We start from the raw sequence: 136003 nt of genomic DNA on the forward strand, positions 1-136003 counted from the left end.
ATGCCAAAGGATTTTTTTGGTAACATTTTCTAACATAGGAAACATTCAAGAACACCTAACATTTTCTCTTGTAATGTTCAATTGTAATGAATGACACAAAATGCTGAGTAAGATGACTTGGCAGGGAAGTTGTGTGCTTCAGGTTGTAAGCTCCCAACAGGTAGAGATGGTCTACTATTGCCAGCTAAGGATGCCCTTAAACATGGTTGAGAATCTGAAGCTGGTCCAGAACAGGACTACAAGATTGTTAACTGCACCTTGGCTATTCAATGATATTACGTTTGTGCTTTGTTAGTTGCACTGACTCCCAGGCAATTTCTGGGCAGTTAAAAGTGCTGGCTTTAATCTTTGATGCCCTAAACAGACTGGGGCCAGGTTAACAGATCACTTATTTTCTCTCACACATGCCTACTTGTACCTTAAGATCTCTTTCACATGCCCTGCTTGTTCCCATCTTAAATGGAGTAACAAATAGGGAGACGGTCTTTTCAGTGGTGGTACCCACCTGTCTAATATCCTTGATGGAGTTTCCATCTTAGAGCTATCTTCACAATACCAGATGAAGAACCCCCCCAAGCTTTTTAAATAACTCACGAGCCCCTGAGTTTTAATATACAGTTGTCCCTCCTAATTCGCAGACAGCAAGTGGGGACGGACAAAATGGTATGTGTGCCCGAGGTGTGTGCGGGAATGCACTGCCATTGAAACCAATGGAGACTCCAATATTGGTATTTTTTTTGATTCATGGGGTGGGGTGGGGTCCGGCATGGAACTCCTGTGAATCGGGAGGGATGACTGTAGTCTAACATTGTCACATCTAGCATTGCTGTGGGTCTTATTTTTTAGTGTTATATACTTATTCTGTTTGTTATGCCTTTTTATTTTATTTTGTATTTGTTTTTATACTCTATTTTAAACTACTCACAGAACTTTTTGTGTCATCAGAAGCAGACAAACATTATAAATAAAATAAACTTGGTCTGCTGTGGATTTCCTCTTCAAGGCCTCCCTTTTGCTCCACTGAAGGGCACTGAGTGGGATGAATTTGGTAACACATATGCACATAATCTAAACACAATTATTTTCCCCCTTTAAACATAATTAAGGCTCTCTGCTCTTGCTTAATGTGGTAAAATAAATTAGCTAAATCGTGAGAACACCAAAGTAACAAAGCTAGTAAAAAATACTGGCAACACTAAGTCGGTACCAATCACCAAATCATCACTTGGCAACTGTTCAGGATACTGGCATGAAATGTACGGTATACTAACCAGCTTGGTCATTTTTAAAGTAGGTCTGGGTTTGTTTGTTTTATTGGCTTATAGAGAGGAGATGTAATTTACTTAGTTACTTTATTTGTGATTGCTTTAGACAGGCTAGATATAAAATCAGGAGGATAATGTAATCCTTGAACAGCATAGGGGGAGTACTCTCATCTATCAGGGATTAAAGCATCAAACTGAGCCTGCCCCCCCCCCCCAAGATGGAGAGCACAGTGCAGCTTTGTTGTTGTTGTGTGCCTTCAAGTCATTTCCAATTTATGGTAACCTGAAGGCAAACCTATCACAGGGATTTCTTGGCAGGATTTGTTCAGCGGGGGCTTCCTTTTCCTTCCTCAGAGGCTAAGGGTGTGTGACTTGCCCAAGAGGTCATCCAGAGGATTTCCATGGTCAAACAAAGATTTGAACCTTGGTCTCTAGAATCATAATCAAACCATTACATCATGTTGCTACCATTCAGCAAAAAGAGAGAGATATTTTCCCTTTTCAATTAGGAGAAAAAGACTTGAAGGAACAAATGTATGTTAGGATGAAGGCATTCATCAGAAAAGCAAAGTCCATTTTTAGAAAAGGGAAGACATTTAACGACAGATTAAGGCTATCTACAAAAAATGTACTAACATTTACCTTTTCTTATCAAACTGAAGATCACTCATTAGTTTTGGTGGAACATTCAACATCAGTAAATAACTAGGTTGACTCAAAACATGGGAAACAGATTTTAAACAACTGTTAAAACTGTGGTTAACAAAAGAAACCACATCTTCAAGCAGTCTCACAATGTACAGGTAACCAACGTCAGTAGAGAAGATTATGACTAAAGCACAACAGTGTCATTACATTATGTTCCAGCTTGATTTTCAAGAGCCATTTTAGATTTTAGACAAATATTTGTGTATTTTCTAACCACTAGAAAATTAGGGATGCAATAAATTCTCATCCAATAAAGAAATGGGAGGAAGATATTTTTTTAAAAAGGGACCCAGTCTTAGACTTCTTTAGAGAAGCAAAAGTGCCTTCAGTTAGGGATGGAGGACTTGGTGGAGTTGAGAACATTACAGCAATGTTTCATGATTCCTATCATTTCCCACTTTGTTGCCCTGTTTCTGTATTTGAATAGCTGAATTACATCCCAGTATTCTGCAGTATTTCCAGGTTTTGTGACAGCACCTTTATGAACTTTTGACTGGTACAAAGCCTTAATAAGTCTAAAACATCGATATGTCCATTGTGTGTTAAACAGTGTTTTACACAGTCACTTTGAACATGACACTACAGAGCCAAAATGAAATGGGCCTGGAGGATTTCTCTTATTTTTGACCACATTTCCTCTTTTTAGATAAAGTGAATATCGTAAACCAGCACAGCCATTATAACCACACACCTGCAGTAAAACATTAATGCTTAGCTGTAGTTAAGGTTAGCTACCAGAAACCCAGCTGCATAACTGTGACTAAGCCTACTATTCAGTGGTTTCTGCTTCAAAGTAGCAAGAAAAGGGGCAGGAATACACTTTTAACTTCTAAAAGTGAGCACAAAGGACTAAAGCAGGTTTAGAAGTTTTTATGGTCTGTACATGCACCGAGAATCAAGTTCCACTTAAAACTGATTAAAAATGCTTAGAAATATTCAGTCCATACCGAAGATCTCATGACACCTGAGAAGAACCAAAGATGACCATACAGTACATGTTTTACTGGAAGAAAACAAAACCTACTAAAATGCAGCCTTCTATTACAGGTGAAGTCTCCCTTACCTGGAATTCCAAAATGTGAAATATTTCTAAATTCAAAATTTCCACATCAGTGGCTGAGATAGTGGCACCTTTACTTTCTGAAGGTTCATTGTATACAAAATTTGTTTCTTCAAAAATTTATTTAAAATATTGTGTATAAAATTACCCTCAAGGTAAGTGGATAAGGTATAGAAAAACATAAATGAATTTCATGTTTAGACTTGGGTCCCATCTCCAAGATTATGTATATGCAAACATTCCAAAATCTGAAAAAATCCAAAATCCAACACACTTCTAGTCCCAAGTATTTTGAGTAACCTATAATACTGAACAGATACACCAAAACTGTAGCTTAAACAGACACATAATAAACGCTACTTTTCCAGAAAGACCTAACCAGAAATCATAATTCATTATGTATTTTTCAAGAATAATAACAGAGATCAGATTTCTAATGAAGAAACATGTATGCCCAATTCCCATCCAAGCCTTTCATGTTAGCACCAAAACCTTTACTACTTGCACAGAGAATTTGTCAGGTTAACAGCTTTAAGTTAACAGATAGCAATAACGTCAGCATGACATGGGAAAGATCATCACAAAGAAGAAAAAAGGCTGCACTATTAATATGTCACAAGTCTCATCCCTTTTGATTTTCACTTCAAGCAAATCTAGAATGGATTCAGTAAGAAGATGCTTGGGGCCTCAGCTCATATTATACAATGGTAAGCTATTTAGACATAAAACCAATAATTTGGTACATTGCTACAAAGGAACTCAGGACTAGCACATGTAGGAACCACATATTCTTAAAATCTCACATTTACAAAGGATGAAACGAATCCCTTACTTAAGAGTATTTTAAAAGTTAGATAACCTTGTTTTATAAAAGCACAGTTATGTTGTTTTATGTACCTTACAACAAGTAGCTCAGCATCAAAAATCAGCCTTCAGTTTATCAGTTTAGCATTTGACTCTTTTGTAGGAATGGTTTATCTGACAATAATAATGATATAAGTGACAAAATAAAGTCCATCCCAGATATCCAGCTATGGCACACCCATGCTGGCAGTTTATTAGGAAGAAAGCCCAGGAAGGGGACCTGTATTCAACATACACTTAAAAAGCAACAGAAACAGTTTAAATGTTCTAGATCTGAAAGGATATAAAGGGGCTGTCCCATCATCAACCGAATCAAACATACAGGTTGAGTCTCTTTTATCCAGAATTCTGAAATACTCCAAAATTGTCCACATTGGTTGCTGAGATAGTGACACCTTTGACTTCTGATGGTTCAGTGTACGCAAATTTTGTTTTATGCACAACTGCTAAACTATATTATGCATAAGATTACCTTCAAACTATATTTTTAAGGTGCATGCAAAATATAATGAATTTCATGTTTAGACTTTAGTCCTATTCCCATAATATCTCATTATGTACATAGAAATATTCTAAAATCCAGAAAAAAAACCCCCAAAATCCAAAACACTTCTCACATTTCTGAGAAGGGAGACTCAACCAGCATTGGCTATTTAACATAATCCTGCCTCCTGTAGCTCTCCTTGGTCTCAGTTAAGTTTTTAAGGCATGTGACTGAGTGCTTTTTAACTTGAAGGGAAAGTAATGGTTTTAACATAGTAACTTGGACTTTATCACTGAGCTATATCTGTTCACATGCACCAAAAATGAAGCAGTTTATCCTATCAGGTGAATCTCCCTTATCCAAAATGCTTTGGACCAGCAGTCTTTTGGATTATGTACATAATATCTTGGAGATTTTGTGCATAAAACAAAATTTGTGTATACCGAACCATCAGAAAGCAAAGGTGTCACTACCTCCCCCGTCCATTTCAAATTTTCGAGCACTTCTAGTTTCAGATAAGGGATATTCATCCTATACCAAAGTTAATACAGGAACAGGCCCAATAATATAAGAGGAATATATGCAATTACATTTATACAGCAGGTCATTTGAATGTTGGTAACTCTCTGTTTACTTCTAAAGTCCAATCATAAATTGTCAAAATCCCACCGGTTTGGTTTTGTAAACTGAAAATTTCTAATTTGCATAAAATGAGCTTTTCCTTTAATCACATGTGCTTTTCATTATTTTACAGAAGCATAAACCATTTTATTCCATGTATTTCCATATAAAAATACACCCAACACAGTGACAAGAATGAAACTTTAATCAGATTTAAGTGGAGTTTTAACACTAAGATAAAGGGCTGTTAAACACAATAACAAACGGACATTTGATTTGTATGAGACATTATCCTGTACATGTCATTTTCTTGTTTTGTGTATCCTCAGTGCATAGCATTACACACAGAGCCACTGTTGCACAGCACAATAGTATCTGAAGAGGCTGAATCAGAATAAGGCTGCTTAACAGACAGATTTTTTTTAGTATATATATATATTCTATATGAAAACAGACTGAGAATTTTGAACTGGCGAAGTAAAGAGGCAGCTCTACCAAACACTGCAGTTAAAGCCTCCTTTTAGTGCACAGTTCCACCCCCTTCCATCTGCATGCATGACACATTTTTAACAGTATTTTAAAAAGGTAAACGAGGCACTTTGTGGCAACCACAGGCATCGTTAACATATTGCACGTTTGCTAGAATTTAAACATGGAACTGCACACTAGCACCCTACACTTTTCCCCCCTTAAAGCTGAAAACAATCGATGCTGCATGTAAACCTCCCTTCAGTTTACAACTTGTGCCACAGCAAAGAACCTTGGTGCTATTTTATACAACTGCCCTTCAGCTATTGTGACAAGCTATTTTAAATGGGACTACAGATGACTAGGGATGGCACAGGGCCTAAGAGTAAGCTCCTGTCAAAGTGATGCCTTCAAGTAATTTCAGACATGTAAGCTGCTGCACATCCAAGAATTTAGCACACAGTCCAGAAACTCAAGAAATTACCTAAGAAGAATGCATTTTCAAGCTAATGATGAATACTGTCATAAATAAAGTTTTAATTAGGACTCAGACCTTTCAGTCATAGCAATTCTTGCCATGTTCTATGGGGATGGTAGCTGAAATAAAGTATAGGAGAGTATGCATAATATATATTATATAATGTATATATATATATAATGCCATTTTCCTTTTCCAATGACTATACCATAAAAATGTAAGCAAGGCTTCTTGGAACCACTGACACATTCAAAATCCAAACCCTCATTCAAACCTTCACATTCCAAAGGAAGAACAACAGTGCAAAAGGCCACTCAACTATATCCAATCTGGCCCTTCCATGATAAGCAGTAGAATAGTACAAGACACCGAACACTGTCAACATCCAAAAGTTTTAAAGCACAAGATTTTTAGTTGGCTAATGAGGCTTTCAAATTGTTCAAGAGAAACCAGGTACAATGTGAGTCACTGAAGAAAAGTCAAAGGTGATTCGGTAGTTACCTCTTGCGAATCGGTTACTTCTATGGAATTGTAGAACTGGGTCAAACCTAGGAAGCCTTATCATTAGCTTTGAGAAAGTTTACATAATGGATGAAAGCTATGATCCTGTGCAGCTACATGCAAGTCTCACTAAAATCAATATGAAGTCATAGGCACGCAACTACACACAGGATTAGAAAGGGAGCAAAATTCACCAATGAATGTTAAAGGAGCATGACGCCCCTTTGTTCAGTATTCAGCCTGTGTTCTGCCTCAACTATTTACCATTTATACCCTTGTTATTAACGCTAATAGAGACTGGGCACAATGGATTCCAAATCCTTTTACTCAAGTGGAATAACCAATAAAGAACAAGTCAACGCCAATAAACCAATGGGATTTTACACAGTGAAAATTCAAAATAGCAATTCCAAATGTTTGAAAGACAAGATTTTTTTGATTTTCTTTTTTTCTTTTTCTTTTCTTAGAAAAAAATATTACTCTTACATTTATCATCCACAGCTCAGGGAATGGCAATTTTAACACACGAATACCTGTGTATGCCCATTTCTGACAGATAGCCTCCACATTTGTATGGTTAAGTCATTGTTACTGTTTCAAATGTAACCACTTTTTCATATCCCTTCATTTGTAGATCTTTTATGATGGTGTGGAAGGTTCATTCCTGTACCCCTAATACAGAACCACTCCCTCTAGCTGCCTTTTCTAGCACCATTATGCTTAAAAATAAAATAAAATGCACAAACAAGCAGTGACAGCGGCGATTCCTCAAATGTCCAGGATTTATTACTGTTGCATGCTAAAGAGGTGCATGTAAGTAAGCTGGAAATGGTACACAGTCCAGGGTCCAGCAAAAACATTCCTTTCTGAGCTTCTCTTTCCACTCTCCTACCCATATTACATACATTTGAATGCAGTAAAACCCGTTACTTCTCTGAGCCAACTTCAGACTTATCTGTTGCCACAAAAGTGCAAAGAAAGGGGCAGGATGTGAACCTGTGTATTAGAAAGAGATTTACAGGAACCTCAATTGGTGACAGAACACAAAAGGAAGATTCCTACGTATACACATCAGATCTGTCTCCACTTTTATAAAACTGGAATCAAATGGGAAAGTGCCATCTTTGTGTTTTCCTAATTGAAATTTAAATGTCCTCTTGACACAAAAAGGTATATACATAACATAGCTACGTAACCTTTTTTCAACGGGACAACAAGTGTCAAGCCCAATGGCTTCAGAGGGCAAATGAGATTGGTCAGGTAAAGAACTGTTCCTACAACTGATAATTGTGACACAATGTCCTATTGCCATTTCAAAAGGTCCATAATTCAGTTTATTCAAGTTTTCCTTTTTGTGGTATTTTTTCCCAAATAAAAAAAATATTTAGACTTTTGTAATCTGTGTATGCTGATCTTCATCAAAAGGTTCATTCTCTGGATCAGAGTCAGTGGTGTCAGAATATCTATAATGATCAGGTTCATTATCACTAACATCCGGTGTTACTGAAGTTGAGCTGCTAGCCTCTGGGTTTGATGGCTCTTCTACTGTTTTTGTGAAAAATAGCTTCACCTGGAGGAGGAATAAAAACAGAAATTAGTACGTATCTGCTCCAAGGAGAAAAGCTTAGCTTTCACATTGCTGGTATGAACTACTTCTATTCTTATGTTGGGAAAATTGAAGGTTTATTTATCTAAAATACTTATGAACCACTCTTTAACTTAAGGCAGCACGATGCATTGCAAAATGAAATAAATAATTTAAATTATCACACCAATTAAGAATAAAAAAGACAAGAGATAAAATAAATAGCTATACCTTCAGTATCATAAAGCAATTTAAAATGTCTGGGCAAGCAAATAGGTGTCGACCTAGTGATGAAAAGAATACATCAGCACCAATGTATCTACATGGAAAGGACGTTTTAGACCTAGGATGACCCAAAATGAAGGTGCTTTTCCTTTCTGTCATACACCATACTTAAAAACCCGCCTTCACCTGGTGATCTGACAGGCGATAAAGGTAAAGTACTGACAGGCTGATAAAGGTAAAGGTGTTCTTCAGTTATTTAGACAGTGCCAACTGCAAAACTGTAACAACATAATACAGAAACCCACACAGGGAACATATACCTTATGAAATGAAAGAAAGACTTGCCGGCAAAAAGAAAATTCTAGCCAGCAAAAAGAAAGGCTTGTTATTGCTTTTAAGCTTCCCATTTCAGTATACTGGGGGGGCGGGGAGGACTAGCAGGTTCCCCCCCCCCCCCCCCCCAGTATACTGGGAGTGCTACGCTCAAAGGCTGCAAAGTGTTGCTTTCTCTCTGGAAAACACTCTGTGGAAAGGCAACCAATGTGTCAAAGACTTGCACTGGTCCACAGACCACCACTTTGAGTAGCACTATTCTAAAAGGGACTGATCAAATATTTCACATTTGTACCGTAAGGATCTACCTACATAGCTTCTCCACATATTTACTTAAAGTGGTTTTTGCACCTCCTAAGTGATCTTCCATCAGTTACTCTCCCCTTCTCAATAGATTTAGCAGCCTCTTCAAGATTTCTTCTCCAAAATTGTTAGGGAAAAAATATATTTCTTTGGTATTCCAAAATTTAACATGTAATTATGAAATGGTAAATACTGAGGCGGTTAAAATTATATATCTTTCCCATAATATTTCAAACTTCACTTAACAGAATTCAGCATATCAAAATCAGCTGGATACATCTTCCAACTGACACTTCTGTTTTATTTATATGCAAGTACTGATAAAAAAATGGGGGAACACAAACAGTAGATTTCAGTAGAGTCAATGTACAATAATAGCTCTATACTAGCAAAAAAAATTTGCAGAAATAATCGTGTTGACCATTAAATATAACCCCAAATATCAAATACATATTGGTGATAATTAGGCCAATACAAAAGTACCAAAAAAATGTCATGCTAGCTTCTGAAGCTTACTAGCATTTAATCAGGCAAAGAATATACGTGATGGGGTTGTGCTCCTGGAGTCATAGGTTGCAGGTTTGCATTCTGTTTGTTTGCAATGTAACAGAAAGACTGTTCAAGCAGACAAAATGTTCATTCTCTGCCGCCCACTATCCACCCCAAAAGAGAGGAAGAGACATGGCAGGGCTAAGATAGGCCTGTTACAGACCGCCCAAAAGGGGCGGTCTTGGGCCGCTGCCAGTTGCAGTGGGGAGGAGCCGCAGCAGCCAAACCGCGCAACTCCTCCGCGCTGCAAAAAAGGAACGTGGAAATCGCGCTCCTTCCGGCAACCCAGAAGAGACGTCACAAGTGCCAAAGTGCGCACTCGCGACGTCTCTTCCGGGTTTGGACGTGCAGACGCAGAGTGTCCGCTACGTCAAGATGGCGGCGCCCGTCTATATAGGGCGCCGCCATTTTGATGTATCGATTACGCACGAGGGGCAAGGCACGTCCGGAAGCGCCGCCCCTCGCGCGTAATCGCGGTGCTATGATGGCGCCTCATGGGCCCATCTATAACGTGCCATAGTAAAGAAAGATCATTAAATTAAATACAGGATGCAGAATTTTCTTAAATCTGGCTATCTTATCATTATTTAAAGTTACAGACATTCTCGATTGGTTTGTAAAGCATTTACCCATGAGATGTAAAATAAAAAATGTATAACTTCCATGTACAGTACACCATTCAAATTCTATTATTTAATGCTTCAGATTTATACTCACCTTAAAGTTTGGAGAAAAGTAACGATTTGCCTTGTCTTTATTTGCCTTGTCCAAATCATTTTTTGTTAGAGTAAGTATTAGATATTCCTTGTCATTATCTGAACGCTCTGTACTGAAAATCCCATCAAGTTCCTGATCCCCAAGAAGACTTCCATTTTCTACTTTGTCTGAATTTTCCTCCAGTTCTGGTATGAAGAATGTGTTTACCCAGAAATGAAACATTTTTTCCTAAAGACAAAAGAGAATTTGCTTTAACATACAAGGGACAATTCATATACACTGTTAGGTAGTTACTGAAAGTTTGAAACCACAAACATGTTTATAAAACAATGGCAGAAGTGAGAAGTATTATAGTGGGGAGACTTCTGTTATTTCTTATGTTCATTTCTCTATCGACACAGAAAACGGAATTTCACTGTTATCCTTCTTCATGTTTCTTGTGGAGCTATCCACTTCAGTTTTGTTCCCCTAATGATTAACACAATTACCAAATTAAATATTTCCTCAATATTTAATATTTATAACAGAGTAAGATGTAGCCCTTGAGGGTGTTGAACTATAATTCCCATAAGCCCTAGATAGGATAGCCTGCCTGCCTGCCTTTAATTAATTAATTAATATGCCACCCTTTTCCCAAAATGTCTTTCATAGCAAAAATAAGATCAGCTTAAAAATTGCCAAAAAATAAAACAAAACTTATTATTAATCATCATCACCACTTTAAAACCATATTTTAAAATTTATAATTTCAAATTCTTCTTCTAGTCATACTAAACTCTGCACTACAAAATAAACCAGAAGTTGTACAGATTGCTCACTTGAACAAGGGCAGCATTATGAGCCAGAGTTCATCCCTCAGGCCTGGGCATTCAAAGTTAGCAGCATCTTTAGAGTCAATTTCAATAATTAAGATAAATTAAGTCAGGATAGCCACACAAATTTTATTTCTATTTGTCTAACATTGCATGTCTAACGTTTGTCAATTTCCTTGACCGTTATTCAAATTTAACTACATTTGTTGTTTTTTTAAATCATACATTAAATAAGGGTTTTATTAAATGGTTTAAGCTACACAAGTACTAAAATCCCCCCCCCCTTTTTTTTCCTGGGCAAGATATAAGTTTTAATATGACCTGTTTTCAGTATAGACTGTTAACCAAAGAAACACACCTGTTTTCAAACTGCATTAAAATTACAAAAAGATGGAAATGTCATTACAAATAATGTCCAGCACAGAAGTGGATAACGTATGGTTATTTCTGCTGTCCCTGGCTTACTTGACTCTCTCATGCTGCCCTTTTCTGATCAAGGAAATAAAATAAAACAGCTGAATTCTAGACATTTCGGTTTTGCCTCTTAACATTTTTGGAAGTCTTTAAGCAGAAAAGTGGCCTCTGTATTTGTTGAAGTTGTCCAAACCCATGCTCTAAAAAAATGACAAAAACATTTTTTTCTCGTTTTAAAAACAGACTAACAATTATATGAAAATTTGGATTTCTCTGAACATTCATTGTCAAAGATGGTTTAACTGAGGCCACATTAAGAAACTTAGTTTTAAAAATGCAATAAAATCAAGTTAGAAACTAGAATGTAAATATTTTAACAATGATTCTAGAAAGATTAAAAGATATCATTTTCTGCAGTTCTCCCTCCCCCCCCTTTTTTTTTTTTTTTTGCATCTCTCTTAATTTCTAATGAATTGTTTCTTCTTCCCTGTGGCCTTCATTCCTCATTCTGCCTCCACCCTGCAACATATACAAAGTGTTATGCTACCTGCCGTATATACTCGGCTATAAGTCAACCTCATGTATAAGTCGAGGGCAAGTTTTGGGGCAAAAATTATGGATTTTGATATGACCCGGGGATAACTTAGGAGCATGTAGCAAAGGATATAAATGATAAAGCTAAGAATAAAAATGACAAAGAACTTTTAAAAATTCCAGCTGATACAGCTGTTTGCACTCTTACTAAAAGCTGGATGGATGAGAAAATAGAGAGGGGTAAGTGTTTCCAGATGGATATGCTCTTCAGGGGATGGTTCTTTTTTTTTTTTGACTAAAATTCCTAGACTTATACATGAGTATATACAGTACTTCAATTCAGCCCTAGTGTTAACAGGAGACAAAATCACAAATTTCTGTCCATTACTCTCTTCAAAAGCATGCCTCAAATATATGGAAGTGTCTATTCCCAGGTTTAGGAGGAGGGGTAGTTGAAAATTTTCAGTTACTTTACCTAGTTTCTAAACAACATTAGTGGAAATTCAATATAGCACTAACAGAAATGTTCTGTTCTGTTCCAGTGGAAAATTTACAGTTTACATTTAACTGAGTAAAATTCTGCTGCTGCAATGAGTGAAATGTTCTTAATTGCAGAATGAAGCCAAGTTGACTTTGAGTGTCACCCTGAACCCATTTCTTTAATAAATTTACAGCGCTTTATAAATAAAGGTTAATAATAAATAATAATAATAATAATAATAATAATAATAATAATAATAATAGTTCTGTTTTTGCCTTTTCCTTTCATCCAGTGCCGCTGTAAAAATATGTATTTTATTACTGACTAGCCAGTTTTCAAGCTAGAAACTACTAAGGCTTCCATCAGATTCAAGTTAAGAGCCTTGCGTGGCCTACAAGAAACAAACTTAGATATAATATAGAATTAATTAAAAATTGGTGCTTTCTCTAACATCTTGGAAAACTGGTTTGAGCATTCTTTCTTCTGTTGCTTAATTTGTTCTCTCTCTTTTTAATGTAAAGCATTCAAGTACAGAAATGCTGTGATTTGTTTTTGAAAAACTAGCGACATTTTTGTGCTCAACTACATATAATAATGTCTGAACTCCTGTTTTAAGAGAAAGAACAAACCCAAAATCAACATTTTAAAATGGTTTACTGCCTGAATTAAAGAAATTGGTGATGATATAGTGTGGTACCTGTTCTTGAAAAACATGCACTTGAAAACTGGTGCTGATACAGACCACTTTGGCTCCAAGCTAAAAAGTAGTGACAAGAGAGGAAATTCAAGACCTCACTGACAAATTACAAACAAAACTAATTTCCAGGTCCAGGTGGTTCTTAAAGAACTCAAAAATGAAACTGCTGAACTTCTTTACTAAAATATGTAATATGTCTCAAAGATGAGCCTCGCAGTACAGGACTGGAGAGTGGCAGTTTTCAAAGGGCGATATTGGAAAGATCCAAGAATCTACAAACCAATAAGCTTAATTTCCATTTCAAGTAAATTCATGGAAAGTGTTATTAAAGATTCTCAAGCATATAGATGAGTCCCAAAAAACCCCCACATGGCTTCAGTAAATCTATGTATAGTCTTACAAACCTTGTCGAGTTCTTTGAAAATGTCATAAAAATGTCAACAAGAGTGATCTGGCTGATATTATATACTTGGGCTTTGAAAAGTGTTTTGTTTCACACCAAAGACAACTCACAAAATGTACCAGTTGTGGGATAAGAAGACGAGTGATCTTATCCCATGTTTCAAATTATGTTTTACCATTTTATAAATAGCTTTCGGTCTAAATAGGAGTCTTAGTGGACCACAGGCTGAACATAGGTCAGCAATGTGATGCATCAGCTAAGAAAGCCAATGCAATTCTAGGCTGCATCAATATGAGTATAGTATCTAGGTCAAGGAAAGTAACAGTACCATGCTATTCTGCTTTGGTCAATTCTCACTTGGAATATGGCATCCAGTTCTGAGCACCACAATTCAAAAAGGATGACAAGCTAGAAAGTGTCCAGAGGAGGGCAACCAAGATAGTGAAAGGTCTAGAAACGTGGACAAGCTGGAACATGTCCAGAGGAAGGTGACCAAAGAAAGGTCTGGAAACCATGCCCTATGAAGAGCAGTTTAGAGAGCTGGGTGGTTAGCCTGGAGAAAAGAATGTTAAGGGGTGACATGATAGCCGTGATTAGATATTTGAAGGGATGTCATATTGAGGATGGCACAAGCTTATTTTCCGCTGCTCCAAAGACCAGGATCTGGAGCAACAGATTCAAGGTACAGGAAAAGAGATTCCATTTGAACATTAGGAAGAACTTCCTGGCAGCTAGAGCTGTTTGATAGTGGAACATGTTGCCCCAGAGACTAGTGTAGTCTCCTACTTTGCAAGTTTTTAAACAAGGCTGAATGTCCACCTGTCTGGAGGGCTTTAATTGTAGATTCCTGCATGTCACAGGGGTTGGACTGGATGGCCCTTGTTATCTCTTCTGACTCTATGATTCTATGATTTAAATCAGTGGACCCCAAACTTTTTAGGACTGCCACCCTCTTTCCTCTTTGGTGACAATCCTAGCATCCCCTAACACCTATTTCTTGATATTAAGTCTACTGTTCCACTGCAAATTTAAAATAACCAATCTTGGTCACTACTCCCTTTGCATTGAGTCACCCTGGGAGCAGCAAATGACTGAGCAGCAACCAAGAAGCACAAAGAATGAGCTAGGGTGTTGCATTGTTTTAAAGTGTTTTAAACATTTTTACCTTTTTAATTGTATTTTATTATTTTAACATGTACTGTAATTTGTTTTAATATTGTAACAATTTAATTCTATTTTAATGTACCATTGCTTTTAATTGTACTGGTTTTTTTTTAATACAGTACTGTAAACTATCCTGAGTCGCAGTTTTGGGGAAAGGGCAGGATATAAATAAATATAATCATAATCATAATTACCACCACCACCACCACCACCACCATCATCTTGCCTGTGCTGGCTTTGGGGTAAAGGCCAGTGCAGGCAAGAGGCCTCTCAGTCGCTGCTCGACTGGCTGCTGGTCACTATTCCCTTTGCACCAGATCACCGTCAGAGTAGTTCTGTCCATATGGTTTGAAGTCTAACCAAGCAGCTGGCTGAGCATTGTCTAAGAAGGCTCTCACTCATTCTGGCTTTGTGGCAAAGGCCACTGCGGGCAAGAAGCTTGTTGGTCACTGCTCAGTCAAGTTCCTCTTCTCTCTGCCTGTCTGATGAAATAAAGCAAAAGCAGGCTAGAGCACATAAAGCTTAAGCAGGGTCTCAAACATGAAATATCTTTTTTGGCACTGCTTCTTCTCCAATGCTACGGAATCTAACTCCTTGCTACAGTCAGTCAGTCTGTCCCCAAACGGTACTGCTCCAAACAACAGAAATGATGCCTTGAGCCCAAGCCATGCAAGAGTTTCCCACCACTAGTGAAAACATGCATTGAAGAGGATGAGTTCATGCAGGCAGGTGAAGAGCGGGAGATACAACCACATGAAGTGAGGCTTTGTGATGGTTTTAAGGGAACTTGAAAAGAGGTTTCATGCAACCCTCATCCCCAACATAGTCCTAAAGGTCTGTTGTCTTTCTTGTGCATCAATACTTTAACTGAAGGCCCTCTGCCATCCCCTTTTCCCCTCACCACCACCCCTGCTGCCCCTTTTCCCTCTCATCGCCCCCCTGGACCTTTCAACTGTGTGTGTGTGTGTGTGTGTGTGTGTGTGTGTGTGAACTGACAGTAGCACTGAAGCAAGTCTGGATTTCACAGCTGGACAGAGTATTGTCTGGCTCCTAAGAGTCCAGCCAACCACAAACTGACCAGTCCTATCAAAATGTTCACATGTTGAAATCAATTTAAACAGATACAGTTTGTTTGAAACTGTAAGCCAATCTACAAGATAAATTATTAACCCTCAGCTAATAAACATGTTCAAAATAATATAATGATATTATAGAGCATGTGTGCATCATTATATTACATGGCTATTCTGGTGTGTCTATACGCCAACTGCCACAAGTACTGATTCTTCTTTTGCAGCAATAATTTTTAAAAAAAACATGGCCAAGTAAATATTAATCATATCCACACTACTTTCCCTGACCTTTCACTGACTTTCCCAAAAATGGTCCCCCTGCAAGTACAGTGGGCTCTGGGTCCACAGATTCAACCAACTACACATAAAAAATAATGAAATATGACCAGAATTTTTGGGGGAGGAGGAATAATGAAAATATTTGAAAACACTGAAATACAGTACATGCAATACTTTTTCCCCCAGATCAAATTTAGACTTATTTTACAACTTTAGTAACATAAAATGTAACTAAATGTCTCATACAACCATAATGTTAGGGACTACGCTAGCAGCATATTTGGATATCAAGTTTAATCCAACACTGAAAACACTGAACTCTCCAACAGTGTAATATCATACACATGCATTTGTGAACTAATCTGTCATATAACCCACATACAAATCTCTGAAAATATTGGCATCAAAAATCTCTAATCAAAATCAGTTTATGTAAGACTGACTTTTGAATGAGTCTTCATATTTGTCTTTATTAATATAGACTATTCACAGATTATCCCAAGATGCCCATTGTCCTGTCTCTCATTGTTTTAATGATTTAAAATTGTATTTTTTTACTGTTATGTAAGATTTATTGTGATGTTGTTGGGGAGGAGGAGATAGTGGTATTTTTATACTGTATATATTTTATCATTGTTGTGAGCCGCCTCGATCCTATGGGAGAGGCAGGATAGAAATAAATTATTATTGATGTTGTTGTTGTTGTTAATGAAGTTCAAAAACTTAAGCTTTTTGACCACTCCTGCCTTTTCAGTTGGCATGAAATAATCCATATGATGTGGATTGCTCTTCTGCACCATCCAGAGAATGACAGCATCTATTAGGAGCAGAAATGCATCTTGGATTTGAGTGTTGTATATGTCTACAGTATGCACAGGAATTACTGTTCTCCATTCCTTTAGTATGCCTTACTTATAAAGTTCTTGCAACTTCAAATGACTATACCTTTCAATTGAGTTTTTTTGTACAATCTCCAAAGTTTTTTTCCTTTGAAGGACATGTCCTTAGGGGGGGAAACCCCCAGCAAAAATGTTCTCTTGGTAATTTTTCTAGTTTTCTCCCAGACTTTCATATCTCTGATCTAGAGCACTGACACTTTATTTGGCCAGAGTAAGTATCTGGCCATTTGTTATTATTTTACTGATAATTCTACTGATAACATCAAATGGTAAGGGGAAAAAGTTTTCACTAGTTTAGCTGAATATTAGTATTACATGTTTATGATGAAGACATCCAAATTCTCCAATGTAACAAGGCAGGTAACACTGGGAAATGTTTTCAATATTAGATCACCTGGTTTGACAACAGTACATGTGAAAGGGGTCTAGGTGTCATAGGCTGCTGCCACACTGGAATGCAGTTTGACACAGCTTTAACTGCCATGGCTCCATTCTATGATTTGTAGTTTGTTGTAGCATCAGAGCTCTGACAGAGAAGGCTAAGTATCTCACAAAACTACAAATCACAGAGGTCAATAGCGTTGAGCTATAGCAGTTAAAGTGGTGTCAAACTACATTAATTCTACAATGCAGTTTGTAGAATTATAGCAGCCTCAGTAGACCACAAGCTAAACATGGGTCAACAGTGTGATTCAGCAGCTAAAAAAGCCAATGTGATTCTAGTCTGCATCAACAGGAGTATAATGTCTACACTGAGCGAAGTAGCAGTACCACTCTATTCTGCTCTGGTCACAGCTCACTCGGAATATTGTGTGCAGTTCTGGACACCACAATTTAAGAATGCTATTGATAAACTGAAACATGTCTAGGGAGGGTGACCAAAGAAAGTCTGGGGAACAAGCCCTATGAGGAGTGGTTTAGAATATGTTTAATCTGGAAAAGAGAAGGTTAAGAGGTGACATGATAGCTATGTTTAAATACGTGAAAGATATCATACTGAAGAAGGAAGGCACAGCAATGGATTGAAAGAGTCCACCTTAGCATTAGGAAGAACTTACTGATGGTAAGAACTGTTCAACAGTGAAATACGTTGAGTGTAGTAGAGTCATGTTCTTTGGAGGTTTTTAAACAGAGGCTAAGTGGCCACCTTTGATTATGTATTCCTGCATGGCAGAGGGTTGGACTGGATAGCTATTGTGGTCTCATCTAACTCTATGATTTACTGTTTTTTTTGTGAAATGTTATGACCTAGCAAGGGCAATAAACTCATTTTCATCCATTTTCAATAAGTATTAAAGACACACCGATGAAGGGAGTTTAAAATCACTCTCAACTGATGTTACAATAATTATGGAGATAAAGAACGTGAGGGATGCAAAGGATTTCAGATGAAGCCTGGATAACTATCTCATTCGTGACAGAGGAAGCTTATTTATTTCCTTTTTAAAAGGATAATAAGCTCAGGTACTTCTCAGTCCTATTCTGAAGCGATCATAGAAAAAAATTCACAGCATCAGTAATTGTAACTTTACTTGTGTGGGTATATTATGCCCCCCCCAAAAAAAACACCTAGAAACTAATACAGGACCCCCTGTGGATAACAAAATCAGTGGATGCTCAAGTCCCATTAAATAAAATGGTATAATAAAATGATGTCCCTTATATAAAATGGATAAATCGAGGTTTGCTTTTTGGAATATGTATTTTTAAACTGTAGATGCTTGAGTCTGTGGATATGGAAAGCCGGCTGTACTGTTGCATCTCTGTTTACAAGATTTTAAAACAGTCTTGTAAATGCTGTTATCTATTCTATTTAGGAAACACAAAATCACTATGGTAATGTTTTTGAAACTATCAAATACCACCAAATCAAAAGTTCGGGTTGTTGTTGTTTTTTGCTGATCAACAAACTAGTGTGCTTGAAAGAAAGGTAATTCTGTTGATTGCAAGAATGAGGTATCCAGTAGGGGTCTACTTGTACTACAGTACTACTTGGTGTACTGAAGTGGATTACAACAGCGAAGAATAATCGATGAAATCAGAACCTAAAAATGTTTCTAAAGCTCATCTATTAATTTAAGACTTGGCAAGGCAGATTCACTATTTATGGCTCAACATGCTGTTCTTTCAGTGAATTTTTTAAAATGCTTTTACAGGATGTATAGTTTACTGAAGCTGACTTAGCTACTCTGTGGGATGGCCTTTATATAGCCAATAACTTATTCCTTCAATATCAATATTCATTGGTAGGTTTTCTGTGAGAAATTTGTAACACAAAATCAGGCATACTTTTCTGTAAGTTATTCTCTTCCAGCGGGGGCCTACCCATCTAACCTTCTATAAAGAACTATAAAAAAACCCACTTCCGGTTAAAATTGCATAACCTGACCGCTGCCCTGTGATTGCTGTAATGGGATTTTATACTGTTTGATGTTTTTATGATGGGTATTTTAGATATGATTGCCATTGTATAGAGATTTCTGGTTGTAATCCCACTTCGATCCGTTGGGAGAAGCGGGAAAATACAAATAAACTTATTATCATTATCATTCTCCTTGTTGTTCCAAATTCACATGTTGTCATACGCACAAGAGCAAAGATAGGGCCAGGGCCATCTAAACATTATTTTCAGGAAAATCAACAGTATTTTCCTCATTTATGACTGTACAGCAATTAGCCATGCCTCAAATTAACCATAATTTTGTATTTTAACTTGATTTGTACTGGCAGTTATTAAGATGCAAAACACAGAAATGGCAGGAACCATGTTTCTGGAATAGTTCATCATAATTAATAACTCAATGAGGATCACACAATCTGGCTTAGAAAAATTAATTCTCATTATGACTCCTGCAAAATCTCTGTAAGGAAAGCATTTTTGTTCCTATCAGCATCAATCTGAGAAAATTCCAGATACAATTGTCTTTTTCCTGAAAACATTACAAGTGTCACATGTAAGTACAGCTTGCTTTTTTAACCATTCGCAAATTAAATCCCTGGTTTGGTAATAAAGCAGGTTTTCTTGTAGGAAGACGTGGCAGCAATAAGATGAAAATGTCTTCAGTACTTTTTCTGGGCTTGAACTAAACATAGTTTAACTGACCAGGAACCAACATTATATTTGTGCCCAGTGGCTACAAATTTCTCTTTCTTTCCTGGAAACATGTCAGGGACTAGCAGCCAACCGCTCAGGACTGGTACCATGGATGAACACTTTGAGTAGCACCAATCTAGGGAAAACTGGTAGGCATTGGGAGGGAGGGATACTTTCACACAGACTGAGTCAGAGAATTAAAATATATGGCAAGAAAGGCAAACCAAATATTAAGTAAGGCTATTCAACAAAAAAAAGAGAAAGACTCTCAGACTAAATCCGATGACAAACCACCATCCATCCCTCACCACAGCTCTTTCATGATCTGCTACTTGTACAGCCAAAAAAACAAAGAGATGCTATGGCAGCCAGGGTGGTCACTGGAAGATCTAGAGATGACCACATTACACCTATATTAAAGTTTCTTCACTAGCTGCATATTAATTTCCGGGCACAATACAAGGTGTTGGTTATAACCTTTAAAGCCCTTTATGGCTTAGGTCCAGCCTACCTATGGGATCACCTTCTCCCATATAATCCACCCTGCACATGGAGGTCCTCAAATAAAAACTTATTGCAGCCAGCTAAAACTAGGCTGGCTGCAGTTACCCAGAGGACCTTCTCTTTAGCCGTTCCCAAATTATAGAATAGCCTGTCAGAAGAGATTCGAAGTATTACTAGTCTTCATTGCTTCAAAAAGGCTGTCAAGACATATCTCTTCTGGCATGCCTTTCCAGGTTAAGATGAACTCCCAGTAACTTTGCATTTATTCATTTGACAATTGTCCTAACTGCTTCTCTCCTGTTTTTAATAATTGTTTTAATAACTGTCCAATAATCTAATTGTATTTTATTGTGGATGGGAGGTTAGGGAGGGTTTGGGATATAATGAAACATGCTATTATTGAATTTTATGGATCTTTAGTGTAAGTCACTTTGATCGTTTGGAGAAGCGAGATATAAATAAATATGATGATGATGATGATGATGAGAGAAGATCATTGGCTATATAACTTCAACAATTTCACATAATTCCTTTCCATACGCACTGTGACTGAACAATGCTGATGAGACTTGTACTTTCGATTACATGGTTATCTCTGGTATGAAAAAGCTAAAGCTGGCTCAAGTTTTAATCACCATTATGTGAGATTATCATTACTGTGTATTTGGAACTGATAAAAAGCCAAATTTCATTCAAAGTGTTTGATGTTCACCTATGGAAGCATTTTTAAGAGAAAAATATACCAAAGTTAATTGGGTGACACACAAAGACTTGTTGATAACAGAAAATAGTCAATATATATTGAAATCAAGAAAAAAATTTGTCTGAAAGATTTGCTTTTTAAACTTTTTTTAAGAGAAAATTGATTGAAAGATTCAAAATGGATTAAAAAATGCAAGACCTTGAAACAACTAAAGCTGAGTTTGAAATCCAACAATGTACTGATGATGAACATTTGATGTCTAAATTGCTGCTGAGATTCGAAACGGAAGGGCAACAGGAAAAAGATTCAATTCAAATTCAATTCAAGTGAAACAATGGGAAAAGATGTGGTCAAAGAGCTTGACATTTACTTTGAGTTATGATTTGAGGGAGAACTTTTACAAGACTATGTATAGATGGTATTTAATACTGGACAGGCTATCAAAAATGTTTTAAAATAGTTCAAATATATGTTGAAAGTGTAAACATAAGACAGAGAGACCTTTCACCAAATGTGGTAGACTTGTAATAAAGGACAGAAATATTGGACTCAGATACATTTAATATTGAAGGACATTTTAAAAGTTAAAATACAGCTAAACCAAACACTGTCGGGAATGCCTGTTGCAGTGACAGACTCGATTAAGGCTAACAATCAGAAGTCCAATCCAGTCATAACAACACTATTAGTCAATGAGTCCACTGTCCAGATGCGCCAAGTTTGTAGTCTGAGGGGATTCACTGATACATCTGTCACCAAAGGGACAAGTAACCACTTTGGTACTGAGTGCTTCTAAGTAGCTTAGGCTGGCATCCAATCTATAACTCTAGTTGGATATATGGATAAACTGGTGAAGAATATAATAATGAGAGCTTTAAAGTAGAACTAATGCTGCTGCAGAAATAATCTAGTCTGACATCACTTTAACTGCCATGGCTCAATGCTATGGAATTCTGGGATTGGTAGTTTTGTGAGATACATAGAGGCAGTACAGATTGGCAGGAAGGGACAGTGAGATGTCGCCCCTTTCTGCCCCGGATTGGTGCCATGGCAACCAAATGGCGCGGCACCAATCCGGCCTCTGTAGAGCGCAAAAAGGAGCTAGAAAAACCGGCTCCTTTTTGTGCCCTCAAAGTGGTGCCATAGCCACTGCCACGCAGCATGATGCCGCTGCAACTTCCTTTGGTGCTGTGACATTTGGACGCAGTGCCAGAGGTACATCATCATGGCATGCCCCATGTAAACGGGTGCGTGCCAAGATGGCGACCTGCCAGCGGCAGGAGCATGGGGATGCTCATCCCTCACCCCGCCCACAGGCTGGTGCTTTTTGCCCGTCTGTACTGGGTCTTAGTCTTCTCTATTAGACAGCTCTGGTGCCACAACAAATTGCAACTCCCAGAATTCCACAGGAGGGAACCATGACAGTTAAAGCAGTGTCAAATTGGATTATTTCTGCAGTGCACATGCAACCAAAGATACTAGCGCTCTTCCACATACACTTAAGTTAAAAACCAGTTTGGGAAAATTTACAATGCTGGCTTTGTTCTATAAAGCCCTAAAAGGGTTATAGTAATATGCAGAACTGTTGGCCCTTCAGGTGGTTGGAGCCTCAGCCAGCATGGCCAATGGTCAGCAAGTAAATTATTGTCCAACATTTGGAGGGCCAGGAATTCATCACTCCAAAGACTGGAAATATTATCACTTGTAACACTACCGAAGGACTGCCTCTTCCTCAGAATACTTCAGTCATCTATATGCACACCTGTGAGTACTCCCTCTAACTGATGTTGGAGGGAGGCAACAAAAAAAGAAGACTTTGCAGTGAGACCCAAATACCTGATACTTTTGTCATCACATTACTATTTTCAACTTTAATATATATATTAAAAATGCAGGTATTATTTTAACTTTCACTTTATGGGCAAAGCTGATGTTTGTCCTTTTAAATTATTTTAGTCCTCTGAGATTTGATACTGTGTGTGTATACGGTTTTGAGTCTAGTTTATATAATGCTAAATTTTTATTGTGTATTTTTATTGTAATTTATTGATTATGTTCCAGCCTTTATGAATTCTTCTCAATTGTGCCCAGTTTAGAGAACAACTGAGTGATATGCCATTGGGGAAAAAAATCATTACCAATCTCCCACTTGTTTCTACAATCCCTGCCACTCATGCACAAAATTCTACTTTCATACTTGTTTAAATCTGAGATTATGTTTCTCTAATTTCAATTTTGCCTTTTTTGATTAATGGAAGTATTTTAAATCACAGGAAGAACATAGTTGAAAAAACACATTACTAAACTGTAGAAATATGTAACCATCATTGGAAATCTTTGCTTTAGCTCTGAGAATTTCTCAGAATTTAGTCTGAGACTTTCTCTGAAGATCCTATAAAGAGCATACATTTAACACACACAAACGCAGCAATTGATTATATAAAACTAAGCTTTTAATATATTAATTCTTTCTCATAAAACCCAAAATCTACCGTTTCTATACCAGCCTCCCATGAAATGAAGGTTGAACTTATATTTCCTGATGTTTATCTACATACAAACATCTTGCATTTAATAAATTCTCCAAACCTTGAACAGTTTTACAACATGCTGTGACCAAAAAAAATAGTTGAAATAGTACATTTGAAAGCATCTTGAAGTCCATTTTCAGAAGGTATTCCAGTCTACTGTCTACATTATAAAGATACCTTGTAGCTTGAACATGATCTTGAAGATAACACACCTTATTAAGTTCAACACGTACACTAAAGCAACGTCACAGCCTCCATGACAAACATGAGGACTCTAAGACCAGGACATCTAATTTATACCCCCAACCTGCACAAAATGGCCAAAGAACTGGAAGTCACAAATATAAGTTACTTCTGATCACAAGCGGCATGGTATGGCCTGGTAGTGGGGAGAAAACTGACCATCACATTTGCTGGGCTGACCATATTCTAAAAACTCAAGCCCCTACTCTTCCATGCTTTCAAGGCAGAGAGACAATTTTACATCTATCTAGTGGTAGTCTGACTTGTGTGGACCTGAAAGTTCTCTGGGAGCTAACGAGTTAAAATACTGATGATGGCCTCAAAAAAGGATGGCACTAACCACATCTACTACCTTACCCTTACAGTGCCACATATTGCTCTTGTATGCAGGACTACTAAAACTTGGAATTCAGCATACTAGAATGCATATATCAACCCAGCATCAGTTGGCTGAATACATCTCCACCATTAAAAAAAAAAGTCTGTCAGGTAGGTGGCAGCAAATTCTACTTTTCACTTAAGTAGGCATCAGAAAAGAGTCGTACATAAATACTCCAGATGACCTAGTAAATCTGTTCTGCTTCCATCCAGTGTGACAGATTACATTGTTGACTGAAATGCACCTACAGTCTGTGTTTAAAGAAACTCAGTAACCATAGGCTAGAAATCTGGGCATACTTGAGACAAAACCTTGTCCCATGAGAACATTTTAAGTGATTTTCTTCATAGCTTGCAAAAAAAAAAAGGAAAAAAAGGTCCCAAACAGTGATAAGCAACTGTACATAACCTCAATGCAATAAGCCCAGTTCTAGTTTACATCACTCTCTTGAGTCTAAAACAGTTGGGGAGGTGGTGATAGCAAAATTGCTCCATGTCTCTACCACAATCCTTTTCTTTTAAAAGGGGGTATGAAAGTCCTCAAAAATGGCCTTGGCAGGCTGCACTCTATCCATCCCTATCTTACGTTCATCTCTTTACGCAAATAAAGGACAAGCTAATGAGCGAAACACAAGGCTACTGTCATATCTAATTTGGTCCTCAGCCCCAAAAGCCTTGGAAAAACAGTAGATCAAGTGCAGCATCTAGAAAACTGGAAAACAGGAAGGTGCTCAGGCCATTGGACCATCGATCCCAGGACTGCCAGGACTATAGTCACATTTCCTTCCTGGCCCTATCAAAAGATACCTAGTACTGCCAATGGTCCCCTATCAAATTACTAACTATGCTTGATCTTGCTTAGTTTCCAAAATCAAGGGGCCTTCAAACAGGATCACCACCACCACTACCACTAGAGGCAGCAAGAAATACTTTTTATCACCTTTATCAAATCAAAAAATTATAGTTCATTCTGATTTGGGCTTAACAACCACCATTTTACAACTATAAGCTAAAAAGATTTCCTGCAAATAACTGTTTGTCATTAAAGATAGTTTGAAAAATTCAGATAATACAATTTTTTTATTGTACTATTTGCCAACCTATTTCTGATACTGGAACACAAGAGAGCAAACAACACAAAACTCAGTGGTGTTCCTCTCTGAAAGCAAAATACTATGGGAACAAAGCAGACCTGACATATCTGTAATGATTTTCTAAAGTCTTTCAGACACGATAAAACTAAGTAGGTGGTGCATACACATTTCACTGTGCTACACAAAACCCACAAGTGGTTAACCATGGAAGCATAAGTTACTCATATTTAAGTTTACTTCAACACAATGAAGCCACCTGTAGCAGGAAGACTGAAGGCAAATTTATTTATAACTAGAAAAGGATAGAAAATTGAACACTTCTCAAATTAAAAAAGCAAACAAACCTTTTTCAACATCTTGTTTTGCTTATGGAAGAATTCCACTTTGATGTCACCACACACTGGCAATGGCTGAGGGAATTCAAAGTACATATATTTGTCTTCACGTCTTGTGGGTCCTGAATTGGAGGTGAATATCTTTACCTTGAGCTGGTAGACCACAAACTGAGGATCTGCATGATAAAAAGAGGCATTACACAACAATCACTATAGAAGAACTAATTTTTAAAAGAACATAAACTTTAAAAAACCTGAATGATTAATGTTCAAAAGGAATTAAGTTATGCTATGTAATTTAGGTATACTAACAAACCTAACAGTTCTTAAGAAAAATGTTTGTTTAAAACTGAGTTTAGGTGTATGTTAATGGATATTATATGTATTATACGTATTTGTTTATAAAATAAAATTAAAAAAAATAAAACTGAGTTTACGTACCTAAAACATTTGAATTACTGGTGCTGGCTAGAACATTTCCAAACTAACCATGATATAGAAATGTAATGCAAACCTGATATACTGTATATACTCGACTATAAGTCGACTTCATATATAAGTCGAGGGCAGGTTTTGGGGGCAAAATTATGGATTTTGTTATGACCCTTGGATAAGTCAGAGTAAAACTTGCAACAAGGGATCTAAATGATGAAGCAAAGGGAAACAATGCCAAACAATCTACAAAATAATGGCAGGCATAACTGTTTTGGTTCACACAAAAGGATGGATGTAAGAGAGAGTAGAGGAAGTGCTTCCAGGACAGATTGCACTCATGCCTTTCACCAGAGGATGGTTCCCTTTTTAATAAAAGTTAAAGTATAGTATTTACATTGACCCATGGATAATCTGGCCTACATTTTTGGGGTTAATTTTTTGACTAAAATTTCTAGACTTACACACAATTATATATAGAAATGCAAATTATTGAAAGTAAAATGCAGGCTTTATGGATGCCCCTGTGTACAGCTTATTTGTGTATCATCTTCTTTACACCTATTCACAAGTAAACTATCATGTCAAAGAGAAGAGTAACAAGAAAGGAGATGGAAGTCAGTCCTCTATAAATGTAAAGTTTGTAGACACTACTGACTTGCCATATTAAGCAGCCATGAAACAAAGCAATTTAAAATGCCTTCCAACATCACACATAAAAAACAAAGCATCCTATTTTCCCCAGTGTGCACATACATCAAAAATTCTAACAGTTTCATCAATCAATAACTGTGGGTAGGATATGACACACACCTTGTTACATAAAGTCTGGAAGATAGGCCACATGTGTGGCAGTAAACTGCTCTAATAACTATTATTTCTCCCCATGGAACCTGATCAGACCTTAACTTGTTTCAATCATGATCATATCAATAATTTCCATTAACTGAAACCTATAGGTGAAAAAATATAGCTAATCCCTATCAATATCTATAGTGTTGTGCATAATTAACGTCAATCAGCAATGTCTCCAATTAGCCCTGTATTCAGAAATGAAAGCAAACTGTTATAGTGTGGGCACCATATCCATGCAACATACAGGACTGTACCATGTTCTGAAGGGACAATGGAAAACTCCTACAGCAAATGCTAAGAATCAACCTCAGTAATGATGATATACCAGCTGACAAAAGAAACTCTAAAAGGACCTGAAACATTACTATAACTACTGTTCTTACATTACATAACATGTATTTATTACATTTCCAGTTCAAGCTTCTAATCATGGCAGATTCATTATTTTTCTCAGCCTCTCAATTTTTGTTGTTTAATTATCCCAAAGAGAGAATTATGTAGAATAGTTAAGCATGTGATAAAGATTCCCTAATGGTTACAAAGTAACCACTAACTGAGTCAGGATTTGAAACCAGATCTCCCTGTCCTCAATTTTGATATTATACCACATTGGTTTGTGGGGAAACTAATGTATAACTGTTCACACAATCCAGTATGATCTACTGTGACATTGCTTTCTAAAGTCTGGCAGATATTTTTTTCCATCATGTATTATCTGAGATACTTTTCACTGAAGGGAGTAAGTAATCTGGGACCCACTGTAGGCAAACAGACACTCTGTCCATTTACATACTATATTCCTGTCCAGCTCCTCAGATATCAGTGGTAAATAGTATCATTTTGATAGTCAAATATTAATTTGTGTGGAAGGATATGGGGATAAGTTGTTAAAATTAATAAATGTACTAATGATAAATGGTAAAGTAACTGTATTAAGTACAACATTCTGCTTGTCATGGTAGTATAGTTTTATCATAGCTGCCAGCCGCTTGCGTTCACCCTCAAGATAGTGGCTGCAGCACTCCTGCTCATTCATCTCTCAGATCCTCAGTTTCTCTCCAGCCTCACATCTCATACGTAACACAAGTAATGAACAAATGAGACACAAGGCTAGTGAGAGACAAATGAGTAGGAGTGTTGCAGCTGCTGTTTCAAAGGTAGAAGTGGGTGGCTGGTGGCAAAAAGACGAGAGGCTGGAGAGACAATGAGAATTTGTGAAATTATACCACACTGGCTTTTGGTGAAGCTATTGTATTATAGTTCACCCAGTCCAGCACAATCTACTGTGAAATGGCAGGAATCCAACTGTAGTGCTCGGGGTGAATCCATGCTTCCCGCCATTTCACTGACCCTTGCATCTCTCTCCAGCCTCCGAAATATAGTACAGGGACGTGCTATGCTAGTTGTGTATTCCAAAAACCAAAGACCGCCCCCCCCAAAGTACCAACTCCAAAATACTTCTCACCATAAGCATTTTGAATAAGGATACTTAACTTGTACAATGATATGAAAATCAAAATCAAAATTCTATCTCATATAGCAGAAATGATTAAAAAGGAACTCACTGCAAGTGCCACCACTGAACATTGGAATTGTTTCAAACATCATTTTGTGAAAGAGCAGTGCCACTGGTCTGTAATCCAGATGATTCTTTAAAAGGTAGCTATAGTAATATACATAGCGCCTCTGACTGGGAATAGTTACTCCCTAAATTGAAAAAGGAAAGAAAAGCAAAAAATATTTAATCATATGTAACATTTTCAAAGCTTGCTACTGAATTGACTTTCATGAATTACATTCTAAAAATGAATCATGCCAGCTGCACATAGGCAAATCAGTCTATATCTACAGACTCTTCACAGAGTGAGAAATTTAGCATAACTCTGATGAATTCAAATAAGCAACCCAGAGAGGTCTACAACCCTTCTCCACTCTGTATCTGCTGCTAGGGAAGAGAATCCCAGAAGGGAAAACAGATCATTCAAATACAATTTTGGCTTCTGCCCATGTCTGGGTGACATAGAAGCTTAGAAGATGGAGTCTCATTTTCCCCAATATGAAACTGATCTGAAATGGTTCTCATAAATTGGTCTACCCACAACATATTACTATTCTTCTTAATGTGGATAGTTCAGTTGTAATCAGTGAACTCTATGAATGTTAGAAGACAGTAAACAGTAAAGCAAATATAACATTAAGTCACAAAATTGTCCATGCAAGACTTTCTGTTATTTTTGTGTGATTTTTCCGTGTACATTCAGTATTTATTGTACTTCCTCTTTACAATTAACCTCTCTACTCTTTCCCATACACCCTATAACATACAATGTTGCATTCCAGATGAGCTGCATGTAATGGATGGCTGAGGGTTATTCAGGTCCTGTCTTCCATTAAAGCAAACACAGATGTAATTAATACATAAAGAGACCATTTAAAGAAAATATGTGGAGAAAAGGAATAGAGACTAAGAAATGAAAAAGAAAGGAACGCTACTAAAACTGACTTTTACAATGTACAAAAGTACTAATATAGAATAACATTTAAGATAACACTTGCATGTTCAAAACAGACTCTATACAAAGTATCCCACTACCAATCTAATTACACTGAACTTTACAAACCCTTAAACAGATAAAGGAGCAATAATTTGTGCAGTCAGCTACTGGTTTTTGTTTGTGTGTCTAATGTATGTGGCAACAGAAAATTTAAGAAGCTGCACATAATGTATGATCCATAAAGAATTTGGAGGCCAGTTTGGATCTTTTCCATATCAAAGATGATCACATCAACTAGGCAGTCATAAAGTATGTTCTTCCTTTAGCTAAGGGAATTGTTGCAATAAAAGTTGAGAGGAATGTTAGGAAAAAACTGTTCAAAGACAATGCCTTGCAGGTACATGCTACAATATTCTCAATTATACTGTTGGTAACACTCATCAAGTTGACTTCAACTTATGGCAACCCTATAAATGATAGATATCCAAGTCACCCTACCTTCAACAGCCCTGCTCAGGTCTTCCAGATTCAAGGACATGGCTTCCCTGATTGAACCTATCCATCTAGAATGCAGTCTTAGTCTTTTCCTAGTGCCTTTTACCTTAAGAAGCATTATTGCCTTTTCTAAAGAGTCATGTCTTCTCATGATATGGCCAAAGTATGGCAGTCTCTGTTTAGTCATCTTGGCTTCTAGGGAGAGTTCTGACTTGATCTGATCTAGGATCCATTCATTTATCTTTTTAGCAGTCTACACAGTATCCACAGAACTCTTCTCCAGCACCACATTTCAAATGAGTTGATTTTCTCCCTATCAGCTTTCTTAATTATCCAGCTTTCAGAACCATACACATACATAAATAGGAAATATAATGGCATGGACAATCTTAACTTTACTATTCAATTATATATCTTTATAGTTCAGGAGTTTGACCTAGTCTTCTTCTGATTTCTTATCTGCAGTCTCTACTCCACAGATTAACGGCTGAGCCAAGGTATGGAAAATCTTGAGCTATTTTCAATATTTTCATCATCTTCTTTAAAGTTATGTGCATCATCTGTGGTCATTATTATTTTTTTAATGTACAACTATAAACCTACCTTTGCACATTCATCCTTTACTTTCTTCAGTAAATGTTCCAAGTCTTTGCTAGTTTCTGCTCATAGTATGGTACACTTGCATCTTACATTGCTGATGTTCCTTCCCATTTTCATGACTCCTTCCCTCCAAGTCTAATCTTTGCTTTTGTTGTTGTTGCTGTGTGCATTCAAGTAATTTCCAACTTATGGCGACCCTATCATGGGGTTTTCATGGCAAGTTTCTTCAGATGGGAGCTGCCATTGTCATCCTCTGAGGATACGTGTCTGTGCCTTGCCTAAGGTCACCCAGTGGGTTTACACAGCTGAGACAGGATTCAAACCCTGATCTCCAGAGTCATAGTCCAATGCTTAAACCATTACACTATGCTGGCTCTCAATCCTGCTTTAGGTATGATATATTCAGTTCAGTTAAACAGAGAGCCATTAGGGCTGAAGGGCGGGGTATAAATACCTAAATAAATAAATAAAATAAATTAGGGTAATATAATTGGCCCTTGGTATCCGTGGGGGTTCCACTCCGGATCCTCCTGTAAATGGAAAATTCTGCTGGGCTTCATGCGCAATGTGCATGCGACTGTGTTGGCAAACCTGTGCACACGCCTTCATTGAGAATAAAGTGGAGCCATCAACAAATGCTCCAGTCCATGGATGGCAAACCCATGGAAAGGAAAAACCAATTCTAAAATGCAGCTTTGCCTGACTCCCCTTGCTAATTGGAAACCATTCTGTTTCTCTGTATTCTGTCCTATCAGTAGCCTCTTGCTTACATACCAAGACAATCAAATATTGTGCTACGCTCATTTCTTTAAGAGTGATCCATAGTTTTTCATATCTATACAATCAAATGCTTTGCTATAATCTATAAAGCACAGGCGAATTTTCTTTTAATAATAATAATAATAATTCTTTGGTGTGGTCTATTATCCAACAAACGTTTGTAGTATGATCCCTTGTGCTGCCTTCTTTCCAGGACAGCTGACATTTCTCGCTCCATCAATGGTAAAAGTCTTTGTTGTAGAATTTTGAGCATCAGTTAATGCAACGGTTCTGTGGTCATGTCAATCCTTGATGTCTCCTTTCGTACACTGTTTCCAGTCTCTGGACCATTACTTTGTTTTCCATATTTGTTGACAGATTTTAGTTACAACTAGAGTAGATTCTGTCTCTGTAGCTTGAAGCAGCTCTATTGGGATGCCATCTGTTTCCAGTAATTTATTTCTCTCAAGCGTTCTTAGTGCAGCTTCCACTTCAGCTTCTAAAACTGTAGGTTCATCTTCAAATGGTTCTTCCTTAAATAAATCTGTAGTCCTTTCATCTCTTTTATGTTGTTCTTCTGTGTATTGACTCCATCATCTTTTTATTTCTACTTGGTCATGTACCGTGTTCCCCTGGTGGTCATAGAGCATCGCCACTCTCAGTTTAAATTTCCTTTTGATTTCTCAGATCTTGTCTAAGAGGTCTCTTGTTCTTTTTTGTTGTCATCTCCTATTTCTGTGCACTGATTATTATAGTAGTTCTATTTCTCCCTGTGCACAAATCATTGAACAGTTGGATTCAGGGTTCTGACTCTATTTGTGTCACCTTTTATATTTGCTTCTTGACTATCCTTAATTGCTTGAAGTTTCATCTGTCATCCACTGAGGCTTCTCTTTCTTTTTGGCTTCAGATAGTGTCTTTCTGAATTCCTCCCTGACAATATCACTGGATTTATTCCAGAGTTCTTTTAGCTTGCAGTCTTAATAGTGCAAATGTTTTTTACATTATCTTTAAATTCTACAGGGAGCTCTTTAGGTTGCATTTTGGTGCGATGGCTGGCTTAGTGTTCTTCTTTAGCTTTACTCTAATTCTTTATATTAGCCGTTCATGATCTTTCGGACTGATGAGACAACCGAAAAATCTAAACTCTATACAGTACATATAAGAAAATCCACTTCTGTGGCCACAAAGGCTTTTCACTAGTACAGCTGCTATTTCTCTGCTGTTGGACATGTTCTTTCCTAATTCTGAAATATATCAACTGTTTTTAAAAAGTTTGGAACTTAATCTGTATTAATGACTAAACTTTGCAGCTTGGCATAACAATTTTTATTCTCATATTCTGAAAGCAAGGCCAGTGTAGTCTAGAGGTTTGAGCACTGGACTACGATTCTGGAGATCAGAGTACAATTCCATGCTCACCCATGAAACCCACTGGGTTACCTTGAGTAGATCATGTTCTCTCACCTCTGAACAAATTTTGCCAAGAAAACCCTGTAATGAGTTCACCTTAGGGTCACTGCACTTTGGAGATGACTTGAAGGCATTCAACAATTATGAAAATAAGTTATTTTTTTAAAATGGGAGGTGTTTTCTGGATTTCCAGATCACACAATATATATATCCATGTCCTTTCCAGGCAAGCATTCTCTGAAGATGCCAGCCACAGATGCTGGCAAAACGTCAGGAAGAAACTCTTCTACAATATGGCCACATAGCCTAAAAAACGCACAAAAAACCATGGATGGCAGCCATGAAAGCCTTCGACTTCACATTTTCTGGATTTATTTAATCCATATTCTACTTTTATCCCAATAAAGAGAATGCCATCCTTATCCAATATAGTAAGGCATTTACAACATGCAGCTTCAAAACAAAGCTAGTGCTATGAGATCCAAGAGACAAACAAGATATTTCTTGAAATTTGCATGAAATAACTTAAAAAAATAATTTTGATTTTAATCAGTACAGAGCAACATTTGTACTGTTTAGAACCATTTCTGCAAAAAAGCAGCAAAATAGAAAGGATTCGTGCCAATTTCATTCTATAGTTAAGGAGTGCATGAATGCCTGTGATCTATTTCGGATTACCATTTTGTGAAAGGAAAAAAAAAAATTGTTCTAGAGATTGTCACCTTCCAGTTGCTCCTTCAGATTTCCCTATTTATATACAGTAGACCCTTTCCCACCTGTGGAGGTTCAGTTTCAGACACCACTGCAGATAGTGATGGGCGGGGTGATCCTGAGGAGCTCCAATCCACAGATGGCTGCCCACTGTATTTCCAAGATACACTTAGTTTGAACACATACAGTATGTAACACAGAAATTCCAAATAACAAATAGGCAGAATCTTGACAATCACTACAGAGTGGCACACTAACTGTGAGCCAACGCCTGGAGGCTAATGACACAATCCTGAGAAGCAGCCCCATCCGAGAATGCACACACTTTCCCAGTTCAGCACAGTCCATCAAACTTTGTATCTCAAATGAAGAAAGAAAAAGAGATATATTGTATATATCCAACTATAAGAAGACCTCGCATATAAATTGAGGGCAGGTTTTGGGGCCAATTTATGTTTTTGCTATGACCTGCAGATAAGTCGAGGGTAAAACTTAGGGGCATGCCACAAAGGATCTAAAGGATGAACAAAAGGAAAAAGATCTTACAAAATCCCAGGAAGCATAACTGTGCTCACACTAAAGCCTGGAAGGATGAGAGAGTAAAAGGCACCAGTGCCTTCAGAATAGATTATACTGTTGCCTTTCGCCAGGGGATGGTTCCTTTTTAAATAAGTGTTCAAGTAGAGTACTTACATTGACCCATCAATAAGTTGACTCAGGTTTTTGGGGTCACTTTTTAAAAATAAAATTTCTAGACTTATACATGAGTATATTCAGTATTTCTTTTTATGTAATATTTATTGTATCCACATATTGAGGCCCAGCTAATTACAACTATTTTTGAATCCCTATAGTTTTTATAAAACTAGTTCAGTCAATTCTTCTGAAAAGACTTCAGAGCTATAAATGTATCAGAGAAACACTCCTATTTATTACTAGGGTCCAAAACAAAAATAATTCAGTTTGAGACTGCTTTAAGTGCTCTGGCTCAATGTTAGGGAATTCTGGGAAATGTATTTTTGTGAGACATTTAGCTTTCTCTGCCAAGAGCTCTGGTACCACAATAAACTACAATTCACAGGATTCCCTAGCACTGAGACAGGGCAGTCAAAGCAATAATAAATAAAATAAAATAAAAGCAGTCTCCAACTGGATTATTTCTGCACTGTTTTGGACCTAAGTTTCCTTTGTCATACATAGAATGACAACACTTTTAAAGAATTTTTTAATGAGCAAGTTTAAGAAAAAAATGCACTGAAATGATGCTACAGAGAGCAATATGCAAGTAAAAGACTCAAAGATGAATACAGTGAGCCAGTGTAATGGTTTGAGCATTGGATACAACCCTGGAGATCAGGGTTCAACTCTCCAATTGGCCCTGAAAACCCACTGAGTGATCACACTCTCTCAGACTCAGAGGGAGGTAAAGGCAAACTCCTTTCAAACACATCTTGCCATGAAAATCCTGTGAAAAGTTTACCCTTACAGTCGCTGTAAGTCAGAAACAAACTGAAGGCACACAACAATAACAACTTCCGTGAACAATCCATGTATTTGCCAGCCTACATCTGACTACTCTGTTACAGAAATTAACCTCATCATTAAGCTGTCTCACTCACTAGAGATCCAAACATTCTGAAACTCAAGGGAAGGAGTTCCACTTCTGTAAGAACTAAATCAAAGGACTATAATATCCAGCTTGCTAGAATTCTTGCTGTTATCTATACTGATCAGATGCAGGAAGATCTATCCAGACACAGGGATGCTGTCCAGCTCCAGATAAGGCTGTTAACTAGTTTGGGACAACAAGTTTGAAGACAAGAAGCACAGTACTTGAGGTGGTCAGAAAAGTGGTAAGAGGTAGAAACACATTGAGTTCACATGTGAGAACTGACAGAACAGATGTCGTTTCTCAATTCTCTATAGCCAATGAAAAAAACAGGCAGACATAAGAAAAACGTTTTGTGAAAATGCAATAAGAAATGAGTACAAAGGTAAAATTTACAACAGAATCTATGGCGAAGAACAAGAAAGGCTAAAGTTTTCTGAAAGCCCAGGGACTACAACATCTTCCTTCCTAGTTATGCTAGATGGGAAGAAATACTGGGAAGTACCATTTGCTAAGGAACATGAAAACAAACAAATGTGGATTGAAGACAGAATGTGAAAACACAAAATTTATCTTTAGAAAGCTCCAGGTAAGGAGAAGTGAATTGCAGTGCTGGCAGTTCACTGATATGTGTGGCTGAATTAAGGGCTGTCGAGACAATAATCTCACAGAATATCAGTTTGCAACTTGTACTGATTATCAGCTCCAAAGTTTTGCCCACAACTGAGGTAGAGACAAGCTCCTGCTGCAGTGCTTCCATCTGTTTTATTATAATCAAGTCATCAAGAATACTTTCACTACAGTGTGTGGGCAACAGCATGATTTCCAGAAGTACAAGGAAAACCCAATATGCTACTGCATACACTTTTACTGAAGATGATTCTTCTTCAAGGAGTGGAGTTTGTGTACCAAACTATTTATTTTATCTGCCGTTGATCTTCATTTTAGTGCTTTCATTATATTTATATACTGCACTGATAACAATAACCATGATGGGTTAAATGTATTAACTAAATAAAGGAAAAATAAAATACTACAAGGTGCCTACTATAGAAAGTCACATGAAGAAATCCAAGCCAACTGTTTTCACTTAAGATACAAAGAACTATAAAGATTTTAAAGAGTGTTTCTCTACTGTAGTAACAACCCAGCAAGTTTTTTTTAAGAGTCCAGTGACAGAAACTATATTCCTGTATCCAAAAAGGTAAAGATAACAGCACATGAAACTTCTGGACTGTAATCTAGTGATTTGGATAACTAAACACAGAAGACAGCGTCTTCAAGATGTAAATACAGAGTGTGTGTGAGGGACAGAACTTTATAACGCCAACTGGAGCAGTAAACATTTCTTGTTTGTTTGCTGTCTTTGTTCCCACTCAGATTATGTCCATGTTGGTCCACTAACAGTATCACCAAAGAATGGATTTGTGTTTGTTTTATGGCAAACATAGCTATCCCTGAAAAGCATCTCCCCTTGACACTGTAAAACACTGGTTGTAGAATCTCTGAACTGATGTTAGAATAGGCTGTACCCATCTTCCAAACTCAATGTCTTATGAAGTCAAAAACTGTAACTGAGGCTGAAAAGTTGTACCCAAAGCAAAGGATGAATGAAATATTATTTTACAGCAAGTGTCCACTGAACCAGAACTGGTGTCTGCTGTGTGTAATGGATATCATCTGCATCCAAACATTTGCTTCTGGTTGAAGAACTGTTGGAAACATGGGATGAAGGTGACAGATTTTGTATGGAGTCAGAAACTCAATTTGGAGAACTGCTAATCCACATGAAAGGCTTGTTTTATGTTGGCCATGGATTCAGGAAAGCATTTGGATAGGACTTGAACTGCTATGATGGCCTGTAAGATGCTGAGTTTGAAAAGAATAATCACAGTGCCTATGGAGCAGTGACTAACTCAGTCTATATTTAAAAGAACATGCAGGAGTTCCAAGCGTGAACTGTTTTATCTTCACAATTTGAACATTAACTAAATTAAGTCCTGACCCACAAGATGGGACAGCTTCAGTATCCTGGTGGCTTTTGGGTTCCAGGACTTTGGAATACAGAAAAACATGGAAATTTAAGGGCAACAGTATGCAAATACTTCAATCCTATTCTTAGTCCAATTAAAAGTGTAGGTTAACAATGATTCAATGAATCAACTACCTGCTGGCTAGGGATGCTGAGAGTTGGGCTACACAATACCCACACCAATTTAAAACAAACAACTAGTGCAATCATTCCCACAGACAGCTGAATTAGCTTGAAGCCTCCATCTGTTAAAGTCAGTTACATCCAACCAACTCTCCATTCTCTCTATGCATCATAGGAATCATAGGAATCACCCAGCTTGCAGGCCATATCCAAAACCCCAGCCCCCTTTTGCATACTCCACCCTGTATCTCCCAGTGTCCTCAAAAACAAACTAAAAACAACAACAAAAGAACCATAATCTGTGGTGTTTCTGGCCATGGTGATTGAGGCAAATATACACTGCATCCACAATAAAAATAATCAAAAGGTGAATAAATAAATTGTAGACATTGATAGGCGTCTCTGTGGAGATTCTTTAACTTTCTAGATGCAGGCAGCAATGAAGATAACTTGAGCTGTTCAGACATCCAGGAGAGGCTTGGCCACTACCTGGGAAATGTTAAAGTTTATGATACCAAGATCAAATTTATTAGGATCGAGCAAAGTTCTGTAATATGTAATGCAAAGCACTTAGCCATCCTTACTAGCTGTCCTGTATACATAAAAAAAATTCTCCAGAGAACACAGGGAATATTGCCCTAAGATAGAACAGCCTACTACGCCTTGATTATGACTGTTTTCATTGATAATAAACATCAGAAAGATAATTAGAAAAATACTGGCGATTAGATTTAAAAAAAAAAACACCTTAGAAACACCTATCACAGGTGCTACCACTGTGGTGGACCAAGTTGAATTGAGGAGATGGTGCTTCACACGTGTCAAAATTTCAGTTTTCTAGAAGGTTCCAAATGGCTACTCTGCACAGGTGTAGACCAATATGTGTGAAGTAAAGGGATTCAATGATACACTTGAAATAACCAAGGGTAAGAGACCTCACTGACAAACATTTGGACCTGAACATATTATAGTGGAACACTTTGAAAAAGTTCATGGCATTGGTGAGCAAACTGAATTAGTGAGTGAATCCCAGAAGAGAGGACCAGAGGAAGCATCCAAGGTGGAGGCTTATTAAAGTATAAGCCACATGATGGCTGTAGGGTACTGGACCCATAAAATTCCTCCTTGTTCTCACAATATACTCTCTCCATAAACCAAACATAATGCTTCTGGGAACATGCATGATTTGCAGCATTTCTTAGGTCTAAAACACACTGCAGAAATAATCTAGTTAGAGACTGTCTAGGCTCACTGTTAGGAAATTCTGGGAACTGTAGTTTTGTGAGACATTTACTGTCCTTTGTTAGAGAACTCTGGTGCCACAATAAGATTCAGTTCCCAGGATTCCCTAACACTGAGCCAGGTCAGTTAAAGCAGTCTCAAACTGGGTTATTTTTGCAGTGTGTTTTGGACCTTAGTTCAGAGGCTTGATCACTCTAAATGCAAGGTGAAAACAAGAAAATATTAAAATAAATAAATATTAATTCAATAGCAGTGACATGTTTCTCTCTGTAACTACTGTATTATGTGTGTGAGGGGGAGACCACTGGCTCACCTCTGGAAACTTACTGTACATGGCTGTAAGTAGGAGGGGACAGCAACTCTCCTAGCCTTCCAGACCTCTACAACTCCTTCAGTCAATCTATACAGGTGAATTCCAACATGTAGTCTACACAAAACTAAGCAAGTATATGGAACAGAATTTTATAAAGACAGACTGATGGGTAACAATTTCGAGAAGAAAAAGGGTTTTACAACCCCCTTTTTTAAAAATAATAATAATTTAAACTATAGTTTTTGAACCACAGTGTTTTTATTTAAGTATTTTTATTTATGTAATTAATGGCCTGAAACACATGGGCAAAATGGAGCAGCTTCAGGCCACGTTGGGGGCATGGCATTTAGATGACGCTCGCACCAAACATGGCCTGAAGCTGTGCTGAGGCTGTGCCAACGAAAAAGAACTGGGACAAGGAGTGGATAGAATCCACTCCTTCTGGTGGCCCAGTTCAAGATCGTGGCAGCAGCCCAGATTTGGCTTGGGCACATGCGGTTGCCACGGTCCTGGTGGCCTCACTGCACTCCTTTGGGCTCGTATGTTTCAGACCTAATGCCACATTTTCTATTAAGTACAGCCATAGGAAGCTGATAAGAATTAAAATCTATTGTACTGTAATAATCTCAAATTAAGGTCTTGAATCAATGAGTATACTTTAGAGTTTCTGACTCCATACAAAATCTGTCACCTTCATCCCATGTTTCCAATGGTATAATTTAGAGGCCAATTACTATTTTACATTATATATGTACAGAGAGATATGGAACTCTTCTCTGGTCCAAATAACACGGCAGAAATAATAGTTTGAGTGCTTTAACTGCCCTGGCTGTGCTAGGGAATCATGGGAACTGTAGTTTATTGTGGCACTAGAGCTCTTGGACAAAGAAGGGTAAATGTTTTACAAATCTTCAGTTCCCATAATTCCCTAGCACTGAGCCCAGGCAATTAAAGCGGTCTCAAACTGGATTAATTCTCCAATGGGTTTTAGACTTTTGCCAGGAGAACTACATTTCCCCCTGCAATTCAATACTGTTCTGCTACATGAATACTAGAATATAGGTTTGAAGTCAGGAAAAATATGACTATTTGAATATTGCCTGCCACCTTACAAAAACACAAACACTTTAAACATCAAACATGAAAAATGGTTGTCATGAAGGTGTCAGGATTCATTTTGCTTGTGCAGCAAACAAAAATGTATTCAGAAAACATACTATTTATCTTCATCATAGTATGTAAGTGTCTGGTGGAACTAAGTATTGTAAAATAAAAACAGAGATAAATAATCATGCATGTAACCATGAAGTCATCATATCCCTGTTTATATACATGAGATCAATGCCATTTACCAAATGGCTCAATAGCCAAATTGATACATTGCTCATTCCTGCTCCAAATTTCATTAAAGATAGTCCTCAATAGTTCAAAGCAACTAGAAATGTTACACAGAGAAATCTTAATACAAAATTCAAAACGAACACATAAAGCATTTTAATCCTCCTACATCATGATTTTTTTAAAAAAGAAGAAGAGTATTTTCTGAGCAGTAAGTGGTAGGGTCAGGATCATAATTAATGTAAGGATTAGGATTTAACATATATTTATTGCATTTCCTTACTTAAATGAGTATTCCAATGTCCTCCTGAATGGAACTAACCTACTGACAACTGGAACATGTCATCATGGTTCATAGAATCATAGAATTGGAAGAGACCACAAGGGCCATCCAATCCAACCCTGTGCCATGCAGGAACTCTCAATCAAAGCATCCCCGACAGATGGTCATCAAGCCTCTGTTTAAAGACCGCCAGGAAAGGAGATTCCACTACACTCCAAGGGAGCGTGTTCCACTGTCGAACAGCCCTTACTGTCAGGAAGTTCCTCCTAATGTTGAGGTGGAATCTCTTTTCCTGAAGCTTGCATCAATTGTTCCGGGTCCTGTTCTCTGGAGCAGCAGAAAACAAGCTTGCTCCCTCCTCAATATGACATCCCTTCAAATATTTAAACAGGGCTATCGTATCACCTCTTAACCTCTTAATAATAAAACACATCATATACATTTCATCCAGCTGGATAGGAGGAAAAAATACCCTAATGGCAAAAGGCAACAATTTATTGAGATATATTTCTGTCATTATTATTATTATTAAAAAACTGTGTATGATTTAAGTTGTCAGTACCACAGAATGCATACATATTTCACCTTCTGTAACATAGGTGGGATACTTCTTTAGAAAGGGCTAGAAAGTTAATTTGTCATGTTTTAAATCATCCGCACTGTGGGGCAGTTTGTACATTAAATACATTGTACACCTGTGGGGAAGGGAGAAACTAAGAAATGACAGCTGTTTGTGACCTTATATACAAAACAGAATAATAACCATACCACAACATTTAAGGGATACAGTATGTTTATGATCCAAATCTAATTCAAAAATGCCAAAAAAATTCTTTGTGTTTCATGACATTCTACACAACTTACAAACGAAATGACACAGTATGTGCGGACAAGGCAAGTTCTTACCTTTTTATCTCTGGTCCTTACTTCGCCATAGAAATCTAGGGCTTCTTGTGCCTTTTGAAATCTTCCTCGATGTAACAAATATGCACAAATCATTACACCAGTTCGTCCCTTTCCAGCTTTACAGTGGATTGCTGCAACATGATTGCCATCTTCACTAAGCCATCGGTCAAGATCTTCACAAAAAGGTTTGATAAGCTCCAGCTGTGGGGGGTTATGGTCTTCAAAAGGATACTGTGCAACTGTAGAACAAAAGATTGCATTGATTAACCAAGAGTCAGATCACTATTATGTTTAACATGCTATTATTAGATCTTAAAAGTGATTACAGGTTTTATACAAGTTATAAAAGTCTGGAACAGGCTTGTACAATTTGTAAACCACAATGCAAAATGCAGCCAGTCAGGAATTGGAGTTTTCCTATTCCTCACTTTCTACAGGTAGTCCATACATGATGTGAATTCAGCCTGGTGTTTCGCAAGATGTGCAGATCTAGTCTAGGAATATTTTGAAGCAATTTACAATTCAGAATTTTACAATATCATTGACAATTCAGAACTAGGTAACTCTGTGTTGAATGCAATGGATATATTTTTGAAATCCAAAAAGCTATCACTACATTTTAATAAATTTTAAGAGTAATGGAAGAAAAGACAAAATGGAGCTGGCCTACTAAAGGGACAGGAGAAGAGTGGAAGCTGCAGCATACAGCCAAAAAGGAAAAACCCAAAAGTTCTACTATGTTTTCCAATATCCACACATATAAGGAGTGGCATCTTTTCTATCTTCATTTCACATTTCATACAAATTTCTACACTGAGCTTATCACTCAGAGCTGTTTACAAAAATAACATCCAAAGAAAACAATACCAAGTAAAAACCACAATCCAGTATAGGAAGGCATCATAGATAAAAATCTGATGCTCAGTACGGCAAAAGCCTGGTAAAGTAAACAAAGAAATAAAAACCAACCTTGTAGAAGGATGCAAGAAAATGAATCAGCTGGTCCTCATGGGACAAGCTGTTCCAGAACTGGGCCACAGGAAAAGGCCCTTGTTAGAGCAAATCTTGCTTCCACACAATCGGAGCAGGTAAGATGGTACAGGAGAAGCCTGTATATTAAGTAACCAGAACCCAAATTATTCTGATTTTCAAGATAACTCCCAATACACATCCAGTTACCACAGGAAAGGTATAACATGATCCCAAAGGCAAGCATCCCTTAGCATCCCTGCTGTTGCATTTTGGATGGATTAAAATGTTAAAAACTCTTTGAAAGTAATTATACACACAACATATTACACTTGAACTATCTAGGTATAAGTATGACGTGGAGCAGATGGCCGGGAAGGAGAGGACTCTGGCCTCTCCTGCCACGATTGGCCTGGGACTGCAGCTACCACATAGGCCAAAAAGGGGGTCGTCACCTGCAGTCCCAAGCCAGCACTGCCAGGAGTCTGTTTAAACCGACTCCTTTTTGATCTGGTCCTTTGAACCCGGAGAGTGGTGTCGGAGCGGCTCCTGGCCACTTTGGGGGCGTGCGTCATCTAATGCCATGGCCCCAAAACAGCCGGAAGCTGCTTCTTTTGGCCTGTGTGTTCCAGGCCTAAAACATATATTACCATAGCATATCATACGATCTAACCTCAGGAAAAAGAATACTTGGTACATCAAAGAATGCTGAACCAAGGCACCTCTGCCACTTATCTAGACTTATCTGAGTTCCCTCCTCCATCTTGCAAGAAGCCAAAAAAACAGACAAAGGAGAGAAGTCAGGTAAGTCCATTATCAAGTCCATTAATCTGAAGTACATTAAGAGAAAAAACAAACAGAAGAGCTAGTTCCAATTGATTCTGTTGTGGTGGCAAATGAAAAGCTCTACATGAGGCTACCCTTGTGCCTAGTCCGGAAACTTCAACTAGTGCAAAACATGGCAGCCAGGATAGTCACCGGAAAAGCAAGGAATGACCAGATAACACCTGTTTTGAAATCATTTCACTGGCTGCTTATTAGTTTCCGGGTGCAGTACAAGGTGTTGGTAATTACCTTTAAAGCCCTACATGGTTTGGGTCCAACCTATTTGAGGGATCGCCTACTTCCATATAATCCGCCCCACACACTCAGGTTCTCTGGGAGGAATCTACTGCAGCCCTTAAAGACCAGATTAACTACAGCCTCCCAGAGGGCCTTCTATGCAATTGCTCCCAAATTATGGAACGACCTGCCAGACAAGATCCGTCTAATGACCAGCTTAGACAGCTTTAAAAAAGCTGTCAAGACTGATCTCTTCCAGCAGGCCTTTCCCAAATACAACTGCCTTGCTATAGTTTGATTGCCCCCTCACACCATGTACTATGCTCCCACATTACCCATGTTATGTTCATTATTAATAGATATTTTAATAATCTATTATAAATGTATTATGTTTAATTCTTTTTAAGGGAGGATGTTGTGATGTAATATTGTATGTGGATGTTTTAACTTGTTTGTTAGCCACTTTGATTTTTTTATTACAGAAAATCAGGATAAAAATAAAAGTTTTATTTATTTATTTATTTATTTATTTATAAGAACTGAGGGGCTGAGCAGGAACTGCAATGGTCACAAACACCAAGGGGGCAGGGAGGGCTAATGTCAAAATGCTTATTTCCTAGCTCTAGAAGATTCTTAAATGATGCAGTGGACAGGCACAAATAACCCATTTGTGTGAGTCACAACAAAACAGAACCAAAGAACAGATGCTACGGATGGAAAAGTAAGCTGCAATAATTGAAATCTGTTTACAAATGTATCTAATTCATAATCTTGGCAATAGGACCCAAGCCTAAAGACAAAATTCATTTATGTTTCATATATGCCTTATAAGCATAGCTTGAAGGTAATTTCATAAAATATATTTAATAATTTGCGCATAAAACAAAATGTGTATACATTGAACTATTTAACTTGTGGCGTTATGTCAGTGTTCAAAAGTTTTGAATTTTGGAGCATTTCAGAAGAGATATTCAACCTGTACATATTTATACAATATATATTTATATACATACATACATATACACATAAAAATGGTCACAAACATTTAGTCAATGGGAAAGATGCAGGAAGTGCATACTAGGAAAAGGGCCAACCATAAATGTGAAGATGTCCATGTAGGAACCAAAAGACTTTCACAGCTCTAAGAGATACACACACATGTACACACAAAATCACAGGCAAAAGATACAATACAACACCTTCCCCCTAAAAAATCCAAAATAAAACAACTTTAAGCATGAAATTGGAACTAGAAGCTGACCAACTCACTTTGCAGCATACCCTCTTCCCAGTACTAAATAATAACCACCAGCAAAAAGAACCTGAGGGGAGGTAAATTTGGCAGGCAATAGGGGAGATGTCCAAGGCACCATGCAAAGAAACAGGAGCAAAAAATACCATGCAAAGAAACAGCAGCAACATACCACATGGTTTAGTGCCATGTGAGGAAGCTTCAGGATCATCTGCTCCCCAACCCTGCTCCTCATACACTGCAACACCGACACTGGAACCGTGCGTGTCTCTTTTTAATTAATTATTTTTTTTAAATCTTGAGTTTGGCTTATTTTAAAAAGAAATTTATAAATTGCAGTTTGTAACGTTGGTTTATCTCTGTATCTCTGATTAGCCACACTATGTTCATATCTTATTTATTTATTCAATTTATGTTATTTCCTTTTTCCCAAGAACGGACTCAAGCTGACTTAAAATAAAATTAAATACAACAAATACAGTGAAAACTTAAAATAAATATAAGAACAGAAGACTTTTAAAGCTCCAAAAAAAGGGATACCCGGTATTCTCCCAACTAAAGCTGCTTTTGCAGCAAGTTAGGACAGCTACCACAAGTCTATCTGAATAATCAAGTGTTTTCCTGCTAGAAAAATCACAACCAAGTCTCCATTGGTAGTGATGTCAGACATGTGGAAATCCTTCCTCCCAAGGCAAACCTCAGATATTGATGAGACTCAGAGAGTGGCTTTCCTCATTATCTCAAAAGGCCAGACAGACTCATATGGAAGACAACATCCACCGAGCGGTGTGAACCAAAGTCCTGTAGGATTTTATAGGTCATACCCAACACTTGGAATTGTGCCTAGAAACAGTCTAGGAACAGTTCAAAGTCAGACAGAACACAAAACTAAGATTAACTGAAAATTGAATAAAAAATTCCCAAGTTCCTACTGACAGCCATGTTGAAAGGAGGTTGGACAGAGGGAGGAACAGGCATCTTATGCACATAAAAGTAAATCAAAATTTAGGTTTAAGTCCAAACTATACTGATATGTTTTAGCAAAAAAAATTCTATGCCTCTCAAAAGACTCTTCCCATTCAAGTATATTCTGGAAACTGTCAATTGGACTTATCGTTGTACATATCTTCTACAAAGCCGCAGTTTTACTGTTTTGCTAGAGATGTACCTACTCCCTTCACCTACCACAAATACTTTTCAGTTTTCATACTTTAAGTATGAAAATTTAATACTATATTTTAAGACTGCTCATCCAAACCTATTTGATGGTAACAAATTAAGAAAGCTTTGAAATAACAGCACTGTATTATGCAAAAACCATGGCTATGTCATGGCGGGGAAGAGCTGGGGGTTATTAACAAACCAAAAAAAACTTTTTCTGCATTTGATCTTACTTTCAAATATAGGCATTTGCAGACACAGAACTCTTAGCCAGCACAGGAAATATCTGCTATATCAAACAGGGAAAGCACATGGAATATTGATACACAGCTAGAGCCATTAAAAAGTTAAAATGCATTACCTATTCAATATTTACTATCTAGAACCCACAAAGAAAGATATTAAACTAATAGGGAACTTGTAGCTTATTAAAACACTAATCTTCCTCTGTAAGCATTTTCAATAAAGTATTTGATTGATTTCTTTAGGAGGAATACAATACAAGTAACATACCTCTGCAGTTAAATTTGGCGGTATCATAATGTCTTTCAGCACATCTGAAAGAAAATTAAAATATGTTAAGTACAAATTTAACATCTACCAAGAAGACACATTTACCATATTCAAAGACTTTCTAAAATTTAACACTTCAACCATAACAATGGCATATAGAAAAAAAGTGTATGTTAATCTTAATATCTGACTAAGTAGAAGTTGTAGATATTCTCCAAGAAACACACACACATACACACATATCTGAAAATCGAATCTAAAATATTAACTGGAGCTTTTCTTAAGGAAGGCTTAACACACAACTGCTTCTCTCTCATTTGTGATAGTACAAATTCTAATACATATTCATAGACATTTTTAGCATAGTGTAAATAGCAATAGCAGCTTCATCACAGGAAAGTATATTTATAGCAGATGCCACATTGGTGTAAGTGACGGTGTGACAGGCACCACAAGCTGAGAGGTACCCCACTGTGCAATTGTTGATTAGCTCATCAACCACTGAGGCTAATGCAGGGGGTTGCGTGTATGTTTGCAGAATGATTGGCTGCACTAAGGACTGCACTTATGCAACCTCTAACAAAGTTTGCACAGTTCTTACACTGGGATAGTGCTCAATAGGATTCTGGCCTAAAGCTTAAATCAGGGGTGGGAATCATGTAGTTCTCTTGATGCTGTAGAGTTGCAACACCCAGAATTACTCATCACAGCTTATGCTGGCTAGGACTTCTGGGAGTTCCAGTCCCACAAAAGCTAAAAGCAATTCTCAATGGTTATTGACAATGGCTCTAAGACTGCTTCTGCCAATTCTTTTAACACCATTGGATGTACACTTGGCCCTCCACATTTGTGGCTTTGACTTCTGCAGATTTGATTATTTGTGGATTTGATTAATATGCTGTCTCTAGGAATACCACTAGGTCCTCCAGAGAGATTTTGCTAGATGTTGACCATAGAGTTGCACTAGAGGACTAAAAGATTCTCTGGGCATTTGTAGGTCCTGCAACATGATTCTATGGTCAAATTCTGGCAGATGTTTACCACAGAGCTCTGCTGGAGGACCTAGAACTTCCTAGAAAGGTGTTTTCTCAGGTTAAAAAAGTACTGTTTATTTATTTGCATTTTTCTCCACTTTCACAGGGATCCTGTGTCCCTAACCCCAACGAATGTGGAGGGACGAGTGTAGTTCATTTGGCTCTGGAGACATAAATTCATTTAGATTAACAAGATATTCCTGTACTACCTTTTACTTATTCTGTGCTCTGATGCTTCTTTGAGCATTCATTACCAAATTCTTTTTGGTGTAAGTTAGCAAGACCCTTTTCATGCATAATTATTCCTGAATATTTATAGGATGGAATCTGTTCGATGTAAATAGTTCTTCTTAAATAGTATCATAAAAACTTATTTTGTATTTTAATTTAAAATACAGTTAGGCACTGTTAATTCTACATAATGGAGGATTTCACATTTCTCCCAATATGATTCATTAGTTTGCAAATCCAGAGAGATAACTTTGGAAATACATTGCACATCTACCTTTGGAGGAATTTAATATTCTGATTTTCTTATTTTGTACTTAATAGGGATACCTAAATCACAGGAAACATCTTTTAAACTATGTATGTTGGCAACCAGTTTACTTACATAAAATCAAGCAGACAATACAATAGATACACTAAATACAGTAGCTGTCAGGAACCATATTACTACAGAGCACACATTTCTTCTAAAAATAATATCTTGTTTGAAATGAAATATTTTTATTCAATTAAAGTCATTCATTTTCATGTACTGTTTGTTCTCTGTCTAAGAATTTATCACATACAGCATGAAAAGCAGAATCCTAAAAGACAAGAAGTTGGAAACCAGTAGGATAGTATGGCCGTGAAGAGGTGTGTATTGGAAGTTCAACTGGGATTACTACTATTGATTAACATTCTGGACTGGTAACTGATGTTACTCTGATCTTATACTCCCTAGAAGACAGATAACATTGCCACTGCTAGTTTAGTGAAAGCTCAACTTTTTCAAATCAGAACCTCTGAATCATGAAAAATGCATCATTTCTTCAACATAGTGATAAATTAATAAAAGTATCTTAAGTTAAAAGTTGGATTCAAAATCATATTTATGATTTCAGCATAACAGTAAAAGAAAATCAGATGTGAAACATTAGGATTAGGTATTTGCTTCATTACGAATTACTACTTTTTAAATAATGTTTCTTTTTAAAATTATTAAAAAATGATGAGTAGTTTCTTCCAAAATTACTACTGACTAGTGAGTTGGAAACTGCACAGGGACCAGAGATCATTTCCTCCCCCACCCACTTTGGACTACACTGCTCACAGAGCATCACAACATACTCTCGGTCCCACCACCATCCCAGGCTCGCCTGGTGAGGACTCGAGAGAGAGCCTTCTCAGTGGCTGCTCCTTCCCTGTGGAACTCCTTTCCACAGGAGATTAGGCTGGACACCTCACTGCCGGCCTTTCCTAGGCAGGCAAAGACATTTTTGTTTAAACAGGCCTTTTGAGATCTAGCAGGCTTGGTTTTATTGGGAGATGAGAGGGGTTGGACTTGGACTGTTTAATTTTAACTCTGTATGCTTTAAAAATTTTATATTTGTAATTTTTATATTATGATTTTAAGTGTACAATTTTAACTTATGTGTATATATGTTCGCCGCCTTGGGTCCCATTTTGGGAGAAAGGCGGGATAAAAATAAAATAAATAAATAATACTTACGTCTTCTCAAAATGGCAACCAGAAGTAACCTCACATCACTTCTGGTTGCCATTTTGGCAAGGAAAGTGATAAAAATAGAAGCATTGGGGTCTTGGGAATATCATTATGTAACCAGAAGGCTTTTTTGAGCAATTTTTGAAAACAAATTATCTGAAAATAAACGTGATTTTTTTAAAGGGGGGGGGGAATTTGGGGAACTGTTCCAGAAAGACTGTAAATGTGGATTATGGAGGACGCACGTGACCCATGGATCATGCTTTCCCCACCCCTGAAATAAACTTTAAGACTCATTTACATTAAATTTAACTACACAACAAAGAGAAAAAATCTGGCACACAAATATAGCCTAAGAATAGCAAACTAACACTTTCCAGAAAAAAGACTGTAATGAAACAATACACAATAATTTTATATTAATGTGAAGATATCATCAAATCAACCCAATATATTTGAATAATCTTCCTTTATCACAGTGTTACAGGATTCAACATGGGTTTTCTTTCAAGCCGCTAACATTCATCTTTCCAATAACATCACCCCATCAAATAATTAAACCATGCCTACATTCATCATTTTTGAATATTTAACTCAGCAGAGTACTTCTGAAGTCTAGCTTAATATTAAAACAAATTTCATTTAATCTACAAATCATATTCAAGGCCAGTACATGACAGCAGGTATAAATGAAAAACATACTTACAGATTGTATATCTTGTAATGGTTTTTATGTTTTGAATCCAAAAACCTTAAAGAAAAACATAGAAGTTAAATATAGATTTAACTGCATATTTAAATCTAGGAAACAGTCTGGTTATTCATGTTTCAGAATTAAAGTTGTAACACCTTGTAAATACCATTTTGCAAATGTTGTTCCTAAGTAATTTTATAGCTGTAACTGGAATTCTTAAAAGTAAGATTTAATTTTGGATTTCATAGAATTAATTTCAAATCAAACTAACAATTCAGAATCTGTTCCCACAGACTATATTATCATTCTACTTTTGCTCATACTTACCAAAATATCTGTTCTAAATTCAGTGGTGATTATTCCCCGATTAAGTTGAAAAAAGTTGAAGCACAACTCTAATCTGATCAGTCTCCAAATCTCATTGCCTATGCACACTTTCTGAACTTGCTATGTGAGGATAAGACTATAGTGAAAAAGCAAACCTAGGATTCCACTAGGATAGATGCAAATGCCAGTCAAAGAAGCATCTTTGGTAAAACTGATCTCTTGAATCAATGCTCTTTAAACTCCAAAAGAAAGAAAAAATAGAAACCAGTATTTTGCACAACTTCACAGGCCCAAGCGAGATCTTACAAAGGGCACATGCACACATCAAGCCACTAAACCATAGTTTAAAGTAGGCTTAGGCAAATGAAGTACTTTGGGGAAAATAATGATAGTCACAGCCACACTGCACACACAGTTTATTCTGGACATTAAGGCCAGATATTATTTGTGCAATGTTAAATTTTCTAGATGTCTTGCAATAAGTCTCAGCATCAAATTATAGCAACTGCGAATTATCTAAAATATTATCATGCTTACCCAGCTATACGTTTTTTAAAAAGTGGAAGCATCCACAAACAAGGGTTTTTAAAAGTGGATACTGGAGAAGCTACTAGATATAACCATCATACTGAACCCCGAGTAACCAATAAAAATACAGGGTATTGAATCAACCCCAATACGGCATGCACACTCAGTAAACTGTTATGATTTTATGCTCTCTCATACCATCACCTAAACTTACTGGTTCAGAGCAATTTATCCAATAATGGTTCTTTGATTTAAAAAAAAAAGTTTAATATACTTACAAAAGTGTAAACAACATCTGCATTGCTCGGTGCTTTATATAAGCTAGCTGCCATACATATTACTAATTAGAATATAAACCCTGGGGCCAACCCATCACCCTTTTATAGGGTGCTAACTTATCAGTTCATCCACATATCCCAGTTAACTCCCCCACTGCAGTTAATGAAACATATTCTAACTATAACCATGACTTCAAGTACACAAGAGACACTGTAAGTAAAGTTTTACATTTTGGCCCAAATCAAATTTCTGGTTCAGTTAAGCGATAAATAGTTTTAGACACTAAAGCGCTCAGATATTTGGGTATAAAACAGAAGATCATCCATATGGGCACATTCAGTAATCTTGGCAAAATATGAAACGGCCTCATCTAGATTATAGTACCTGTCCAGACTTGCTATTTCCTGGTGCATGGTATCAAGCCACATCAGTACATGAAATGTGGGGCTGATATAAAGATCAACAAACATTGCAGTTAAAGCTACCGCACCACCTGTAATCATTCCATTCCTGGAGATGTTTGATCTGATCATGGTGACACATGCCTTTGGGTTCAACTCATTTGGGCTACTATAATGATGTGGGACTGCCTTTGTAGAGTGCTCAGAAACTTCTGCTGGCCTTAAGAGAGGCAGCCATAATGTTAACCGGGGTCTTCTACAAGGACATACAACTACCTTGTTGAAATAGCTCTGCTGGCTCCTAGTCTGTTTCTAGGTACAATTCAAAGTGCTGTCTGTGACATACAAAGTCTTAAATGGGTTGAGTCCAGGCTACCTGAAGGACTGTACTGCCCTATATGAGCTTGTTTGAGGTCTGAGATCCTCCGAAGAGGCCCTTCTCTTTCTCCTATTACCTTCCTAGGCATATTTGGTGGGAACAAGGAAAAGGGCCTTAGTTTTTTGTGGGTTTTTCGGGCTATGTGGCCAAGTTCTAGAAGAGTTTATTCCTGACGTTTTGCCAGCATCTGTGGCTGACATCTTCAGAGAAGGGAAAGGGCCTTCTCTCAGCGATTACTCTCAGAACTCCCTCCCTAGGAAGGCTAGGATGGCTTCCCTCTTTGCTCTCCTTCTCCCAGCAAGTGAAATCTTTCCAATTCTGCCAAATTACTGCAACGGCTTTTAAGTGGGAGCTGTTTTGATAATTTTTTATATTCCGTATTTTACTGAATTTTAAATGGTTTTAATTCTTCAGATTGTTTTTTAAATAAAGTGTATGAGCGCACACACGTGTATGTTACTGCTGCTTCTGTAATGTTTTTTAATCTGTACTGGTTTTAATACTTTATACATTGCTTTGAATCTCAGCACTGAGAAATGATGATATGTAAATGGTATGTAAATGAATCAATAATAATAAATAGTAACAACAATTATGCTTTCAATACTTGTCTCATTCTGCAAGAGCCTTAACTTCCATTTTCTTTGGCTGCATCCGTACTGCAGAAATAATCTGGCTTGACTCCACTTTAACTGCCACGTCTCAATGTGATGGAATTCTGGCAATTGTACAACTGTACTACAATTCCCAGACTTCCATAGCACTGAGCCATGGCAGTTAAAGTGGGATCAAATTGGATTATTTCTGCAGTTCAGATTCACCCATAGATGGTATCTTTGCGTTTAATTAATATATTTATTTTAAACCAGGTTACCTTTTAGACGATCTGTATGTTAAAAAGGCTCCACCTATCTTTCAAGAATACTGTCACCAACCTAATTTCAAACAATGACTATCATCTTGATAGTTTTCTTCTTATCATAGTCTACTTCACAACCCTACACCATGCTCCCAAGCCTTATATTGTCCCAGTTTTATACTGTCAACATTCTAGGGCAAGCCTTTTCTGCTTTCTATATAATCTTGGAGATTAATGTAACTATCTAGGAACTACAGTTGCCCCTCCATATTCGCTAGGGTTAGGGGAACAAGACCCCCGTGAATATGGAAAAACCGCAAATTACAAAAACACTGTTTTTACCTGAAGGACACCTCTCTAGGAATCTCTAGGTCCTCCAGTGCAACTCTGTGGTCAATGTCCAACATACACTGACCATAGAATGGCACTGGAGTAGCTACAAATGGTCTTTCAGTGCAACTTTTAAAGTTGACCACAGAGTTGCACTGGAGGAACTAGACAGTCCTAGAGAGAACATATTAATGAAATCCGTGAATAATCAAATCCGCAAATATCAAAGCCGCAAATATGGAGGGATGACTGTACATGTACAATGCATATAACAACACAGGAGTAACTGTTTCAGTATTCTTCTATTTGACTCATCTGGTACTCACTAAATATGTTTTCTGTGGAAGAATAACACTTTTCCTCAGCTTTGACCTTAATTGATTTCCCCCCTCTTTATCCCTCTTCACCTTTTGTGTTAAGAATATCTCAACTTCACAGATGTAACTTGCAGCATCAAGATAAATTTCCCAACAACAATTACTATCACAAGCAACAACTACTTAAATCTGTATATGCTAAAAATATACTTAAAGAGCCTAAAATCTGTGTATCCCTCTATATAAAAGCACGCATTTCAAACTTTGTATCTATATCCTCATGCCTCAAGAAAGAGCATAGTCCCTGTAAAACATACCCTTCCATATTTAAAGTAAACATAATATGACAAGATTTCTAGGAATGAGAATCAAATGTTTAGGTCTATGTAGAAGACATCCTTTTACATGTTGTTTCATGTGCAACCAATTTTGTTGTGTCTGTGTGCATGCTGTATATGTTTTAAAGACTACTGACATTCAACAAGCTAAAATTAAAATGTTCAAATACAATAGTTTATAAAAAGAAACCTGCACAAAACTATATATCAGGCAGCCGAAAGAGAAAAACTGCACCTCATCATCTTTTCTATCTCCTGCAACATATTTCCCTAATCTAGGCTGAAAGAAGCCCAGCAGCAGCAGCCCTATTACAGATGCTTCTCATAACTCTTTAAAGCTGTGACCAACAGCATTATGCCACTAAAAGATGAGAACCAAAGAAAGAATCTGCCAAGTGTTTAGAAAGCCATCTGAAAGGGCAACACAGAGAGTCACGTTTACAAATTGCATCCAACAACTTTGTTAATAGTTTTATGAAGTTAATGACACTTCACTCCTGGAATGGCTTTGGTTCTTCAGGCTGGAGTTGATCATGCATGTGGGGACTATTAATTATTTAAAGAACTAATGCTGCTATACTATTTTAGATACATTTCACTTTTCAGCACTGAAATATGTTTTTAGATCCTGATAGTTAACACTCTGTTTAGGAGAACTAGCTGCCCATGCTCCAACTGTCTAAAATCTACTTTTGATAAAATTCAATCCAGCCTAATATTCACCTATGAGGAAGCCAAACCCACCACTGGACCAGGGCTGACCTCAAATTAGAAAAGGTCACTGGGAAATCAAGGCAATATACTGCTTAAATGTTTTGATGAGACAAAACAATGCTGCTCTTATTGGTCTTTATTCTGGAAAGTATCTTAAACCTTTGGTTTGGTTTGGTTTCAGATATGGTAATAACATGTATATACAGATATCCAATTCACAATTTGTATGAAATCAGATATAATTTCACAAATCAGGTATAATTTCACAAAATGAGTGTCCTGTGGACAAGAACACACCTTAACAGAATTCACTCTTCATATTTTTGAACTAAATAAAATTTGCACACTTTCTCTGAGGTGAACCTCAGGATTTCCCAGTATAGTGGGATTTTTTTTCCTTTTGCAGAACAGAAGTCCATCACAAAATTTATACAGTATTTTTCTCATCTAATATCTTATGCATCATTTGCAACAAAAACTGAACTCAAAGGCTAAACAGACTGACAAACCACAAACATATTAAAACAGTCAAAACAATTAATGAAGACACTTTACCTTACAACGTCATCAATGTTGTTTCTGTATACTCCTTCAAGTCGTTCTGCAGGAAAGCCCATTGCAATTATATTTGGATAAATATCTGAATATTCAAGTTAAGGCAAATATTAACATAACAAAATAAATTAATATGCTTCATGTATTTAGCTATATAAATTGGATTTAGATAGCACTCAGATGAAAAGCTCTGCAATTCTATGTAAATAAAGACCAAGTACCATTATTAAACTATTGGCATTAGAAAGATACCAGAAACCCAGTATGGTGTAATGCTTTTAGTGTTGGACTAAACTCTGGAGAACAAGGAAACCACACCCAGCCAGGAAACCCACTGGGTGATCCTGAGCAAGTCACTCTCTCTCAGGCTCAGAGGGAGGCAAACCCCCTTTGAACACACCTTGCCAAGAAAACCCTGTGATAGGATCACCATGTCAGAAATGACTTGAAGACACACAACAGCTTGAAAAATAATAAACTTAAGAGGCAAGAAGTATTTTTAAAAGATCTAATGACATGTTGTAGTTAAGAATTTTTCCACTGAAAAATAAATTCAAAGTAGTAATAACCCATTAAGGAAAAGGAGAGAAAAATCTCTTACCACAGCAAGGCAAATTAAGTGCACAAAAGAAGTGTACAACAGTGGTCTAATAAACAAGGATTTGTTTTCTCATCCATGTTACAGAACAAACAAAATATGCTCCCCTAACTGCATACTGCAGTGCAGGTGAGGACTACACTAAGAACAACATCCCTTAGTAAGTCTCCACATCCTGGAGACTGTACCTCTCTAAAATTTCATACATTTGAATATGAGCATAGAAGAGCTGGTGCATTTCACCAAATGCAAATAATCACACAGAACAGATTTTTGGGAATCAATCCTCATACATACCCACACTCAAATTCACAAAGCAAGGAACAACAGCTTACAATTCCTTGAGGACCATTGTTTTCCACTCCTACTACCTTATCACCCTACCTGTTCAACTTATAATGCAGAACATGTTATAAGAAAAGCAAACTTGGAAACAGAAGAAAGAAGAGTAAAAATAGGAGGGCGGAGTATCAACAATCTAAGATACACAGATGACACCATAATACTAGCAGAAAACCTCAAAGACCTGGAACAACTACTAAGAAAGATCAAGGGAGAAAGTGCAAAGGGGTTCTTGAAGATCTCTCATCCAGAGTTGCCATGTGTCAAAACTGACTTGAGGGAAGTTACCAACAACAACTCCCTTAGCATGGGCAGAGAGAAGAGATGTGCAAGCCTAGTACTCTAGCTTCTTTTTAAAAGTGGCCCTTTGGCAACATTAATTGTCAATCTGATGTCAAACTTAATTCATGAAACAGAGTATCATGATTCAGTTTGTTCAATGTTCTAATTAGGACTATGTAAATTAGTATTACTAATACCAAATAATTGATAATACAGTTACTAACACAGTTAGTACTACATTACAATGGTGGCTTCCCTTCCAACCCCATCTCCATCACACCAACCACTAATCCATATGGCTAGATAATTCTTTTTTAATAATGCAACTTTTAAGCAAGTTATTCTAAGGCCCCATACAGACAAACCAAAATAAAGCTGCTTCGGATCACTTTGGAAGTATGCTGTTTAAATGATGCATGCATTCTAAGAGTCCAGAAGCTACGCCAAAGCTGCTCTCCAGTCCTTAGGACTGGATCATGGCTTTGGCGCAGCTTCCGGACTCTTAGGACGCATGCATCATTTAAACAGCATACTTCCAAAGTGACTCGAAGCAGCTTTATTTTGGCCTGTCTGTATGGGGACTATATTAACATTATAGTTCTCACACTGTCACATTAAGCTACAATATTGTATCACATAGAGATTACAAACGGTAAAAAATCTAGAGACTATAACAGCATATGGGGGGAGAACAATTACATGTTCATTGTTATTAGTTGGATTACTTTATGCATTCAACAGAAACAAAAACAGAATCAAAATCGTAACAGTTAGTAATAACAATATTACAAAGCTTTCTGCCTTTAAAACACAAAAACATAAAACATGCAAGATAAAACCATCCCCTGGTGAAAGGCAAGACTTTAATCTACTCTGGAAGCACTGACCCCCTTCTACTCTCTCAACCATTCAGACTTTTGTATGAGCACAAATAGTTATGTCTGCTTGAATTTTGAAAGTTCTTTGGCACTGTTTTCCTTTGCTTCATCCTTTACATCCCCCTAACTTTTACTCTTGATTTATCCATGCGTCATATCAAAATCCATAATTTTGGTCCCAAAACCTGCCTTCGACTTATACGTGAAGTCGACTTATAGTCGAGTATATACGGTAGTTTGTTAATACACAAATCCAAAGTGTCATTCCATCAACTTGGCAGGGATGGGGTACCAGGAGAAATACTGTCAGAGTACCTGGGAAAAGTTTACTTTTCCTTAAAATTTTGATTAATCTAAATTAATTGAATTAATTAGTATTATTACAGATATGTAAATGTACAAATAACCTACCAAGGGGCTTAAGATAACCTTGGGCAAGTCATATTCTCTCAGATTCAAAAGAAGGCAAGGACAAATCCCCTCCTAACAACTCTTGCCAAGAAAACTCTGTGGTAAACAGTCATTCAAAGTCAGGAATGAGTTGAAGGCAAAAATTACAGTAACAAGAAACAGTTCCATAAACACCAGCTGGTCTTCAAAGCCCTTTCACCAACTCTGCTGCCTAGGTGAGATATAGTGGAAGGCTAGTAAAGAAAGGGCCTTTTTTGGTGGCAACGGAGTGGTTCTTAGTGGAGTCTTCTCCCAAAGACTGGTACAGTGGACCCTTGTTATACGCTGGGGTTTGGTTCCAAGATCCCCCATGTATAACAAAGTCCGTGTATGCTCAAGTCCTATTACATATAATGACATAGCAAAATGGTGTCCCTTATAAAAATGGAAAATCAAAGTAAATTTATACTTTTTTGGAACATTTTCAAACCGTGTATGCTTAAATCCGTGTATAAAAAATCCATGTATAAGAAGGGCCGACTGTACTTAACTCTGACCTGTTCGGTGCCAGGTGAAGGGCTTGTTTTTCCAAGCCTTTTGAAATCTATCTTTTTAACATCTACACTTATTATTGCTTGGTTATTTTTATTATACTAATTTTACTGTCCGCTGCTAGAATTTTTACATTACATTATAGCTTCTATAAAGTTTCATTTCAATATTATTGGAAGGCATCTAGACTATTATTATTGGCCAGCACAGGAATACAGTTTAGAAATGATAAATGGCTGTTGTTGAAAGAATATTTAACATAATCTTTGCCATATAATTTGCTACTTTCCAGCACTAAGCATTTGTTCCCAAACAAAGAGCAGATTATATCTCCTTCTCTCTCTCTCTCTCTCAAATACACATACCCAACACCCATTTGTGGTGTTTTTCCTGAAACACTACTTTAGGACTCAAATGTAATAGATGATTGCTGAACTGCACCACCTTCTTGGTTTTCTGGCTTCAAAAAGACTGATTGATCTTTAAGCGCCACCCCCCCCCCCCCCATTACTGCATTTTTCCACAGCAAGAAAAACACAGTAAAATTCTCCTATACCTGTAAGTTTTACCTTACACCTCCCTTTTGGCTGCAAATCTAAGAAACATAAAAGTCATGCTACTATAGCAGTAATGCCTGACAATTAACTCTGTAACACCTGTAAGTTCCTGGTAAGTCTCACAACACCAAAAAGAAATTGCTGTGATTTCTGTGGGAGTAGAACAGTAGGCAGGTTGGGGAAAGAATGAAAGTATAGCAGAGCTGGGCATACACTCAATGTAAGCAGACATTACTAGAATCTCTCCGTTGCTGAGCTTTCTCACATATAAAGACTTCCCAATTGTTTTTCTCACAGTGAATGGGGCTCCACAAAGTATGTGTAGAAAAGCCATTCATTGAACTGCACACCATGCTATGTTGTTGTGTTGTCTTCCTTCCATCACTTTATGGGGAAGCAGGAATGGCCCCAGTGGGGTCACTATATAATCCAGTCTTATTGTACCTTGGAAGTTTAAGTAGTGGCTTTACTGTATTTTTTTCCTAATTAAAAAAAAAGCACCATTTAATTCGTTACACAACAGTACGAAACAGGGCAAGAAAGCTACAAAGACAATTATTTCCAACTGTCATTCTGTTCTGCTGCAAAAATAATAAAATCAAGATTTGATAAGAAATAGTTTCCAAATCTGTGTCCCCTTACATTGTTTTTTTCACAGCAGAAACCATCTCTAAGTATTCCTTGCCCAAGAAAACCCTATGAAATTTATGGGTCACCATACAGTAACAGGATACTTGAAGGTGTGTGTATGTGTTTGCACGCATGCGCACACACACATATATATCTTACATATGGTAATTTATCTGTAATTTGTGAATAAATGACTAGCAATTGAAAAGGTTCTGATGGAAGAAATTACTAGTTTATTAACATTACAGAGAAAAATTGATTAATTTGGTGTCACTACACACAAAAAAGGTCTCAGAATTCTTTTAAGCATATTCTATCAGTGCAGTTATGTACATGAATATATTAAATGTACATCCCATTTTATTATGTGACAACTGTATCTAATGACCTGCCTCTCTCCCTCATTGACTGACCAATTATTAGCAGCAAGCTTAGTTACATCAGCCTATTACCTATACACCAGAACATAACAATGGTATGATATAGCAACAAAGCGATCAGGACAAGGAGAATATGACAACAGAGCCATATTTTGGGAACTATGGAGCATTACAGACTGCAGCTTTGCGGCGGTCTGCTGGCACTGTTTGCTCCGCGAGGGAGCCGCAGCAGCCAAACCGCGCGACTCCCTCACGGAGCAAAAAAGAAGCTCCAAAGTGGAGCTTCTTCATGCAGCGCAGTTATGACGCCGCGAGGCGCCAATGGCACACTCGCGACGTCATAAGCGCCACGCGACGTGCGGACACACAGCGTCCGCTATGTCAATATGGCAGCGGCCGTGTGGAACCGCTGCCGCCATATTATACGTATTGACTATGTACTAGGGTTAGGGGGTGTGGAAGCACCGCCCCTTCCTAATCCTAATATGTAGTCAATACGTATTTTATGGCGGTTTGTAACCCGCCTATAATTTTTAACTCCAAAAGAACTGATCTCCAGGAAAATGTGGTGTGCAAACCTTCTAGTCACCTGGGTTTTTTCCCCATTACTTATCAACTCCAAAATTAACTCAGTTTACTTCTGATTGCAAGTGTACTAGGTGTTTTAAAAGAGGAAAGGCCCTCCCTCTCTCTCTCAGCCTTTAACAGGAAGAAATACTGGAACTATGGTGTAGCTGGGGCTGCCCAAGCAGTAGATATCAGAATATAATTTGTTTTTCTTATGTTAAAGTTGCATGGTACAACACAGGGCCTGCAAAAATACAGTCTTGCATTACTAAACTGCACACTTTTTTAGACATTTGTAAGTTTGAAATCAATGGGACTTTCTTCAAAGAAAACATATCACAGGATTTATTCATTATCAGCATGTTAGGACCAGCACTGCACCAGTGATTTAGAAAACACACAGGAGTACTGATCAGGAAGTAGGTCCAAGGATAGCTTTTCCCTTTCAAGATATCTGCGCCGTTAAAAAAAGAAAGGAGAAAAAAAAAAACCAAATACCTAAAGGAGACCTGGTTGAACACATAACTGAAGATCTGTCATTATTAGTTTATCTACAATGAAGTTTTCGACAGAAACGCAGAGGTATCTAAAAATAAATTATTTAAAAAGGTCAGGCCAGTAGGAAATAAAAGGCATAAAATAACTGTAAAATTATTTAATAATTTACATGCAGTTATTTTATTTTTAATATAGAATATTTAATAAACAGACTAAACAGCCAGGGTAGGAAAAGTCACAAGTCATGATAAGGATCAAATTAAGAAATCTTGGAAAACATAAACACATTCAAGTCAGAGAAGCCTAAGGACATTCAACAAGAGTTAGTTGGGCTCTCAAAACCATTACCAATTCTATGCGTGTGAACTAGTGGAAAACTGGCATGGCCCCAAACAAAATGAAGAACAAAAATGCAGTGTGGATATTTTGGAAGCTGCAAGATTACAGTTTGGTTTCCATGGAAGAGAGCAACCTCTAACGAAATGAAGAGATAGCTGTCAAATGGTTTGCAATAAGATGCACCAATCCAAATACATTTGCTTTTTAGTAATATGACTGATCAGGAGAAGAATAACCAAGTGAAAAATCTTTACCAGGTCTTCTGACCAATATCTCCATGACAACCTCACAGGAAATGCTGTGATAGAAAGAATATATTGGAAAAGGAATAAAAATTAGTTGAAAAGTAGCACAAGGAATCTGGTAAAATAGATCAATATCAAATTAGGCACCCAGCAGTGCAATGTGGGGTTCTTTTATGTACTGTATCAATGGATGAGCTGAAAGGGTTGACAATACAGTAATCAAATTAGAGGTGCTGCAAACACCGCATAGAAAACAAACTAAAGCATGTTTCCAGGGATAATTAAATATGTTACATTTTGATGGGAGGGAAAGGAAAGATGTTGTACCTTTAACATGAAAACCCATATATGAAAAGGTTGGTGCAAGGAAAAGTGAGAAAGAGGGAATGCACAAGCATACAATGGAAGGAAGAAGAAAGAACAATAATAAAATAATAATAAAATGGATTTATATCCTGCCCCTCTACAAGATGCAATCGGGGCGGCTAAAGAACTAGGTAAATTTAAAGATTACAACAGATAAACAAAGTATGCGCCAAATGATATAGTGGCAAACAAAAAAAGCTCTGAGACCATTACATATTGCATTGAGAGTAACAGTGTCCTGAAAATCTGAAACAATTACTCATACCACTGCAATCAACCTGTAGTGAATGTCTAATTTGTGTTCAATGCAAAAAACTATGTACAGTATATAAAGAGGAAAGGATTTGCAACATAGTAAGAGCAGCCCAAAGGCCCATCCAACCCAACATGTTGTTCCTAACACTACAGAGACATATGCTTCAAGAAATGTGTGTGTACTCTACTTATGCTAGTAAAATATATTCCTTTTTTAAAAAATAATCCCTTTCATATTGGTATTCCCATTAGTTCTGCCATACCATCACAGCTTTATGGGAAAAATTAATGCTGACAAATTTATCCTTGATCATTCTGTGTAATCTCAATCTGAAGTGAGTTAAGACTTAAAACGTTAACTTGGTCTATCAATACTAAATAATTTATGAACTGATTCTGTTCAACAAAGATGGAGATATGGTGACAATTAGAAGAAATAATAAAAATAGAGGGAAGTTGATTTTAAAAATTTGAAAATCTTGCTGAGTGTTAAGAACAACTCAACAATGGAAGATCTGACGAATTTCCTTGGAGGCTTTGATGGGAAGGTTAACAGATGTCAAGTTGCTTTCAGGGTTTGTTTCAGGACAGAATTCCTCAAACTTTTTGAGTTCAAGAGCATATCTGAAGTTGAGTGCACATAAGGAGCAACATAACAAAATGGTTGCTGTAAAAGGTGTAGCTAACCAGTAGATTTACTACCACAACACACCAATTTCACAAATCAGTTTCTTGCTCTAATAGAACACTTTATAGAAAAGCAAACAGCAGAGCACAACTGCAATCCTCACATATGCTCCAGCAACTGATATATGAAGGCATTATTCTTCTGATCCTGGAAGTGACAGCTATGCTGACTAGTTGCCACTACTGCCCTATCCTCTATGAATCCTTTCTAAACCCCTTTCAAAAGAGCCTAAATTTACAGCTTTCACTACTTCTTTTGACAGTCTAGTCCACAATTTTAATTATACACTGTGTGAAGAAGTATTATATTTCCCTTCTTGGCTCTCTTAGCATTATGCTTTCCATAGATGACATCAGGTTCTACTATTATGAGAATGAGGGGAAAGCTGCTCCTTCTCCACTTTCTTCATACCATGCAATTAGACTTTTCTATCATGTCTACCCTTATTCCTATGCTCAAACATTGCAATATTTTGGCATAGGGGAGTTATTCCACTCCTTGAACATTCTGGTTGTTCTTTTTCCACTTCCAGATGTACAGTGTTCTTGTTCTGGTGTAGTCACCAGAACTTTATGTGCTACAGATGTAACTGCAATGTACATTTATATTACAACATTTCTATTTTCTATACCTTTTCTACTTGTATCTCTTTCTCTCTCTCTCTCTCTCTTTCTACAGCAACCATGCATTGTCCCCACATTTTCATCAAACTATCCACAATCCCAAAATAAAGCAAAACAAAATACTGGTTTTGCTGGGGGGAAAAACTGATGCTGCTGCACACTATACATAAGCAAACATGTACCCCCAAATACATACTGAAAGCCCACATACCTCCACATAAGTGCCCCCCAAATCCTATACCCCACAAAAAGCAAATAGTAGAAACAGGCAAAATACTCCAAAAAGAACTGCATGAATACAAAGCACAAATCTCCCCATATGAACCTGCGAGAGGCAAGAGAAGGCATTTTGTATATAATGTATAGCAGGGCATTTTTTACGGAGCAGGTGGGTCATCAGTTTGTTTTTAACATCTGTATATGTTATGTGATTTTATACTGGATGTAGGTGTTTTAATTGTTTTGAATTTTATTGAGATTTTAAATGTTTTATCTGTGAGCCGCCTTGGGTCCCTTTGGGGAGAAAGACGGCACAGAAACGCACTCAAAAGGTATAAACAGAAGGTCCAACCTGTTTTTCTCAGCCTCTCCAGCTAGTCCCCCCTAGCCCCCCCAAGTGTATGAGCCATGGGGCAGCTGAAAACTAGTGCTTTGCTTTCTATAGCAATGTAAATTTGGAAGTGGCAAGGTGCAAGGGTACACAAACTGCTGTGGAGGCCCTTGGAATAAGAAATCCATGGACTCTTTTGCAAACAATGGCACAAATACTTTTAAGAAGTCTGCCTGAACATTCATTTTGCATGATGCTGATTAAAAATTTAATCCAAGCAGTTTGAACATAAAAAGCATTAATTTATGTGAATGTCCCAACTCCTCATAAGGCAAAGCAGCAAATAACTGCTCTAATACTAGGAAGTAAAGTCATGACAATGTGCATATTAACAGTTTGTGTCAGAATAAATACTGACATAACATGTTGCCACATAGAATTATGATAATCACTCCACAATAATTTGGCTGTTTCTTTGTAATATGTTTGACATGTTTTTATCCTAAGAAAATGGTTGCATGTGTAGAAATCATTGTGTACATACATATAAGAAAACCAAACAAAACTTCTGCCAAATACTGTCCAGGCAATTAAACAAGAATGTTCATACCTTGATTTGTTTACTCTAATAACAATATTAAATATTAATAGTAGTAAGGGCACATAGGAAAAATGGCTGGATAATATATTGCTGAAATGACAGCAATCAGTTTGGAACTTCCACTTCAGGTAAACCAAAAGCACAACCCTATATAGGCTTATTCAGAAGGAAGTCCAAGGGAATTCAATGGGTCTTATTTCTAGATGTGGGTATGGGACTGTAGCCTAATGTAGGCTTACTTCAAAGAAACCTTCAGCATATTAGCTGAGACTTCACAGCCTAGAGTGTGGACATGCATTTTAGCTTAGTTCCTTGTAGGAAAAAAGTTCAGGATATTAGTGCAGGCATACAAGCACACCATGTCTAAAAACTTACATTTTAATTAGACTGTGCATCATTTATGTCTTAATGACTCAGTTATAACCTTGCATATATTTTAATACTTCTGTTATATTTCTTCAGATGCTTAAAGATTTCAAATTTGCTAGAGTACTATACAGATAGCCCTCCATTTGCACAGGGGATCCGTTCTGGGGGAGAACCCGCAAAAACAGTCTCATAGGCTTAAATATGGCACATGCGCCATTAGAAATAACAGAGGTCGCGGATCTCAGATCTGCAAGTTAGGAGGGGCAACTGCATTACAAGAAATACAAGAGATCCATCAGTTTCATGGACTTGGGCTACATATAAAGGGCTTTTAAAACCAGGATCAAAGCAAGAAGAAAATCACAGTGTACAGTTGGCATTTATCTGAATTTTCCCCCACCATCTTATCGCTACTGAACTACGCCACTACCACTAGAACATTTACCAAAGCAGCAGTAGGGCATTATTATTCATTTACCATTGACAACAACTTCCTTTTGAAATATTAGAAAATATACCAGAAAAAATCTCCCAAGCCAAACCAAAAGTACAGTATTTTCATTCACTATTCATTTTACATATTTTTTTCAGAAGGATTACTTTCCATGGAAAATAGGGAAAATATTAAAAGGATATTTTTCTACATTAAAAGATGTATCCAACAATAGGTGTTTTGAAAGTATGTACATGTATGACAAGTACATTTTTCAATTTAAAAACATGCAATCTACTCAAAATACCCTATATATAGTCTCCAGCTACATACTTATCTTTTCTTGCTTTTTTATTCAGCTGACATTAACATATATGTTAAAACAGGTCACCTTTTTAACGTCTCATCAGCCAACTTAAACATATTTCACAGAAGAACCAGCACAGGTTGTATCTGTCCAAGAAAATACTCCCCCCTCCCAACTTTTCTGTGACAGAACCATGAAAAGCACGCATTAGCTAGAACTGATTGTTTGGTATTGGGTTTCACTCTGAATAATTCTCAGTCAAATGGTACTAAAATAGTTGTTTTTAAACCCATAGCTTTGAATTTACTCCTAGAAAAATTCAACTGAGGAAAGCAAAGAACATATACATCACAAGCACAACCACAGTATTTTTAGTTACCCATACTGACATAAAGTATTCCCCCTGCAGCAACCACATTTCATGGCTGTTCCTAGGCTGTGGAACTCCTGGACCTCTCTCTGTTCTCCTTCTGCCAGCAGGTAAAGCCCTTCTTAGTAAAACAGGAATTTGGTGAATACCCTCCTTGTGCAGGAGAATCATCCAATGGGGTGGGTGCACTGCTTTTTTATCCTTTTATCTTTACAGTACTATTTTTAAAGCATTTTATACTGTTTCAAGTTATTGGTGTTTTTATATTACATATAAATTATTATATTAATTGTTTTTCAATGTCATTATGAGGTTTTTGGTTGCACCTTGCTTTCATCTTGTTGTAAGCTACCTTTAGTTCCCAAGTCAGGAGAAAAGCAAGATGTAAATAAAGAAATATGATTACTAAGGGCCAAACCAATAAGTATCAAAGGAACCGGTCTTACTTTTTTCACTTATCAGTATTGGTAAGCCATCAGGAGGCATGGAGACGCACTATCCACTATGCTGCAGCCTTTTTCGAAAGCCCACGCCGAACGAATCTTGAAGAGAAACGACAACGCAGAAAGAACCGCAACCCGGAAACATCACCCAAGGAGACTTTCCGCTGTGCTTTCTGCAACCGGACCCGTTTATCCCGGATTGGCCTTTTTAGTCACCAACGCGCTTGTACAAAGCGCGGGATGAGTCCTTCCTGAACCTTCGTTCGCAAAGCAAAGCCAGAGAGAGATTGGTAAGCATGAAGCCTGTAAGAAAGCCATTTAGCAACTTTCTGGAAAATTCAGATAAATGTCAGCTCTAGAATAGAATTCTCTTTGGTTTTTTTGCAAATGAAATCAGATAGATGCAAGTGGAAGACACTGCCAAACTTTGCCACTGCCAAATGATGCATTCTTTCTAACAGGAAACTGTATAGCTTGGAAACACTGTTGGGGTGATGGCTTGATTTGCCCACCATACATCTGCAATGGGAAGATTTTGTTATCTATAACTCTCCCATTAAACACACATACACACAAACACACTAAATTTTTTATAAATATGGGTTCTTGCAAAGCCAAAATGGTGCCAAAATATGTTGTTGAAATTATGTATTAGAAACATACACTGTATATATGGGTGGAATCTCCAAGAAGGTAAAGTCTTTCTTGCTACAATTCCAAGTGCCTTTCTTCCACTGTAGCAGATGATATTCTATCTATCAGAAGATTATCTATTACAATGATAAAAGCCATTATATTGCAGCTAATAAATATCTGACATACAGGTGAGAAGAGGTGGCTTCAAATACTGCTCATGAAGCTCACCTTGGACTTTTCTTAGCATATCCTGTCCCATGGGGCTGCTGCAATAGCAAATATATATATCATTCTCAAGAGCCTTAGAAAGACAGGAATAAAAATGTGATTAAAATATGGAAGCTAAGCAATCAGAAACCATAATGACAAACTAGCTGATATAAATGGATTTTATTTTAAGTCCTATCAGCATAGTTAGGTATGCACACAAACATTACTGTCTGGCCAGTTCATGTTATAGATGCCAGTCAGAATAAAGTGCTCCTTAATACAGCAACACCAAAAAGGGGCCATTCTCATATCTACTTTCATATTTAAAAACTACTAGCTTTCTAGTGGAATTAGCACAATGCCATCACTTGACGTTAGTTATCAATTATTTTTTTAACTGACTTTTTATCAATGAAACTGAATTTGTTGTAGCGGTATTTTATGAACTTCCCATAAAGAGCAACTATCACTTCAGCTAAAAACTGTGTAACATTGAAAACAAACTGTCCTATTCTGGATGAGATCAGATTATTACTGGACATGTTCATCATGTTTATACACAATGCACCTAATGAGAGGTTGCACCCTATTTAGTCCAAGTGGACATTCATTGCCCTATAGTTCACCCAAATCTAACTGATGCTGCTTCAACACACTTTTTGGGACTACGGTGAAAGTCCTCATGGAGCTCAAGAGGGAAAGGGAAATTTCTTCTGCCTGTGATGCCCTTCCACTTCTTGATGGGCATCATGTAGTAAATCCCACTACAAACTACATCTACAAACGGATGGGCATATACAGACAGGCCAAAATGAAGCTGCTTCGGGTCACTTTGGAGGTATGCTGTTTAAATGACACACGCATCTTAAGAGGTCAGAAGCTGCACCAAAGCTGCACTCCAGTCCTTAGGACTGGAGCGTGGCTTTAGCGCAGCTTCTGGCCTTTTAGGATGTATGCATTGTTTAAACAGTATACCTCCAAAGTGAACCAAAGCAGCTTTATTTTGGCCTGTCTGTATGGGCCCAGAGTCATCGCTGTGCGCTTTTATTCCACTGTGAGCAGTGTGCTATGAAGCACTGGATTTCATTCATTTATTTATTTTATTTCCCATCTTTCTCCCAATATGGGCACCATGCCAGCTTTTAGTTGCTACACACTTTAAAACTGATTCTGACTTATGGTTTCCTTAGCAAGATTTATTTGGAAGAGATTTGCCATTGCACTCTTCTCAAGCTGAGAGTGTGACTCCCCACGACGGAATGAGGATTCAAACTCTGGACTCCTGGAGAACTAATCCAATTCTCAAACCACTACACCACACTGCTTCTCCAAGGCAGTTCCCAAGAAATACCAAAACAACACTTACTTGTGTGCACAAGTGGGACTACCGACATGGTACACAATTCTGTTTCCTTCATCTCGTTTGTATTTTTGAAATTTTATTCATTTTAGCCCTAAATTCTTAGGAATCTGTGCGCTATGAGGAATTCTGTCTTGCCATTTAGATCATCTCTCTTACACTATTATACAGTTATCTGAAAACCAGTTAATTTATTCACAATGTACAGCACTAGGTATCACTACTATTGAGCTGTATATGAAACATAAATGATATAAACAAATTATGGATGTCAAAATTTACTTGAACTATAGATGCCATCATCCCCTTTTCACAATGATAAGTGGAATATACGAAGGGTCAAACTATTATATTAAGATAAATACAGCTAACCCATGAACTATATATAATAATTTATATGCATCAACATCAAGGTGTTAGCATCACAGTGTATAGCACTAGATATCACTTCTATTGAGCTGTATATGAAACATAAATGATATAAACAAATTGTGCCAAAATTTACTTGAACTATGGATGCCATCATCCCCTTTTCACAATGATAAGTGGAATATACGAAGGGTCAAAATATTATTTTAAGATGAATACAGCAGACCTATGAACTAGATATAATAATTTATATGCATCAACATCAAGGCATTAGTTTTTCCCTATCAAAGATCTCCAGAAATTCCCAACCTACAACTCTTTCCATTCCTCAACCACTGTGGCTAATATTTAGGCATTTGGGGGCTTACAATCCAACAACATTTGGGTCTAGGGTTGAAAAGGCTGCCTTGATAGCAGTGGCTTCTGACTCAAATGAAGTTTAAAATCTAGAAATATTTTAAATGTGATGTTTTGAACTAAAAACCCTTCGTGTAAAATGGCTAAAAATAACACATCCTTTCAGGTATAGTATTTTGAGACTTAATGCCCAGTATTTCTCATTGCTGGCATGGGCTCCTGGGACCTGTAGTCCAACAACATCTGGAGAGCCACATGACTCCCGCCCAGATCTAAAATAAAGCCCTGCTTTATTAATAATTCCTTTCTGGTTTTACTCAGAAATCCTTCTTAACATTCGCATTCCCATACGACAGCAGACTCCCAAAACTAAAATGAAATAAGATTATAAACGTATAAGCGGCAGAGTACAGCACAGCCTCTGCACCCACGAATTCCCAAGTTAAGTATTTCATATCTCCAATTTAAAAGGATCTCTAGTGGCACGGCGGAAAAAGATTTGTCCCTGAGGCCTGAGAGACCCACTATTCATCAGAGTAAGAAATAACAGCCTATGTGGACCAATGGTCCGACTGTATATAAGACAGTTTCATACATAATATGTGCAGTCACAAACATAAAAATATACCAAGAAAGACTCATGTTCAATTTCAGTTCTGTTTCACACAATTATTAAAACACAGACTAGTTGCACTGTCAACTACTGTGGACCCAAAGAAGACCAGGAGTTGTGACTTAACTGTGTACACAAACAGTGCTTGTTAATTTTTAACTTTAGATTTAGTTTGCATAACCTTACAAATCCACACATTTTAACTGCAACTTTAAAGCACAGAAGCCAGCTAATGCCAACTTAAAGGGATACTGTTCCATAGTATTTGACAGACTACAATTCACAAAATTAGAAGAAATGAACTTTGCTATGAATTAGATATTTAATGGCTCAATTTGCGAGATAAATCAAACTAGGATCTCAGACGCAAAGGGAATTAATATTAATTTTAGCAACGTCTGAATTAGGAAAACTGCATAATTAAAAACACCTATTTGTCAAATGCCTTAAAGAACTGAATATTTTAAGAAACATGATAGTTGCATTTGGAGTAAATACACACTTGCATTGTCACACATTAATGCATAGACACTTTTTACACAAACTGCTGCGTTGGGGAAAAACACATGCAAACCTCTCAAATTATAATTTCTCCTTATACAGGCTGTGGATCTAAATAAGTTTATTGTGAATCTTAAAGTACTGTAAATCTTATTGCACAGAGAGGCTTACATCCAAAGAAATATACTATGCTACTCTGATATTTGGACTGTAAAGGAATTATTAATCTGATTGTCTGACAATGCCCCCTTCTCTATATACACACACACACACACACACTCTATCCAGACCAGAACATACTACACTATGTGAAATTATGTATATGAAGTCAAGATTTTGTTAATTTTAAACAAAACATCAATACATTAGAGGCAAATTTACTTAATGTCTAGGTTTATATTATGTTTGACTGAAGACAACTGAATGGGATTTATAATAAATTAAAAATGGTTATTTTTCTTCAAAATGATTCAACATCTTCCTGAATTTAATTGCATAATATGTATGGATAGGACTATTATTTGATGGTGTTCGCTTGCCTTTTATACTGACACACACATCACACAATGTCTTGTTCTCATAATCCCATGAAAGTTAAATCGTATGATCTACTACATTTGAGGAAAAATTCACATTACAGCAGCCAGAATCTCCAGGCAATTCATTCCAGAAGTATACTTCTGAATCAGGCCTATTCACTAGGAGCAGCAAATACAATATTTAAGTAATTTCTTGCGTTACTTAAGCAATTTCATTTTTGTATTCGCTGCCAATTAATAGAGTATGTCTGTATATAATTTAATGTGTATTTCGGATCCAAAGGAGTATTCCTAAAGAAGTCATTTGCACCAGCTTTCCAAATCTAGCAGCACAATCCTAGCTATGTTTACTCAGAAGAAAGTCCAAGTAAATTCCTGTCCCATGCTGCAGAATATTACAGTATTTGACAGGGACAACATCGTTTTTATTTTTCATTAACATATATATATATTAAACTGAAAAGACAGGTATCCTGAATCTTCTCTCTCAAATACCAAATCCTATCATAAATATAAATCAGTATTATCAGGGGAATAGTTTTATCACTTTCATTCACTGGCGAAACACTCACTTGCATTCTAACATCCGAGCGTTAGACAAACTCAGAAGCTCCACTGAGTACAGACGAACCATCTTTGGAGTTAAAAATATGAATACAATTGCACCGCAGATGTGGGAAGCCGATAGGTAAATTGCATTCAATACTTTTAACAACCTTTTGCTTTTTAAAATGTGAATACGTGCCCATTAGCGAAAACGTAATTATGAAAAAACAGTTGGTGTGCCTAAGTGTCAAAAGATGGGAGACGCTATCAAATGACAGTTCTGCAAGCAACCCTGGACAGGTGACTCTCCCAGGACTGAAGCCTAGGACAAAAGGGCCTTCTCTTGAAGCGCAGGATCCGTGCGTTTTCCAAACACAACTACGAACCGCACATTTCATCACTATTCTGCAAGCCCCCATATGCCTGAATATTAGCCACAGTGGCTGAGGAATGGAAAGAGTGGTAGGTTGGGAATTTCTGGAGATCTTTGATATCTTTGATCGGGAAAGACTAATACTTTGATGTTGATGCATATAAATTATTATATATAGTTCATAGGTCAGCTGTATTCATCTTAAAATAATAGCTTGACCCTTTGTATCTTCCACTTCTCATTGTGAAAAGGGGATGATGGCATCTATAGTTCAAGTAAATTTTGGCATCAATAATCATTTATGTTTCATATACAGCTCAATAGTAGTGATATCTACTGTGTACACTGTACACTGTGAATAAATTAACTGGTTACCGCATAATAGTGTAGGAGAGATGATCTAAATGGCAAGACAGAATTCCTCACAGCATACAGATTCCTAAGGATTTAGGGGTAAAATGAATAAATACGTATGAGATGAAGAAAACAGAATCATGTCAGCAGTCCCACTTGTTCATAAAAGTAAGTGTTGTTTTGGCATTTAACCTGCCAACTAACAAATGCCCCTCCGCTTTCAGTTAACGCTGCCTAAACGTCCAAAGTATCCTTTAAGACACAGTGCCACCACTATACTGTGCTACGTGAAACCTTATTCTCTTGCCGGAGAAGCGAAATAATTTGATAGGATCGACCCTATTGCTTTATCTTTTCTAAGAAATATTCATATTTGTTGTAGTTGCAACGCAGATTGTTTTAAAAAGTCTCTGAAAGGCCCAGTTTCCTGCTCTGTTTGCTGGGAGTGCATTGTCAGGCGATGGCCAAATGCTGCAAGGATGCAGCATTTGGCTATCGCCTGACAATCTTTGCATCCCTACCTATTTAAAACGACTCCATCAGCTGACACAAAGAAGTTATGTTCATGTGTACATTGGCCACACCTCCAGCGATCAATCTACCAAAGAAAGGAAGAAATAACGTCGCCTTTCCTAGTCACCAGAACATCAGAAAACCATCAGAAAAATCAAAACTTCCAATGGTGCAAGGTTTTAAACAGCCTTCGGTTGAATAAGCTTTGGCTGAATTCAAACCGAGTTCCCTTTGAGTTCCCTTTCCAGAAATCGCAAGGAAAAAAAGAGTTTACTGAAATAAAAAATTATTTTAATCCTATCTGAACCCCGTTTGAGCATCGTTTCAGCAGAAGGTTAACTCTCACAAAAGAAGCAAAGACAACCACATCATAGAGGGAAGGGAACCGTCTGAATGCCGCTCTGAGAGCCTTTAGGGCTGAAGAGTGGGGAATAGAGTAAATAATAAAGAGATAATCCCAAAATCGACAGTGACGCCTTCGCGATCACTTGCTGCACGTAAAATATACCCTGATCCACATCCTACATTCCTTAGCAGCTATTAACTACGGAGGAACTAGATCATGCAAAAAGCTGAGTATTACTAAGTCCCTATGGTCCTTTCCCCCTTCCCATCTACAGCCAGGGAAGGGAAAATACAGATACCTTGGCCTGGAGTGTGCATTTTTCTATGCCACAACAAGAAACCCTTTTTAGAAAGTCCCCCAGAAGACAAAGGCATTGTGGCATGTGCCCAGATCTTTTGTCAGCGTGAACGATAAAAGATAAAATCTTTACACACACACACACACACACACGCAAAAGACACACACAACTGCTCTCATAAATACCACCAGGGCAGCCTCTCCAAAAAGAAATGTAGAATTCAAAGATATAGCCATGTTAGTCTGTGGAAACAGTAAGCAGAGGGATCTTGCAGCACCTTTGAGACTCAATGGAAGAAAGGGGTTGGAAGCATGAGCTTTTGTAGACCGCAGTCTACAATATAATATGGATATAATAGTCATGTAGCACCTTTGAGACTCACTGAAAGAAATTGGCAGCATGCGCTTTCCTAGACCTATGTCTACTTCCTCAGACGCATTTAGATATAATAATAATAGATGTTGCAGTACCTTTGAGACTCACTGAAAGAAACTTGCAGCAAAACTGGCTGCTTCTGGATATAATAATAGTGAGATTTTGCAACACCTTCATAGACTTCAGTCTACTTTCTCAGATGCATTTGGATGATAATAATAATAATAACAACAACTTAGAGAGAGATCTTGCAGCCCCTTTGAAACTGACTGAAAGAACCTGGCAGAAGGAGCTTCCCTAGACTCGTCTACTTCCTCAGATGCATTTGGATAGAATCATGATCCTCCTCCTCCTCCTCCTGCTCATCTAGAGAGAGACCTTGCAGCCCCCTTGAGAGCAGACTCACTGAAAGGAAGAAGGTGGCAGCAGGAGCCTTGCCATAGACTCCAGCCTACTTCCTCAGATGTATTATCAGGCGCCAGTGCTGCTGCTGCTGCTGCTTTGGGATTCTGATGCAAGAGCTGTGTGTGCAGGGACCCATTCCCACTTGGAAGGAAGAGAGATATACATATACACATCTATCTATAATGTCTACCTTCTGAGCGCCAAGGCCTATAGGGAAGGGAGAGCGGGGGAGGGAAATCACAGCAGCCTCACTGGAGGAATCAACGCGGGGTGGCACCGCTTTGTCTGCCTCTTCGCTATGGAATTCTGGGAGTTGGAGTTTGTTGTGGCGGTGCCAGCCCGGGCTGATTCCTTTGCCCCCGTCGTCCTCGTCACAGGATACATGTCAGGTCCAGGTCGAAGCCATCCTCCTGGTATCGCCTTTTGTTCCTGCTGACGATCTCCTTGATGATGGCGGTCATGTCTGGGAGCCGGCCCCCGCCGCCGCCGCCGCCGCCGCCGCCGCTCAGGAACAGCGCGGAGAAGCACGGCGGCGGCTGCAGGGCGCAGATGGCCCGGAGCCGAGGCTGAGAAGGCGGAGGGGGAAGGGGGGCTCCCACTTCTTCTGGCCGCCAACGGTGATGAGGGCGACGGCGGCGGCTGCAGGAGGAGGAGGACGACGATGAAGAAGAAGAAGAAGCCACCGCCGCCGCCGCCGCCGCCGCTCCGTGGACCAGGCCTCCGCCTCCTCCTCCGTCTCCCACAGCGGCAGCGGCGGCGGCGGCGGCGGAGCACAAAGGGGCCGGGCCAGAAGGAGATCCTCCCGCCGCTGCCGCCACCGACGCGGTTCCTCCTCTGGGCTGTTGCAGGGAAGCAATGAGGGCCTCGGAGGAGGAAGAAGAGGGTAAAGAGGAACCACCGTCGTCGCTGCCAAGGCCGCCGCCTCCTCCTCCTCCTCCGCTGGCTTCTCGGCTGCGCTCCAGCGGGACCCCCTTTTTCCCTTCCTTCCTTCCTTCCCTCACCCGCCCCGCTCCGCACCCCCGGGGAAGGCGGGAGCCGGGCGGGTGGCTGGGCCGATGGCCGGGTAACAGGCGACGGTCCTCAGGGGGGAGGAAGAAGAAAGGTCGGGAGGCTGCAGGGACTCTGGTTCTTCTCCTCAAAATGGGCGTCGGGGCCTGGAAAGAAGGGGGGAAGGGGACGGGAGCATTCAGGTCCTATGGCGATGGCGGCGGCGGCCCAGTGTCATTCCTCCGCTGCCTTGGCCGCTGCTTTCGCCTCTTCTTCTTCTCCTCCTTCCTTTCCTTTCTGTCTCTCTTTCTGTGTGTCGCGCGCAGTCAATCCGGCGCAGCGATGTGCGCGCGCTCTCGCTCGCACTCCTCCTCTCTCGCGCATAGGCAGGCTGCTGCTACTGCGCATGCGCGTTGGGCGCAAGGCACCCTCTTTTAATTTTATCCCCTCCCTCCCCTTTTCCTTTTCCGAACGTTCTTTTCTTGACGCGCATGCGCGTTGGGCGCGAGGTACCCTCTTTTTCTAGCCGCGCTTGCGCGTCGGGCGCGAGGGAGGCACCCTTTTTAATTTTTTTTTCTTCTCCCTCCTCCTCTTTCCGAATGTTCTTTTCTTTCTGCGCGTGCGCGTGAAGCACCCTTTATTCTCCCTCCCCCCTCCTGTGTCTCTCTCTCTCTTTCCGAACGTTGGTTGCTTCGAACGTTCTTCTTCCTCCTCTTCCTCTGCCCCTCCCCCCTCAGCTGGGCTGTGGCTCGAGCCCCTTCCGCCCCGCCTCCTCCTCCTCCCCAGCGCCAACCGCCTCAGCCTCTAGTCACCATCATGGCTGCAGCTTTTCCGACACACAGAAAGATGTAAGGGAGGGGAGGAGGGACAAAAAAGGGGAACACAGCGCCGAACGACTAGGTTGGGGGAGGCAGAGTGAGGGAATGGCAGCACTCCTCTCGTCAGCTCCCTCCGCCGCCGACCAAGAAACGAGTCCTCCTCCGCCGCCACATCACCGCTTCTTCCTCCTCCTCCGTCGCTTTCTTTACGTTAGGCTCTTTTTGAGATGCCCCCCCCTTTTTTTCCCCCACTCCACGGCTTCTATAAAGCCAGACGGGTCTGCCTTTGCTTTTTCCGCTCCTGAAAGGAGTAGGGGAGAAGGGAGGAAGGGAAGGGAAGGGAGCGCGCGCAGTCGTCGACACGTTCTGAGGGGCGGAGGGATATACCAGAGGCGATTGCCTCATCGTCGCGGTGACGACGACGGACTAATTCCCTACGGGGGTCACGTGATGGGGCTTCGGCTCCACGCTCCTCCTCCTCCTCTTCTGAGGGGAGGATGGGATATATCTATATGGATAGATGTTTCTTCTGAGGGGAAGATAGGAGATATGTATAAAGAGAGAGGAAGAAAAGGACCCCCTTTCTCTCTCTCTCTCTCTCTCTCTCTCTCTCTATATATATATATATATATATATATTACTTCTGAAGGATGTGTGTGTGTAAAAGGAACCCCCCTCTATATACAGTATATATATTTCTTCTTCTGAGGGGAGGATGGGATATATCTAGATAGATACAGGTATCTCAAAGGACCCCCTCTCTATATATCTATCTTCTTCTGAGGGGAGGATGGGATCTATATACATAAAAGGACCGCCCCCCCCCCTCTCTCTCTCTCTCTATATATATATATATATATATGCGGGGAGGATGGGAGATTATATATATACCATCCTCTCAGAAGGAGAGGGAGGGGGGTCTGCTGCTCTGCTCCCTTTTTGGCAGGCACAAACCTCTTCATGGTGCAGATGGACAAGATTGATTGACAGATTAATACGATTGATTGATTGACCTGGTAGCCATCCTTTCGTGTCACGCATGCACTGTGCAAATCTACAGCGCTATATAAATAAAGCATAATAATAGTAATAAATAATAATTTTGGTTGGCCCTATCAAGCATGTATCACTGTTCTGTGGATTTGGGGTGTTATTTTCCTCCCACATGAGCTTCGTGGGGTGTTTTGCTTCCCTGCAGTCTTGGCCAAGAAAAAAAATCATAAGATGAAAAGATTATGTGTGTGTGTGTGTGTGTGTGTGTGTATGGGGAGTTGACCATATGTCCTAACCGCAAAGGAGGACAAGGCACCGCAAAATGTAGGACCTTCAAGGAAAAGGTGGTAGGACATGGCCAAATACAAAGCTGAAAAGCACTGACTAGAAATACTAAATCCATGCTTCTTAGTCCTGCTCAGAATGGAGGACACGACCAAATGCAAAGCTGCAAAAACACTCAGAAGTATTAAATCCTCGCTTCTTAGCCCTGCTCAGAATGGAGGATATTGGAGGAAAATTGAGGACATGACCCAATTCAAAGCTGAAAAATACTCAATAGAAATTATTACGCATGCCTCTTAGTCCTGCTCCAAATGGAGGGCACTGAAGGAAAATGGAGGGCATGGCCCAAGGAACGCTGGAAACAGAGAAATACACATTCGTGCCTCTCAAGTCATCCTCGGGATGAAGCAAAGTCAGTCAGCCTTTACTAGGCATACAACAACTACATACATTTACAATAAAACTGCAGGGTCGCTATTAAAATTAAACCCACACACTTATAGAAACATTAAATCCACACTTCTTAGTCCTGCTCAAAATGGAGGACCTTTTGGAATTCCTCCTGGATAGAAATCTGAAAGGGAGGATGCATCCTGGAAAAGGAGGACCACCTCTGGTCTTATCTATGTATTTGTGCTTAAGGGAGAGAAAGAGCTGAGGACCCGTGTGTGTGTGACCTATATATATATGACCCATCTCTGAGTCAGAGGTCTCTCAGAGGCCCTTATATATATATGACCCATCTATATATACTGTATATAGATATGTATGATCAAATGAGGGTCATATATTTGTGTGTGTCTCCTCCCTCCTCTTTCTGTCTTAGGCACAAACACTTGTAAGCCTGCAAAAGGACGCCTGCTGGCTTTTGAGTGCCTGATCCCCTCTCAGTGCCCAGGAGCTGGCAGGAAAGTCTCCCATGCCCAGCAAACAGAGAAGCTGGGCGAGGAGGAGGAGGAGGGAAAAGGCGGAAAGTGCCAGCCATAAGCATCCAGCCTGCTCAGTCTCTCTCTGGAAGACATGGAGGGAAGGAAGGAGGGCTACAGCGCCACCTATTGCCTCGGAAGAGGAAACCACCATTAGGACAAGGCACTTCAGGGTGGCCAGAGAGCCTGTCCTCCTTTTCCAGGACCTGCCCTCCTTCCAGTCCATCTGCCACGGTTAAGGCCTCAGAGGGAGAGGGAGAAGAACCGCTGGACTTATTCCCCTCCGACACTGCTATTCCCTTCTTCTCCTTTTGTGCCATGTCTTTTTAGATTGTAAGCCAGAGGGCACCACCAGGGAAATGTCTAATGAACTATCTGAAGATGCCAGCCACAGATGCTGGCGAAACGTCAAGAATAAACTCTTCTAGAACATGGCCACAGAGCCCGAAAAACCCACAAGAAATGATGGATGCCGGCCATGAAAGCCTTTGACTTCACATATCTGTAAGCCGCTCTGAGAGCCTTTCTGGCTGAAGAACGGCATATAAATATAGTAAATAAATACTGCATTTCAACCTTCCCTCCAGGAGTAATTCCAAAAGGCCCTCCATCTTGAGCATGACTGAAAAGCTTGAGTTTATATAAGTGTTTGGAGCATTTTTATATGCTTGTGTTCTCCGTTTCCCTCACAGGCCCTACATTTTGAGGCGCCTTGCCCTCCTTTGGGGTTAGGATATCTGATCACTTTGCCTGAAGCCCACCAGATGTGACCTTAGGCGAGTGACACTCTCTCAGCATCAGGGCAAAGCAATGCCTAATCTCTGAACAAATCTCACCAAGGAAATCTAGGGTGAGCAGAGGTCCTCCTTTTCCAGGACATGCCCTCCTACGTTTCATCATTCCACCCAGGAGGAATTCCAAAAGGTCCTCCATCTTGAGCATGACTGAATTTATATTTATATGAGTGTTTCGAGCATTTGTATTTGCTCGGGTCCTAATAATAATAATAATAATAATAATAGTTATTATTGTCAGTATTTAAAAACCAATTGTCCTGTTGTCTCTCTCACAGAAGCTTGAGATGTCTTACTGCACTGTCCATAAGCTGGGGTCCTCTCCCCCCTATACACACACACACACACACACTTTATTATAAACAATTTTTATATTACTAAATGATGTTTCCACTTGACGGTCCTTTGCCGTCTCCTTTTTGTGGGGGCAGATGAAAAGAATTGATTAGTTTCTCTGCAGTGTTCCTGCCTTGGGTGGTTGCCTCATGCCTTTGTTGCTTGATGGCCTGACTGGTTCTCTGGCAATTTTCCTACCTTAAGTGAACTGTTACAAGCTTTTCTTTACAGTGTCATAATGTATGGATTTCATGTCTTTCATTTGCTGTGTTTTATGCTATACACGTGTTTTCCTTCCAGCAGCTCCCATACCAAAAACCTCCAACTCCCAAGATTTTTTTTCCCTATCTGTTTTGTTGCAGAAGAACAAACGTTAACAGGAACACAGAAAGCTACAGAGAGCGAGCATTCGTTTTTACTTTCTTCTAATTCAGTTTTCCCTAGTCTGATACCCTGTAGATGTTCTGATCCAGTAACCAAAAACAACATGAAGGCACACAACAACATTTGCATAGAGCCCCAAAATGAAACTACTAGAATGGCTGTTCCTTGTTACGTTGTTGTGTTCCTACATTGCCTGATGGGCCAAACTAGTCTTGACTTTGATGTGTTATTAACAACCTTATTTGGGTGCATTTTTAAACATTTTCCATCAAATACAAGTGGCAGGGGTGCATGAGGCCCAAATACCCTGAAGACTCCAGATCCTATCTGATTTTGGAAGGTAAGAATGGCCAGGCCTGGTTAGTACTTGGAATGGAGTTGTTGTTGTTGTATGCCTTTCAAGTCATTTTTGACTTAAGGCAACCCTAAGGCTAACCTATCATAGGGTTTTCTTGGCATGTTCTTAGTGGCACAGTGGTTAAATGTTGTTAATGCAGCCACAACATTGTGAGTTCGATCCCAGGGCTCCAAGGTTGACTCAGCCTTCCATTTTTTCTCGTAAATTGGTAAAATGAGTATCCAGCTTGTTGGGGGCAACTGGCTTACAAATTGTAAACTACTTAGAGAGTGCTGAGTTCACTATTAAGTGGTATAGAAATATAAACACTATTGTCATTGGCATCCTGTTTGGCATGGAGTGAAGGTAGTGGTGGAATCATCAATGGGAAGGAAAGGCTTAAACTTCACACAAAAACAGAAGTTGGTTTTTACTTTTTTGGAGGACACCTTACCCAATGAGCTAGGAACCTTAAGAATTACACAAAGATATATAAGATATAAAAGATTAAAAGAGAACAGGAGATATTCCAGAGTGGGGGTGAGCTGATCATGTGAAATTTATGACCATACAAAAAGTGATAGATGGGAAAGTCTACATTTTAGAAACTGTTTTTTATGCCCACACATATTTGGTTGTTGTAAGTCCAGTTGGCTACCCTCTGGGATTTATTTGGTGTGGTTTAGTTTCAATTGTTCTCCTATATCCTCTAACTCCCAAAGATTCTTGTGAGTATTGTGCAATTGTGTATTCATTGAACCCATTTGTACCTGCTTTTAATTAAAAATGCTTTTGCATTTTCAAGGTTATTTCCTATCTAGGAGACTCCAGGGACACATCTAGTGCATGCCTTAGATTGTGCAAGGGAGGAGAGTATTGAAAAAGAGAGAAAAATGCCTTACTTTGTTAACCATTATTGTTTCTTTTTACTTTGTTAGCTGTCTTGAGAATACGTATTAATGTCGAAGACGCAGGATAGAAGTTACATAAATACGTATATAAAGCCAGAAACAACAGATGGAGTGAAGTGATGAAGTGATAAAAACACTTAAAATGACAAGGTCTGTCCAAAGGCCAGAGCTGCTGCCGTATGCAGGTTTCTGTCCACAAACATTTCAGAAATGGGGAAACCCCCTATGTAGGACAATACAATTTTATTTGCAACGGCATTGTTGCCATTACAGTGTAGATATGTGGGTCTGAGACATCATACACACCTCCAAAGAACATCAGCCTACAAAAAAGGGGGGGAAAGAATCCTATGAAGACAATTGGTTTTAGAGGAAGACGGATTCAATGTTTCGGGGGAAAGCTAAACCTCATTAGTGATTTCCTAACGATTGCATGCAATGGTTACAATAGGAGGAAGCTGGATTTCTCTGAAGATTAAGAACAGGTGCTTGGCACATTGCCCTTTCGCTGCTGACTTAGTAGTCCTGAGCTTTGTTTTGTTTTACCTTTGCCAAATGAAGCATATTAAACAAGGATCTATAATGAAGACCCTTCTTCAACCCTTTTTGAAGTCATGCTTAGTCCCAGCTTACAACAGAGGACTCACTTTAACTTTTCGCCATAGGTGTCTGTCTTGTCTTTGCTCTTTGTCACTCACTTTCTCCCATTAAAGAAATCCTTACATAAAAAAAGACGGGCTGATAGTACAACCCAGCTACATTTACACTGCAGAAGGAATGCAGGTTGACATTGCTTGAATTGCCATGGCTCAAAGCTATGAAATTCTGGGATTTCTAGTTTTGTGAGATACTTAGCCTTATCTGTCAGAGAGCTCTAGTGCCCAGAACAAATGACAAAACCCAGATTTCCCTAGGATGGAGCCATGAAAATTAAAGCAGTGCCAAATTACATTAATTCTGCAGTGGCAGCAAAAATAAGTGCCAAACCCACCAGCTGAAGACAAAAAATAACTCTAGTGTCAGACTACGTAGCATGATCAGCCAAACCTACTTCCCCTGAAAATCTGCTATGGAAGGTTTCCTAAACCTGAGGATCATGAGCCCTGGGGAGATGGAAGGAGGAATTGCCTTCCTCCTGTTCCCATTGATAGGAGCAGTTCTATTAATGAAACAAGCTTTAAAAGATGGCTCTGAGTTCCAGTAAAGGGCTCTAACTGATAGTATGGAGGCTGGGGAGGAAGATGCAGGGATAGTAAAAACAATTATTACCTAGCCATGAGGTGGGCTAGGGAGTTTGTCATATTGCTCACCATTTGGAACATGTCTCAGTACTCCTATGACCAAAAGCAAGCTACCCATCTTGTTTTCCAGCCCCACTTTGTCCCAATTCAAGCCCAGAGTCACCCTTTGCTGAACCCTACCTGCAGAAGCATGAAATAATGGAGGAAATATTAAATCAGACACACAGCATAACAACTTACTACAAATAAGTTGCCTTTTTGTACATCAAGTTTGCTAGGGGCAAAATGGTATCAACTCAAGCTTTCTTCTTGCAGGTCACCTTTAACAGTGGCTATTTATATAGCAAGTTCTTTTGGGTAAAGGACACATCTTAATCTGTGTTTGCAAAGCGCAGTGTAAATTTAAAGTCCCATAAAAGTGGAATGTCCAGGAGTAATAAAGATATATGAGCTTTATAATGAACTGTTCGCCTCTCAAGTGGAATGAAATAGATTCCTCTAAGCCTGTTTTTTGTTTGGTTTGGTAACAGCTCTCCCTCCATTTCCCCCACCCACTTTAAAGAACACGACAAGATGAGTCACATAACTCTCTTTTAGGGAATGTCAACAAAAGAGATAAAAGAGTGTGTGGAATTACATAATAAACCAAATTAAATGGAAATTAGCTGGCCATTTGCAGCTTGCGTGACCAACAGTTTACAGGTTTACATGACAGATTTAAAAATATAGATCTCAAACTTATCTCAGTAACACCATTTGTTTCTGTTATTAGTGGGGGAAGACAGAATATTTACTTGATGAGGACTTTTATTCATTCCTTTTCTGGGAAATAATCTAAATTTTCTTTCTAAATGGAAGTCAAACGTGGTTAACAGCAGCAGATTTTAATATATAAAACAGAGCAATCAGAACATCAGGACAATCACAAACGTTGTATGAAAATGGTGATACATCCTTGGCACAACAGCAGCAAAATGACAGAAATCTGTCTAGAAGCTACATCCACTAGACCCTGGAACAAAAATAATGGACTCAATGTTCTGGCAGGCATCATAGCAGAACCAGCTCCATCCCTAGCCTACACAGAAAAGAAACGTATGGGAGGATATAATCTATAAGGTCCCAGGTCCCCATCTTTTAGGGCTTTACAGGTGACTCAACCTTTGCAGAACTTTACTTGGAAAAGCATTACATAATGAAGCAAATATTAAAGCAGACAGGAAAGTCAGTGTGGTGTAGCGATTTGGGTATTGGACTACGACTCTGGAGGTCGGGTTTCCATTCCTCGCTCAAGCATAATTCCTTAGAGACAGTAGCAAAAGCATGTATCAATTTGCCAATTTGCCCAAATTGGAAAGAGAAACATTGTAACATTCGAATTGTAGCATTCATGGGCAAAGGAAAAAAGTCTTTTGCAAAGTGCTCTTTGCAACATTTCCTTTGCTGGAAGCAAGGAAATGAAAGGGAAAGTGAACAAGCAGCTAGCCACGTTCTATCTATCTATATATCTGCCTCAAGCAAAAAAATGTGCATTTTTTGCCAAAAATAATTTTAAAAAATTAAAAAAAAAAGGGGGGGGGAGGTACCTGATGGGAGCTCCGTTCGTGCCCTGCATCTGACCTGACCTGAACTGACCCTTTTCCTCCTGCTTACGTTCTCTTCAGAGGAGGTTTGCCATTGCCTTCCACTGAGGCTGAGAGAGAGTGACCTGTCAGTTCCAACTGACCCATGGAATCAATTGGGAATAAAAGGGAAATGCAGCGCAGACATTCTGACTGTAGCATCTGCATATAACACAAATAATAATAATAATAATAATAATAAAGGCTCTTAAGTTCCAGGAGCAAGGAGCAAGAGGGAATGAAAGTAGCACAAGCAAGCACACACACATTCTATGTCACCCAAAAAAATCATGCACATAGACTGTCAAAAATAAAAAGAGAGAGAGGCTCCTTCCTCCTGGCTCTGCATTTGGATTTCCCTTGGCAATCCTCCTCCTCCTCCTCCTTCCTTCCGACCCTCCCTGAAGCAAAAACCACTGTCACTCCAATTCCCCTTTTTTGCAGCTTGTCACCCTTGAGTCTCCTCTAACCCCAATTTCCCTTTTTTGCCTCCTGTCACCCTTGAGTCTCCTGTCACCCTGATTACCTTTTTTGCAGCCTGTCACCCTTGAGTCTCCTCTCACCCTGATTCCCCTTTTTTGCCTCCTCTCATTACCCTTTTTTCAATCCCGAGGCTCCGTCCTCCTCCTCCTCCTCCTCTGATGAAAGGGTGGGAATACTCTGCCCTTTGCCCGCCCTCTGACCTTAATCCCTCCCCTGAACTTGACCCGATCATGATCGGGGGCAAGTTCATATTTCGTGGAACCCGGGTTTTTTCCAAAAAAGACGGATTGTGCCCCGAATCTGGATGACCTGCGCTAAAGGGCATTTCCTTGTGCATGCCTCAAAATGGATTGTGACAGATTCAGAGCGAATATGAACTTCATGTGCAAGGATCGATTTCTGATCCGGGGTAAAAGGGAGTCTGAATGGGCCCTAGGATTGTTCTTCTGATTATCCAGGCATGATCTAGTCAGAATTAAAGTATCAGAGATATCATAACACTAGGGGCAGACTTAAGGATATACTTAGCCAATGTGGGGATACTGTGACTTTTTACTGGGACTCATATATAACTTTAATAATGAGATACAGGCAAGTCCTAATTTATATTATTTAAAGTATTTCACATTTACCACATTTCTCCAGAAATAAAGAAACAAATGAAAATTTCACCCACAATGCATAGCTCTCCCAATGCACCTGAGAAGTTGAGTGGGACAGGTGAAGTAAGTTGGCATTTTGGTGTAAGAAAGGATGACTGGACTGGATTTATTTTACCAGTTTGGACTACGACTCTGGAGACCAGGATTCGATTCCTGGCTCAGCCATGAAGCACACTGGGTGACCATGGGCAAGTCATATGCTCTCAGCCTCAGGAGAAGGCAATGGCAAACCTCCTCTGAACAAATCTTGCCAAGGAAACCCCATAATAGAGATGCCTTAGGGTTGCCATATCTCAGAAACACTTGAAGGCACAAACACACACACACAATACACGTTTGGAGACTGGGGGAAAGCAACTGCCGTCGTGGGCTTTCCTTTGTCTGTTTAGGTGCGAGGGGGAGGAAGAAACTGGAATCTTGATGTTTGGATGTGGCTGGAGGGAAGGGTTTCCTCTACTTAGGGGAGCAGGGTCATGATGTGGAAAAAGAGCAAGTGGGTAACCCTGTCACAATGTCAATGTCAAAATGGGTAACTACAGTAAAAAATCACAAAGAAAGAGCCTTGTGGCCTCTTAAAGGCTGCTTATCATTCAAGACTGTGTAGGAAGAAATCAGTGGGAGGTTTTGTGCAAGGTACTTTTTAAAACTTTACTAGCACAGCTGCTTACTGTTCAGGAGATATGCTGCCTCTCTTCTGGTTGTGCCCTCTGCACCAACTGCAAAAGACACAGTAGGAGATTTCTCCCTCCCTTTCCCAATGTACTTTCTCCATCTGGGAAGTTTATTGGAGAAGGCACAGCAGAAGAAAACAGGTCTTACCACTTGCTCTCTATGTGCTCCTCTGAAGAGGAGGTATTGGGTGCATCTGCACTGTAGAAATAAAACAGTTCAACACCAATTTAAGTGCTGTAGCTCCATCCTATGGAATCCAGGGATGTGCAGTTTTACAAGGTACTTTAGCTTTCTCTGCCAAAGTGTGTTGGTGCCCCGCAAAACTACAAATCCCAGAATTCTGGAGAATGAAACCGGAGTCGTTAAAGCAGTGTCAAACTACATTATTTTTAGTGTAGCTGCATCTATTGTCTAATATCAAGCCACCTCACCCAAGCCCAGCCCTCTTGGGGACCAGCAATTGCTGCCTCTTGTGGTCCCACTGGAGAACATCTGAAAATGTCACAAGTAAGCTCTGATATTTTATGATTTAAAAAGTCTTTAAAACTAGTGGTGGGTTGAGTAAAAGTGCTAACTTTGTGGCTATGTCACCTCAGTCAGAACGTTTCTCCCGATCTCAAGTTACTTCTTATTGAAATGGCTACCTCCATTTACATCAGTAAGTCCAGGAATACAGCCCTGACATAAACTGAGACCTGCCTGTATGTGGCTTTAATAAATAGACTTTCAACAAAGTGTGGCACTTTAGAACACTATTATTCCTAGTTTTTCTTTCCTTATTGACTTATAATTCAATAATATGTGATATTTGTTGACTATTTCTGTTGTTGCTTATTGGCATGGGTTTTGCAGGCTCCTTCCAGAGGAACTATGGAAAGACACAGGAGAGCCTGGACGCCCAGGGATCTGTGGGGGGGATCTGAGCCTTCTCTTCTCTCTTCCCCAAAGAGTATGTTCAGTCCTCACTATGCTGCTTTTGGGATGGGGAAGAAGGTTATTAGGTATTTATTTGTTAGGTATGGCAGGTTGGTTTGTTTGTTATATGGTATAACAAGGTATATGGATTTACTCAAGGATCAACCTCTGACAAATCACATTGCTATCAGAATAATCTATCGAACTTTTTTTTTCTTCAGAGATATAGCCGTATTAGTCTGTGGAATCAGTATGTATGTAGAGAGATCTTGTAGCATCTTTGAGACTAACTAAAAGAAAGAAGTTGGCGGCATGAGCTTTCGTGGACTTAAGTCTACCTCCTCAGATGCATTTTTTCCTTGTTAGTGATATTGTAAGTAGTTCTGGCCAAGTTAGGTTACCTGCTTAGTCTACACCAGTTTTTCTGCCATTCAGAGAGAAAGTAAAACAGTGACATAACTAATTCACAAATACATTCAAGGACATTCTTTCACATGCAGGTAAATCAGAAGTTGCAGGTGGCCTACTTACAGTAACATAGCTCCAGGTTATAGAGATAGGGAAAGCGAGCACAGCTGAACAGTTAGGAAAACACAGCATCTGGAACCATTTTATGCCTCATCTATCAATCTGCTTTATGGGACTGGAGAATTAACATTTCAAACCACACATCATTGCTTCATGACTGATGTATCCCAGAACTGTGGTCATTACTTCACCCCAAAGCAATGCGGATGGACATCTGCAGAGGTCATATTGAAGGATCATGGGTAACTACCTTCCTATGTCTTTCAATTAAAAGTTGTAATAAAATTTTATATGTTATAAAGTTAGCAGAGACTGTAAGAAATATTCCAATATAACCACACATTACCACATCTCCAAAGGTCTTTTAAACATCTCAGTAAGCTTATATTTCTCACTGACAGCTCGGGAGTGAGGGAGCAAATACTGTAAGATAAATGCACAGGAGTCTGATGTTTTTAAAGTCATTTCAAAGTTAAGAGTTTCTGTACAAATTAACCAATGCTGCATTCATGCAGTATGCTTTGTGTATCTCCTGTGCTTCTCTATCTTTTTCTCCCCCAATTGCTAATTAAAATACCTTCAGAAGTGTCCCATAGCATTTTGAATTCAGCTTTTCATGCTAAAAGTCGACACTTATTTCTGTCCATGATGGCATAGCTATTTGGCCAAGATGTAAAATTTCTTTCTGGCGTGTTGCTTCATCCATATTCCAACCCTGTAAGACCATGTTACGAAGAAATGTACCAGTACAGTAGTTCATGACCAAGAAAGGTAAGAATAATCTGTTACAGGTATTTTTAACTCATAGAGATCTACCTTGTACTGCATCAGCCACCAGCACTTGAGTTTTTAGAGAATTTCAGTTTGCTCAATACTGGTCCCTGCTTTTCCATCACTGGGGCAAATCTCCACTTGCTTTAAAGCATCTCAGGCTGATGAAATAAGGTTGGAGTGCTAGCTACACAGACTGATATTGCCTAATAGAATGCTTGGAAAACTAGGCCTGCAACCATAAGACCACCTACATGGGAGTAAACCCCATTGTACCTGATAAGACTTTGTTTTGAATGGGCATGTTTAGGGCCTGATTAAAACAGTCCCTAATGTGCATAACATTTAGAGATCCAGCAGAACTGCACATAGGTGAAACATATCACAGGGAGAAATAATTTCAGTCAAAACATGTCTCTTGGATAAAGACGTTCGTCAATATCAAGTGCATCATTGTTATTGACTTGCTGTTCATTTTATTCTTTTTGTTTTATTCACACATTTATAGTCTACGTCAGGCAATTACCATTTTGTTCAGAATTAAATTTCCTTAAAACTTTCTTGGGGTTGTTTAAGAGTGAGAGTGGTGAGATGGCAGTTAAAGTTTTGTACATATACTGGAGACTATTTATGGATCCTGTGGGGCAAGGATGGATATCTTCAGGAGTCTGGGGCAATTTTTCTGGATGCCACCACAAGTCATATCCCTCCTGCTGTGTCACCAAAATGCAGTGGCAAGCTACACGGTTTTCAGTGTCAGTGAAAACTCCAAAATTCTGCTTTCTAAACAAGCAGAAAAACACTAACTTTGAAGTGAATGGTTTAGTAGTAAACAATTTATTTAAAAAAAAACCCTTCAAAATTCTTTAGCTATCTTCTGACTAGAAGCATGCAAACTAAATTAAATTTTCCTTATTGCATGCTTCTAGTCAGAAGATAGCTGCAAAGCTGAGCAGAGGGTAAGCCCTGGTATCACAATGGACCTTATCACAAATGGGGAGGGGGTTTGCAGCTCAGATCCGCAGTCACTCCTGTTCTAGCAATGCAAAGTCTGATGTTTTTTTCACACCAGATCCAGAGTCACTCCTGTCTAGTAATGCGAATTAAGGTTAAAACGTGATGCTTTACCACACCTGGTTGCCTTTCTGTTGCCCTTCCAAATTGAGGGGGAAGTGAAGTCAGGTCTATTCCAAGCAAGTCATATGATGCGGATTCAAGCAAAGCAGAGTGAGTGCACATTGTATTACCACACCTGAGGGTTAAACAATTTGAATTGGCACCCTTGGGCATGCTCAGTGGGGCTCTGGATGCTGTCCTCCTTCCCTGCCCCCTCTTTAGCTGTCATCCTTCATTGGGATGAAGGAGCAATCAAGGGATGATGGGATGGATGGCAGGGGGTCACTGGAGCCAGTATCAGGATGCAGGAGCAGTCAGGGGATGGTGAGATGAATGGCAGGGGGTCACTGGGGCCAGGGTCAGGATGCAGGAGAAGGCAGGGGATGATGGGATGGATGGCAGGGGGTCGCTGGGGCCAGGGTCAGGATGCAGGAGAAGGCAGGGGATGATGGGCTAGATTGCTGGGGGTCACTGGGGCCAGGATCGGGATGAAGGAGAAGGCAGGGGATGATGGGCTAGATTGCTGGGGGTCACTGGAGCCAGGATCGGGATACAGGAGAAGGCAGGGGATTATGTGATAGATTGCTGGGGGTCACTGGAGCCAGGATTGGGATGCAGGAGAAGGCTAGGGATGATGGGATGGGTGGCAGGGTGGCGAGGGTGCGAGATGGCATGAAGGAGGAGGAGGGGAATGACGGAGCAGGACGCAGGGGGCCAAGGGGGATGACATTGGAGTGGTTTTCCACACCAGACCAATTCGAAGTAAAATCAAAGTGAGCTTCAATGCGAATTCTGTTAATTCTCTTTTTTTCTGAATTCATCAAAATGAGGGGTCACTTTGGAATCACTGCGGAAGCGCCACGGAAGGAGCACCCATAGAAAGGAATCTCGTCTGATAACACATTCACATTGTGATGTGAATCCGCATAGTTGGAAGCGCAGTCACGTCAGAACTGACCTGCAAAAGCTCTAAAAATCTTAGTGTGATAAACCTCAATGACTGGGAGAAAAAGAGGAAACTAACCAAATAAATATACAGTGGGTCTGGAGCTGAGCTCATCAAAACTGAAGAATTTGCACTCTTATTTCATGCCTGGAAGTTACAAAAACTCGAGACTCAGGGCCAAGCCCTGAGATCTGGCAAGCCTAGCCTGTGTTGCACACAATTTCTGCTGGGACATGCTGGTTTTGTGGAACATAACAAATTATTCCAAGATGCTAGAGTGCCTCCACGCCGGACCACCGCCGTCGCTGCCGCTGCCAGGACTGCGCCTTTTGCCGGGCGGCCTCCTCCCGGGGTGTCGGAGGTGCGCATCTGCGCACCACCCCGGGAGTGCCGCCCACGGACTAAGGAGCACCCCAGCGGGACTCCTTTTGGACCTTGCAGTTCACTGGCCTTGGCGTTTGGCGGCCAGTTTTGGTGCGTGGGGCCTTTAAGGACCATCTGGGGGGAAGCTAGGGAGGAGCCCCGCCAGGTGAGAGCGGCGGGGATAAAGCCGGGAAACCGGGCCCTTCCTGGCACGCCCCCTTTTGCCTCCACGCCGGACCACCGCCGTCGCTGCCGCTGCCAGGACTGCGCCTTTTGCCGGGCGGCCTCCTCCCGGGGTGTTGGAGGTGCGCATCTGTGCACCGCCCCGGGAGTGCCGCCCACGGACTAAGGAGCACCGCTGCTGCGTACCTGCGCAGTTGCGCAGCTTTTATTGGCGTGGGAGGCTTGGATTGGCCCTGGGAGCAGAGGATGCCTGTAGTGGCTAACCTCTGCTCCTCTAGTAGCCATAGAGGGGTGGGGGGAGGATAGGGATACGGGGGATGCCTGGGCCGGGGATAACACCTTGGTGGGCGGAGCTCCAATTGAGGTTGTGTGGGGCAGGGGGAGGTATGGCGGTGGGAGAAGGGACTTGCGTTCCAGGGGAAGGCGTGATAGATGCATCATATCTATCTCGCCTTCCTGTCCCCCTCCCAACCTGAAGGACCTGAGGATCTCTCCAACCGTGCCACAAACCCTGTCGCTGCTCCTGTGCAATGCCAGGTCTCTTAACAACAAGACCCACATTCTCCAGGATCTGTTGGAGGACTCTAAGTGTGACCTGGCTTGCATTACCAAAACCTGGCTGGGGCCTGAAGGGGACGCTGTGTGGGCTCAGGCCCTGCCGGCTGGGTACTCGGTGAAGGACCAGCGCAGGTTAGGTGGGCGGGGGGGGGGTGGCCTTGGTACATAGGAACACCGTGTCCCTCTCCAGGAACCACATCCGACAGACCTCCTATATCGAGTGTATTTACCTGACCCTAAAGGCTAGGGATTCTGTTAGTGTATCGGCCACCCCGTGCATTAGCGGACTCCCTTAACGAGCTGACACAGCTGGTCGCTGAGCTGATGTTGGAGGCACCCAGGCTTCTTGTCCTGGGTGACTTCAACATCTCCCTCACGGCCAGCCATATTCCATCCGGTGCGGCTCGGGAATTCATGGAGACCATGGCGGCCATGGGCCTGTCCCAGCTGATACAGGGTCCTACGCACTGTGCGGGTAATACTCTCGATTTGGTCTTCTGTTCGGAGGCGGAGAATCCGTGGGTGGAAATAGTTAATGTTTCCCCCCTGTCATGGACGGATCATTTCCTGGTAGAGGTGAAACTCAAGGCCTCTACCCAGATCCCCCCCGGGGGTGGTGGACCTGTTAGGATGGTCCACCCTCGAAGGCTGATGGAACCTGAGAGGTTCCAAGAAGCCTTAGAGGGGCTCACGGTTGGAAATGACGGCGACTCTGTTGATGCCCTCACCGGTATGTGGAATACCGGTCTTTCTAGGGCTATACACAGGATCGCTCCCAAGCGCCCTCTCAGGCCCGCTTCCAAGCGTAAGCCCTGGTACACGGAAGACCTCCGGGCAAGGAAGCAAGTTCTGCGACGGCTAGAGTACCGTTGGCGCAAACACCTTCGCTTACACGACAAGACTCTCCTAGACCAACTGTTAAAGGACTACGGAGAGGCAATACGAGCAACAAAGAATTCGTTCTATGGTGCTCGTATTGCGTCCGCTGAGTCGCGTCCGGCAGAGTTGTTCAGGGTGGTCAGGGAGCTAACTCAGCTCCCTCCCACCCTGAACCAGATCCTTGATCCTTCTAAGGCCTGCTGTGACTTGTTTAACGACTTTTTTGCGGATAAAACTTCTCGTATAAGCGAAAGTCTGAACGCCGACATTATAGCAGAACCTGGGGTAGAAGTGTCCAGAGCCTCCGTGGACTATGTTAAACTGGATCAGTTTGAGTTGGTGAGTACCGAGGATGTGGACAAGATCCTTGGAAGTGTTCGGAAAACAACCTGCTCTCTTGATCCCTGTCCCTCGTGGTTAGCGGCCCAGGGGGGACCGGTGGTAACATTATTGTTACGCCGGATAATTAATTCATCTTTGAGGGATGGGCTATTTCCATCGGATCTTAAATTGGCCATTGTAAAACCGATCCTAAAAAAACCCTCCCTCGACCCCCTGGTACATAATAATTATCGGCCTGTCTCGCTGCTACCATTTTTGGGAAAGGTGATCGAGAGGGCGGTTGCTATCCAGCTTCAGGCGGTCTTGGATGAAACAGATTATCTGGACCCATTTCAAACTGGCTTCCGGGCGGGTTACGGGGTTGAGACGGCCATGGTCGCCTTGGTCGATGATCTCCGTCTGAGCATCGACGGGGGAAGCGTGTCCCTGCTGGTGCTTTTGGACATCTCAGCGGCTTTCGATACCATAGACCATGGTATCCTTCTGGGACGCCTGGCAGAGGTGGGGATCGGGGGCACTGCGCTCCAGTGGTTCCGCTCCTACCTCTCCGGGAGGTCCCAGATGGTGCAGCTGGGAGACGTGTGCTCCGATGAGAGGCCCCTTAAAACCGGGGTCCCTCAAGGGGCCATTCTGTCTCCCATGCTATTTAACATTTACATGAAACCGCTGGGACAGATCATCCGGAGACATGGGGCGCGGGGTTATCAGTACGCTGATGACACCCAAATCATTTTCTCTATGTCTCCGACTGATGCAGTGACTGGGGATGGCGTCTCTCCTCTCGTGGCCTGTCTAGAGTCAGTAATGGGCTGGATGAGGGAAAACCGACTCAAGCTGAATCCAGAGAAAACGGAGGTACTAGTGATAGGTTCTCCTGGTCCAGGAATGGCGGTGGTTCCACCTGTCCTGAACGGGGTCACGCTCCCTGTGAAGGACTCCGTGCGCAGTCTGGGGGTGCTTCTTGACTCGTCGCTTCACCTGACTGCTCAGGTGAATGCGACGGTCAAGAGCACCTGTTATCAGCTTCGGCTGATTCGCCAGCTGCGCCCATACCTGGCCCAGAGGGACCTAGAAACTGTTGTACATGCTCTGGTAACTTCAAGACTGGATTTCTGCAATGCACTCTACATGGGGCAACCCTTATACCAAACTCGGAAGCTGCAAATGGTGCAGAACATGGCAGCCCGGCTGGTCACTGGTGCTCCCAGGACCAGCCATATAACACCGGTTTTAAAAGATCTCCATTGGCTGCCCATTCGCTTCCGAGCTCAATATAAGGTGTTGGTAATTACCTATAAAGCCCTAAATGGCTTGGGCCCAGGATACCTAAAGGACCGCCTCTCCTCGTACATTCCGCCTCGCACCCTCAGAACGACTGGGCAGCAGCTACTGAAGGTGCCTGGGGCTAGGTTAGCCTCCACTTCTCGGAGGATGTTTTCCATAGCTGCCCCAGCCCTTTGGAATGCGCTGCCCACAGAGCTCCGCTCGTCTACTACCCTGGCCCAATTTAGGAAGGACCTTAAAACCTTCCTGTTCCAACAGGCATTCCCCGAATAAATATCCTGTGGGCCTCCCTCCTCTTTCGTGGCCAAGAGGTTGGGCTATGGGGCTTTTTTACTGTTGGTTTGTTTCTATGTGTATTTTATTTAGTGTGTATTTTAATTTGTTGTATTTTAATGTGTTGTAAGCCGCCCTGATCGGAGGAAGGGCGGCATATAAATAAAAATTTTATTATTTATTATTATTATTAATATAAATTCTAATTTCTCCTTTCCCCCAAGGAATGTCAACTTCTCTCCTTGTATCACCTTTTCTAGTGGCAGTAAGGGCATAAATCATTGAATCAAAGGCCTCAGATATGGCTGATGCAGCTTATGCACTACATCCCAGATAGTGTCAGAGATAGACTAGCACTGTGAAATCAGGCACCAAGAAAGATCTCTAAACTGCTCAGCACTTTAGAGAACAGGGAGGAAAGTTTGCTTTTGTTGCCCAACAGAAAAATATTTATTGTACTGAGTCAGCAGTCACCTGCAGCTTGGCCAAGAAGATCCAGTGAATGTCCAGCACATATAATATACTAAGCATATTTATTTTTCTCTTCAAAATTTTGCTGCATGCCATTATACTTTCCTGTCATGTTGGCTGTGCTACCTTATGATTTGTACTTATTAGTCAGCTCTGCAGTAATTTTCAAGATAATGTAGCATCATATTGGCTGTATTTTCACTACTGTACTTTTCTGGTCTCAGGAAAGTTAGAAAACAACCAGTAGGAAAACAATCACTAGGAAAAGCATAGGTTACAATAATATTTAGTTGATCAACATATGAAACATCAGGTATAGAGTCAACAAATTCAAGTAACTAGCTTCTCTCAAGTTTTCCAAAATGTATCCTTTTTCTCTGACAGCTGCACTGAAGAGTTTGTCACGTACCGTTTTAGACAAGTATGACGTTTCAGAGCTCCACTGGGGCATCAGTGTTGTACAGAATTAGCAAGAAAGGGATGAGTTCTACCAAGCCAGGAAAATTCTTGGTATGTAGTAAGATAAATTTTTATTGAATCCCCTAAAAACTAATTTACATTCTGATAATGTGCATACAGCTACAAGAAGGTGTTCCAGAATATGCCCCCATTACTAATGCTGTTTTTCTCATCTGGTCCTCCAAGTGAGGATTCAAGGAACTGTGTAGTCAAGAAGTATATTTTGAGATATCAAAATGATTGTATTCATTTTAGAAACTGTTTTCGCCATGTATTTAACCCTTTATCTGCAATTTGAAATTTTAAAAACTGTTTAGAGGCCCCTCATATCTGAGATCCTAAGTTGTTTACTTAGATTGTGCATAATTGCAGCACTCCAGCTGTATACTCCTAGGTGCACCTGCATTGCAGAAATAATCCAGTTTGACACCTCTTTAACTGCTATGGCTCAGTGCTATGGAATTCTGGGAATTGTAGTTTGGTTGGACAGTTAGAGCTCTCTGACAGAGAAGGCTAAATGTCATATAATATGACAGTTCCCAGAATTCCATAGCATTGATCCATGGCAGTTAAAGCAGTGTCATACTGCAATATTCCTGCAGTGTGGATGCAGCCTCTGGACCCCAGCATGTCATGTATCACACTTGTGATTTTTTTTAAAGACTTCTACTTGATTCTATACCAAGAGAAAATGTATATCCAGCCCTTCATTGGAACAGCATGGTGGGATAAACTAGATCACCCACCAAATATAGAGGTGTATGTATATATGTGTGTGTGTATATATATTAGATTAGTGGCTGTAATGAAGTCTGATATGTATAATCAATATTTTACCAAAATCACCAAAAATATTTTCCAGGGATGAAGAAATGAAGCCACATTAGTAAATCCTGTAGCACCAGGTTTGCACAAATTCGAATGTGACCAATTGTGAAAAGGGCAACTAAAAGGGGCTATAATTCACATGCTTTCTCACTTCTCTGAGCAGTTTAAACAACAACAAACCACTAAGTATGCAAAATAGACCAAACTTTAGTTCCCTTTTTAAAAGAAGGTCAGTAGAGGCTTATGTGGTTGTAGTACTTCAATTTATACACAAATATACAGGTTTAGCATCAGTAGAGGCCTAACTTAACACTTCAACAGACAGTTGAAACCATTGCCCCATGTCAAATCTACAGAGAGAAGCCCCTGTGTACCAAATAGTTTATAAAACCTCAAAATGTTTCCTTCTCTACGTCTTTGGTCTGATGCCAAAAAACTGCTGCTACTCACAGCTAGTGAATGGCTGGGAGGGGTAAAGGGATAACAATGAGTCATCTTCACTAACCATGCACCAGCTTTCTTAAGCCACTTCTCTGTCTTTTTCTTAACAAAAGATTACAACTTTTGACTATTAAGAGAGGGCCTCTACAGACAGGCAGCTCAACGCCCCTGTTTTTGCTCCGGAAGGAGGCTGCGGTAACCACACGCTGCCGCCTCCAGAGGGACCAAAAACCTGTTTCTGGGCAGGTTCTTTTTGCATCCCAGAAGGGGCAGCATTGGCACGCTCACTTGCCATGATGACGTCACTTGTGCAGAGCGCCATTTAGGTGCTGTGCACAATCATGGTGCATACCATGTAGAAGGGTGCAAGCCAAGATGGTGCCCAGGCGTTGCAACAAGGGCTTCAAGCGTGTGGACGCTCGACCCTAGTGTGTGTACAGGCTGGCACAAAGTGCCGGTCTGTACAGCCCCAGAGTCTCCAACAGGCCTTTACAAAAGACTGGCTAAAACTTCAGCCCTCCAGATGTTGCTGGGCTGCAACTCCAAGCATTCTTCGGCATTAGCTATGCTTGCTCGAGCTGATGAGAGATGTAGTCCAACAGCATCTGGAGGCGTATTCTTTGGCCACATCTGTTTTACACTGTCTTGTCCAGACTTAATTAGAAAAGTAAAAACCTGGCTATATTTAATGAGCCAGCATGGTGTTGAATTAGGACTCTGGAGACCAGGATTCAAATCCCCACTTAGCCATGGAAGCCTACTGGGTGACCTTAGGCAAGTGACATACTTTTAGCCTCAGAGGGAGCCAAAGGCAACCATCCTCTAAACAAATCTTGCCAAGAAAACCCCGTGATAGGTTTGTCTTAAGTCAGAAGTTACTTGAAGGCACACAACAACAACAACATTCTTATCTAGAAGCAAGTTCCATTGAATTCCGTAATGCTTTCTCCCAGAAAAGAGGGTTCAGTACTGAAACCTACTTTTAAAAAGGGCTTATATACCTTTGTATTTTATGGAAAATAACAGGTGACCCAGGTAGAAAGGTAAAAGAAGGTATGAGCTCTGCCCTCCCATACGGTTAACATGATGATTATGGATACCTCTCCCCTAAAATGTTTTTCAGCTGTCTAAAGTCATTTCAAATTACATATACCCAAAACTGCCAGTGGGTTCTCTCTAGATAATGACAATGAATGGTCATTTCCCCTCTCCCCACACACATTTTATGCTGCTTTTAATTACTGTTCAGTTTTTGTTCGTCCTGTAGGTGATTTTATCTTGTATTTTATTTTTATACTGGTGAGCCACCTTGGGAATATTTTATATTGAAGAGAGGCATAAAGATATTAAAAATACATCATTCTTTTTGATTGGTAAACTGCAGATCCTAAAATCAGATGGCTATTTGGGTAATCAAGCTTTAAGATATTATGAATGCTAACCACTTGCAATGTTTCTGCCTGTGTGCTGCTCCCATGCCTACTGCATTATTGTGTGTGTGCCAGTCACAAAACCACTGTATTATGTGTGTAGAGATGACACACCCATTATGTGGCCATGCTGATTTTTTTTGTTTGTTTTTTGTAAAGGTTGTAGCATTTGGTAAATGTAGCAGAGTTGATTTGGTAGGAAGACTGTGACTTCATACATAATTTAAATTTGCAAATAAAGAAGCAGAATGGGGTGAGAGCTGAAAAATGATGAAAAAAGTGGAAGAAAGGATCAATTAGCTAGCTTTTCTAATATCACCAGCTACCAGTAAGTGATGGCGCCTCTTACAAAAGCATGAATTGTTTAGGTAAGGCAACAAATACTTGAATACTCCTTTTTTTTTTTAGCTTAAATAGGATTTTAGTCTCAAAGAGAGTAGATCCACTGAAACAACAGGCTTACTCTATACTAATTAGACCTAACAAATGTCATTTATGGTCAAGAAGAACTACAATTTTTTATTGTAGAAACCCGGTCACTATGGCACTTATTTATAAATGTATATATTCCATCTTATGCAGTTTGCTAACAGCAGCTCAAATTCCCAACATTAAGATTATAAGGATAACATTTTCCAGCACAGTTTGGAGATAGTTTTTGACAGTGAGATTCAGGACCATGCTATGGAAGTACAATGCAAATATTTCCCTCTACAGTATGTTATTCTGTTGGTTTTTCACGATCTTTCCCTATGGAGTTTATGACACAAAGAAGATTGGGAGTTTATCCCATGGATATCCCATTAAAATTGCGTAATTAAGCGAAACGATTTCACACATCACGCAAAACCCACCATTAAAGTGGTCACAAAGAAGCGTTAACACATATCTTTTTACTTTCGGGATTTCAGCAACAGTGCATTTCCAGTATCACTTTATTTGCACAATTGTATGTGATAATCATTTGCGCAATTACTCGCCGTTTTTGCTTTATTTGCGGAATGCTTTAAATGCGCTTTAATCTCTAATGCCGAAATTAGCCCCGTGTGCTAAATGCCTTGGTTGGGTGTTTGGCAGTTCATGTGGCCCTGGAGAGCCCCAGGAGCAGAAAACTGGACCCAGACCCACCACCATTTTTTATCCGTGTGCTCCAAACACTACAAAGTTAGATATCCATGAATAGCCATAGAAAAATTATTAACATGTGCATGTGATTGCTATGTATTATTCACATCTCAGTATGAAGCACACATTTTGGAACTCTACTGCCTAAGAAATCCTGCACATTTTATTTTCTTTTTGTATTGTAACGATCCTAATTATGAGAAATATTGGGAAATGCTCACACAGTCTAATCAGAATACCTAATGTTTGTAACTTCATTCAATCTGGGTACACCATAACTCTTAGGGTGTGAAATACAACCTAGAGACAGGAGATGTTCTGCCCAAAAACTGTAATAGATGCAATGGCTGGCATCCTGTTTGGCAGCTATATTGTCATAACTGTGACTCTGCAATTCACTTTTTCAGTTGTGCCACTGCAATGACCACATGTCCCTCCAAAACCTACTTTTTAAGTTGTGCAGTTCCCTGAATATGGACTTTTCTGAGTTGCCAGAGAATGAAGGGGGTTAATAGTGAGTGATGACATGTCCAGACATGTCCTGTAACTGGGCACATTGCATGAGGGAGTTTGCTATGAGTACAGAAAGAGAACTACTGGATATAACATCACTACTCAGCCGTGTTGGAAGGAGACGTGCATACAGCTTAAAAAACAGGTTTTGTGGGGTTGCTATTTGGGAGACAAATTCTCTTCTGGACTCTCTGAGGGCCCTGGCTTCTGGAAGGCTGAGATACCAGTACTTGACAGTGCAGAGCAACTATAATATATGTTGCTTAATTTAGGGAGAGGCCCAACCAGGCATATTGTTGTCCCTGCTAGCTCTCCACATGCCGTTCTTTTGGAATCGGCTGTAAATGCCCTTGAAATGAAAAGAAAAAAGCCTTCAGATATCATGAAAGGTGCTGTAACAATTCCAGGGCCCTGATCCACTCAGTTCCTGCGACAATTAAGGCTTGAGAGTCTGTCCAAATGAAACCAAACCACAGGAGTATCAAAACAATGGTTTATTGACTACATGGAAATATTAAGCAAGATGTAGCAATAAAACCCAAGACAAAGGCAAAGTTAGCTCATGTTCCTTAGGTGATCCAAGCTGTGCTTTGTAACAGTGCCTCTCACCAGAGTTCCTGCAAAGAACTAGATTCCACCTCCAACACACCAGTTTCCTGGGCTGGAGTATAGCCGAATTTTCTCTCTCACACAAACACAGAGCCAAAGAATCTGATTTTTCCCAATCTTTAAATATCCTTTCTTCCTGTCCTGTAATGCAATGTACTGAAACTTTCCCAGGCAAAGCAGCTCACTTCACCCTAACAAAGAAACAATTTCCCAGACATTTTCTAAGGATGGAAACATTAACTGTCCCTACACTATGAGCTCACCTTGCACGCCCTGCTAGAGAAACAGGAGTTTGAAGGCTGCATTATTAGCTACAGCCTTCCTTATGTAACTAGTACATGCCCATGGTGGTAGACTTCAAAGACACATCCATGTTCGTCTAATACATCAGTTCACAAAGAGATCCTGTAGTAGCACCTTTGAGATTAATGCATCTGAGGAAGTAGGCTGAAATCTACAAAAGCTCATGCTACCAGCTGCTTTCTTTCAGTTGGTGTTACAGGTGCTTCAGTATCCCTTTGCATACTAGTAAATATCCAGTTACTGTGTTATGCATCCCTTAAGTATATGAAACACATGTATAGGATTAATTTTAGAGCTAATTATCACACATTGTGAACTCTTCTGGAATTTCCAGGTCCAAAAGGGCCTAAATACCTCAAAAGCACTAGATCCCATCTGATCTTGGTAGCTAAGCAGGGTCAGCTCTGGTTAGTAGTTCTTGGATAGGAGGCCACTGACATCTAGCAGGTGCTGTAGGCTCTATTTCAGAGGAAGAAACTGGCAAAAACACCTCTGAGTATTCCTTGTCTATTTCAGCAACAATGCATTTCCACTTTATTTGAGCAATTGCGTGTGACAATCATTCATGCAATTACTTGCTATTTTTGCTTTATTTCAGGATGTTTTAAATACACTTTAATCTCTCTTTAATGCCGAAATTAGCCCCAGTGTGATAAACTCATATGTGTAGATTGTAGACTGCCTCTGTACTGCAGAAATGAAGCAGTTTGTCACTTCTTTAACTGCCATGGTTGCATATTAGAGGATCCTGGGTTTTGTAGTTTTATGAGCTGTTTAACGTTGTCTGTCAGCGTGTCCAGGTGCCACAACAAACGACGAATTCCAGGATCCCACAGGATGGAGCCATGGCAGTCGAAGCATTAATTCATTAAGGTCAAACTTCATTAATTCTGTAGTGTGGCAGCAGTCTGCCATTCATGGCTAGGCTCAGGGCAGCAGATTCATTAATGGGAATGTGTTTACTAGGGCAGGGCTGAATGATGGGGATTACAGACCAACATCGCCTGCATTGCTATTAAACCCACTGGGTGACCTTGGGCAAGTCACATGCTCTCAGCCTCAGAGGAAGGCAATGGCAAACCACATCTGAACAAATCAGGCCAAGAAAACCTCATGATAGCTTTGTCTCAGGGTTGCCATAAGTCTGAAATGACTTAACAACAAATGTTCAAGTGCTTCAGAGCCAGCATGGCACAGTCTTTTCAGCATTGGACTGCCACTCTGGAGACCAGGGTTCTCCCAGGGGAGGAACCCATGCTGAGACACACTATCTCAGCTGCAGGAAAAACTGTTATTTATTTATTTAATTTGTACACCACCTTTCTCTTAGGGGGTGGGAATCATGCTGAGTCACACTCTCTAAGCTGTAGGAAAATAGTATTATTTTGTATGCTGCCTTTCTCCCAGGGGCGACCCCGCCTGAGTCATACTCTCAGCAATACAAAAAATGTTATTTATTCATTGGTTTATTTTGTTTGTATGCCACTTTTCTCGGGGGGGGGGATGCCGAGTCACACTCTCAGATGAAGGTAAATGTTATTTATTTATTTTGTATGCCACTTTTCTCCCAGGGGGATGAGTCACACTCTCGCAGCCATAGGAAAATATTATTTATTTATTTATTTATTTATTTATTTAGTATGCTGCCTTTCTCCCAGGGGGAACCCATGCTGAATCACACTCTCTCAGCCACAGGAAAAATGTTACTTATTTGTTTAGTTTGTATGTAGCTTTTCTTCTCTCGGGGGGTGGGGGGGGAACCATGCTGAGTCACACTCTCTCAGCCACAGAAAAATGTTATTTATATATTTAGCTCGTATGTTGCTTTTCTCCCAGGGAGTCAAGTCATGCTTTCTCAGCTGCAGAAAAAAATGTTATTGATTGATTGATTGATTTAGTTTGTATGCAGCCTTTCTCTGGGGGGCGGAATCATACTGAATCACACTCTCTCAGCTGCAGGAAAAATGTTACTGATCGATTTGCTTTGTATATGGCCTTTCTCAGTCACACTCTCTCAGCTGCAGGAAAAATGTTATTTATTTATTGTTTGATTGATTTCATTTGTATGCCACCTTTCTCCCAGGGGATCGAGTCACATTCTCTCAGCCACAGGAAAACATGTTATTGATTGATTGATTTGGTTTGTATGTGTCCTTTCTCCCCGGAGGGCAGGATGGACCTCAGGATAGGCTTGCCTCAGAGTGGCCCTAAGTTGGGAACGCCTTGAATGCACACAATATCACAATAGCAAGTATATTTCTACATCTCTTAGCAGTGTACTTAAGCACTCCCTAAGTGGTTTACAATGTGTAATAATAAGCTAATTGCCCCAACAAGCTGGGTACTCATTTTAGCCACCTCAGAAGGATGCAAGGCTGAGTGGACCTTGGAGCCCCTGACTGGGATTGAACTCACAACCCATGTGAGTGAGTGGCTGCCGTATTGACATTTAACCACTGCGCCACCAGGGCTCCTTTTAACCACACAACCACCACCACAACGGCTATCTGTCGGGGATGCTTTGACTGCGTACTTCCTGCAGGGAAGGATAGGTTTGGACTGGATGGCCCTTGGGTCTCTTACTATGGTTCTACTGCAGCGGTCCCCAAACTGTGCTGCTCTTTAAGGGAAATTTTGGACTTCATTTCCCAGAATCCCAGAATATTGGTCAACATGGCTGAGGCTTCTGGGAGCTGAAGTCCACAATCTCTTAAAGGGCAACAGTTTGGTGGGGGGACGGCTGTTGTAGTACTGTATTCATGGTTCTCCCACAGAATTGCCAGGGAGGAGATGGGGCCAAGCGGAACCTTGGCGACGGGGGCTGAGGGGAGGGATTTCGGCGACGGACCTGCCCGGGTAGCGCAGCAGCAGGCGAGGCCAAGGGAGGCCCGTCGCCTTTGTCGTCCGTCCGGGTGCGTTTCCGGTTCCCCCCTTCCCTCGCCTCTCAGGCCCAGAGGAGGAAGAGGAAGAGCGGGGAACCAAGGAGGCAGGGCTGGAAAGGTCACAGCCAGCGAGGGAAGGTCCTTTCGCTTTCGCCTTGCCGCCGGCTGGGGAACTCGAAACCAGGGCGCTCTCCTCTGCCTCTTCCAATACCACCATTTTGTGAAGAGAGCAGGGAGAAGAAGAAGAAGGTGAGTGAGTCTCTTTGGCTGCATCCGCACTGATGCCAGGATAATAATAACAACTAGATTACTGCACTACACTTTTTAATAATGCTGTTATTCCACGTTGACTACTCTAGCTGCCTCCTCCCGTTGCATTCTGGGATTTGTAGTTTATGGAGAGGGCATTTAGAATCCCCAGCCTCTTAGGTCTCACTGCACTACAAATCCCAGAATGCAACAGGAGGAGGCAGCCAGAACACTCAAAGTGAAATAGCAGCGCTATATCAGAGTGTGGTAACCTCCTTAGACAGTGGTGATGTTTAATCATATAAACATCTCAGACACTGACCATATTGCTGCATTGCACTCTCACAGTGCTGCTATTTCACTTTGACTGCTCTGTCTGCCTCCTGTTGCATTCTGGGGTTTGTAGTTTAAGGAGGGGGCATCTAGAATTCTCAGCCAGAGAGCTCTTAGGCCTCACTGGACTACAAATCCCAGAATGCAACAGGAGCAGTCAGAGTGGAATAGCAGCACTATAAGAGGGCAGTGTGTGCAGTAATGTGGTAATACTCCACTTAATAATAATAATAATAATAATAATAATGATAAATTTGATTTCTTTCCTGCCTCTTCTCAGGGGTCAAGGCAGGAAACAACACATTACAAAGTACTATTAATAGCTTTAAAAAGAAAAAGAGCATTATTTGTCTTCAGTTGTGCAGTCTCACAACACTCCTGTAAGGTAGGTTTCCCAGGAAGCACTTGAGCATGTTGTGGTGGTTGTTGTGTGCCTGGAGGTTGTTTCTGACGTAGGCTGACTCCAAGGTGAACTGTCAGTGTTTTTTCTGCAGCTGAGAGTGTGTCAACCAGTGGGTTTCCAAGGCTGAGCAGGGATTTAAATCTGGACTCCATGTTATAGTCCAAAGCTCAAGCCACTGCACCACACTGGCTCTCAGATAAATATAGAGAGAGTTGCTTCAAGGTTTTTCCAACTTGTGGCTGTGCTGAGGCGAACCTATCACAAGCGTTTCCTTGGCAAATTTATTCAGAGGGGGTTTGATATTGTTGTTCTCTGAGGCTGAGATGGTGTGACTTGCCCAAAGTCACCCAGTGGGTTTCCATGGCTGACCAGGGCTTTGAATCCTGGACTCCAGAGTCATAGTCCAACACTCAAGCCTCAAATTGTATCTATTACACATTGAATTAAAATGCCATATCTTCTCCTCCTCAGTGGTCCCCAACCATGCCCTTTAAGAGATTTTTGGACTTCAACTCCCAGAAGCCTCAGCCATGTTGTCCAATAGTCTGGGATTCTGGGAGCTGAAGTCCAAAATCCCTTAAAGGGCACAGTTTGGGGACCACTGCCCCTCCCCGTCACCGGCTGGTAAAAGTATTATTAATTACATTTTTAAAATTAGCACTAGTTGTCTTGCAGTGGTTCCAAACTCTGACCTTCCAGGTGTTTTGGACTTCAGCTCCCAAAATTCCTGACTATTGGTCATGCTGGCTGGGACTTCTTGGAGTAAAGGACCAAAGTTTGGTAACCACTGGGTCTTACCACACTAAGTTTTCCAGGAAGCACTTGAACATATTATTGTTGTTGTGTGCCTTCAAATTGTTTCTGACTTAGGGCAACCCCTATCATGGGTTTTTCTGAGGCTGAGAGTGTGTGACTCTCACCCAAGGTCACCTAATGTGCTTCCATGGCTGAGCAGAGATTTGAATCTTGCACTCTGGAGTAGTGCTTAAACTTCAAATCTTATCTGTTAGACATTGAATTAAAATGCCATATCTTCCCACATCCTTCTCTATTATCATTAGTTGTCATCAGCTATGCAGTCTTACAACACTTCTGTAAGTTAGGTTATCCAGTAAGCATTTGAACATGTTGTGAAGGTTGTTTTTTGCCTTCAACTTGTTTCCAGTTTAGGACAATCCTAAGGTGAATCTATCACAGGTTTTTCTGTGGCTGAGAGTATGCGACAGTGGGTTTCCACGACTGAGCAGGGATTTTCTTGGCCAGATTTGTTTATCTCTAGTCATAGTCCAATGCTCAGATCACTACACCATACTGGCTCAAACATGCAGTGCACATTTCATATCCAATAATACCATACATTGTCTACATTGTAATGAATAATGTATACTGTTATTGGATATGAAGTATGCACTAACTGTTTTATTTGGAGGATGTGGGCAGTGTGTCTCACTTGGCATATCTTTTCCAGAGAGTTATTTTTAAAAATATATTGTAACAGTGCTGTTTAATCAAAAAGCTCCCAGAGTACATTACATAAGGATGGTAAAAAAACACCTCTTAATCCTGCAGGCATAGAATGCCAGACATACACACCACAAAAGAGAGGAGAGATTGCAGAGAAACAAGAAAATAAGCAAATTCAGGTATTCTTGAAGTTAAATAGTATCTCTTATAATCTATAGGAGAAAAACAGTTCTGGGAAAAGAGGATTGAAATACAGCTACTTTTTCAGTAGACCCACAAAGGCCCTACTTCTCATTTCTCCTGCCATTTTATGGAATGGCTGCTGCCAGATGATAATAAAGGAGAAATGAATAGTCATATAGCCACATAGGACCCAGGTAAAACATTGTGAAAAGGGAATATATCATGCTGTAGTGTGATAACTTGTGCCCTGTGGTTTTATGCAAGGTGGAGAGGATGAACAAGGTTAGGATAAGTTTGGATGAAGGCTTTGGAGAACACTTTTAAGGAGTCTGTAGAACGCAGAAAGGGATGAGAAACAATATAGGCAGTTGAGGTTTTGAATTGCTTGAGAAATAAAAGGTGTAAGTTACCTTGTAGGGGGTAACAAAGGAAGACCAGAGAGAAGAAAATGGTAGCTAGTCAAGATGAGAGCTTTAGCTGGGAGATAGAGATGAAGGTCTGGATTCTTTCAGGACTGTTTGGCAAGAAGATTGTAGGTCTAATACAGTAAGTGAAAGTGAGACAAGGATGAAGATAATGAACAGTGTAAATCACTCAAGGGAAACCAATCTGCAGTTTTGTATGTACAATATTGGGAATCATATCATGTACTATACTGTGTTTGTGTGCTTTTATACAGGTTGAGTATTCCTCATCCAGAATTCTGAAATACTCCAAAACCCAAAACTTTGAGCTACATACCTGCCCTGTATTTGTGAAGTTGGAGAGAGAAGTGGCTGGAGGAAGATGTGAGGATCTGTAAAATGCTGGGAGGCATGGATTTGCACCAAGCCCTATGATTGTATTCCTGTCATTTCACAGGTCTTCAGTTTCTCTGCAGCCTCATTATGTCTCATTTTTATACATCTGCAAAACTTTGATATTTACCACAGGATCTACTATATCACACTTACGCAGCTTTTCTGTCCTTTCCACTCTACCATACATCCATTCTTTCTAGTTATATTTTTCAGGGCTCCTCTGTATTGTCCAACTAACTAACCAAGCTTAGGTTGCACCTATGCCTAGAATGGTGCCACAGCAAAGAAAGCTATATTACAGTGGTATAAGAAAGCTTTTAAATATTAATTCTGTGCGAGCAAATTACCAGTCATGGATACAGCTGAAACAATTATTGAACAGGTGGTTCTGAACAGGGAACCTGATGGCCTCACTTTTTAGAAAACTTATGTGTGGTAGATAGAAGATATTCACATCTGAAAAGTATTGTGTATTTTTGTTCAGATGGAAAGCCAGTGTGGAGTAGTGGTTTGCATTTCGGACTAGGACTCTGGAGACCAGGACTATGATCCCTACTTGGTCATGGAGCCCACTGGAGTCACACTATCTCAGCATCAGAGGAAAGCAAAGGCAAATCTTTATTGAACAAATCTTGCCAAGGAAACCCCGTGATAGACTGTCAGTTGATCATTGTTTAAACTTTTTCAGTTGTGCAATTGTTTTTACATTTTTATTTTTACACTTGTTCATGTTTTTTATTGTTTTTAAATTTATTGTTGGCCACCTTGAGTCCCTATATTGGAAGAAAGGTGGGAAATAAGTAATAATAATAATAATAATAAGTTCATTTTAGGATTGCCATAATTCAGAAATGACTTGAATGCATGCAGTGATAATAACTTCTCTCCCTGATCTTCTGGAACTTCAAGTGGTTGCCTGGTTGGTGTTACATGCAGCTCTTCCTATTAGTTGTGAATACATAATTTGACAGGTGACTTGAAGGCACACGCACACACACTCTCTGCCACCTTTCTATGAGCTGATGCCATGACAAGATAATTTTTTAATCAACTGTCACAGATTAATGATACCATGATCCTCCCTTTTAAAAGTCAAGTTGACCATGATATTCTTCTGGATCGCTTTACTGAGATGGGACTTAGAGGCACTCTCTTATGGCTCAGATCCAGGTTATTTAAAGGACTACTGTATAAACTCATGTGTAAGTCTAGAAATTTTTGTCCAAAAATTGACCCCAAAAAGCTGGGCTGACTTAATCCTGGGTCAGTGTAAATCGTGTATTTTAGCTCTTCTGATTCTCTGAGTAGAGTGACAAAAGATACGAGTTTACCTCATCCTGGAAGCACCCAAAAGAAGTGCCAACCCCCTAAACTCTTTCCACCATGCTGCTGCTTTTGGCCTTTTTGAATGCTTGGGTAGGAAAATGGCAGTGGTGGCACCTCTTTGGTGCTTCACCTCAAAATAGGGTTGCCATCATGGAGGACCTCCAAACCGGGACAAATGTAGGACCAGGTTTGAAAATGTAGGACTTTTTTTTTTAATTTCCTGGCTAGGAAATTAAAAAAAAAGTCCTACATTTTCAAACCCTGTCCTCCTCCTCCCGGCTTCGGAGGACGCCTAGGCTCTCTCCCAAGCCGGGAGGAGGAACAGGGGCCGCTTGGAATCGCGCCGCGGTTCCAGTGGCCTCTTCCTCCTCCCGGCTTCGGAGGACGCCTAGGCCGCCTCCCAGGCCGGGAAGGGGCGCGGGGAAGCTTGGCGGGGGGAAGCCTGGCATCGCGGCGATCGCCGCGGTGCCAGGCTTCCTCCTCCTCCTCCCGCCCTGGGAGGGCTCCTAGGCCGGCTCCCAGGCCGAGAAGGGCGGGGGGAAGCCTGGCATCGCGGCGATTGCCGCGGTGCCAGGCTTCCTCCTCCTCCTCCCGGCCTGGGAGGGCTCCTAGGCCAGCTCCCAGGCCGAGAAGGGCGGGGGGAAGCCTGGCATCGCGGCGATCGCCGCAGTGCCAGGCTTCCTCCTCCTCCTCCCGCCCTGGGAGGGCTCCTAGGCCGGCTCCCAGGCCGAGAAGGGCGGGGGGAAGCCTGGCACCGCGGCGATCGCCGCGGTGCCAGGCTTCCTCCTCCTCCTCCCGCCCTGGGAGGGCTCCTAGGCCGGCTCCCAGGCCGAGAAGGCCAGGCTTCCTCCTCCTCCTCCCGCCCTGGGAGGGCTCCTAGGCCGGCTCCCAGGCCGAGAAGGGCGGGGGGAAGCCTGGCATCGCGGCGATCGCCGCGGTGCCAGGCTTCCTCCTCCTCCTCCCGGCCTGGGAGGGCTCCTAGGCCGGCTCCCAGGCCGAGAAGGGCGGGGGGAAGCCTGGCATCGCGGCGATCGCCGCGGTGCCAGGCTTCCTCCTCCTCCTCCCGGCCTGGGAGGGCTCCTAGGCCGGCTCCCAGGCCGAGAAGGGCGGGGGGAAGCCGCGGTGCCAGGCTTCCTCCTCCTCCTCCCGCCCTGGGAGGGCTCCTAGGCCGGCTCCCAGGCCGAGAAGGGCGGGGGGAAGCCTGGCATCGCGGCGATTGCCGCGGTGCCAGGCTTCCTCCTCCTCCTCCCGCCCTGGGAGGGCTCCTAGGCCGGCTCCCAGGCCGAGAAGGGCGGGGGGAAGCCTGGCATCGCGGCGATCGCCGCGGTGCCAGGCTTCCTCCTCCTCCTCCCGCCCTGGGAGGGCTCCTAGGCCGGCTCCCAGGCTGAGAAGGGCGGGGGGAAGCCTGGCATCGCGGCGATCGCCGAGGTGCCAGGTTTCCTCCTCCTCCTCTTGGCCTGGGAGGGAGCCTAGGCCGGCTCCCAGGCCGGGAAGGAGGCGGGGGCCGCCCCTCATCGCGGCGATCGCCGCGGTGGGAAGCGGCCTCCTCCTCCTCCCTGGCCTCGTGGAGGCCTTGAGGACCCCACGGCCGGAGCTCCGACCGCGGAGCTGCCTCGAAGGCCTCGCTGGGGCCCGGGAGGGAGCGTCTCCGCGGCTGGAGCTCCAACCGCGGAGAGCCTTCCCAGGCCTCAGCAAGGCCTTGGAGCCGCCGCGGGGCCTGAGGTGGCCGCGGTGGGCGGGGCCGTCCCGGTTTGGGCGCCAAACCGGGCCGGGACCGGGACAGCACCGCCCAAACCGGGATTGTCCCGCCTCCCGGCGGGATATGGCAACCCTACCTCAAAAGAGTGCCAAGAGGAATTGGGCTTAGAAGGATCTGAATAAAGCATTTCTATATGAAGACAGTAAACTTCATCTTTTACATCCTTTGTTGCATGCCCTTAAGTTTTATCCTCGACTTATTCACAAGTTATATCAAAATCCATAATTTTGGCCCCAAAATTTGCCCTTGACTTATATATGAGGTTGACTTATAGTCGAGTATATACTCTATATTCTCCCATATGAAACTCCTTATGTTTTGAGAGCTTTTGGGAGGCCCTTCTCTCTCCCATCATTTTTGCATGTACTTTTGGTAGGAACACAGGAGAGAGCCTTCTCAGTCACTGCTTCCAGGCTCTGGAACTCCCTTTCCAAAGAGGCTGGGCTGGCACCCTCCTTACTATCTTAATAGCTTTCTGCAGGCCTTTTTTAATCTGGCAGGTCTTTGAGAATTTGGTTGTTGTTTTTTTACAGGGAACAAGCCTTATAAATGTACTAGACCTGTATTTATTGCTGTTGTTGTTTAATGGCTTGTTTATTTAATTTTTTTGGTAGCAGCTTTTTGTGCTTTGAATTTTTAATTATATTTCTTTTAACCATTGTATAATGATCTGAGTCCCAAACTGGCAAAAAGATGGGATATAAATAAACATAATAGTGGTAGTTGTAGTAATGCAAAAACATATAAAGCAGCTAGGGAATGTATAGCAGAACCTTTTGTGATCTTGGTAAATCAAATTATCAGGCTTGTTGAAGGAAGCTAGCAATGACTTCATGAGGCCTGCTGAGTGAATCCAATTTTTGCAAGCCCAAGGAGGCCACAAGAATAGCGACTTGATCACACAGTGGCAGGCTATGACATGTAGATGGAATTGAAAGCTGTTGTCTAGATTATTTCCCCGCAAGAAAACCCATCATTGTATGTGGTAAGCCAAGTGGTCAGATGCTTGATAATCCTCTTACCTGGCAGGTGACCAGTTCACACTGGTATACCCCTTATGGTCTGTTGGGCACAGATTTGATAAGGTTATTGTATGAAAGTGTCCTTTTTTTTAGCTCCTTTTTGAGTTCAGTAAGATTCTTTTAATTAAATGCACTTTAAGCTACTGTAATGACATACGATAAGCAAAGTTATATGTAAAGTGGCCTCAGTTTTAATGTACACATTTTATTATTTCTCTCTTGGCTTTTAAGCAACATGTGTCAGTATCATTTTTTCCATGATATTATGAAGAAACGTTTAGAAATAAGGGAAATGGGTAATGTTAACAATTATTTTTTTTAAAAGAACAGATTACAGATGTGATCTGTCCATGTCCTTTTGTCCTCCTGATATCCTTGGTGTGGACTTTAGCATTATTCCATGGACACAGCTATTTTTAGTATTAGAAGTTCTGCTTATGTAAACGAAGCAACAGTTGAAACGGGGGGGGGGGGGGGAATGCATGTTTCTAGGCAGAAGATTAAAATATTTTGGCTTTAAAAAAAATGAACACAGCATCTTAGATTGACTTAACGAGAAGAATTAAGTTTTGGCACGACCTAGGCTCTAATGTAAGTGTTTTACACTACTTCAGAATGCACAGTTACCCTTCTTATTGTCTTGGTCATTTGGCAGGTGGGAAGACCCAAGAGCAGGGTATGAGGCACACTGGCAATAGATAAATTATTCTAAACAGTAAATATTTGTAAAAAGTACAAGATTTGATACATTCATAGGGCAAGCAATCCATTTGACTTATATACCAAGTTGATAACTTGGTGCCTCTAACCTGTCACTCTTTCCTATTCCAAGTAGACTCTGCCAAGGGCATGAATGCACTGGTGACTTTTAGCTGAAGATATATGCCGGGGTATAGTCAGTATGGGAATTGTAAATAGAGTGAGAGCAGTCCTCACTATAAGGGTTTTTCCAGACAAGCTACCTTGTTTCTCTTGGTCTTCATTCTGCCAGTGCCCCTTTTCTTTCTTTGTTAAGGGACTGGGCTTATCTGCATCTAGGTTGCACAGATTTGTCATTCTGTCTCTCCTGTTAGGGACGTAGTAAATTTTTGTTTTTTGCATTACCAAGCATTCTGTATGGCTGGGACTGTTTGATTCCTACAAGATGTTATGTCTGAATGATTAAGAAGGGCTGAGCAATGAGATGGAAGATTTTAGATGAAAGCTGCATTGTCACACATCAAGGTCTGTTCATCCAGATGGTGTCTGACAAGGTTGCAGTTTTCTCCACTAGCCAGGACACAGTAGTTTTACTTGTCACCTACTAGGCCCAAAGTTCCAGGACTTGCTGACATTCTGGCATGTGGTCAGTATATCAGAAGGTGAGGAAAATGCTTCAGACTACTGCTGTTGATTGCTAGCAAGCAGGAGTAAAAACAAATATACTGAACACATTATGTGATTTACCAGTTAAAATATTTCTGAAATGCTTTCTCTTATTTCTAGACACAGGAGAAGAAAAAGGCAACTCATTTTTGTCTATCCATTAGTAACAAGCTAGTAAGATATAATTAAGAGTTGATTATGGAAACTTCTTCCATGCTTTTCTATGAACACACATTGTAATCTTTCTCCTATTATGTTTTGATGTAGGTGAAACAAGCAAAATGGTACATGCTGAAGCCTTTTCACGTCCCCTAAGTCGGAATGAAGTTGTTGGTTTAATTTTCCGGTTAACAATATTTGGTGCTGTGACCTATTTTACCATTAAATGGATGGTTGATGCAATTGATCCAACAAGAAAGCAAAAGGTAGAAGCTCAAAAACAGGTAGGTAATAAAATGTTTGATCATGAATGTCAAACCTATTCATAGTGTCATTTAGGAACAGAAAAGCCAATTAAAGCCTTGTCAGCTATGAACTCCAGAACTGAAAAGCAAGCTGTACAGATATTTATTGTAAGTTTTGTTATCACTGTTACCATTACTGTCATGGTCACTGACATATATTTCTAGGTGTCTGGGCCATATAAAACTGAAATGAATCATTTTACCCAAAATTACACTCTGCTAAGAACATGTTCAGCAGCATGAAACCTCTAAAGAAGATGATGATAATAACAATAATAATAATAATAATAATAATAATAATAATAATGATGTTTATTTATATACCGCTTTTCCAAATTAGATCAAAGCGGTGTACAACAGGAAGTACAATACAATATCCAAAGTCAAAATAAAACATAACAGGCCTCTCTCCCCCTCAAGATGGTGATCGGAAGGAAGGCTCTTTTTCTTTCCAGGCCAGCCCTGGTCTCTCTCCCCTTCAAGATGTTTGATAAGTCTAATGAATTGTAAATTAATGCTTTGTTATGGTTTTCCTGCCATGGCACTGCCTTTCTGTGGTGGTGTGGCTGCATGCTCCTGTGAGGCAAGAGGGTATGCTGACTGTTGCAGTGTTGCTGCTAAAGTCTCACAAATCACAAGCTTTTGCTGAGGAGTTAGGCTAAATGTGTCAAACACCTATTGAGCAGCAGAAGTAGTGGAGGGTGACACTGGCAGAGGATCTCTCAGAGACAACAGCAGTAGCATATCTAACCTTTGTTGGTACTGCTTGGAAGTAGGCAGTACTATTAAACCCCCCTTGAAAGTCTTTTACCACAAAAAACTATAGTGAGACAGTCCAAAATGAAACAAGATCATGGCAGAAATGACACTCCCAGCTCAGATGGCACAACAAGCTACTGGGACACAACAAAGGACACCTGTGAGTAGTGTTGTGGCTAATGATGCAACAGGACTCACACTGAAGATATTCAGCTGTTGACATGCTCAGAGGTGAACAGAAAATCTGAAGTTGCATGGCACATTATAAGAACATGGAGTGTGACAACCATGAATCAGGAAGCTAGACATAGTAAAACAAGAAATGGAACATATAAATATTGCCATCAACCATCAACATTTATTACGGCACACAGCCAGCACAAAGCAGTAAAAGGTTTTCTGGAAATTCAAAGAAAATATGCTCATGTGTACACAACATAAGTAAAATGTGGTTACAACATTCGACCTCAGGATATAGGCTATATATATTTACTGTAAGAAAAGCCGCTAGTATTCTAAAATATAAATTTAGCATAGACATTTAACTAATCGCTGTCGACATGTCTGTCTCTTGGGAGATCGTTTCAGGAACATGTAATTTTGATAACCCTTTATGTTAGAAAATTTTTAAAAATATAAAAAATTATACAAATTCTTATTAACATAATCAGTCTGATTATACAAAGTTATATGGTATGAATTTAAATGATAAGACAAAAATCTTATGGGTTATTTACAGCAGTTTGGCCATAAAATGTCAATAAAGATTACTGCATCTGTTTTTTAAAAAAATTATGACAGGTGATAGCAGCTGCAAAAAAATTAGCAGCTATAAAAGTTATATATTCAATGCAGTCTGCAAGAAAGTAGTCAACAGGTAGGTGATGAATAATTGGGGTTATATGAGTAGCATGTAATTCTGTATATAAGGAGCAACTAAAGAAAGCATGACTGATTGTTTCAATTTCCTCTGAACCACAAGGGCAATATCAACTATGGTAGGGAATCTTTTTGAATCTGCCCTCCAGAATGGAAGAAGGAAGGGTGTTGAATCTTGTTAACATGAAGGCCCTCTTGAACTTTGGGATATTCAAATACACAAAATATCTAGCATGCTTACCAGGCCTTCCAGATTCCCCAATAGAATACAGGGCTGACTGACTTTTATGAATTTGATAATTGATGTCCCTAATTCGCTGGGAGATGACAGATTTTGCCTTGTCATAGCCTAGCAAGGATATTCATGTCAAAGAAGGAAAGTTTCAGAGTCAGGGATTTCTTCCAAGAAGAAATAAAAGGATCTGTTAGAATTAACAGGGCTAGGCCAACTGGGACAAAAAACATTTTTAGCCATTGGTTGAATTTACAGATCCATATGCGTGTCTCAATAGATAATAAACCAGCTTCTAAACCAAGGGTAGCATTGGGGACACAATTTGGAATGCCTAGAATCATTCTTTAAAATTTTGTTTGAACAATCTCAAAAGGAGCAAAACTACTGAAAGTACAAACCTCAGGACCATATACAGTCGGTCCTTCTTATACACGGATTTTTTATACACGGATTCAAGCATACACAGTTTAAAAATGTTAAAAAAAAGTATAAATTTCAATTATCAAACCTTGATTTTCCATTTTTTATAAGGGACACCATTTTGCTATGTCATTATATGTAATGGGACTTGAGCATACACGGATTTTGTTATACACAGAGGATCTTGGAACCAAACCCCAGCGTATAACAAGGCTCCACTGTAGTAGTTGTGCTAAAATCTTGGCAACAAAGACCTGGATAGCTGCTGGGATGTACTGACCTCCCTTATTATAAAAGAAAGAACATAAAGCCTTAATGCTTCTTTGAGTATTCAATACCACAGTCTTTTGGTGTAGTTTGGGAGTTCCCTTATCATGAAATGTAATACCTAGGTATTTATAGAAAGACACTTGCTCTATATGGTTATTGTCTAGAGTCCACTTGTACTATAATGACTTTTAGAAAAAAAACATAACTTTGGTTTTATTATAGTTAATTTTTAATCTGATGTTGGTACAGTGGTTTGCCAGGGATCTCAAAAGTCTGTTCAGTCCTATTCTCATAAGTGACATGAGTACTATATTGTCTGCATAGGCGAGTATTGACAGAGGTCTGTTTGACAGCGTTGAAAAATGTGATGGTATCTCTGATAGGGTCACAATCATAGAGTTAATATAGAAATTAAAATGAGTGGGTGCTAAAACACAACCTTGTCTTACACCATTGAATGAGGGGATAGGTCTTGTCGTATTACATGATTATTTCATTGAATAGCTATGCAAGAGTTCTCATGCAGTTTACGAATGAAGGTTAGTAACCGTTTGTCAATATTGGTGGCTTCAAACTTTTCCCAGAGTTTGTGTCTTGGGATAAGATCAAATGCAGATTTCAGGTTAACAAAGGCCATAAAAAGTACACCTTTAGCTGAACTGACGTATTTTTCGGTGAGATGTTTAAGAACTAAGGCATGGTCAACTGCAGATCAACTGTTCCTGAAACCAGCCCGTCTTCTTCTTCAAGCCAGTCTTGAAGCTTGTCCAATAGATGTAATGCATACATTTTACTTATGATATTAAGAAGGCTAATGGGCCTATAATTTCCAGGGTCACATTTATCGCCTTTTTTATATATTGGCACAATAATGGCAAGACCTCAGTCCTCCGGAATGCAAGTTGTTTGGTCTATGGTGTAAATATTGCCATACTTGGGATGAAAAAGCTAATGCAGACAGAAATGGGTCATTTCTGGGTCAGATAATTTGAATCACACAGTGTTTTACTCAGGAAATTAAAATCTAAGAAGAAACAGGTGAGGTGAGGTGTTGTGGGCAAGGTGATGCTCAAAATTCCACAACAAAGACTTTTACCATATATGGAGTTAGAAATTCCAGATGTCCATAGGAAAAGATGAGGCACAAGGGATCGTATTGAAAACACATTGGATAATGGAACATTCCAAAGAATTTCAGAACAAAATCAGCCTGTGCTTTATAGATTATAACAAATACTTTGATGGTGTAGATCATGATAAACTATGGATTGCTCGCAAAGAAGTGGGTGTGCCACAAGATTTGATTGTCCTGGTGCATAACCAGTACTCAGAGTAAGAGGCTACTGTTAGGACAGAAGAGACAGAGTGATTTCCAGTTGACAAGGGGGTCAGGCAAGGCTGCATTTTTAACCCTATCTAACTTGTATGCTGAATATATAATCTGTAAAGCAGGATTAGCCTCAGAGCAAGGAGGCATGAAAATTGGAGGAAGGAACAATTTAAGATATACAGATGACACCATACTATGAGCAAAAAGTAGCAAAGTAGCAAAGACTTGGTATGTTCACTGAAGAAAGTCAAAGAAGAAAATGCAAAGGCAGCTTTACAGTTTTCTTAGGGTACAGGGTTTTCTTAGGCAAGGAATACTCGCAGGTGGTTTTGCCAGATCCTTCCTTTGAAATACAGCCTATAGCACCTTGTATTCATTGATGGTGTCCTATCAGCATACTAAATGGAGCTGTTTAGCTTTCAAGATCAGATGGGATCTGGTGCCTTTAAGGTATTTAGGTGTATTTAGTATTAGATGCAGATATTATCTCATAGGTTCTTATGACTGTGTGCCCATTCCAAGCTCCTTAATTGTCATTTAATCACACTCCCTTTACTAACCCCTTCGTTGGATTTTACTAGCCTACAGTAGCTTTACACTTGGACAAGCATATGTATTTTTTTAAAGATTCATGAAGGTGCATGGCTTCAATTCTGACAGCCCCTGAGCAAAAACTTAAGGGGAAAACGGACTGGCAAAATGTGGTGTCTTCCTGGAGGCTTGGGGGCGTGGCGTATGCACGACGCATGCCCAAGATGTTAGGAACAGTCCGCAAAGCCACTCCACTGCCCACATTGTGGCAGTTTTTCAGTGCTCCGGTGACATGGCGTTTAAACACCACACGCCACTGGAGCTCTGAAAAAACGATGCAGCGGCAGCAAAGGTACCTTTTCCCCAGCTCAAAAAGGAGCGGCTTTCTGTGGCTTCTTTTTGTGTTAGGAAAACGCTGGGCTAGGGGCATAGTGTGGGGTTGCTGTGGTGCTGTGGTGTGTGTCTTCGCAGCGACCCCAGTCTGGCATTTTTGGGCTGTGTTTCAGCCCTTAGGCACAAATAAGGAAATAGTTTTGCTTAAAAAAGGAAGTTCATTTATTAAAATGCTTTTTACATCACCAAGCATCAATACTGGCTCATTCTTTTCAATTTCCAGTTCTCTCTGAATTCAAACCTACACTCTTCTCTCAGATACATCAATCACTGCACCAGCTCTCACTCTGTGAGTTTAACTATCATGTCTGTCCTTCTCTTCTCTCCAGCCCCTACTATCACTACCATGGCTGTGATACATTTACACAGGCTGAACCTCTGGTTCTGATGTTCCATGACAATTCTCTTTATATATTTATTTCTTACATTGGTATTCAGCTTGATTGACAGCCACTCAATGACACTCATAAAACTGGTTTTTGGAATCCCAGATTAATCCTTTCTTCCCAAAACTAATCTCAGAATCACCAGCTCCAAACATTTCTGCTATACAGAGCTAATGCTAATGAGAGAGACCACTGAAAAGAGCAAAAGGAAGGAAAAGACTGGATGGAGAGAATGTAGAGTCTTAAATTGTCTCATCAGCCTCCTGAAGGGAGGTGTTAATGTTATATCTGTCCAACATTTTATTATTATATTTTTGTAACTTGGGAAAATAGACATTTCTAATCTGTTTTGATAAAATACAAAAGATCTAGAACGAATATTTAACAAAAGATTAACATTGGGCTGGCTTTTGATTTACCATGAAGAGATCACTTGAACTAGCTTCACATAAAATACTGATTTATTATCAAATAATTAACTATCTTAGTTTTCACAGAAAGAACAACTTGAGTGAGTTCTGTGTTCATTCGTGTAAAATTTGAAGGTTCTGTTTACAAATGTCCTTATTCACCATTCATTCAACATCCTATGCCAAAAGTAACACTTCCCTATTGAATATTAGCTGAAAGAACAAATGTTGTACTATTACTGAATGCTGTTTTTCTTCCTTATAGGCAGAGAAGTTAATGAAGCAAATAGGTGTGAAAAATGTAAAGCTCACAGAGTACGAAATGAGTATTGCTGCACATCTTGTAGATCCTTTGAGCATGCATGTAAGTGTCTCCCTTACTCACCCTTTCTTTTTATTCACTTATAAAAACAGGAAAGACAGTAAAATGTAATATTTAGACCAGAACATGTAGTTGCTACTGTTAATGCAGTAATTGCACTTTAACAAATTGAATCTTCCTAACTTGGGAAACCCAGAATTACTTCTTATAGTAATTCTTTTAATAGGATATTAGAACGGAAATACATCACTTCTGGCTACTTAATAAGCACTTTTTAAAAATCATTAAGCACTATCTTAGTCATAAAGAGCTTTTACAGACTGGCATAAAGAGCCAGTGTGGGGGCATGGTGACCGCACGCTGGCTGCCCTGACTTTACCCCATCGCAGCACATCTGACCAGATGGTGGGTAGCATCATGCCGCGTCTTTGGCACAGCATTTACATGTGTTGCACTGAAGAAGTGGAGAACAGCCACCGCCATGGCGGCTAGGGCACCTTTTCCGTGGCGCAAAAAAAGGAGCTGCTTTTTGCGGCTTCTTTTAGCACTATGGAAAGGCCAGATTGGAGCCATGGCGTGCAGTTCCCGTGGCCCAGATCCAGCGAGGAAAGGGACGACTGTAAGCCGCTCCAAGGTGGCAGTCTGTTGAGCCCCAAAGTCTCCAAAACCTGATAGAAAACTTTCCTTGTTCCTTTACAAATCAAGCTTGCTTAATGTAGTCTTAAACTAATTTTCAGACTACTATGAATCTTGCCCCAAGTGAGGTTTCTGTACAAAAACTCTGCATGTGGATGTGTGTGGTCGTTTTGTTTTTTGAAACAGAAAACCCCTTATGAATCTCAGGGAAACAAGCTAATATGTCATGAATCAGTACAGGCATCAGGAACATCCAGATTTGGTTAGGCAGTTCATTAAAGAATGTGCTTTTTTGTTTTAGCTTTCATTATTACCTATATACTCATGTACAAATTGACTGCATGTATAAGTCAAGGGCAGGTTTGGGAGCCAAAATTTTGGATTTTGATATGACCTGTGGATAACTCAAGGTACAACTTAGGGGCATGTAAGAAAGGTTGTAAATGGCATGCACTCTCTCCTTGCAAAAATTACTGTATTGACCCATATATAAGTCGACCCAGGATTCTGGGTCAGTTTTTTGGCATAAATTTTTTGACTTATAGATGAGTATATATGGTAAGTAGTTTTTATATGCACATACTTTCTTGGATACTATATATGAAAGGAAATATGTTTAAATAAACAAATGTAAAGTTAAAACAATATTAACATAATAAAATATGAAAAACTACTAAGTGGTGACTGCCTTTGCAGCTCTGACCATGCACTTTTTCAGATAAACCCATATAAACCATTTGTACATACAGTATTTCACATGTGCAACTGTTTGAAATAATGTGTCTATTTGAGCATATGAGTTTTTTGAGGTAAGATGATGTGACTACAGTTGATAGAACACCTAGAAGCACCAGGTTATTTTGAACAGTCATTTGGTGGTTATTTTCTAAACTGTTAGGAGTTATATGCCTCTCATGGCTACACATAATGTTGCATAACTTCAAAAAATGGAGGCATATCTTAATTAAAAACTAGGAGCATTCCCTATCTTACAAACACAGTACAGAGCCTGGAAGGGTTTGGGGTGTTTGTTTTTTGTATCCCTTTGCACAGACATAGTAGAAAATCTTATAATGAGCCTGAGAAATAATCAGAGAGGGTTATGTAGTTTATTGTCAATCTTCTTAGTAAATTAGGCAACTTTGGATCAGCAGTTGCCTGCCCACAAGTGACAAGTATTTAGTTGCTTTCTTATTCCACAATCCAATAAGAAAATAATCTGTGTATCTCAGAACAGAAACTGAACAAACTGAGGCTGTTCTGCAGGACCAACAAAAATACAAATAACATTTACTTAGTATGCCATCTTATATCTTTGCAACAGTAAGCTGTGATAAATATTGGTACCAACAGCAGAATCACAACTCCTGTTTCTCTTTTTGTTATTTTATTTCTAGTTCATCATATATTATTTTGTTTTTTATCTCTGTATTCATTAATGTACAGCTAGATGTAAACTTCAAAATATAAGTACTACTGACAGCCTTTTAGGAGATCTGAGAATGTGACTGCTTGGTAACAGGATTACATTTATTTGTTTTGATTTGTTTTTTATATTCTAAAATTTCTCAAAGAAGCTCAGAAGTCTGAGAGAGAGTGACTGACTCAAGAACATCTGATGGCCAAGATATTTAAGTCTAGAACAATAATAATTAATTACACCACTCTGACTCTTACGGTAACTTTATTAATATTTTATTCGTCCCGTAGGTAACTTGGAGTGATATTGCAGGTTTAGATGATGTTATTACAGATCTGAAGGACACAGTCATCTTGCCAATCAGAAAAAAGCATCTGTTTCAAAATTCCAGGCTCTTACAGCCACCTAAGGGTAAGTATGGAGAGGTCCTCATCAGTGATTTTGCTAATAGTTTGGCTCAAAAGAAAAAGAACATAGCCTGCAAAAATCCTGCCTATCCCTGTGTAGGGATCTGCTATTTAACCCACCACTTTTCTTGCAGGATGCTCTGTCTAAACTTCTGCTGCCACCAAATGTGAAGACTTCCACAAATCTCACTATTACCCCTAAAAGTGAGGGCTTTCCCTTGTCCTCACCTCTGCTGCCTGTCCTACTGCAGTGGCCACCAACTGTAGGGACCTCCGATGCTCTCAGGGTACCTCTGTGAGGTATTATGCAGCTTATATCTCCACCAGACACCACCTCACTATATGCACTGTTGCCACCACAGACACCGTGTCTGAATTCAGGCTTTCTAATACATAGTGTTTCTAGAGGCTAAAGCATATACACTCATCCCTCCATATTTGCAGATTTGATTATTCACAGATTTGATTAATATGTTATCTCTAAGAATAGCTAGGTCCTCCAGTGCAACTGTATGGTCAGCTTTAACTAAAAGTTGCATTCTGGGTCATAGTTTCTGAGTAATCTTTAAAGTTATGCATAAAACACCAATAAGTTAAAATGCTTTGGAGACATCTATTACTTCTAATAAAAAGGTTATATTAATTAGAATATGAACCTTCAGTCTGAACAGAAAAATATGAATCTCACAGGTTGTTTAAAGTGTGCTTTGAAAAGTGTGAGGCACTCTTAAAGAAAAGGTTCATACTGGGTTGTGGCATATCAGCTATTCCAATTGAGCAGCTCTCTCACAATTTTGGCTTTTATTATTCCCTTTCTCTCCTATTGAGATCATTTTTGTTTCCTCAACAAAGTGAAATGTTAAGTTTTCATTAGCTAAGGGAAGAATATATGAGCAGCAGTTCAGATGTTGAATATCCAAAGGCACTTAACAAGCAGTCTTATTAATATCAACATGTGCGGGTGGTGCATACAATGTCTTTTGCACTAAGTGGCAATAAAATGTCAATAATGTGTCTTTTTTAGGAGTACTTCTCTATGGCCCTCCAGGCTGTGGTAAAACCTTGATTGCTAAAGCTACAGCAAAGGAAGCAGGTTGTCGATTTATTAATCTTCAGCCGTCAACACTGACAGATAAATGGTATGGGGAATCTCAAAAGCTGGCAGCTGCTGTTTTTTCTCTGGCTATGAAACTTCAACCATCTATCATCTTTATTGATGAAATAGGTAAAATAATGCATAATCTCTGCATAGTCACAGTGAAATATTGAATTAAAGCATTTTTAAAACCATTTGCCATTAGTTCTGTAGGGTAAGCATTAGTGGCAGAAAATGTGTTGATGCTGTTTCTGTAACAAGTAGGCTGTTAAATGCTTTTGTAGGATAGTTTACTTTGAGGACGTAGAAAAGCTTTATTAGTAGTACATATAGTTATAGTATTTAAAATATGATGTTTGCTATGGGAAGAACACGAAACTCTTCAGCAGACCATCTGCTTTCATTTGGATGCCAGTATTGATGGAGTCACCCCTTTTAACCTTGGTTTATTTATATCTGGTGTTAGGTTCCAGACTGGGTGGTTGTTATACAAATTGTAGCTGTATTTTAAAAAGATATTTTAATTATTCAGCTTGCACAATAGAATTCAAATAGACAATATAGCAGCTGTGAGATTTTGGTATTAAGTAAATCACTGGTGGAACGCGGTGGCTCAAGCTGTTAAGACACTGACTCTGTTGACTGCAAGATCGGCAGGTTGGTATTTTGAGGCCCAAGTGCCGCATGATGGGGTGAACTCCCATCACTAGTCCCAGCTTCTGCCATTTTAGCACTTCGAAAGCATGCAAATGCAAATAGATAAATATGTACCACTTTGGTAGGAAGGTAAACAGTGTTCTGTGCAGTCATGCTGGCCACATGATCACAGAGTTGTCTTTGACAATACTGTCTCTTTGGCTTAGTAATGGAGATGAGCACTGCCCCCTACAGTTGGACACAACTTGACAACCTTGTCAAAGGGGAATACCTTTACCTTTTTAAATCGTTGTACAAGTGTACAAAGGCACTAAGATCATATATTGAATGTTGTGTGTATCTTGCAAGAGTTAGCTGGAGACATGCCAGGCAAGAAGCATACTTGATATGAAGAATGCTGTCTAGGGTTAGCGGGAGTTGTAGTCCCTTAGTACTAGGCTCTCATAGTCCCTATTCCTGTCGCAATCCAAGAACACTAGTTTTCATTCAAAACTATTTTTCAAAATTCAGATTCCTTTCTACGAAGCCGTTCAAGTTCTGATCATGAAGCGACAGCTATGATGAAGGCCCAGTTCATGAGTCTCTGGGATGGTCTGGATACTGACTATAATTGCCAAGTAAGGAACATTTCCCCCCATAATTGCTTAAATACAGGCATAGGGTACTTGTGTAGCTTTTCTGGGCCAGAAATCTTAATTAAGTGCTGAGCTAAATCGTGTTAAGGTCAGGGGAGCTTAAATGATGAGCAGTAAGGAAGCACAAGATTTATGAACTTCTGCTTTCTGCAGCTAGAGGAGTAGCTTTATATTTTCTCTTTTTTTAATGGGTTGGCCTAACATCAAGGCTTCACTTGTTTGAACAGAAGATCATCAGATTGTTTCAAAAATCCATATAGAATTGCATAGTGTCCAGTTCCTGAGTTTTTGATTTCAGTATGGATAGTCAACCCTTTTTCATTAAAGTATTGTTTGATGGATATTCAAGTGATTCCTGTTTTACTTGGCTTAGTCATGATCAGAAGGAAGTCTTAACTCATTCAGGATGAGTAAATGACCTCTGGCAGTTGAGATAGATATCTCTGAAGCTTCTAAATTACATGGGGTGGTTATCTCATGACCACAGGATATTGTAACTGATTAGCAAAATATTGAAGAGGTCAGTAATGAAGAAGAATGCACACCACTCCAGCTTTGGAGGGGACAAAAGATAACTACAAACTATAATTAAAATTTCTAAGCACAAATTCGATGTTGTTTATTAACAGGAAGCCTCCAAATGTACAGTGCCCATGTTGATATGATCAAATATAGTAAGGACTCCACTACTAGTGAATGGTGTGTTGTGTCAGTATATTAAATGTTTCATTCTTACTTACTTAAATTTTATTCTGGCTTTCTCCTAAAGATGGGATGCAAGGCAGATTATATAGGGTATAAAAATACAATTAAACACTAGACAAGATTAAAGATGAAAGCAAAATTAAAGTTAAGGCAAAGCTTAAAATAAATCAGTGATTAAAACCATCAGTTAAAACACTAAGAGGAATAACAGTACTCAGCTGCCTATAACTGGCTACAGTCTAGTCTAATTATTATAGGCGGGATACAGACCCCCCCTTTGCGCCACGTATTGGGGCCAGGGTAGCCACAGCGGCAGCCCAAAGGCCCCAATCTGGCACTTTTTGGGACCAGGGAGAAGTGGCAAAATGAAAAGGGGTGTCCTTGGGGCTTCATGCCCCAGGACACCCTGGGGAGCCACTGCCAGGAGAGAAAGGGGCCGCTCAGCCCCTTTCCCCTGGCTTCGTTCCTGCAGCCGTTTTCTGGCTGTGGGAACGAGGTGCTCCCCAAGAAGGAGCTCTGTTTTGGAGCTCCTTCTGGTGCCGCTGTTAGGCCACCACTTGAAACGGCGCAAAGGCATCACACCCACACCACGCTGTCTGTCAAAATGGCAGCGTCCATGTGTACAGGGCTCCGCCATTTTGACGTACAGAATACATACTAGGGTTAGGGAGCGTCTGTATGGTGTGCACTCCCCAACTCTAGTACCGCCGCCACCACGCCACATTTTGCCCGTCTGTAACGGGCCATAGTCTGAGCATGTTTTAAAGGCAGTCCAATATAGAGCATGTTACAGTAGTTCAGGATTGTAGCTGTGGGCTGTGTGATGGCATTGCCCCTCCAGATAGGAATTTCACCCTCCCCCCCCTTGTAAAATTTCTCTTCATTCTCCAAATTTCTAGCTTTGCAGAGGGTGAGACACTGAAAATCCTTTACACCTAGAATTGTTAATTGCTGTGTGCACATTCCCTTCTAACAGCATTCTTAAATATTCTTTACCACAATGCTATACATTTGGAGACAGAAGGAAAAATTTCATTTGCAGGAGCAGAATTCTTATTGGGTGGACAATGCCTTCATTTTGCCCCATCTCCCATAGCTACACTCCTGCATTAGTCCAACTGGGATTTGCATATTTGTAAAGATGAATGGTCAAGTTCATAGCATTGAGGAAGCAATAATATAGTGATATTATCTTTTCTTCTAAAATCCTTTTTGCATTGTTTATTTTCCTCTCTAGGTGGCAGTGTCTCTCTCTGTCTCTTCCTCCCAAATTGCAGAGTAGTATTTTGAAACATACATCCTAGAACTGGTTTACTGATTGTCATTTATCCGGGCTGAGAGTTGTCTGAATTTGATGATCTGTGGAATGAGAGTGTGCGTGTGTATGAGAGAGAGAGGTTGAAATTGAAAAAGCACAGACTACACAGCTGCTGCAGTCTTGTAAAAACTGATGATCCGTGAAGCAGCTGTAAGCAATGTCATTTGGGGGTCAAAGATACAAGCATAGGAAGTAGTATTCATGTCCTTTTCCATAAATGAATTTGAATTTGAAGAAGTATAATTTTCAATACTGGGTGCTTGGTTTGGGAAATGGTAACTGGAAAATACAGGATCTAAAATAAATGGTAGTTTGCATCAAAGGCTGATGGTAAATAGCTCTTTCTCCTGCTCTGATATTATGTTACTTAAAACCTAATTTAGTCTAAAACCTAATAATCTCTAATTTATTTGCGATTACTCTGCATTTTCAGAAATGATCAAATTATGTAGCCAGATCCAAATTAATGATGAATTTCCAGTTTTGTTACTGCCAAGTTAATTTGGAAGTGGACGTTTCCATAACTACTAACTAGTAATTTATTGAAAGATTTTTAAAATCATTCCTTCAGTTTTCCAATATGCAGATATTGCAGTAATGTCTGCCGTTTTTAAGAATGAACTTTTTGTGTTAAATTGTGATTAGTATTTATTTAATTTGCTTTAAATTTTAAAAAAGTACCATGTTTGAGAGGAATTACAAAGTATATTCTGCAAGATATTGATTCTTAAAATGTGTTCTGTTTAAACTTCACTCAGATTCATCATCCGTTTTGCTAATGTGCAAAACAAAAACATTTTTAATAAAGGTGAGCCAGATTTTTGCTTAGCTTGATTCTCATGCAAAAAATTCCATATTTAATGAAAGAGAAACTTACGTTGTTACACAAATACATGAAAAGCAGAGCAATACTTTTCTAAGTCCTAGAGACTGATGATAGCACAGAGCTATGACACAGAAAAGCTGTTTGCTTTTAAAAGGCTCCAGGGCACCAGGCAGTCCTGAAGTAATTAATTCCTACAGAACAGCTCCAAACAGCTCCTATGACCTAAAGCAAGAGACCACAAGGAAGCTACATTGTCCTGTCCTTTGCTTCTGATGAATCTTGCAACCAAGACTATCCATTCTTGTCTCCCTTTGTGACTACGATTAGGTGATTGTGATGGGAGCTACTAATCGCCCTCAGGATCTTGACTCAGCTATTATGAGAAGAATGCCTACAAGATTTCATATCAATCAACCCGTAAGTAATTGAAGATTAACAGCAGTGGGTTGTATGTCACATATTGACTAATGAGTATTGTCATCTTTTCCCTGCTGGTTATTTGTTTCACAGCTGAACTGATTTTATCTGTTTATACTTACAAACTACTTTTTTTTGTCCAAAAGTCCCCTAAAACAATACAGAATAGACTAATAAAAATATCAAACCAATAGTAAAATGAAAGAATAGCAAACATAACAATAAAAGTGGAATCTCAACAGCATAAAATTACATCTGCAGTCTTCAGTAGACAAAGGAGAATATAGACAGTTGTAAGTCAAAGCAAGTAAAACCACAAAATCCATTGCTGTAGAACATCTTTCTGAAGTAGGGACCAAATTAGGTTGTGTGGAGCTACAAAGTCTTAGCATTGAAACAAAAAGGCCATGTCTGTTTTCTGTACACATTGTGTCTCCTAATGTAATACAGCATGGACTTAGACTTTAGTGGATGATCTCACCTTGCAGAAAAAGCAGTGGTCCTTTAAATGCCATATTTCCAAACAACATAGGTTTCTAAAGATAGTGGCCAGTGCTTTCAACAGGGCTTGGTAAGCCAACCAGGAATCAGTACTGGCTGGACCAGGTGGCTCCCTTATTTTTTCAGATGGTGAGCTTTGGACAGCATGGACTGGCTCCACTGCATCCTGGTCCAAATGCTTCTCAAAGCCCTGCAGAGCATACATTGCAAAAGTCCAAACCTAAGAAATATAAAACAATGGTTGTATAAACTCATTCCAAGGAATATTAGACTAAAGGATAAGCAGAAAAGTACTCTTGATTATCAAGAAGCAATGCCAGTCCAGGAACCCTGCCAGCCTCCAGAGTTACATGGTGGGGAAGGGAAATATTGCAGGACATGAGATAGACTGTAAACCTATCCCTAGATCAGTTTTCCTACAAATCAAAAGTACAGCTGTCTTCTCTAGATTGAATTTCCCCTTGTTAATTAGGCAACCACATTTCTGTCCTCTTTTTATTCTTCCTGTCAATTGTTTATGTCAAGGGTGAGAATCATGCAGACCTCTAGATGTTGTTGAACTGCAACTCCTAGCATTGATTATGGTGGCTAGAACTACTTGAACATGCAATCTAAAAACATTTGGTGGGCTGCACAGTTTTCATTCCTGAATTATACACAGCATACTTTTTCTCTTTGGGAAGGGAGGTTCCAGAAATTTAGTACGTATTGGGGGGCTTTAGAAGCTCTGTCAGAAATATGATGTAGAAACAATTGTTGCGGCTCCCAAATTGATACCTTCTCTGGCAGTCTTGAAGATGGCATTCATTTATGCTTCTTCAGTCCTTTCCCCTGGGTTTATTCTCCCAGCTCAGTGCTATTTATTTAATTCTTCCAGCATGATAGAGCAAAGGGAAACCCTGATGACACTGATGGGGAAAGTAAAAGCCTGTAGCTTCCAGAGATTGCCTGCATTTGAAGACTAAATACTGCATTTCACCAGCAATGTCTATTGTAGAAGATCCAGAGTCATGAATGGAAGTTGTGCAATGACCTGCTGCCTTGCCACTGCTACAGGACATAACTAGAAAGCTACCTTACATTGTAAAATGGTTGCAGCATTCTCATTTTGTAACGATATTGTATTTTGTTTTTAATTTAAAGGCATTGAAGCAGAGAGAAGCAATCTTGAAACTGATTTTGAAAAATGAAAATGTAAGTCAATTTTAATGTAACTCTTCAACTCTTTCTGATGCAACATAATTTGAATCTATTTTTTATTCTCTTTTAGTGTTGAAAAACTGGGATTTATGGTAGCAGACATCTTGCTTGGGCAGGCCATTGTATTGTAGTCTTGCTTATTAATTGTCTAAAATGTCTTTCAGTTGAGATAAAGAGACTTAATTTGGAGGCGGGATTATGTCTGTATTATTGTTCTTTACTAAAGCTCAGATTGGAACAGTGTGATAAACTTCTTGGTTCTGTTTTGAGCTGGACTGTGCATTACTGTTCAAATGTGTGAAACAGTTTAATTGCGATTCCAATTACGTAGGCTGTTCTTTGTGTGCTGTTAGGTGGACAGGCGTGTGGATCTCCATGAAATTGCTAAAGAAACAGATGGGTTCTCAGGAAGCGACTTGAAAGAAATGTGCCGTGATGCTGCACTGCTGTGTGTCAGGGAATATGTTAATTCTACATATGAAGACAGGTACCTGATAAATGCTACGACAAGTGTTAAGAATTTACTGCACAAATTTGTAGTTCTTTTTACAGGAATGGGTTCTTGAAGAGAGCAGTTGTAGATTTAGCTATATGCACTTAAAAAAGAAGGCAGGGGGAACCTTGCCATCCCATCTTTACTACTATTGTGAGATATCTGTGTTTCAAAAACAGAAACACTTTCTGCCTCTCTCTGTATATATTGAGAGGTGGGGAGGAGAAATAGGGTTCCATGATAAGCAACACGACTGACATTCCTTCATATACAAAGCCATTAAAAGGACAGGAGCCTTGTTCCTTGTTTATCTGACAGCCCCTGGAGGATAGTATTCACTCTTTGCCCTTTGGAGTTCAAAGTGTGGCTGACTCAGGGATCCTTTGCAGGATTCATCTTAAGAAACTCAGCTCATATATACAGTCTTTTAAATGTTTCTATCTTTTAAAAAAAAACAACTTTAATTTAAATCATGAAATACAAAGACAGAAAGTCACACAGAACATAAGCAAAAGAAACCAGAAAAAACTTTGAGGAAAATTATTATTTTTATTTATTATAATTTTTATTAATTAAATAAACAATGTACAAACATATAAACTAAACATTCCAAAATTCATATTACACAATAATGTTTCATCTGAGTTCCTTTCTTCTTCATCATCTTTTTCACTTTTCATTCTTCTCCTCCTCCTCTTGTTAAATTCGTCCATGTTATTTCCCTGTCTCATCCTCTCACTCATTTTCTTTCTCTTTGTTTTCCTTCTTATCCTTCTCTCTTTACCCTTCCTAACCTTCTTTCATTCTCCTCCCCTGCTCTGCCTTCCTTCTCTATCATTCTATATATCATTACAACCATTCAACTTACTCTTACCCTCAATTACATGCTCTTACCCTCAGCTACATACACTTACCTCTTCTACATCTCTTCCCAATACTCAACCTTCAGAAGAAGAAAAAGGAGAAGGAAATTTAAATTTCTTATCCTGAGGAAAATTAAATGTAGAAACCAAGCTATTCTAACACAGAGAACTATTTGTTATCCAAATAAAAGGTTTTTCCAGAGATTGCCATTGTGTAGTTGGAGGATGGTAAACATCGCTATTATTGGTAGAATAGTTAATAAAAGGATACCAGGTTTTGTAAAAAGAAAAGCAGTTTGTTATTGAGGATCCATTAAAAGTACTGTTGCATGCCTTAGTGTCAGTTTTTGCTAAAGATCATGCTAACTCAGTAATCCATCTTTGCAAAATGTGTTATCTATATAGGTATAAATTGCCTATACATCTTTTGCTCTTTTTTAGCAATGAAGATGATGAAATACGTCCAGTGCAACAGAAAGATCTGCAACGGGCAATTGAGAAAATGAGGAAGTCAAAAGATGCAACAAATCAAAACGTTCTAATGCATGTTAGTTTAGATTAAGGCTGAGCAATGTGGTACCATGGCCTTTAACCTCTTTTGGTGACTGGTTATGCCATTTCAATAGTGGAAATCAATTGGAAGCAGAAATATCCTTTTAATAAGTATTTCTGGAATTGTTTTTATATGCTGTTATCTAAGTTATTGAAATCTAGTAATCTTGCAAAATTGGATATGGCCTGTGTGATAGATCATGACACGAAAGAATGTAGTCCAGCTCAAAAGCAATGTCTTGTTTCATTGTTGTGGCCTTAAAAGCCTGTCAGTAGGTTCTCGCGTGGCACAGTGTTCTGAGGAGAGTTGGAGCAGAACCCATGTTCATCTGTATGAGACGGTGTGCAGTTTTTACATACAAACATAACGTGTAGGGAATTTGAATATGAAAAGCCTTCTTTTTCTTTTCCTTTTTTACTTGTTTTCTGGGTTAAAGCAAACTGGATGATTAAAAGAGACTCAGCACATGTTTATTTTTGTGTCGTACCTTGATGCAAAGCCAGAAAACCAGTTTTTGGAAGTTCTTATTTCTTGGAATGCAGGGAAATCTGACTTCCTTTTCCTCCTTTTAACTCATGGGATCCACTGGTGCCATCAGTTTAGCTAGAAAACATTTATGTAAGGCACGTGAACATTTTGATTTTATATGAATCCTATAAATTGTATTCTTTTTTTTAAAATATATTTTTTGTACAGTCAGGATTAAGCATTGTGGAACACTGGCAACTGCATATCGCCAAGTTTTATTTTTCTATTTCTGAGTTGTGAATTATTTCTTTAAAATAGTTAACAGGAATATTCCTGTTAAAAGTTTCTTTTTCACGATTGTAGCACTTGCTATCAGCTCTAAGTTGTCACAACACAAATCACTTCATTAAGTACATAGTCTTACATTTTTGTTTAGTTCCCGTTCTCCTCCAGTCTTCCTAAACTGTGTAGTTATGTATGGGTCCAGTGGATAGTGAGAATTAATAACTTTCAAATATTCTTAATGAAAGAGATAACACTGAGATGTCTTTCAGGACTAATATTTAAGTTTGATTTACAGCCTTATTTTTGTTAACCTGATATTTAATGTTGTGTACTTACCAGATGCAACTTCCTTAATCAAAATGGCAAAGTGTCCAGAACATGAGCAGACCTATTGAGTGCTTTTTTACATACTAACATATTAGTAATTCAAATGAGCATTGCAAAGTAGGTAAAAAGAAACAACAACCCAATACTAATGTCACTGATTCTAACATTGCATCAGCTCAGTTTATAACTTGACCTCTTGCAGGTGCTATTTTGAGGCATAACCCCTTTGAATAAAGCACAGGATGTTCTTGAAAGATTATAGATCAATTCAGAGTGGTTTACTCTTGGATTCCCTTCCCCCATGAAAGAAAAGAAATACTTATCAAGTGGAAAGTGGTTTGTAACTAAGAAAAAACAGGATGTCCACGATTCTTTATTAACAAAATAAATAAATAAAGCACATTTCTTCTACGGAAGTAGCTCTTAAGAGTTTCTGTTCAGCCTGGCCAGTTGAGAAATTTCTTCCTTCAAGTGGCCAGACAGATATTTCAGGCCAAGGTGGGCGGAATGCAGTTGTATCTTTGTGTGATAAAGAATGTCTTTGTGTATACCAATTGTTCATCTCTATTTTCTTCTCAAAAGGTGGCCACAGAAAGTCCCCAAATGATGTTTGCTAATTTGGGTGTTATTAAGCAACTTTTAGGGGGTTTACTGTGAATATTCTTTTTAAAGGAGGAATGTTGCTGCAATGTGTATAAGTATTCTTTTCCCAAGTTTATTTCCAGAAACCTTTTCCTCCAATACCCAAATGAGAATCTCTAGAGAGTAGTCTACAGTGGTCTACAGAACAGGTTCCAAGTAAATATATTATATACACACATATATATGAATTCTGAATATATTTTCTTGTGTGTATGCGCCTATGGATTTCAGCCACACTGGGAGCTCAGAAGTGGTAGTGCTTTACACCTAGTGTCCACAGTATTGAATTCTTTAGAAAAGCCATTTATGTAATTTATGCAGTAATGCAACCTAGGAGAGTGCTGTTTATATGTAAATTGTGCCAGTCACTTGGTTTGTATAGTCTTAAATTTGTCACTTGCTATATTCGTCTGCTGACTATGAATGCATGTGTTTTGAAACTATGAATGACTTTTTTTTGTCTGTTCTCCCCATTTTTATTTTATTTTATTCATTTCATTATAACCACAGAATGCAAACCAATAAAATTATTTGGGCACTTTATAGAGGTGCTGTTTCTTTGCACCATTTACTAAGCAAGAGTTTTGCACCAGCTGAGCTAGATTTGTTGGTCATAGCTTAACATCTACACCTGTTGCAAATATTTATTGATACTCACAGTATTCACTCTGCAGTTGCAACAGACTTTCTGGATGTTACCTCCTGTGACCAAATAAATCAGTTTCACCTTTTGTTATAGCAGCAAATGGCCATGAAATCACCCCTTTTAAAGCAATGGAAATTAAGCCATTAAGGGTATTTGTTGCACCTGTTTTGTCTCTAATCGAGTAAATTATTTTGTCCTTTTCCTTTTTTTTAACCTTTCCTTCAGTGAGACAATCAGATTTCAAAACCATTTCCAAGTTATATTTCTGAATAATATCCAAAGGCTGCAGCAACTCAGGAAACTCAGCAAGAGCCTCTTCTTTATGTACAGAACTAGGTGTTCTATTCAGTAGTTGCTTTGTATACTGGAAAACTCTTCTTGTGCAAAGCTCTATTTTTGCATATCTCCTCATGTACAACAGCCTTTATGGGTTGTATACATTCCATACAGTTTTGGGAAGTCCTATAACTCTCAAAAGCAGCTCTCAAAAGAAGGGCAACTAGGGAGGCACTAGCAAAAATTGAATGCTTTGCTCTTTGCTAACAAAAAGTTAACAGGGAATTCAAACTAGCTGTTAGCCACAAGCCTTTTGGGATCCTGATCGACCAAAGGAGATCTAGTTGTGGCACAGTTTTTAAAACTAAGAAATCTCAAGCCAATCTGGCTTTTCTAACTTACTTTCCAGTAGTACTTACTAGTTTGATAGGTCTGATGGATGTTTGACACAGAACCCATCAGAAGGTTTCCTGTGGACTTCTATAATGCGTAATAAGCTGGGCCATTCTGGCATAATAATTCTTGGAATGGTTCTTTGGCCATTTACTCTCTAGAGTTTTGTTTACCCCTCTTGATACATTTAATGCCTTGTGCTTTAGAGCAAAATTATTAATCAGTATTAAACCGTAAGAAGTGAGAAGTTCTTCAAACTATGAAAAACACTAACGATTGCATCCTCATTCTGTTCTTGATAGATAGGCCATTTTTATTCATTTTTAATTCCTTTACATCCTCTTCCATTGAATAAATTCTAGCAACATTTTGCCTCCCTACCCTAAAGCTGCTGACATCTTGCTGCAACTGTGACTGTGCTTTATAGTTGTATAAAAACTTGATTTTTTCTCCCAGTTTTGTGTTAGTCAGCACCAAGGGTGAGCAACTATTGTGGTTGAACATGGAGTTAGGTTTTCTGTTCCTGGGACCCTTGAGCTAGGGCTGCCAAAAAAGCAAAACAAACCAATCACAATTCATGTGTCAGGAAATCTACTGGTTTTGAAAAACAGTTTTTAAAATTGAACATTCATCATATTTCAAAGCTGAATTGCAATTTGCACTTTTCTGGCCAGAAAAAGAGCAATTTGGGGAGGCTGGCAGGGTTGGCACACCCCTGTTCACCACCTGTTAGTGTTCATTCAGTCACTTGTTCTGGAGAAATTCTTCTGATCTTCTCAGTCTACTATGAGCTTATGTTGGTAGGGTTGCCAAATTAGGCCCTACCTCCTGCTCAAAACAGTTCAGACAACTCTATTCCCAACCCTGTACTTAACATGTGAAGCTGGGTCTACATGTTAAGGTTCAATGCACCCTGTTAAAAAGTTGAATTCAGTAATACAAGTGCATGTGTTTCTAGAGATTGTGGGGCCCTCCATGTTGGTCTATTCTCATCAGCTCTGTCCAACATAGACAATGTTGTCAAATGATTGGATTTGCAGTCCAGAAGACTTGAGACCTGCAGATTAGGGATACAATTCTTTGCTAATTTTGTTCTTAAAGGAAGCATTTTCTTCCCAGTGTGTGAAAGTCTTTGAAAACTGCACTGATTTTGAAGACTGTTTGCAGCTAAGGATTTATTTTGCACAAGATTTGTAATACCCCGCCCCCAAAAAAGCATTTTTCTATGTAGGACACCGAATTTTCCTGTGTAGAAAAACAAAACGAGGACTTTCTTTGTGCAAAAGTTACAATTTTTGCACAGAACTCAATTTTCTGAGCAGGAAATAGCTATTTTGCACACAAAACAATATATATGCATTTTGTGTTGGTGGTTTTTCTCCACCGAAAACCCATCTATGAATTTTGTGTGGAGTAAATTTCAAATTGCGAAGATTCTGGTGGGTCCAGGATTTTCCTCCTCAGTGTTTCCCAATGCTTGTAAGGCATATTTGTCGTTTCGTTTTTCATTTTTTACCATTTTTAGAATATTCTTTCTACACATTCCCCATCCCTGCTTTATGTCGGATTGCATGATGGAGTAGCAGAGTGGTGTGTGTTTGTTCATCCACTATATAAAGAAGACACCAATTCAGGTTAGGGTGGGCATATGAATATATGTGTGCTTGGGGTTGTCATTGTTTATCCCTATTTTGAAAGCTAAACATTTATCTTGCCTGTCTTTTCACTGTGTATATTTATAAAAGGGCTTCCTTACCTTACCTGAGGAAGTTTTACTCTTTGGACACTTTGATGAGGCTGTAAAATATAAGCAACAAAGAACATGCTTGATCACTAGGCACACTTGTACTACATTTGTGCTCCGTCCTAAGAGCAAAATGGAATTCCTGATGCCATAAAATGAAAGAGCACAGCTACTCAGTTTAATCATTGTAGGCACCAGTAGGAGAACCTTCTGAAATCCAAAAATGTTGAAATAAATGGGACTGGTCTAGACTGCATTAAAATAGATGAAAAAAGCAATAAATGTGACACGATTATAGCAAAACACTTGCAACTGTGCTTTTTTATGTGTTGCTGCAACTAAGTCTTTTCCTCCCCATATGGTTTTGTGGATCAAACAAAACTACGTGTATTCTCACCACAATGGCTATATGTAAATAGGGGTGGAAGTTAAGAAATAAAGCTATTTGTGGCCTCTTCCGGAAATTCAATGTTGTCTTTGTATTTCATTTCCTAAGTAGATCTTTCCATTGCTTAAGATGGCAGCAAGGCTCAGACTAGATGTTACACTGGATCATGTGACATAAGGTATGTTCTGTAAAAGCAGATGCCAATGGCCCTAAACTGAACTGGGAGAGAGGTATGGGTGGAATTAAGACACTCCCCATGTGTGCTTCAAGAGACCCTTTATCCAAGCCTCTCGCCTGAGAAAAATGAACGGGAGAGACCTTTGGCCCTCCAAAGACTGTCACAGCCAATGGCTTATAGGACTTCAAATCTATCTGCCATAACCAACATAGTCAATGATGAGTAATGATGAGGCATACAGTTCTACTCCTTTCTCAACCCAGATTTGTGGGTGCAAGTCTGCAATGTTAAGCATATTATCTAAAGAGTGACCTCCAATGAAGATACATGAAACTTCTGAGTAGATCTGAATAGTATTGTGTGCCGCCAAAGTCATTTCCAACTTATGACAACCTTAAGATGAAGGTTAAGATAGGGTTTTCTTGGCAAGATTTCTTCCGGAGGGGGGAGGGTTGCCTGTGCCCTCCTCTGAGGCTGAGAAAGTGTGACTTGCCCAAGGGTCACTCAGAGGGTCTCCATGGATGAGTGAAGATTCAACCTGCCCAGCACTCAAGCCACTAGACCGTGCTGGCTGAACAGTATGTTTTTTTCTTCCTTCAGTGGTTAACCACTGCTGAAGGGGGCATCTGGATCAGGGCAGAAAAATTTAGACCTCTGGTTGTCATGTTTGAAATTGAGAAAACTTGCTACTTAACATCAAGTGACAATTATACTGAGACTGCCCAATACAATAGCAGTTTGGAACTGAGATTATAATTGGATTGGTTTAGCATTCATATAAGTTAGTCTGCTGCTATTGGTTTCCCAAGAACCACATCTCTGGGCCTGGAGCAAATTTGTAACAATTCTGGCCCACTCCGAGACACCACCCTGCCCTTCAAAAATTGGTGACTGGCAACACAGGGTTTTTTAATGCTCTTCACATATGTATTTATGGCATAGCAATATGGATATGCATTAATTAGACATGAGTGGAAGTGCCCTTTAAACCTTGCTCCCTGTTAGAAGAACAAGTCATTGTTTCTCAGACACTTTTTGACTTCTTTCCTGTAGTCAATTTGCCTTAGGGT

General features: G+C 39.7%; 2 protein-coding genes across 2 annotated transcripts; one reads left to right on the plus strand and one right to left on the minus strand.

The window, feature by feature from the left end:
• Positions 1–4045: 4045 nt before the first annotated feature.
• On the minus strand, positions 4046–74553 carry PTEN (phosphatase and tensin homolog). The gene is made up of 9 exons (XM_089510352.1): positions 74269–74553; positions 54829–54913; positions 49814–49858; positions 46363–46406; positions 41406–41644; positions 28652–28793; positions 25809–25975; positions 10162–10389; positions 4046–8019 (listed from the first exon to the last, which is right to left on the minus strand). Exons 1-9 carry the CDS (start codon positions 74345–74347, stop codon positions 7834–7836), a joined length of 1215 nt encoding a protein of 404 aa, XP_089366478.1. The 5' UTR covers positions 74348–74553; the 3' UTR covers positions 4046–7833.
• A 28056-nt stretch (positions 74554–102609) lies between these two features.
• LOC149318728 (outer mitochondrial transmembrane helix translocase) lies at positions 102610–134831 on the plus strand. The gene is made up of 10 exons (XM_089510355.1): positions 102610–102805; positions 111728–111903; positions 117803–117901; positions 120206–120326; positions 121347–121547; positions 122586–122692; positions 125887–125976; positions 127621–127671; positions 128031–128164; positions 129475–134831. The coding sequence occupies exons 2-10, from the start codon at positions 111742–111744 to the stop codon at positions 129593–129595; spliced, it is 1086 nt and encodes a 361-aa protein (XP_089366481.1). The 5' UTR covers positions 102610–102805; positions 111728–111741; the 3' UTR covers positions 129596–134831.
• Positions 134832–136003: the final 1172 nt, after the last annotated feature.

The sequence above is a fragment of the Sceloporus occidentalis genome, unplaced genomic scaffold (assembly GCF_023333645.1).
Source record: "Sceloporus occidentalis isolate IW3139 unplaced genomic scaffold, rSceOcc1.0.p SCAF_2, whole genome shotgun sequence".
Lineage (NCBI taxonomy): Eukaryota > Metazoa > Chordata > Lepidosauria > Squamata > Phrynosomatidae > Sceloporus > Sceloporus occidentalis.

Excerpts from the sequence above, each read along its gene's own strand:
- LOC149318728 (XM_089510355.1), top strand. The coding sequence starts at position 111,742 with ATGGTACATGCTGAAGCCTTTTCACGTCCCCTAAGTCGGAATGAAGTT. Across the intron at positions 117,902-120,205 it reads TAGATCCTTTGAGCATGCAT|GTAACTTGGAGTGATATTGC; the intron begins GTAAGTGTCTCC and ends TTCGTCCCGTAG. Across the intron at positions 120,327-121,346 it reads GCTCTTACAGCCACCTAAGG|GAGTACTTCTCTATGGCCCT; the intron begins GTAAGTATGGAG and ends TGTCTTTTTTAG.
- PTEN (XM_089510352.1), bottom strand. The coding sequence starts at position 74,347 with ATGACCGCCATCATCAAGGAGATCGTCAGCAGGAACAAAAGGCGATAC. Across the intron at positions 41,645-46,362 it reads CGCCAAATTTAACTGCAGAG|TTGCACAGTATCCTTTTGAA; the intron begins GTATGTTACTTG and ends TTTGTTCTACAG. Across the intron at positions 25,976-28,651 it reads GTTCAGTGGTGGCACTTGCA|ATCCTCAGTTTGTGGTCTAC; the intron begins GTGAGTTCCTTT and ends TTTATCATGCAG.